This window comes from Aegilops tauschii, chromosome 7 (genome assembly GCF_002575655.3).
Source record: "Aegilops tauschii subsp. strangulata cultivar AL8/78 chromosome 7, Aet v6.0, whole genome shotgun sequence".
In the NCBI taxonomy this organism is placed as follows: Eukaryota; Viridiplantae; Streptophyta; class Magnoliopsida; order Poales; family Poaceae; genus Aegilops; species Aegilops tauschii.
In genome coordinates, this window is record NC_053041.3 from 630,155,368 (window position 1) to 630,280,204 (window position 124,837).

The 124,837-nt window shown below is 45.4% G+C and overlaps 1 protein-coding gene, 1 long non-coding RNA gene and 1 pseudogene across 3 annotated transcripts; 1 reads left to right on the forward strand and 2 right to left on the reverse strand.

Moving 5' to 3' along the window:
* The first annotated feature begins 10,642 nt into the window (after positions 1–10,642).
* Positions 10,643–14,031, forward strand: LOC120969728 (uncharacterized). 2 transcript variants are annotated; one of them, XR_005764076.3, is made up of 3 exons: positions 10,645–11,487; positions 11,654–11,778; positions 11,887–14,031. It is a non-coding gene; the product is annotated as an uncharacterized lncRNA (long non-coding RNA). The 2 variants fall into 2 exon arrangements; XR_012189904.1 differs by having other exon boundaries at positions 10,643–11,487; positions 11,654–14,031.
* An 8,279-nt stretch (positions 14,032–22,310) lies between these two features.
* On the reverse strand, positions 22,311–108,340 carry LOC109786629 (RNA pseudouridine synthase 2, chloroplastic-like; annotated as a pseudogene).
* A 12,256-nt stretch (positions 108,341–120,596) lies between these two features.
* Positions 120,597–124,298, reverse strand: LOC109765837 (RNA pseudouridine synthase 2, chloroplastic). The gene is made up of 7 exons (XM_020324607.3): positions 123,913–124,298; positions 123,432–123,575; positions 122,666–122,929; positions 122,303–122,502; positions 121,577–121,655; positions 121,201–121,376; positions 120,597–121,096 (listed from the first exon to the last, which is right to left on the reverse strand). The coding sequence occupies exons 1-7, from the start codon at positions 124,237–124,239 to the stop codon at positions 120,958–120,960; spliced, it is 1,329 nt and encodes a 442-aa protein (XP_020180196.1). The 5' UTR covers positions 124,240–124,298; the 3' UTR covers positions 120,597–120,957.
* Between the last annotated feature and the right edge of the window lie 539 nt (positions 124,299–124,837).

The window sequence follows — 124,837 nt, forward strand, 5'->3', positions numbered from 1 at the left end:
CTGCATTAGCACACACCCGAGACCTTTTCGGGATGCGTCACAATACACTTCAAAGCTCTTGTGTATGTCTGCACAGTTAAGACCGGTGCGGTTGTCAGCTTCTTCTTAAGTTCTTGGAAGCTTTTCTCGCATGCTTCCGTCCATACAAATTTCTTGTCCTTCTTGAGCAACTGTGTTATTGGTTTTGCCACAGTGGAGAATCCTTCAATAAATCTTCTGTAATATCCGGCCATTCCTAGGAAACTCTGCACGTCAGTAACGTTGGCAGGTGGCTTCCAGTCAAGTATGGCCTTGACTTTTTCGGGGTCTACGGCCACGCCTTCTTGGTTTAATATGTGGCCTAGGAAACCCACTTGCCTTAGCCAAAATTCGCACTTGCTAAATTTGGCGTACAACTGGTGTTTTCTTAATTCTCCCAAAACAATTCTGAGGTGCTCAGCATGCTCTTCTGGTGTCCTTGAGTAAACCATAATATCGTCAATGAATACCACAACAAATTTGTCCATGAATTTCATGAACACTTTGTTCATGAGGTGGACGAAATATGCGGGGCGTTCGTTAGTCCAAAAGGCATCACTGTAAACTCGTATAACCCATATCTGGAAGTGAATGCTGTCTTGGGGATATCTTCTATCCGTACCTTCAATTGGTGATATCCCGATCTCAAATCAATCTTTGAGAATACCTTGGCTTGAGCGAGCTGGTCAAACAAATCATTTATCCGTGGCATCGGATATTTGTTTTTGATGGTGACCATATTGAGGGCTCGATAGTCTATACACAGTCTCAGTGTCCCATCCTTTTTCTTTGCGAACAACACAGGCGAACCCCATGGTGAGGAGCTGGCTCGAATAAATCCTTTGTCCAATAATTCCTTTATCTGCTTCTTCAACTCCACCAATTCTGAGGGTGCCATTCTATAAGGCTTCTTATAGATGGGAGCGGTGCCAGGTGCTAGTTCAATGCTGAATTCTATCTCTCGGTCTGGTGGCATGCCTGGTAGTTCTTCAGGGAACACATCAGGAAACTCGCATACCACTGGAACTTTTCTCAGTTCTGCAATGTCCATTTTGTTCAGTTTTGGTTGCTGTGATCGTGGCCTTTCTTGAGCGGAAACCCTTATAGTCTTGCCGTGATGGTGAGTGAGAATCACGGTCCGATTGAAACAGTCAATGAATCCTTTGTTGGTGGTCAACCAGTCCATCCCTAAAATGACATCCAGTCCTTTACTCTCCAACACGATGAGATTTGCTTGGAATTGTAGTCCTTCGAACTCAATGACCACTCCTTGGCAGTAACCCTGAGCGACTTGCTTATTTCCGGGGGACTTGATGATCATAGATTTTTCCAAGGGAAGTATCGGGAAACCATGTTGTAAAACAAAACTCTTCGAAACGAACGAATGGGAAGCTCCAGAATCAAACAAAACCATGGCAGGTACTGTGTTGACAGGGAACGTACCGAGCACGATGTCTGGGGCATTCTGCGCTTCTTCCCTGGTCACATGGTTCAGGTGACCCTTCCTGTGGTTGTTGTTGGGGTTGAAATTGTTGCGCTTGGGGGCTGGATTGTTTCCACCATTGTTTGGCTTGGGTGCCGGGTTCCTTGGCTTTGGGCACTGTTGAGCATAGTGCCCTTCTTGACCACAAGCATAGCAGGTGACCCCTGGACGATATGTGTACTCCTTGTCCCTGGCATGAAACTGTCCGACGGGCCTTGGATCAGTAGTCGTGGATCTCCTTGCATCTGTCCGTGGAACCTCAGTCTTGCTTCGGTTGTTGCGAGCAAGAGTCGTCTTGTCCCTCTTTCGCTTACGGATATCTTCCAAATTGTGGCGCTCATTTTCCAAGGTAATGGCCTTGTCCACCAGAGTCTTAAAATCCGGAAAGGTGTCTACAATCAGTTGGCATCTTAGTGCTGGTGCCAGGACGTCCAGGAATTTTTCCATCTTCTTATTTTCTGTCATGTGCTCGTCGTAGGCATAACGAGACAGCTGGGTAAACTGACCATTGTATTCTGTCACTGACATGCCTCTCTGCTTCAGGTCATCAAATTCTCTCTTCTTGATCTTTATGATGCTCCTAGGGATGTGTGCCCCACGGAAGCCTTCCTTGAACTCTTCCCAGGTGATGTTGTGTTCACTGGGATGCATGTGTAGGAAGTTTTCCCACCATGCTGCAGCTGCTCCAGTAAGGTAGTGTGGTGCATAAAGCACCTTCTCATGATCTGAACACTGAGCAATAATCAGCTTCCTTTCAATGTCACGAAGCCAATCATCGGCTTCCAGCGGCCTATCGGTGTGAGCAAAAGTTGAGGGGCGAGTCTTCTGTAACTCAGATAACTTGGAATGTGGCTGATAGGGCTCACGGTGGTTTCCCATATTGATGACATGATTCATCATTTCTTGGTGCTGTTGCTGGCTTTGCTCGAAGAGACGGCATACTTGAGACAGGGCTGCTTCGCTGTCTTGTTGACTGGACTGTCCCTGAGTGAAGTTGTTGCTAGTCTGTGTCCCATAAACCTCTTCTGGCTGATTGGGCATGGAGCGAGTCCACGGGCGAGACATTTTCCAGTCTGGGGTATTATTTTTCAAAACCCATGAGAAAAACTGTGTAGCACAAGGAAAATCTTGCAAAGGCAACAATTTAAAAGACCTCAAGGTTTTTCAAGAAAACATAAACGATCTTGCACGGAGAAGAACTGCTTAGCATATATCTTACACGCGAAAAGCAAACACACGATACAGGACTCAGGATGCGCGTACACATTCCTGACATGTTATTTAGGCTAGCGTACTCTCCGGAAAGCACCAAACACACCAATACAAACTAGCGTACAAAAAAAACAACACATCATACAAGCAGACATAACGCGCGGCTACTCGGCGCTCTCAGTCGGAGATGGTGAAGATTTCCTTTCCCTTGCCGATGGCAAGGCTCAGCGGTCCAGGAGAATCAACCTCCACCTCCTCTCTAGCTGGCTCTTGGCGCGTGACGCTGCGCTGCGGTGACGGTGCGGGAGCGACGGGTGGTAGAGCGGGTGCGGCAGGCGGTGCGGCTCTGACTGGAGTAGGAGCGATGACTCGGTTGAACTCCTCGGTGGTAGGCAGCCGGCGAGCAGTGGCCAAAACGGCCGGTGCAAACGAGGCTGAAGACGAGACGAATGTCAGAGGCGGTGCCGTGTTGAGAAGCTCCTTCCTGATGGCAGGACCGCCCCGGACTAAGTCCATGCGGGCAGCCACAAGATCGTCCACGAGGTTGTCGAAAGACTCCTCCAGAGCCTTGAGATACTCCACAACCATCTCGATGGCTTCATCTCGCTCTCCCCGATGGCAGGCGAATGCATAGTGACTGGTGTATGGCACATGGCATGGGAGGTAGCGGTAGCGACGAGTCTTCATCGTAGGAAGGATGTCCCGAAGACGAGCTATCGCCTCACGGGCAGCCATCTGCATGGCATGCCTCTCCGTAGGCATGGCCCTTCCCACAAAACGAAAGTGGCGAGCAGAAGAACGTCCTCCCTTGAATTGCACCACAGCTTGGTGCATAGACACGTCGTCGCTGAGCTTGTGCTGATAGAGTGTGAACTCCGGGCGAGCTGCTGGCCCGATCGCGAGCTTGGTGATGGAGACGAGGAGCTTGACAAACCCCTCGGGCACGTTCGTGAACACTCGATTCTCACAGCTGCTGCCAGCCATCTACAAAAGTAGGCAAAAATTCTGAGTAGTCATGTCATAAATTTATGATGACCAACAGAAAATAGCTACAATTGCAAAATGCTGAAAAAGCACAAAAGACGCTAATAACCGATTAGCGATCGCACCTAGTGGCTTCCTGCAGTCAGCCTGGCTCTGATACCAAGCTTGTCACGACCGGTTTTTCAATAAAATAATTATTGAGAGACCAATCCCTTTTACGGACCAGTAAGGAAGAATTCCTTCTCACTGGTAGACAATATCTTGGTCACAGAAAAAAATACCAGGAGTACTGAAAATAATACAAGGTTGAGCGGAGACTGCCCAACAATTTATTACATGCACGCCGCTAAAACAAGACGGCGGAAAAGGGTGGCATAACTACTAACTCACGATAATAACGGTGGTGGAAATATCACCGTGAAGCGAGTGATATGACTCCTGAAGACTACAGCTCATCGAGCGTCGGAGTGAGGCTCGAGGAGACTTATTGCAGGTGGCGGAAGCGTATATAATACAAGTGACCAATATCCGGGATCACGCAGGACTAACTGGGACTCCTCTAGGCGTCGGACGCGCTATCAAACTCTTCATCCAAGAGATCGCCTTCGTCAACATCTGGCCAAATCAACAAGCCAGGTGAGTACTATGAAAGTACTCGCAAGACAGTTCGGACATAAGATATAACGAATGCAAACATGAAGCGTATGAACAAATTAACCAGTGCGTTCAGACATAGAGATAATAAATACTGGGTGCCAAGCGAGGGTCTGAATGACTCCTCGAGCGGAAACTGCAAGAATAGTAGTACTGGTGCCAAACGAGGGTCTAAATGACTCATCGAGCGGAAACTGCAAGAATAATAACGCCACAGTCGGGCGTCGGGGCGACACCACATAAAGGGCTTATAATAGAAATAAAGGCAGTGCGTGCCACAGTCGGACGTCTGAGCGACATCACATAAAGGGCTTATATTTAAAGTAAGAAACAAAAACATGCCACAGTCGGACGTCGGCGCGACGTCACATAAAGGGCTTATATTGTAGCTCAATAATTCAATAGTTCGGGAACATAAATTATCACAAGTACGAGACAAATATAAGGTTAGTCCATCCACAGGAATAATAATTAAACCGGATTTACCACTTGAGCTTGTTCACCGGGGACAAGTTTTACACGCGGATAGATATGGATATACTGATTACACTACTTGATCATGGATACGATGACTTGGAAGAATTTGACTCTGCAGAGTTTGTACTTAACCACAGCCAACGGATTTCCGTAGTCACAGGGACTAGTTCCGTTTACGGTGTTTTAGAAGAAACACGTCTAACCAGTACACACCCAATTCAACATTCCGAAGCCAGGGATCACCCTCAGCAACGTTCAAGATAAACCTTGAGACGGGGAGGCTACAACCTCGCGTAGCATGGGATCAAATTTCTATACGCACGCTCTAAGGGGGTGCCCCCCCTCTCGGTCCCAACCGGAAACACCCATGCCCCCTGACCGGATGACTGGCTTTAATCCTGGGCCAAGGTACCATCATCCCGGCCTCTCTGTTTGGTGTGTACACGGAAAGAGGTTACCAACTTACTAAACCGCATCCTGGCAAATGAAACATGTGGCAGCACGGAGGGGAAAAGAACGATAACGTGACTCCGTCCACGTCGACGTCGGGAATAGTCGGATGACGCAAGGCTGGTATGCTACAACAGTACCACCTTGCTGCCCTTCATGTCACCACATGATTAGGCCATCTCTCATCAGAGATCATCGCAACTTTGGAACATGCGGGTAGTTGCCTTACAAGCAACGAGGTATCCACCGATACTCATATGCCACGCACAATATTTCACGCAAACATGCAAAACACCTGTCATATCAAATGTTCAAACATGCTTGCCTGGTTCGGAGAAGTCGGAGTCTAGCTCGGCGAAGTTCGCGGCTCCGTCACCTCTTCCGGAACCTACGGCAATAATGAAAACGGGCACTAACGTGAAAACCAACGCGTGGACAGAAACTTCTCCAAAAAATTTCCAAATAAATCCCATAAAAAACTAGACAAAATTTTAAGACCGTCAGAAAAAGAATTACTCAAAAATCCCTTTTTATTAAAAAGTTATAAAGGTTTCTGTCCAGGGACTTATTTGTAATGAAACAGAAAAGTTCCAGGGTTTAAACTGAGAAACCAGAAAACGCTTCGGTAAGAAATGCGCTAGCTAAAGAGGGAAGGCGTATTTTGCCCGAAGGCGCCAATAGAAAACGGTTCGCGAGAGAATATAACAGAGGCTGACATGGGGGGTCCACATGTCAGGTTTAAAAAGCTCGCCGGCGCCCGAAGACTGCGGTGGACGCCGGCGTCGAACCACGGCGAGTCAGGAGGATCGGAGGGTACCAAGAGCTTCAGCGTGTTCTTCCGCATCGGTGGGTGGTGGACTCGACCAACGGGGAGCACCACGTCGACGGCGACACTTTCTCCGGCGAACGGCGGCTCGGGTGAGGGTGGAGAACTCTGGTGGAGGGCTGCAAACTTCGAATTGAAGCGCGGGTCAGAAGGAGAGATGTATAGTGAAGCTACTGGCAAGAGGTGGGAGGCGGAGGTGCACGCACGGGGGCGAATCGAGCTGGATCCCGTGGCGGGTCGCGGCGGCCGGAGTCGAGGAAGGAGACCTCCTCGGGGCCCTTCCAGTGGCTAGGCGTGCTCTAGGTGGAGTGCAGGGATGGTGTGTGCTCGAGTTGAAGCTCGGGGCCTCTATTTATAGGCGGATCGACGGGGTGGCCGTGAACGGAGAATCTCCGGCGAGCGATTATGGCGATGCAGTGGATTGGCAGGAGGTTTGAGTGGCCAGGCAGCATCAGTGGATGTTACTGGTGTCATTCCCCCGCTAATCTCGGCTGGTCTTGGCGTAACGGCGTCGGTCCACGGTGGGGTGGCCGCACGGGCACGTCGGCGGCAGAGAGCGCGCTCCGCGCCCTGCGGTTCACGACGAGGGTGGCAGCGCATTCTGGGGAGTGGAAGGCCACGCGGCGAGCTCCGGTGGCTTGGGCGGCGCTGGGTGGCGCCGTCAGCGCCGTGCCTCTCGCTGGCGGCTGCAAAGCCGCCGCTGGCGTCGGTCACGGGGCGGCGCACCTTCTGCTGCTCGTCGCCGACGTCCGCAAGGTGCCAGGCGCTCGTGCGGTGCAGGAACAAGGGGGAGGGGACGGGGAGCAAGGCGACATCGGGGCACTGTCGAGATCGACAACAAGTTCTGAAGAAAACGACAGTGCACTGAAATGTTCTCTGAACTTTACTGAACCTGAGTTTGACAATGCACTGCAGGTGTTCGACAGAATGATTTGGCAATGAGAAAAAATTTCCTGGGGCTGGGACTTGGTGAGGTGACCACTCAATGCACCTAGAGGTTGTCTGATTTTAGTTGGAATTTTTGGAGAAAGATTTGAATGAATTTCACCAAATTTGACAAATCTGGTCCAAACTTGCAGCAAGTGTAGTTTGAAAATTTTGAACTGAAGACCAGTGGATCTTCATGGATCTTGATTGAGGGTTCAAAGGACTAGGGAGGGGAGTTGGCTTGGGGGCAAAGATCAAAACAGAAAGTGGAGTTCCTTTGTAAATCACCAATGGCTAGAATAGAAGACAGAAATTTGTTTGAATAAGATTTAAATGGAAAATGATCATATGGGGAGGTTCAACTTGCTGGATTTGATGCAACTCATGATCCAAAGGTGAGGGAAGGTTTAGGAGAGAGTATTTGCACTAAGGCCATGGCAAAAGGGAATTGTTGAAAGTGGCAAAGGATTATTCCAAAAGCCATAGTGCAAATTTCAAAGAGACTTTCAAAAGGCATTTTCCCAAGTGAAAAGTATTTTGTCTTGAGTCCAAATGAAAAGCAAGAACCTCCAAGACCAAAAACAGATCTTGGGTGAATCCAAATAAAACTCTTGCCATAAAAAAATTATTTGAAAAGGGAGAGTTCTTTTGAAGAAAAATTTAAATCACCTCCCTTAAGTCAAATATTTTTTTTTTGAAAAATCCAAATAAAAATTTGGGTCTCACAGAAACCACCAAAGTCTCTGCCAAAAACCAACTATGAGCGCGTTACTGAAAAGGTATATCTCGAAGCGGAGCGGTCGGAAAGTACTGTCAGTGATCAAAGGTTAAAAGAACGACGAGCAGCTGGGAAAAATTGCCCATCTCGGCGAACAAGCGAACCAATCGTGCCCCCCGCTCAATGTGTCTAGCGACATCGTCGCTAATGCTCCGGGGATGGTGCCCGGTTATAACAATCTTGGAGATTACCTGCCCGACGATGTACATTATGATTTCTTGGAGGTGGACGAACACAGATACGAGTACGGGAAGCCTCTCGTCAAAGATGAAAAATCTCTAACAACGATGATGCGAAGATTCCATGATTGGTACATGAAGACCTGCAGAGAGTCTGGGGGGACGAATACTTTGTATCTGAGAGTTAAAGAGGAGCACGACCTCGTTGGAATTGATCTGTTGTGTGTTCCATTTGAGGAGTTCTTCCAGTTCTTCAATCAAAAGGCCCTCGATAAATTAACGGTCACGTGCTACTGTCTGTAAGTACTACTTCTGTCATTAAGTCTCTATATATAGCTCAGCTCTTTCATTGCATGTATTTATAATTATCCTCACTATATTATGCAGATTGAAGATCGTCGAGTGCAGAAAAGCAGAAATATATGATATTGGGTTCATTAACACAAATCTCATAGATGAATTTCAGGTTAAAAAGAGCGCCAAAGATGCCAAGGCCAACTTGCTCAAATCATTGATAATAAATCAAAACAAAGATTTAATACGCTTTCCTTACAACTTCGAGTGAGTGTTACTGTCATGTGCATATTCGGTTTCCCTTATTACTCGAGCGAGGTTATATTAATGTAATTGATGAGTTATGCATACGTGCGCAGCTTCCACTATATTCTCCTGGAGATTAAGCTTGAGCGGGGACTAGTAACCGTCTTAGACTCGAGACGAAAAGATCCCGGGACCTATGCGGACATGACTAAAATTCTCAACAAGTAAGTTCAATCGATCATTATCGCACCATATCGGCAACTTTTTCTTCATTTCCTGATATCTCAAGTAATAATTATTTTCTTTATCTTGAAGGGTTTGGAAACAGTTCACCGCAGAAGCTCCGGGACTGCCGAAGGAGCTGCGATATACATACCCGAAAGTAAGTACTACTAGCTAGCTAGTTGCGCGCATCTCCCGTTGATTCTAGCTACTTTCATCAATGCCATTTATAATGCTTCATTATCAGTTTGATTGACCTCTACTTCTCGTAAAGTGCTTGTGGCAGGAACAAGGGAATGATTACTGTGGATACTACGTGTGCGAGTTCATCTACAACGCGACTTGCAAAGATAAGCGGGGCTACTCTAAAAGACAATATGAAGTGCGTAAGCAATAATATTCACAATTTCATTTTATTACACCGTCATTTATGTCGAGTTTCATTCATATATATGTATTAACCCCCTTCTTCAAATTAGACGTGGCAGATGCGGAATGAACTCCTACGACAAGATCGCATGAAAGCAATTCAAGAGGAATTGGCGGGATTCTTTCTTGACCACGTCATCAATAAAGCCGGAGAATGTAACAGCCTGATTTTTGGCCCTTTCTTTTTCTTTTGTTTTCTGAGGTTTTTGCCTGAGATTTCCTTTTTCCGTGGCTATGTGGTCTGGAAACTGAAGAAGATGCCCTCTTCTTTGTTTCCAGAGTGGTTTGTCATTCCCAAACCCTTCCCTAGACCCTGTCATTTTCATCCTAGCCCAAATCCCAATATTCTTTTCATTGGGAATATTCCTTTTCTATTAAAGGAATAACTCAAATTGCCCTAGGTTGTGAAGCAACCTTTATTTCCATCACTCCTAAAATTCCCAAATAATTCTCATAAATTGTTTGGGTCATATCTTTCTCAAATATGACAAAATATTTCATTTGTCATGTTTATCATCATGCTCAAATAATTCATTTCCTATTCTGCCCTAAATGGCACATTGTGAAGCAAGTGCTATTTTCCTTTTCCCAATTGACCTCAAACTCCTTGGACACCTTTTCCTGTCCATATCATTGCCACATGCCAAAATGCAACCTCATTTGCCTAGTAATTATTTAATTATGATTTTCCAAAGTTTCTATCCAGAAAGAAGCTTTGTGAAGGAGGTGAAAGATAGGCAGTCTTCAATTCTTTGATTCTGTCCAAATTTCAGTTTGTGAAGCAAGTATATTTTATCTTGCTCCAATATGCCTGCCAATTTTTATTGGCCTTATATTATCCATATAACTTACCTCCACCCATTTGGGCATGGTTCATCAAGCCATTATTCCTCTAGAATTTTTGCAAGTTTCTGTCCAGAATGAAGCTTTGTGAAGCAAGTGCCACTTTGGTATTTCCAAATGGCATGAAATATTTACAGCAGCTTCATATCATCATATAACCCCTCTCTGCCAAACTTCAGCTCACAGAGATCAAGTATGTGAGTGCATCATCCAAATCCCCAATTCTGGCCAGTATTGCACTTTCTACTAGAACCACCATCTAAACTCCTCCTCCTAGTCTTATTTTTGGTGATCAAAATCACCTTAGTGTGTGATCATCGCCAGACAAACTAGTTACCACGTTACCTATCTGGTTTAACCACAACAAGTTACAAACACCTTCTTACTCATTTACTTTGGGAGCTAAGTGCAAATCTCTTCTTTGCCCCTGGACCGATTTATTTCTTCAGTTGGACTAAGGACACCAAGGTCCATCTACTGGACATGGTCGGCCACGCCAAAGAGCGCCGCTTGCGCCAATGCGCGTAGTGATGATGCTTGCGTCATGGCTGAACGCGTGCTCTGGCTTGTTCCGGCCACTGTTCTCGTCTCCTCCCTCCTCGTCTCGACCTCCATTCGTGTCCTGGAGCTCGCCCGTGCTCGACTGCATCGCCCTGCGTTGCTGCTTCGTCGTGGTTCGCCATCAATGCGCCGCTAAGAGCAGTGCCCGTGCCATGCCCAGCCTCTGACCTCCATTAGAGCACTGCTCGAGCTCGCTAGCGATGCTCCAGAGCCTCCCCCGGGCCTATATATAGGACCCTCGACCCCTCCCGCAGCTCTTTCACTCCTCCCTCGCCTTTCTAATCCACCGGAGCCCTCGGCCCCCTCTTCTTTTCGCCGGAGATCGCCATGGCCGCCTCGGTTCCTCCTCGGTTCCGGCGAACCTAGCCCCTCTCCTCTCCTCCAGAGCTGTCCACTAGTTTCCCCTCATCCCCGCGGCCCGCACTAACCCTTTTCCACTCGCCGGAAAGCCCTCTGGCCGCGCCTCCCGGCGCTTGGCCGTCGCCGTTGCTCTCGGCCACCACCCCGACCGAGTCCATCCGGAGCTCCTCCCCCTCTCCCGTCTCCACCACGGCACTCCCCAGACCTCCGCCAGCCTCCCCATCTCCTCCGTTCGTCGCCAGAGTGCCCGCACCACCGGAGAACCCCGTCTCCCGAAGCTCCTGGCGCCTCCCGTCGCCGCGACCTCCCCTCCTCTCCAGTCCTCCCCGGCGCCGCCTTACCCTCTGAACGGGTGCGCCATTGCCTCCCTCACCCGATGGTGGCATCGGCTCGGCCGGAGATGGCCGGAGCCGGCCGGCCCCCTCGCCTGAGCTCCCCTGCCTGGCCTCGTTCCTCATCTGTTCCTCGCGTGAGCGAACAGAGGGAGGAAGACGACGCCTTGCCAGCTGGCCAGGCGGGCCCCCCTCTCCATCAGACCCCACCCGTAAGTGAGCCAGCACCTTATCCACTCGGATAAGTGGAAACGTTTTCCTGGAATACGTTTTCGCTATGTGAAAGTGTGTTTACTTCCTCTTTTATCCAAAACGCCTTTACCCTTCAGGAAAGCGTATTCTTTTCTTCTGCGGCTAAAAATTCGTTTCCCTTCTCAGAAAACGTATTCGGTCCGAAGGCACGTTCAGTTTTTCCACCCAGGGGACTGTTTGCTGAAAAAGTTTCACCAATAGGTCCCTGATCTTCAACTCCTCACAACTTTTCAACCGTAACTCCAAATGAGGTGATTCCAAAGCCCACTTCTTCGTCTCGTCGAGCCCATTCTGTTGGTTTCATTTTCACTATGGTTTGAAACTGGGAAAATGACCTTTTTGCCCTTGCACGTAAACAGCCCCTCCGAGAGAGAACTGTTTCCGGCAAATCTTTTCGCGGCTTCACCGCATTTCTTCCCGGTGCCTTCTTCACCCCCAGGCAAGCCACAATACCCACTTGCATGATAGTCATGCAGTAGCCATGGTTTTCAACTTGAATATTTATTAAATGTTTGCTTGTTTAAAATATGGTTATCGTTGTTTCGGTAATGCTTCTGGGTTAGTGCTTACCTTCTTGCTATGTTGTTATGCACCTGGTTAGCATGCCCTGCTAGTTGCTAGTATTCCTTTCATATGCTTATGCTTGCTAGTAGTACCTGTTGATGTTGGTGATGGTCCTCGGTGCATAACTGCCGTCTGTCCTGAGTACCGTTGTTATACATATTTCATTGCATCTCGTTGGTTAAATGCTTGCATTGTTGTTATGTTCTTGCATGATATTTATGGTTGATGCTAGTGGTCATGTTATGCTATGAGTAGTGTTGCACTTGTAATATTTATGCTCGTCATTATGCCATGTTCAGTTGGAGATTATTCATAGTTGACATGGTGGATAGTTATGTTGCATCCCGTGCTTATGTTGATATCATTCTCATGCTTTGTATATGCATCATGTTATTTTATCATGGCTCAGCATATTGCATTCAAGTTTAACCGGATTAAATTGAACTTGAACAACTGTTGGCTGAGTCATGGTGCCACCATATCGAAACTGACCAGTGCAACCACGCTTACCTTATGGGAGGTCCTAACTGGGTCTATTGTCGTGCCTCTCACCGGTGCCTCCAACTAGGGAAGGTTATGGGCGTGCTTACCCTGATCAGGTAGGCGCACATAACCTTGTGTGCCCGTAGGTTGGATGATAAGCGCTTTTGTCCCTGTTTGGGACGGACCACGACGGTGGTTGTTGTGTCTTTGGTAGACACAGGGCCACCCAGGACTAGCCTAATGGGGAGTGCGTCGGAGTGGCCGGGAGAGTGTCATGGCAGTAGATCGGTTTTGTCGGAACGCCGTTGGTCCACCCGAATGGGAGTGCGAGGCCATGGGTTCTGTAGTGTGGGTACAGTGTACTAACCTCTGCAGAGTATATATTAAATCTATCGATAGCCGCGCCCGCGGATAAGGGCCCAGTTTGTGTCGGTCCCACCGTGAGTCAACATTATTAATAATAACTTGATTAATGACAACCCAGGTTCGACGATGAGATAAGTTGGTTGTGATTGCCGTAAAGATCACCGTTTGAGACCAAGTGTTGGTCATGGTTGTAATCGCCGGAATGATCACCGTGGTATCGAGGATACCGAGTTGTTGGATATTCGTGATATTGTGCGAGAATCATGGGTAAAGATCAAGCTCCTTGTGGTCATTTAATGATTACTACGGTATTGTTTATACCAAGCTTGATTTGATCCTGAGATGATCGTATGATGTCCGAGGATGGTAAGTGATGCATGTGATGGTTACGAAGTAACCCGAGCAGAATAAATAGTGCATAAAGTGTCATCATGTTGCATGCTAGTGTCGTCAGATTTATATGCTCATGCCATGCTCATATTGTTCCAGTTGTATCATGTTCATATCGTTGATGCCCTGTTATTTCTGATGAGCTCGTGATAATTCCTGCTTAACCTGTAATTGACATGCTGTTGTTTGTCTTGAATGCTTCTGGTTAATTGTGAGCTTGCAAGTACATTCAATGTACTGACCTGGCGTGTCATGCCAGTTTGCAGGTTGTGCCTGGATTGCTTGCTTGTTTGGTGTTGTTCCTATGTTCGCAAGCTAGGATAAGCGTTCCAGCCAGAGTCCCTGCGGAGTGGAGTTCACCACCGTTGTCGTTGTTCCGCTGCTAGAAGTTTTTTCGCTGCTTCGAGTTGTTCTACTGCTTGCATAGAGCAACTGAGGATGGCGTAGTGTCGCCGTGCCGATGTTATTCATTGTAATATCGGAGACCTTGTAATCATATTGGTGTAATTATAGAAAGCTGGTTTGTTCTATGCTAAGCAGTGCCGTATTCCAGAAGACTTCTCCTCGATCTCTGGGCTGGAATGCGGGGCGTTCCGGTTTTCTCTGAGCCGGGGTGCCACAGAGAATACCATGTGGAACTTGAGTTCAAATGCTAGGGGATTGTAAGACATCTTACATATTGTATATGTATGTAGCCAGTAGCGTCGGAGAGATAATACGAAAACTTGTTGTTCGACCAATCTCTCGGAGAAGGAGAGGTTGATCACTTCTCTTGGTATGCATGACGAACTTCTGTACTTAATGGTTTCCTTCATTTTCTTACTAGCTAGCGTGTCGAGGGCCTCTCTATACGTATAGTACGTAGCGTCGACCAAGCACGGAGATAAGAGAGGACACTTCTCTCTATTAATTAATTAGCTACCTAACATAATATATGAAACACCTTAATTAACCATACAAAACCCCCAAATCCACCCCCCTTTCGGAAAAAAAACAAAAACCCTAGCCCCTGAACAGCTGACGCGTGGATGCCTATTGGTCCCGGTTGGTGCCATCAACCTGGACCAAAGGTCCTCCTGCCTGGGCTCGCAGCACCGGCCACGTGGAGGCCCATCTGTCCCGGTTTGTATAAGAACCGGGACTAAAGGCCCAGGGCATTAGTAACGACCCTTTAGTCCCGGTTCCCCAATCGGGACAGATGGGCCTTATGAACCGGGACAAATGGCCCTTTTTCTACCAGTGGCACATTGATAATTAGAACAGATTTTGTTGATGACAACACGGTTGAAAGCAAAGGCAGTGCACAACCAATACATATATAGGTCTTTCCACCAGTAATAGGAACGCCTGATCCAGTTCCATCCAACATCCTAATCCAGCACCAAGTTAATTCGTGACTAAGGGCCCGTTCGGTGTCCCTCCGCTCCATGCCTCCACTCCTGGAGCAGACGGAGCTGCAGTTAGAAATCTCAAAGCGGGCAAAAGGGTGCTCCCCAGGTCCGCTGATTTTAAGGAGCCAGTTGATTGCCGAACGGGCCTTAAGTCAAAAACAGCAAACAAAGCGATACTGCACTTCCGCTTCTGTAATTATTATTATCTTGCTAGCAGCAAAGAAATGTAGCTTCGCTCAATTTTCTTTGATCCAAGACCCTTCACATGCCATCACTGCTCCAAGCAAAACACAACATAAATTAGGACGGAGATAATTACGCATCAAAAGATCTAGACAACCAAAAAGGAAAGTAGCTGTACAACAAAAAATCAAATGTTACATGGCACTGAAATGCCAAAATGATGCAACTGTTCCAGCAAAAAAAATGTATGAATGTCCCAAACAAACAGTTAGCCCACTAAACATACAAGCTGGTCCCACAAGATTGGATTATACACTTCTCGTGTATAAGAGGAGCATATTCAATTTGATATATCTAAACCAGAAAACAAGCATAAACATAAGCTTGCCACTGTAGGATGTAGGATCTATTATTGAAATATGTGTGAGCAACAACTCACTCAAGCAAGTATCCTCTAACAAAAATACCAAGTATTAAAGATAAGAGACACAATAGTCACATTTCACATGCCTACCGATATCCCTCTAATTTCTCTCCACTATCCCCAATCCCCATTGTCCTTCTCACATGTCTACCCATATCCCTCTAATTTCTCTCCACTATCCCCAATCCCCATTGTCCTTCTCACCTCGCCAATCATGCACCTATGCATAGAGGACACCTGATCCTCCCGTGCAACACCCATATTATTCCCAATGCTTCTCCTCTACGGTAAAATGAACAAACAACTTCTTTTACGACTAGGCAAAAGCAATTTTAGTAGCATCACCCAAGAGTCAACAGGCAAACCTTGCGGAACCATCCTCAATCGCAGGGAATGTGGGAGCCATATCATCATAAAAGGATGGATAGAATGCAGTATATCATATCTTCCAAGCTCATACACTTTACGCAACTTCCCGCACTTAATATCCAAGTAGAGTATAGATTGACCCGCCTGCAAAAGCACAAACTCGGCATTGTTCCCCACTTGGTTTAGATGGACATTCTCATTATGAGATATCCTCAAATTATCAAGCATCTTACGCAAACAAATGGTATCCACTGGCAACCATTTGTCCTTCTTGTGGAACCATATGCCGAGTTGAAGCTCCTTAGCATGGATAAGATATACACCGGAATCATCATTACCCCGTGACATCACAGCGTTTCTCATGCCATACTTCACCACCATGTGTGCAAGCTAACTATGGAGAAACTTGAGGCTGACAAATCCAAGACATGGATGTTGTTCATGGAGGCCATATATATTTTATTGTCGACGACCACAGGTCTTGGTACCCATAGCAAAAAAGGGTGGTGTGTACTTGTGATCGAGGTATGCATGCACCAGACATCGTCTTGTAACACAGATACGTGCATTGTAGATTTTGTGGAATCCCTGGTAGACTCAATCCACACATACAAGTAGGACAAGTTGTTACCTTCTCCTTTGGAAATGAGGTCACTCCAAGTGCAGGTATTGCCATCCTGCAGTTGGTGAGGTGGGAATCGTGGGAAGCTAGGTATTTCTCTATTAGAGCAGAGTGGTTTTTTTTTTTTGCGGGGTATTAGAGCAGAGTGGTTTATGCACTACTTTTGTGTATGTGGATGTCCTGCCGTCATACAAGTGGATGAAAACGTTTCCGTGCCGGCAGTCTGTGATGTAGATATTCTTGCCCTTGTAGGCTTCCAAGCTGATGTTTACTCGGTGAATGACAGTGCTTAGTTTGTGGGACTGTGGCAGCATTGTGATGAAGAGTGGGGGAGTTGGGTCCGACTGATTCAACATGGCGTGGACGTAGAAGCCGAGGAGGCGGGGCACCTGGAGATTGCGGAACCTGCGGAGGAAGGCGAGGTCCGAGGCGTGGCGGAGCCAGCGCCTGCAGACTAGGGCGGCGCGGACGAGGGTGGTGGGGAAACCGACACGGACTATGATCTCCATGAGGTGATTGTCGGCGTCGAGCACCTCGGAAACAGGGTCGGTCTGCAGCCTCTTGCCATTGGCCCTGAAACAGCAGCAAACACCCAAAGAAAATGCAATCAATTCAATGATTTCTTCAATCAGTGCAGTCATTAGCAAGCATGAACACACAGATACACTAACGCACATCCATCAAGCTTAACATGCACACGCTATTGTACTGTGGCAAACACACACAAAAAATGGAGAGAGAGATTGGATGGTCTCACCAATGGCAATGGGGAATCTCAGCAGGATCCATCATCTACCGCAGCAAAGGGAATGTTAGGGTTCGATTAGGAGGGGGGAATTGGCTTGGGCTTTCCGCGGGAGGAGAAAAATAGAAAAGAAAAGAAGTTACTCGGAGAGGAAGGAGAAGGGGGTACTCCGACCTCGTCGGTGATCGCCGCGCGGGGGGGGGGGGGGGGGGGGGGGGGGATCCGGGTCGATTGAGGTCGCCGGCGGTGCCGCTCCACCTTTCTCTCGCGAGCCTTCTTTTGTATATATAGAAAAATGGCTCGTTCGGGAGAAAAAAATTCATAAGGGCCATGACCACATTTTGCTAGATCACTCTACTTTTCGTGAAATCGTGATTTTTTTGAAACTAATGGACATTTTTCAAAACTCTTGAACATACCGGAAATCATGAACATTTTTCAAATTCTTGGACATTTTTACAGATTTCGAACATTTTCTAAAATCATCAACATTTTTCGAATTGATGAATATTTTATACTCTTTGCAATAAAAATAAAAATTATGAACATTTTTTAAACATTTTTCTTGAATAGGCGAACATTTCTAGAATCGACGCACATTTTTTTGGAAACTGGTGGAACAATCTTGAAATTCATGAACATTTTTTTGATTTAACGATTTTTTTTAAAATGCATGATCATTAACGTTTTATGAATCAATAAACTATTTTGTAAGTCACGAACAATTTTTGAATTTTCAGGATAGTTTTCAATTCATGAACTTTTTTGATTGGCAAAATTTTGTTCAATTTCCTTAACATTTTTTAATACATGAACTTTTGTAAAAAGATCATAAACATTTTTGATTTCCCAAACATTTGTTTTCAAAATTGTGAACATTTTTTGAATATGCAAACATTTTTTAAACATGACGGACATTTTCTGAATCCACAAACATTTATGAATTATTAAACATTTTATTTCAAAATTCCCTTTTTTATTTTTTGAGACTTTTTTAAGTACCAAACTATTTAGAAGGAAAACAAAAAAATGAAAAATGAAATTTTAAAAACAGGGCGCCCGGTCATGGGCCGGCCCAAACAGGCGCGCTGTGTCTTCTCCCAGCGCGCAGAGTGCAGTATAGAAGGTTCATACTACATGGGCCGGCCACGGTGATGCTCCTGTGTGAAATATTTTTTATCATTTATAGTGGCATTGGTGGGTAATTTTTGCATCTTAGGGGGCAATTTCGATGACGTACCGCCAGAAGCAAGAGCCCCTTTATTATTATTAGATATAGATTCTTTTTAGAAAATAGATTTCTTATACTCTATAAACTTCTCCCCGGATCCCGTCCGGCCGCCACTCTGAATTGTAACGTTGGCCCATCCAAGTCCAGCCCAATCTTGCCACTAAAGGCCGTGCTTGAAAGTATCCTTCTAATCTTGAGCTCAAATGCTCCTCATGTAAACAGTAAAATCGAAAAAAAAGGAAAACAATCCAAAAAAACTCTGATTTTTTTGTGGCAAACTTTAAGAAATGCTTGAGGTGCATGCAAAATTTCATCACGAAATCACATTGGAGGAAGTTGTGGCAAAAAATATCAAAATCAGAGATACAAAATGCATTTGAAAGTAACATTTTCAGAGCATCGATTTTGTGTTTTTACCACGCCTTACACTGATGCGATTTCATGATGAATTTTTGCGTGCCCTCCAAACATTTCTTACAGTTTGCCACAAAAAATTCAGAATGAAAAAAAAACAAATTTACTGTTCATCCAGGAGCATTTGAGCTCGAGATTAGAAACTCCACGTCCGTGTCTGCTCTGCTATTTTTTGCTTTTGCTCAAACAAAAAAGGGTATTTGTTGCTAAGGCCACGTATCCCTGGCAATCACCTCTCAAAAAAACGTATCCCTAGCAATCTAGACTGAAAAAAAGTATCCCCGGCAATCCGTAAGAAAATGTCCAATTGTTCCAGAAAAAAGTGTATGCTACATGGCAAAGTGAGGGACCTTTCTCACGTTTGCCCATGACTGTTTTTTCAACAATTCGTATTTTGTTTTATAAGTTCAGCTAAAAATGATCACAGTTTATTTTCGCAATTTAACCCTTTTACGTAGCGCCGTATAATATATCTTGCACAAAAAATCCTAGGTGGCAGTACCTCCATACTGTCGACGATGATGCTTTGAGCAAGGTTCACTATGATTACGAGGACTTGACCCTTTTTAAAGTTGTGCAAGTCAGCACCAAATTCCAGCATAATGATCTCTTGTTCCTAATGGATTGGATTACTAGATCCAATTTACAGGGTTCTCTCATAGTATATCTATAACTCTAGTAGACATCCACTACTAACTAGTTTCAACTGCGTTTTCCCCCACTTACTTATAAACACCAAGCGGCGCTTTGGATGTGCCTTTGATATCAGGGAAAGCGTGCACCTAAAAAGATATGTATGCTTCTTTGCACCATGATCTAGAGTACAACTCCCGCCATATCACAGTAACATGACGTGTTGGACATATTTTTAATCAAACTTTGACTATGAATTTAATTTTAATTATTTGGATTGAAAAATTGAATATCACATGTAGACTTAGGCATGGGCATCCTGGCCCGGAAAAACTGGTTCGAGCTAGGTTGGGCTTGGGCTTTATTTTGTAGGCTACAAGATGATTCGAGCCGGGCTCATGCCTCTATTTTTTTGGCCAAGTTTTTCAGGTTTAAGTACTTAAAATCAGCATTCAGGTGAAGTTTTCGGGCCGGCCTTTCAGGTTTTTAGTACTAAAAATTAGAGTTCGGGCTTGTTTTTGGGCCAGGCTTGGGCTTGAGAAAAGTGTAATTTTTGAGCTTTAGGCCAGGCTCAGGCTTGTATTTTGAAGACCACGATTTTCTAAGTTTGGCCCGAAAGATGCTTAGTTTTAATCACATGTATAGATTGTCTTAAAAAGTATTCCTAGAATCTTATAATTTTATAGGTTTTATACATATATTAAAATAGGTGTTGGTGGTCAACGATACATTTTGAAGATCATGTCAATATTCAAGCATCATGTTTTCGTCATAGGGGTGGGGTACTTTTTGAGGAAAAAATATGGCACTGCTACTAGTTTTGATGAAAAACTCTAGAAACTATGCAAATGTCCTCCCTTCTTCTAAAATTTGGTAACAACCATACGTTCTAGAAACATATTCGTTAGACAATGTGCACTCAGAGCACTCGGGCTAGATATTTAACCATATAATAAAATGGATCCCCAAACATTCAAATACACTAACACATCGAGTGACACATAATAATCCATACAAATGTGTTTTTATCTTTATTTTTACATTAAAATGCAACAAATTCTTTTCTTATCAAAAGTTAACAACAACTTACATATTTTTCTCCGCAAAATTTTTATAGTTTTAGTTTTGGGAAAATGTAGTAGCAATGATAAATTTCAAAATTATTACATGGAATATGCACACCTCCCTTTGACTAATTATGCTAAATATAACCGAAAATATACCCGTCAAGATTTCCTGCTGAAAAAGTTATAAATAAGTAAAAATTTAAGAATATCAAATTATAGAAAAATGTATTCTATTGTCATGGACTTGTATAAAATATGCATACATATTGATGTCGATAATCGATCAGGTCACATTAAAAAGTTAATTGTATAACAGTTTTGGGGGTTTGATTTTACATTTATATATTACTCTGATTTCAGTTACAACAAAAAAGTTTTGCACTGATTCCTCTCAAAATAAAATATTTACTACTATTTTCACGGGAACACGCATATCCGCTCGAATCTCATGTTTTCGCGTAAAGATTGGGTAGCAAGCGAGGCTAACTGCAAATGGAATATATGTTTTTATAAAATTAGCTTAGTCGGAGAAGTAGAAAAAAAAGATGTGTATGGTTTGTGTCTATTACAATGATCTATAAAAAAATGCAGGTCTAATTGGACTCATAATATTTTATTTATTTGAATATCTCTGCTCATTTCCTGTATTCTGAACACTATCGACTGAAGTTTCTCCTCTGATTTATAGTCCTACATTTTACATATACTCATTACCATATTTTATCTAATTCGTTGCTCAAAAAATTTATCCCATTCCAGTGTTTTTCTCTCATTCATTTGAAATGGGGCCTAGGAAAATCTCGTTAGATGCAGCTGTGATTTTGGTCTGGTTGTACTCACAAAACATAAACTTGTTTCCTAACCCTGGTATAGGGGCTACATTATATCACTACAAGACACATGTAGTCTTTTAAGGATGTTGTTTGTTTTAATCAATATCAAAGTTAATTTTCTGATTATTGGTTATCAACTAACACACACGGGCATCACACTTTTTTTACGTCCTCACTTTGGAAACGAAATACATGATGCATGCCACAAAAGTATATTGTTGAATTCATATTTGAAAGAAGTTAGTAATGGTATAATTTTTATAGCATATAGATCATATTTCACTTGTCAAATTGTAGACTGAAGATATTTACAGGACTTATAAACCCAAACAGTGGAAGTTTGTTGCATTTAGGGAATAAACATCAAAATATAGAAACAATAATTGTAATGCACGTTTAACAAAATGTTTTTCCTATCTCTATTTCTCAACTACCGATAGGTGCATAATGCACTTTTTTAGTGTAATGTACATGTGTTTGTTTCATGGGCAATTCATAATTGTTGAGGCTTCTCTTTTGCTTGAGATTTGGAAACACCTTTCTTCTATTTTCTATGTTCTTAAAAAATTATATACAAGTTGCGCCTTCCAAATATTATAGTTGCACTAATAATATACGTGCAGTTCTAATGTTAGGATAAGATTAAGATTGCACAAATTCAAGTTCAGGATCAGCATATATCTTTCACTTGAAATTCAACAAGCAGAAGATCTAAGTCATTTCCATTTCACACACAACATTGTGTTTCAGCATATTTTACATCTTTGTACATCACACAAGAATTGTGCCAAATGCTTTCAAAACATTTCATTAACCATGAGTTTTTCTTAGGTTCCTTAAACATAGAAAATAGTGCTAAAACTATGTTTCCTTGTCTTGTCGAAATTCCTGAAGCTTCTCCTTTGTGGCTTGTTCATCTTCCTTGGTGCAGTCATGTTGTCTCCTTGAACATGTTGAAAAGCTTGACGAACTTTCCATCAGTTTGGCACTCAGAGATGGCACAAGTCCAAAGACCTTCAGGTCAAACATACCAAATCCTAAGCAACACTTTATCTATTCTCCATTTGATTAATCAAACACTCGAGCAACATTGTCACCATCTTGGCCATCACTTGTCGGTGTAACACGGCGCAGTTCATAAGTACCACAGTAAAATCATCTAGAGGGGGACACGAGAATTCAAGTATCTTTCCTGAATGAGGATGCTTGAATTTGAAAATGAAACAATCACCAAAGTCAAATGCAAGAAATTTTATTAAACGAAAAGAGATGCCAGCAAGATGCATCTTGGACAATACCTACCCAAGCAATGCAGCATGGAGACATGGCCTGTCTATCTTTGATATCAGATTTGAAAGATCCCCATGATATTTTGAAGGAGTTCTGGGTCTCAAAAGTGACAATGCCATGCTTTTGGTACCTTCATATGTTTCATCACCAAGTAGGGGGTTTCCTAGATATTTCGCATGTGCTCGGATCTGAAAACCGATAGGTGCAGGATCATTAACAAGATAAAAGAAGCGTTTTTATTTGAGTATCATTTCCCAACATTGAGATGTACATTGTCTACACTTCAAAATTTCAACTATAGCCTAGAATGCTTTTTTAAGCCATAACAAATTCGAAAAAATATTGCAATTGTGATGCCCCCTTCTTCAAATATGAGACAATCGTGTAACGTAATCACCTGGTGAGTGTGCCCGGTCTCCAATCTCCACTCTACCAGTGCAGATCCACCACCACAAAAGACCTTTCTTACTTTATACCTGTGAAATTTCTTGAAATAGCAGAGAAATAAATTTCTTGTCTGGAAAAAATACCTAAGCAACAAAGCCAGACAACATTTGAAAGTTGCATAAACAATACAATATTACAAAATAAAAAGATTAGGACAGTATTTATGAAGAGAAGTTCTACTCTTGTGCGCACGATATGTATAATTATAGGAAACAGCAAGGTCCAACTTCATGACTCTTTGCCAGCACAGTAATGCTAGGAGCAAGGAGTGGTATCTTGAAATGTCCAGGTCAAAACAGTCAAACGCATTATTATCTAAACCGTTTGAACTAGTTGATCATCGTACCAGTATGACAATGACATCAGGCTGGTTCATCCAGAAGAACTTAGCTTTAGTGACAACAGATAATTTTGACTAGAAAAACTTGGCATTTAAATAGAAAATTGTGAAATATTTAGTTAGAAATGTGACTTTAGTATGTATGCTTGGCTGTCCTAGTAATTAAGTATTTATGTTTAAGCTAAACAACTTTGGAGAAGCAACATCATATATGGAACCACAAAAGAGAAGGCACAAGTCACAAACATGAATCACCTACTAGCAGCATGCTTTGCATATCTATGGTCTGATCCAGGAGCGGCGAGCATACGTATCCGGTTGTTAGGATCACGGGATATAGGCACTTAAATTCTCGCAGAATATGGACTAGGTACACCACAAGTAAGACTGATGTATACCCTGCTTATTGTATGCAGCTTGAATTGTTCTGCTAATTGAGCATGAGAATGCTCATCCTGTCAACAAGGTGATTCCGAGATAAGTCAGTAAACTAACTTACTAAATAAGAGATATCAAAGTTAATATGGTGAACACTAGCAATTTCATTTAAATGCAAGTGCTACAAGAAGCTCTCAATGTTTTGTTTTGGGATAGGACAAACTGGTCAATACCTTAGCTATAACAAGAAGTCCGCTTGTCCCCTTATCAAGCCTATGCACAATACCAGGGCGTACAATACCTTCACGAACATCTGAACTTACTTCACCAATTGCAAATTGGTCAACATCAAATACATCAACGTCATCATCTGAAGATTCAGGGCACTCATCATCAATCGAGTTACGTGCTAAGCAGGTAAAAGTTGAAATCTTGCAGTGGTGAAATATAGCATTGACTAAGGTGCCATTTGCATTCCTTGGTGCTGGGTGAACAACCTATAAGTCAAAATACATACACTGCAAGAATAATTATTCTCCCTATTAGTATAAGGGTTTATAATAAACTAAAAAGAATTGTTGTTAACAGGGCAGTACAACCAACATTAACTCAAATTTCGATGTAATACCAACAAGGAAAACACGTCAATGAACAAGCCTCAAATTTGAAGTAGAGTGATACCTTTCACTATACACTGATTTTACAGATAGCCAGAGACTTCTAATCAACTGTATGTGTGGTTATCTACTTGATATTTTTTTAATCATTATATTTCTCGGTTAACTAGACAACCTCATTAGGCTCAGAGGTCACATGTTGAAGGTCCAACTATGTTGAAAATAGGATGGACAAAAAACCTCATGTGATAAGTTCCTAGGAACAAGGTAACTAGGCAAGTAAATCTTACTCTCCCATATATCACTACAAAAGATAGTGCGTACCATATGAGCCGGTTTATTCACAACGAGAAGATGCTCATCCTCGTAAACAATGTCCAGTGGAATGTCCTCCGGCTCTGCCTTTGCGCTCAACGGCTGCAGCTCCAACATGGTGCAGCTCACCTTGTCCCATCCCTTCACCGTCTGCGAAACCTACTATGTGCAGAAGCGCAAAACAAGCCAGCTTTAGAGAACCATCAAATGCTACCAACACATATCTACAAGGAAACTTGCACTATTTTTTGTATCAGGCAATGCATTGTCTCCTCAGCTATTTAGCATGAAAAATTCTAGTTTCTGATATTAGTTGTGCTTTTATTTATTTTTTAGAGGAAAAGAGCTCACAACCCCGGTTCCATTGCATTACAATGAAACCAAGTTTTTACATATCACCCATTACAGGTCCGTGGAGAAGAGTAGAAAGAACTGCCTCGGCAACACGAGAATGGGAAATGAAGTCTAGCAACCAAAAACACCAACATAAAGAGAAGCATAATAAAAGCCTAAACTAGACAGATAGGAACAATTGACAGCGAAGAGAAGCACACAGTCCAGCAGTCCAGTGCAGTGCAGGCATTAGGTCTTCAGGGACGCGCAACCGCTGCAGGTCCAGAGGCAAATCCGGAGCATCTAAACATTTTCCATCCCGGGTGTGGACAAAGCAGCAACGGGGGATCTCAAGCAAGTTGTTCTAGCTTTTTCGTCAGTTATATCTTTTATGTACAGGAGCACTTATTTTAAGCTTGCAACTTAGCAGATGTGAAATGATGACGAAGCTTTCTAATTGAATTCGGTAGTGATAAAATCTAAACTTCCTAGTTGGGAAGCAGATTAGGTTTAGGCAGTGAATCATCTCTTCATGTCATGTCTAATAATTAATGTTTACATGTTCAAACTATGGGAGATTGAAACTAAAACTTATGTAACTATGAGATGAGATTTTTGTATAATGGAGTGAATTATCTTATCTTCCTTACTAAGAGAACATCTCTTAGCTAAGAGAAGAATTTTTTTTGCTTCTTTCTCTTATAATTCAGAAACTATCCTTCTTCTTTTTTGAAAATTCAGCAACCATCTCATATGTGGTTCATTGCTAAGATATGACCATTATAAGTGCTCTTAGATTTCTTGAAACTACTGAATTGTTCTTCTTTCCAATACATATTTGTGACAATCATACATTCTAGAAACCTTTGTCAACATATTTGTTAGACAATGCACTTAGAGCTCGATCTAGATATTTAAAGTTGGATCTGAACGCATGCAAGTACACTAATACATTGAGTGACACATATTAATCCATAGAAGAATGTGATTTTTGTTTGTTGTTTATTTTTGTATAAAAGAGATTCCATGGGATGAATGCCTTTATTATAAAAAATATATTAAGAGAAAATAACATAACTTTTGACGCACAATATGGTTTTAATTTGAAACAAATGTACTAGTAATGTTAAATATACGAACTGTATATTACTCCCTTCGATCCAAAAATCGTGTTGTGGCTTTAGTTCAGCTTTAGTTTAAATTTGAACTAAAGCCACGACACTTTTTTTGGATCGGAGGGAGTAATATTGAGATATATGAATTATGCTAAATACAATAGAAAACATACTTATTGAAAAATCATTTTAACAAAAATAAATCATAAAAGGTAAAAAGGTACTAAGTAGATCTAGCCACCGGATATACATGTTTCTCCAATGGGGAGAAAAAGAATATTTTTTTTATCCAAACGGTAGCCGCAGCCACAAGACGAGGTACCGTACTAAGTAAATCTAGTATTTGATAGTTTCTTCTTGGGAATCAAAATTAATCTTCAAAATATTTATTATGAATTAAAATCGGCCGATAAAATGGAAGATGTTATTTCTAACATGTTGCTTTCTTAATTGTATAATACATAATCAAAATATTTAAACATAATCGTATACACGCCTTTTTTACTATAAACAGTAGGGTAAAACCCCACTCCAATTTTTATAAATTAAAAGTACTAACAGAGGTTCTTACATGGGTTGAGCTAAGCCAAAATAAAACAAAAGAAAGGAAGGAAAGAAAGAAAACAGAAGAAAAAAAACTAATCTACAAACTACAAAGGAAAAGATTACAACAGATTATCCAACAAAGATTATATATGACAACATATATGTTTTTTATCATGTATCTCAACATATTCAGCTCCAAAAGATAAGTGTCCTTACATTTCTGAAATGATGGTTGTATTTGCTGGAAAATGAGATTATTTCTGGTTATCCAAATAGCCCAGGAAGCAAGAATGATAATTTCCATGAAAAAGGTACTCCCATCTTGTCCTTGATGTCTTCAAAACCCTCCAAAACAGATACGTTTCTGCTCTAGAGGGACAAAAAGAGCCCAATACCTACCAGCAAAAGGGCATCCCAAAAACAAATGACGCAGACTATCTTCCCGTTGCCAGTTTAAAATAGCACAATTGTAGGAGTCCAAGTGAAATTTCTTCTGAGAAGGTTTCTTGTGTTAAGTCATCATGCAGAAACATCCGGAGGAGGACCTTGTGTTTAGGCTGACAGGAGTTGTTCCAAATCCATTGGAAATGAAGAGGTGCTATTTTCACATGAATCATGATCATATCTGCTTTGGCAGAGGAGAATTGATCAGTGCCCCAAATATAGCTCCAAGTATCAGTGCAATCCTTGAATCCAGAGTTCTTTAGAACATCACAAAGAGCATCCACTTGTTTGAATTCCTCGTAAGCTTGGACATATAGTGGCAGGCAAAAAAGATCCTCAGGGGATTCACTTTGTAAGACTCCCTCCAAAGTGATTTGAGTATTTCTGGCAAATGAAAACATATGTGGGAAAATGCTATGAAGACTGCTTGAATTCCAAAGATCAGTCCAAAAAAACAGATTTACCATCGTCTCCCACATGACATCTAGCCAATGATTTATAGAACTCCACCGGTTCCAAATTAACCTTCCACCAAAAGGACCCTTGAGTATGATTCACTACAAAAAAAGACACTTCCGTGATGATACGTGTTTGTCACAGTAGGTCGCGTTTTTTGTCATGCATGTACATCCATGACAAATTTATGACAGAATCAAGATAGTCATACCTGTGCTGTCGTAGAAGTGTTCCATGACATTACCAAAATTATCATCACGGAAGTGTCCACTTCCATGACGATAAATCGCGCGTCACAGAAGTGCTTTCGTCAAGGATGACCGACACGTGGCATGCACCGTAACGGAACGCCGTTAAGCTATCGGGTCGGGTTTTGGATCCGATAACCCATTAACAGCCCCGACCAATGGGGATTTTCCACGTGTAAAATCATCATTGGCTGGAGGAGACACGTGTCAGGTCCGCGTTGGCACAGGTGTCACTCATCCAATGGGCGAGACGCGCCTATGATATGTTGACACGTGGACCAGCCCATCAAGTTTAAATGGGCCGGCCCAACTGAAGGCCCACAAGATTTTGCGAACCATAATGGGCCGGCCCAGCTAAAGGCCCACGAGATTTTGCGGACCATAATGGGCTGGCCCAGCTAAAGGCCCACAAGATTTTGCAGACCATAATGGGCCGGCCCAGGTAAAGGCCCACAAGATTTTTGTGTGCCATAATGGGCCGGCCCAGGTAAAGGCCCACAAGATTCTTGCGGATCATAATGGGCCAGCCCAGCTAAAGGCCCACGAGATTTCGCCGACATTAATGGGCCGGCCCAGCTGTAGGCCCACAAGATTTTGAGGACCCTAGTAGGCCGGCCCATTAACTGGCTGCCATGTTTTGGGCCAAATGCCGGCCCATATTTGATCCGGTCCATTAATGGTCTGCCACGCTCCGGGCCTAATAGTGGTCCATATGAGATCCGGCCCGTTAAAAGCCTACCACGTTCTGGGCTAAATTACGGCCCAGATCAGGTCCGGCCCTTTAAGAGGCTTTGGGCTCAATTATGGCCCATATCAGATTCGGCCCGTCAACTAGACACTATGCTTTTGGGCCCACTTGCTAAAGGCCCACTTAGTAATTCGGCCTGATATTAGTTTTGGCCTGTTAAGGGCCCGTTTAACATTTCGGCCCTATATTAATTTCGGCCTGTTAAAAGCCCGTCATATAGTTGGGCCTAACTACGGCCCGGTTTGCATCCGGCCTGCTCGCAGCCGATATCTGATTGGGCCAAACAAGGACCGAGACAATTTTGGCCTGTTAAAAGCCCGTGATTTGATTCGCACAATCATGGGCCGGGGTTCATTTCGGGCTGCTGCCGGCCCCTGAGCTATTCGGCACATTTCAGGCCCAACCTACATCGTGATTGCATGACGGCCCGATTATGTACCGTAATTTAACAGTTTGGCCGGTTTACTGCGAAGACAGGATATATACAGTAAAATAACTGCAGCATCGTGAATAAGAAAAAACCTAGACTATACAATAAAGAAATTACGGCATATTACATCCACTGGGCATCAAAGTTCGCCACTATGATAATAAAGCACAAGCAGACAGCAGATTACATACACTGGGCATCAAAGATCGCCACCAATGCAAATAAACACGCCGACAAAATAATATACAAAACCGACAGCACTTCAATAGAGTTCAAGAAAGGTTAGCCCTGCTGGGGAGCTGCAGCGCAAGCAGCTGAGCAAGATGATGAGACTGCGCTTGTTCAACACTTATATCTTCCTCACTCTGAAAGATAAACAAGCAGACAGATGACAGGTTTTGCACATAAAAGTATCAGTGCTGACAATTCATCACATTTCTTACTGACGAATAAAGTGACACAGTTTAAAATTGCATTAACACAATATGGTATTGTTCAGGTCAAGACATGGCAGGAAATGACATTGTGAAGGAGTTGGCAGCTTCACGACACCACTGGATTACAGACCAAGAACTCATAAGTATCAATGGTTAGTGTGATGTCAATTTATACCATTTCAGATTGGCAAATAAAGAGACGGTTTAAATAATAGTAGAATGATATGACATTGTTCATAGTTAAGACATTGCAGAATATGACCTTGTGCTATAGTGGGTAGGTTCACCACACCACTGGATTACAGATGAAGAACAGAAGCTTACATGCAGTGCAAAAGAAGATCACTTGCTCTGTATAGTTTAATTTACATGGTATGAAGAAGGAACTTGGTTGTACAACTGAAAACTTAAATTGATAAAGGACAAACTTTTGTTTATGAACTACATAATAAACTTTAAACAACCAATTTGATGCAAACACCAAAAATAAACAGCTATTGCAGTCATGCCTAACCAAATATATACAAGAAAGTTTGAAGGCTTGAGATGGACAAACTTACATTATTGGTGAAGACAGGCTCTATAAAGCCCTTGTCCATGCTGATGGGGGGGCAATTCAAGAAGTTTACCACAGAATCTTCTTCAAAAGCATTGCCTTTATTCTACATTTTGTTAAGAGTAAATATAGATGTGATAATATACAAAAAATGGAGAATATTTAAGATAAGATGAAGAGTGATGCTACATAACCAAGTAGCTATAAATGTAAGTGCAGTGATACAGGAAAAAGGTACAGCCAAGAGCAATGCACAGCTAAACTTCTTCAGTGCCAACCTTATGGTAAGAGTAAATATAGATCTGATGTGTAGAAAATGGAGGGCAAAGGAAAATAAGCTGCAGAGTGATGGTACATGAACAACTACCTATCATTATAAGTACACTGATAAAGGACAACATGTACTTACAAGAATAATGCAGAGCTAAAAAAACATTGGCATTGGATATATTCTACACTAATGTAACCATTCATACAGATCAAATAATTTGGAGCGGACAATTGATAAGCAAGCTATCATGCATACTGATGTCACATAGTGAACCAGGTATGTATGAAAGTACAGTGATACAGGACAACAGGTACTAACAAGAGCAAAGCAGCGGGCAGCATATTTGCGATATCCTGTTGTTCTTGTCAAACCGGAATTCTTCTTCGAGCAGATTTCCTGCAAAAAAGATCCGTAAGGCACATGCGGAAAAGTAGAAGTTCAAATTGTCATGTGATTTCATAGACAGTACCTCATCCTGGGAACGAGACCAGTGCATAACAAGGTTTTTCCATTCAATGTCTTCTAAATTTAGCACAGGAGACTTCACCGAAAATTCGTTTATAGACTTGCCATCAAAGTGTGATTTCCTCAGGTAACACCGATACTGCTGCAATGCTTCCTTGAAAAGCACAAGCAAGCTTTGCTCATCATGACTATCCAGATTGACGCTCGCCTAGTTACAACAATGTAATGTAAATCATTGATGTGTTCAATCAGCAGAAAACAGGAAAATAATAACCATGAATAATAGCACTTACACGTAAGTTGGACAGGAAGATGTGAAAATGGTGTTTGTCTTCACAATAATCTTCCCATGATGGGAATATATGCACGTAGTCCCTAACAACATTGAAAGCATTGTCTTTTAAACTGGGAATAAATGGAATGGGGTTCCAATCTGTAGGAATTGGCCGTCTCTGCAGTTGGGATAGGTCTTCGGCCGGTGGACTTGCTGTACTTTTTGCTGGAGTGGGATTTTTCTGTGGTACAGCTGGTGCTATGGCAAATGAAATCAGTATACCTTTTGCGGGAGTGCAGGTCCTGTGTGGTGGGGCTAGTGGTGTGGCCAGTGAAGTATGGGTACAGTCTGCTGGAGTCGGTCCTACGTTTTGTGTCACTGGTTGTACAGCCAATATAAGTGGGGTGCTGTCTGATTTCTCCGGCACCACCACGTTTTTCAAGGACTTTGCTGGTGCTCCTTCAGGTTCGGCAACCACCCTCTTCCTCTTTGATGTCTGATGCACAAGAACAGCATTTGAGTGGAAAGACATGGTATGATGACAGATGGAATATGTATTGATAATGGATGGGCATGGCATCTCGACATATATGATGAGTAAACTAAGCAGATGGCAGTGCAACAAAGTAGAAGAAATGCAAGACAACATATGCAAGATACCTGCAATCAATAAGACATTGCTAAATTAGAACAGGCACCTTGATGGGGGAACAGGACAGGCCATCTGCCTTTGACTCCTCGAGGTTAGAATAGTCATTAGGATCATATTCTGAACAAGAATCAACAGGTGGGGAGCGTATGAGTTTCATTGCATCTAGAATGGCACTCAATGCCTTGGTGCCAATTTTGTAAGTCATTGCAGTGTTTAGCTTCAAGAGTGGACTGCTGTTAGTGCGACACAAAGCAGCTACACAGATCATAGTGTAGATATAACGGGAAAACCTTAAGCATCAGAGTAAAATCAGCAAAGTGGAACTTGCTGGAATATATGTGCTAGTATTGCCGGTACGGCTAGAAAGGCTTCGGATACCAGCTCTCTTCAAGTGAAGGTGCGGTACTGTTAATATCAGCGTAACTCTCAAAGGCGACACAGCTCCCCGCATTTCCTTGCTATTCTTATAGGATTCAAGTGGGCAGGCCACTACAAATCCTATTCCTATGTTTACAAGATCCTACAAATCAAAGAGGCTCAAAGTGTCCATCACAACCGACCGTATAGACCTCTACACTGCAAATGTCCCTGCTCATCTTCAGTACAAGGAACATACTGTACTACTATCATACTCCCTCCGTTCCAAAATATAAGTCTTGGTAGAGATTTCCACTATGGATCACATACAGATGTATCCAGATACATTTTAGAGTGTAGATTCACTCATTTTGCTCCATATGTAGTCCATGGTGGAATCTATACAAAGACTTGTATTTAGGAACGGAGAGAGTACATATTAAAGAAGAACAGAAGAGGAACATGGTAAAGAAGAGCAAGCAGATTTTGGATAATAAAATGTTGGTTGCACAGTGCCCACACATGATGAACCAGAGCGCATTAAGAATGCAACTCCCAGCTGGATGAAGATCATATGTCTCCTAACCCTTCTTCTTCCTCGTCTCTGATTCTTCCCATACAGAACACCGCACGGGCCGCCGGCCGGACCACCGGCCCCCACCGCCTGTATTCCTCCGCCACCCCCACCCCCACCCCCGCCGAACCCCCACCCGCGTCAAGTTTTCTTCGTTCGGCGAGGCCCCACAACCACCCGAGCCCCTTCGATCTTACCGGCGAACTCCGGCGAGCTCTGAAAAATCGACTGACCCAATTTTGAAATTTAGTCTACTGTGATTTAACTAGTGTGGAATATAAAAGGGGAGAACCATAAGCATTGGGAGTATAGTGTTGAGCGTGCCATGGCGGATCTGAAGGTGCAAACCGGACAAAGGCAACTTCGGAACCAAGACAAGAAATTAGAGTAAAGCAGTGGCGATCTATTTTCTTGCTGCGATAAATAAGTTGAGCAGATACGAAAGAGTACCGCCTCTGGTGCGGCGCCGTGTACGCATCTGCTGAGAATTTGACGATGCTGCGGTAGCGATGGCTGTCGGCGGCGTGGAAGCAGATCTAGGAGGGTAGACGGTGGCGGCGGGGCGCGGTGGACGAGACGGTCGTAGGAGCGGCGCCGGCAAGGTGGACGACGACGGGGATGAAGCGAGAGGACGGGATGCAAGGATCCCGGTCCGAAGCCGTGGATGAGAGAGGTCGATCTCTTGTAATGGACTGCGGCGTCGGGGTATCAGCTCCGGCATGGTGGAGGAGGATGGCGGTGGATGGGGTGGCGGACGGCGGCGCGGACGGAGGAGGGTGGGGTGGAGAGGGTGTTTTGGCGCCCACGGAGTACGAATGGGGAAAAGGGAGGTAGAGAGGAAGGGGGGAACCATGTATTCAGGGCGCGCTTGTCTCAAAAGCGAGGAAATTTACAAACTTAGCCCCCGTTTCAAATTTCTACTACATCACAGCAACATTAGTCGGTTGGGGATAGGACGGTAATCTCGCATACACCGAATATTTGCCGACGAGAGTTTGTTTTTTGCGCCCACCGTGTATGAATATGAATCGGCGAGGGAGTCGATTTCGGCCGAGGACACACTGTGTTTTGGCGCCCACCGTGTATGAATCCGGGTGAGAGGCGGTTACGTCACGTTTGGGTGAAATTACAAACCTACCCCTATCGAAACCTATAGAAATCCAGCAGATAGGCTTTGCGTGGCAGGGATAGGCAGTAGTGATTTCCATCTCGCAGATTTTGGTTTCGGGCGGTTACTGCGACTTTCCCCGCTTCGTTCAAATTTTGCAGAGTGCACGTTTACCGTGCCAACTCAATTCAAATCCCGTTTGTATTCTATTTTTTGGGCGGGATCCATTTTCAATTGGAATTACATTCTATATACATCATTTATATATATATATATATATACTTTCAAAAGCACAACACCATTTATACATAGATATGGTTTACAAATCGCATGATCTCAGATTCATAAGGTTGTATCCATCAATTTGGATTTTCAAATATTTGAAACCACTTTATGTTGAAATCCAATGTATGCATTCCTCGCTAACTGTCTCCAATTAATGTGTGTTTCATGCGGGTTTATTTTACTTCTCAAACATGTATAATGTGTTTCACACACGCAACATATAGTGTAACCCCGTTTAGACATTAATTGCATATAAACCATGCATTGTTTGTAATTGAAGAATCTATGGATCACCAATATTGATAAACTATATAACATTACACGTGTGCCCAAATTCAAATGAATATGCATGTTTGATACACCAATTTGCGTTATGATATTATCGATATCGTGATCTCCAGTTTAAATATTTGAATCCCCTTTAATCCAGATATTCGTCTCATATAGCTATCACTCATGCTTATATAGGACTATCTCTCTGGACCTATACGCGTTCATTGTCTCTCAGGTATCTCTCGTGCTACCTGTATGTCGACAATGATCTTTTATCTTCGTAACACACTGACGGTACTCTCTCCCTCGACCTTCATCACTCTATCTCTCTCTAAGTATATCTCGCTCCCTGCTATGTGTCTCTAACTATGATTCTCCATGTGGAATCTCTTTCTCTCACACAAACACAAAACTTTGTCTCCCGGGGTCTCATTTCTCTCTACTATTCCCATGTGTGCCACTCGCACACCCCTCATACAGAGATGTCTTTTGCTCCTTAGATATGAGAACCTACGACTCTTCCTCTTCAATATCTCTTTCTCACACACAAACACAAACTCTGTCTCCCAGGGTCTCATATTTCTCCATTGTTCTCTTGTATGTCGCTCACACACACCCTTTCTCCCTAGAGATATCTTGTGTTCCCTCGTATGTCTCTCTAGCTATCACTCTCATTGTGAAATATCTTTCTCTCTCGCAGACACAAAACTCCGTCTCTCTGGATCTCATTTCTCTCTGATATCTGTTTGTATGTGACTCACATGCACCCTCTCTCTATCTCTCTCACACCCACACACATAACCCAGCCTTCTGATCCACTCGACTCCTATCTCTAATGCACACTAGCTAGCATCTTTATCTTTCTATTTATCTGTTTCTCCATCAACCTTCTTTCTCGCCCTCACTCTTGATTCCTATCACGCACACTACATATGTTTCTCTCTACATGCAGTCAAGTGCCCTCTCACACACATATATAACTTCACCCTTTGAACCACCCGACGGTCATCTCCAACACCCAAACTAGCGGATGTCCCTCTAGCTAGCATCTCCATCTCTGTATCTATCTGTAGTTTCTCCGTCAACATTTCTTTCTCGCACGGAGTCTTGCTTCCTATCACCCACACTATATATGTCTCTCCATACATATGCATTTATAGGTTGGTCTCTTTTGCACAATCGTTGCGCCTCACTCCCTCCGCTCGCCATAGATGCATGCTCCAGCCCACGCCACTATCTCTTAAAGACAAAAACACATGCTCAATTGTCGGGTCTTCTTCCCTGCATTCTCACATGCATGCATATTGTCATATCGATCCGTCTCCCCCATGTCGTTGATCTTATGACTTATGTCTTCTTTCTTTTATCTCGATCATGCGCGCGCGCACACACACATCCCACGTATACATGTATACCTCTCACACATGCATGTTCAAGGTCTCTATGTCTCCATACATAGTTAATTACCCTCAATCCTAACGCCACATCGTATCGTTCTCCTCTTTTGTGCACATAACTTCTGCCTGGATGGGTAAAACACACACTCACACTTAACAATCTCCTTCTAGCTACCCCCCCGCCTCTCACTCTTCCCCTATATCCCCGAAACCAATAAGACCATCCCTTTGTTTAATTCCCGCCTACATGCACCATCGATATATAGTAGTCTTCCTCGGTGTCTCTCGAACAAACACGTTCTCTCGATGTCGACTCCTCTCACACGCACACACCTTCTCTTCCCTCTCTACAGGCATTTTCTCTCTCGCACCCCATCGTTGGTGGCCTCTGCCATACACATCACCTCTCTATGATGAAGCCATGCACACTAAAATTACATCCGCCACAGAGGACCCCGCGACACACACACACACACACACGCACGCACGCACCCCCCCACACACACACTAAGACTCCATCTCTCTCTCTCACACACACACACAAACACACACACACACACACGCACGCACGCACACCCCCCACACACACTAAGACTCCATCTCTCTCTCTCTTTCTCTCTCTCTCACACACACACACAAACTAAGACTCCATCTCTCTCTCTCTCACACACACACACACACCCCACACACACACTAAGACTCCATCTCACACACACATGCTCTAGGCGGAGCATTTGTTCCTACCACCCTTCATCCAACCTTACCCGTATGATAAACAATCACCTTTATTTACTTGCATAACATGGACAAATTCCACTTTACTTTAGTAGTCAGCAAACTTATCATCTGTACCATTATAAAAAAACGAGTTGGCGGTGATGGTGTGCCTGCCATCTTGTAATACAGACCGTATGATCTATATCTGAGGATAGAAAGCAAACTATGATAATTTTACAAAAGATACCCGCACCTCTCTCCACATCATTATCTCCCGCAACCTCATTGCTTAGCAATTAAAAAAGGAATAAGTCTCTGGAACAATCTTGCATGCATGGTGGCCGCTGCCGCCTGCCGGCGCCGTCCATCCCCATGCCTCCGCCCATTCCGACCACCAGTCACCACCACGCTCCACTCCTCCTCGCCTTATCTCTCATCTTTCATTTTTTTCGATGACATTCTCGAGATACCAGTCTTTTGATAAAATTCTCGAGATATCATTAGTTTTTACACATGGGATTACTCCTGCATGGGTCAATCACAACAGGTGTTCTGTAAAAAATGCGTATTGATGTTCCGTGCAATGCACGAGAATCTTGCTTGTAATTATATAACGCAAATCACGAGCAGGAAGTGACATTTTTTTGACACAACCACGTTAACATGGCCACGTAAATCACTAGCTAAAGTAAATACCATTATACTTATATCCCGATGCAAAAGGTTGAGTACATGTCCGAAGAGTAGAGTCGCACACACGCACTCTGTCTCTCAGAATCTCTCTCACACACACACCAGTTACGTGACGCCCACTTAAGCAGACACGTATGTTACAATTTGTGCACCCGCGGGTACACATGATGCTGCGCATTTATTTAAGCCGGAAGGCGAACCCAAACAGTAGCTGCATTATTCCCCTCCCGCCGCCTCTTCTCTGGTCGCCGTCGCCCGGTAGCCATGGGCCGGCCGAAGGTAACAACATACGCCATACTCCCGCCGGAGTGGCGCTTTAATATGGAAATTTTAGTGGTCAAGCATGCATCTTTTTGTGCTAGCACTCCTATATAAGGGTTGACCGGTCGCTTCCCGCGGACGTGCGCGGGCGGTGGAAGAGGAAGGAGAAGGGAAGCGGGCTGTGGAGTAACTTTTTTACCACAATTTCTTAGGAAACTAAGTGCAATAATTGAGTAGTTTTGCAAACTACCAGTACTACACCTAAAACGGTTCAAAACCTATACTCCCTTGCCAGCGCGCGCTTCCCGCGTGAAATGGTCAGTGTCACCCTGGAGCGTCAGTGCCGCATTAATGCCCAGCCAGAGCGGAGGCGACCTCTCACTGGCGCCGGCTTTGAAGTGGCGCGACGGCCGAGAGAGCGCCGCTTCCCGGTGCACGCGACTGCTCCGCGTCGAGACTGGCCATAGGCCCTGTTTGGATCCATGGGTTAGAGTTAGTTTGAGCTAGTTGGGGCTCAAATAGCCCTAAAGTATCCAAGCATGAGGGTTTAAATTGGAGCAAGTTGCACCGAACCCACAAAAAAAAACTATCCCACCCAAGAGGTGCTAACTGGAGATAGTTCTCATTGGGGCCACTGAAAAATCACTTTTCTCTCTCCATGAAGTGCATTTATTGTCAATCTAACCTTGTCACCCAAACACCTCTTTGGCTACAGTTAGTTCAGGGTTAGTCATGAGTTAGTCTAACCTCTAGCTAAGTTAGAGTATCAAACAGGAGCAGTATAGGACATGCAAGTTGCTCAAAGCATACAGGCAAATTCGTACGTGAAAGGATTTTTTTCTTTTTGAAAACGGAATTTGAAAGGAATTTTTTTAGAATGCTCCTGGCATGTCGCTAACATGTGATAGTTAACCGACCTCAATAGACGGCAGAAACGCCAGCCCGCTGCACTTTGATAGAGACGAGGAGGGAGAAGCGATACAGGCTGCTGGATTACTAGAGATAGGTGTCACACGGAAGCCAAGAAATATGGTGATAGCGTGGGTTAGCCATGTACTAGTATGATGTAACTACACTGGGCTGCCGTGTTTCTTACTCTTCCAGTCCACTGTGGAGATGATTGGTTAATTTTATATCGCTGAATAATATTAAATATTATGAGTGCAGACGCTCCACCACGAGGTTCCTTGCTCCTTCTCGGTCGTCCGGAATCTATGTTCTTCCACTAATTTTTTTAGTGAGCTTTGTTCATACTTTTGCCAACACGCGAGACATCTAGCATCAAGGTGCACGTGTTATGCAAGGATCGTTCCATCTATATGAAGAACACGGGGGACTGGAACTACGAGACGGACATGTACCCAGGAGTGGACGTACGAACCTGAGTAATGTAGCGCAGTAAGTGAAGTAGAAAGGCACAAATGGTATGAACATGTGTGGCATATAGGGTGTGTTTGGTTGCGTTCTCGTCTCAGCATAGTTGTTCCCTCTTCATGCATGCTCAACTCAACACCCCTCTTCATGCATGCTTCTAGTGTATTTGTGCTAAACTAGTGTGGACTCATGCACCCTCCATACACTTTACCAAACACCCAAAAGTAGGTCGAGAAGGGAACTCTTGGGCGGCATTTGTCTCTTACTACGTACTACCACTAAATATTGTACGTGCAATGCATGGTGATGTTATGGAGTACGTGCCTAAGTACTCTACTACTACTATATTAGTTGGAGGCACATATTAACTTTTATATTTGTTTACGTGTATGCCCCGAGACCTTCCAACTAGACGTGTCTTTCTCTCCAGGTCGCACTTTGTATCGTTCATACCACTAAGTACTACTACATGTGGTCTCCGACCCAGAAGCGGAAGAAGTGGAGACGCTCTACCACGCTGTTTTTTTACGCTGGGCTCTACCACGCTGTTCATGTCCCACTCCTTTCGCTGACGTGTGGGACGTCCAGCACGTGCCGTGTTTGGCACCCTTCGTCGTAAGAGTTGAAACGCTAGCATTCATCAGAAATAAAAAATAATTATAAATCGGCAGTGATACTATTTTTTTGCGAACCAATCAGCAGTGATACTATACCACGCGGTTTCCTTGCTCCTCGATGTCGGAAAGAATACTTCCGTTCGCCAACATGTGGGACGTCGACCATCCTGGTCCACTTGCCATGCACACAGAACTCCAAGGGAGAGTCACCCAGGTCGTCGCGCCGCAGTAACAATGACTAATGAGCCGTCAAATCACATGCCCACTTCCCACTTTGAAGTTGCTCGGACGAAGGAACCATCATGACTTCGTTGAATTCCGCTTCTTGAAGAAAACTACTGTACCAGCAGTACTGCTAGCTACAGTAATTACTCCAACAGAGGCCTCCTTTCGTTCATAGGATAAGAATATGAAAATCATAGGAAGTGAGATGACATGCATCTCAATTCCTATAGAGAAAGAGATGCCATTTGATGCTTAGGATAGGAATTTTTCCATTTAGTCTAGGCTAATGTACTGGTAATTTGCTCTAAAAACTACAGTAGTAACTAGTAGTATTGGTACATGCTCGTACTCAGACACAGACACACACACTAACTACTAGTACTACTACTTCTCACATGCTGGCCAGACGCCGTCGTTCTCCTTCCCGGCTTTGTCAGCGACACCCCACCGTGCTTGGATCTCCGCCGACCTCTCCGCAACAGCGCGTGCGTCCTTTTCTTTCTTGCGGCGGCGGGCCTCTCTTTTCTTGAGTGCTTTCTGACTTTTCTGCTCCCTCTGTGCGGCTTTGGCCGCCTCTTGCTCTACCGCCCATTCGGCCTTGGCATCTTCAAATTCCTCCCACATAGTTGTGAGGTCGCGAGCGGCGATGAACTCGGCACGGCGGGATGCCATCGCTTCCCTACCATTTTGTGTGCGGTCGTGGGCGGCGAGGAACTCGGCGCGGCGGGATGCCATCGCTGCCTTACCGGTTAGTGTGCGGCGCGGTGGCATGAACGACGCTTGGTGAGAGCTCTGGGGTGGAGTGGCCGGACAACCGTATAGTGCATTGGTTTGTCAAGAGCTCAAGGACAGAAGATGAAGCAAATTTGGATTCCCCTTCAATCCTGGTCATTTATTACCGAGTAAAATGCATTGACGGTCATCGAACTTGTCTTGATACTCACTTTGATCATTGTATACGAGATATGATGATTATACGGTCACTGGCTCAGCGTATAGCTCCGTATTTGTCTGGTTGACCAGTCAAACAGTCCGCATGTGCCTCATCAGCTCGTGTTCTTTATCTATCTACGCGGGCCTACCTGTCAATGGAGAAAGAAATACTGTAAAAACCAAAATTATGCGTATGTGGGGAATCAAACCACGGACTTGTCGCTGCAACGCACCCTCGTCAGCCAAATGAAAATGAAATACTTCGCGTCAGACACTCATGCTCACGCTGTCAAAGGATGCTAATGCATGCACGTCGCCCTCTAAATCAAAGTCCTGCTCATGGCGCAACGCAAACGGCGAGCCCATCACCTGCGCGCCCCGGCGGTGCCTGACATTACTGTTTAGACGTTTGATGGAGGCCTACGCGAACGCCGAGCATGTATTCACCTGGCTCAACACCAACGGTCATACTCGGACCGCCTTGCTCATGTATATCGTCCATCACAATGACAATCTATAAAACAGCCTAAGCTAGAGAGGGTACGATGGTAGTATGGTACGGAGTATGTACTATCGTGAGCGACCGATCTTAGTGCCACTACACACCGAAAGCCCTTCCATCGCTAGCGCGCGCTTCCCGCCTGAAATGGTCACCGTCTCTCCAGAATGGCAATGCCGCATTCACCGGACTTAACTGCAGGTGCAATTGGTGTGTCACTGACATGCGGGCCAGATGCCCGTTGGGCCCACATGTCAGTAACCCAAACACATCTGCAGTTAAGTCACTGAAGCAGCGTCCGCATTCACGCCCGACGAACCTACTCCGGCGCCAGTTGTCCATCCGTCTGCCGCGGCTCATTGCCATTCGCCCGCTATATTAACTTGAGCCCCAGCTCCCAGCCATAGGCCAAGACCCACACTTATTCTCCTCCGGTCCCTTCCTTCTGTCGGCACCACTTCAACCATGGCCTCCTGGCGCTCCGAAGCTCTCTTGGACGTACTATCGCAGGAGCAGACGAGGGACATCGGCGGCTCTGCTCCGGGCGTGCTCCAAAGCTCTCTTCGACGTACTGTCGCAGGAGCAAACGAAGGAGATCGCCGGCACCCCCCCCCCCCCGGCCGCCCTCCGCCGCCACGACCACGAAGCCGGCGCCCGTGCGCGGGCGCAGCCGACAGCGAGGAAGAGTAGTACACGGTAGGTCGCCGCCGCTCTGGAGGAGGAGGTTATCGAGGTGGATGAGGAGGAGGCAAAGGCAATGGCCGGCTTTCTCGGGTTCATGGCTGGACATGGTGGTCGGGCGCCGGCGATCGTTTAGATTAGGTTTACAGTAGGTTTTACTATGGTTTGTGCGAAATATGTAATGAATTTCGTCCAGTTTGTAGGAAAAGTTTCCGAAATGTAATGAATTTCATCCGGTTAATTTGAAATTTGCTTTGTTTGCACGAATTTCGTCCGGTTAGTTCATATAGTTGTCAAAAGGTATGCGGGCAGCATCGGATGGCATCCATCAGTGTCCTCGGATAGATGCCGGTGTAAATTTGTGGGCCAGCGCTGGAGATGCCCTAACTATCATGCTATAATCGCTAACAATCCTCCATTATTTGGCAGGGAACAGTTATCCCTCGATCAAAATCAGATCCGCGGTGTTTCGCACTCCTCCCGCGTAAGAGTGTAAACTCTTGCTTACATAAAAATGGAGCAAGTGGACGGCACTGTAGCACGTCATATCACTCGAACTAGCCCGCCTAACGAGCGGGAAAGCACCGCCCTCGTCATTTTGTTCTGGATTTCTATCGATCGATCGCGCGAAAATGTTATGCTTCGCAAGTTCTAAAGGAAAAGGCGGCACGCTTACGACTCGTACGCGTCGCAACCCCGACAGTCCGGCTCGCACGCCGCTCACCAGAGGGGACACGCATTGTCTTGCAATTTCACTGACATGTGGGACCGTAATTGAATAAACCGTCGATAGCCGAAATCTAATCGCTCGGCGGGCGTCGGCTGAGAAGAGAGAAACGGGGGAGGGAGAAGAGATCACCCGCCCGCCGCGCACGGACTCCAAGAAATATATGGTGATAATGTGAGGTGGGCCATGCTGGAGTCCGGACCGCTTCCGGAGCTCGCTCTCACCGCCCTGGCCCCTCAAGACGCCAGCTGCCCGTCGCATGCATGCATAGCAAGTAGTACTCCTTATGTGGAGGAGAGAGAGGCATTGACAAAGTCAAGGAGTGGGCTCTGCAAGAGCCCGTCTCTACAGGTGCTCCTAGGTATAAAAAAATAATTCTAAAAAAAGGCATAAAAAACAATTGTGTCTTAAAAAAGAAAGGTAAAAAACATTTGAGAGGAAATAGATAGAGAGAAAGTGAGAAAAAGCTGTAACCTGGGCATTACATGAGGAAGGAGGGAGTGGTGCACATGCCAAGTTCACTAGGCTGCCGTGTTTCACACTCCTCCGTCGTAACAGTGGAGACAATAGCTTTCATCAAAAATAAACAATGAATACTCGTTGCTCGTCCTCTATATCGGAAAGAATACTTTCATTCGCCGACATGTGGGACGTCGACCATCCTGGTCCACCTGCCATGCACAAAATTATCCTGGTCTACCCCGGTCGTATCGCAGGCCCAACCTTTCCCACTGTAAGTTGTTCGGACGAAGGAACCATCATGACTTCATTGAATTCCGCTTCTTCAAGAAAACTTACTGTACCCGCAATACTGCTACCACACGCGAAGACTGGACGGCACTGTACCACGTCCGCCCGCCTAGGTCATCTACTATTTTGGAACGGAGGGAGTACGTCTCTGCACTGCTATGATTTTGTGTTGCACGTTCTCTGTACTTTTGCTACGATTTTCCTACCCTATGAACCAAATGAGGCCTGAATGTATGTCGACTATTGTCTGATCGATCGCTAAGCCTACAATTTTAGGAGCTAGGGCTATTGGTCGATCGACGAGGGATAAGTATAAGCGTACCACGAGCTCATCAGCCCCAACGTTTCTCTTCGGTGAGTGTTTTGCAAGTACTATAGCTCGCACAGTAGCTAGCCTACTAACACCAAGAATCATCAAACAAGCCCTGCTGATATGATAAACAGTTCAAACTTACATCTAAGCATGCCATATATTACATCAAAAGCTGGTGAGGATACATCTCTTTCCATAACTCGGAGAGGGTTTGCATGATTCATCGCATGATTCACTATCAAACAAAAGTAGCAAGATCCGCCCACATAAGACAGTGCACTAGCCCTAAGATGGTTTGATAACACGCATCGTTCTAGTAATTAAACACAGGGCAATGCAAACTACCCTGAAGGATTAGCGCGACCAACTATTTCTTGTCATCGATCTCTCGGGCAATGACCACAACACGGACAGCGGCATGGGAATCGATTTCTGGGGCGATGTCCACAGGACTGACCGCGACATCGGAATCGATCTCTGGGGCGATGTCCACAGGATGGACAGCGGCATCGGAATCGATCTTCGGGGCGATGCCAACAGGACGGGCCACGACATCGGAATCATCAAGGACGTCCACCGGCACCTGCACAACCCTAACATATTAGCAAGCACATTGCAAATAATCAAAAACCACAACTATGGTAATAAGCCATTATTTTTTACCTTGTGCAGCTCACCGGGGGATCTCATCCCTCCGGGGGCCATCTCCTCGTCCTCGATGGGGGCCATCACCTTGCCAGGGGAATACTGCTTCTCAACGGCGACTATCTCCTCAAACTTGGTCTTGAGCCTCACATAGGTGGCAATCAGAGTTCCTGGGGTAGGCACGATGGGGCCCTTGCTGTTCTTCCAACTTTCTTTGAGGAGTTCGTCCGCCAACGTCCTCAACTCTTTGGCCAGTGCTTGTTTCTTGGAGTTCTTCGTCTCCATGGGTTGGCCTGCCAACATGGTCAACTCGTTGGTCGGTGCTCGCTTCCTGGAGATCGCTGTCTCCAGTGGGTTGTCCGCCGGCAACTCTTTGCCTAGTGCTCCAGGATCCATCAATGAACTGAAAAACAAAAAGCAATCGAAAGGAAACCACAATCGCAATGAAAATGGGAAAAGAATAGGATGTGAGAATCGGTCGGTGCTTCGCAAAAAGAAGATTCTTGGAATGAAAATATAGCAGCATAACTGATTCGCCCACCTTTCCTTCGTCGGTACAGAAGAAAAATGGCAGAAGTGAGTAGCCTGGAGTGAGGTTTTCTTCAAGAAAGGGAAGAAAGGGCTTGAACGAGCGTTCCAGTGAAATGATGGTTGCTTCGTCCAGTCCAACTTGGAGGCCACCTTACCACTGCTGGTAAAGGTGTGGGTTTTGTGATATGATGGGTCATGGCGGCCACACCGGGGTGACAGGTGAGTCTCGACTGTAGCACCTCGCTGTGATTTGGTGGATGGCACGCGGGCCCGGATGCTTTGAAATGTCCCGCATGAAGATAGAGCGGGTAGTCATATAGGAGTGCTCAATATTGTGCACCGCGACCAAGGCGGAGAGGAAAATGAGAGAACTACGTAATTAATGCATGAGTTTAATTAGGGTAGTTTTGTAAAGTACGAGATACATTCCTCCAATCGCAAAATGCCTTGGTTCATGAGATTTGAGATTTGAGCCCTATAAACCGGAAGGGAGGGAGTACTGCACACGGTGTAGTCTAGCACTTGTTGAAATCTCTAGAAAGGAAAATACTCCTTTCCGGTTTACAGGGTTGTACTACTCCCTCCGTCTAGGTGTGTAAGTCATCTTATGAAAACCAAATAGTCCCAAAACACTTAGGCGCGGTGCATTAACTTCTACCTTGTTTCTTGTTTCTTGACATATCAACCAATAAGAGATGAGAGGTGTGCATGCTTTTAATGACTTGCAATGGCTAGTTCATTGCATGCAATGCTATTAATTAGCAAATAAACATTGGTGAACCCAGGAGGAAACGGTGCTAAGCGCGTGGACCTATGCAGAATGAGTATCAACCAATGGATAATGGAGTTTAATTGTTAAACAATAGCAATTTTGTCTCATGCAAGAGCCTGGCTAGTACTCCAAGGAACCGCACCACGCGAGCATTCGCAACTGCCACGTTCGGGTTGCGCTTGGCTCTTCGCCTCTTCGAGAAGACGAACAATGATGTTACTCCTACTTCTACAGTATCGAATCCACTGCTGCATGTCCGTCCACCTCGTGCGGGAGGGATAGCGTGTAGCGAAAGCTTCTACTTACTGCTCCTGCCTTTGCGTCTATGACAGGTGGGCCCAACAGGTGGTTGGCCCTCCTGTCATGCAGCCAAAGGCAGGTGCAGTTAAGGCACCGGAGCTCAGTCCGCGAGGGAGAGGGCGTTGTAGGGGCTGTTTGGATTATGACTATCTTTTCCATATGTTGCCACATGATTTTAGCCACACTTTCCACACTTGCCTTAGTTGAGTTGCTCAAATTGTTAGCCACACTTTGGCTTGCCTAAGGGAATCTTGCCACACTTTTTGTGTCTATGACATGTGGGGTTCATTGCCCATAAAAAAATTCTTGCCTTAGGTGTGGCTAGAACCAAACACCTATCTAACTTGGTCAAAGTTGCCTAAGGTTAGGTGTGGCAAAGTGTGGCAAGGTGTGGCTAGAAACCAAACAGCACCGTAGTAATCAAATTTCTCGGTCTTGTACGAGTTGACGCGACACATCAAAGCACTACACTCGATATAAGTCTTTTTACACATTTCAAATGGGCTACTTCGTATGTAGGAGTAGACATATTCTGCTTTGTATGTAGTCACTTGTTGCAATCTCTAGAAAGACTTATATTTGGAAACGGAGGGATTACAACTCATGCATGCATGCCGTGACTTTCCTTTTGATACTTGCATGTGTTGATTTGATGCACCTTGCCAAATTTTGACTATAAATTTAACTAACCAAATTTTCATGCATGTCACAAAAAATTACGGGGCTGTTTGGAATGTGACTATGTTTGTCTTATGTTGCCACATTATTTTCCCACACTTGCCTAACCTGAGTTGCTCAAATTGTTAGACACACTTTGGCTTGCCTAAGGGAATCTTGCCACAATTTTTGTGTCTATGACATGTGGGGTTCACTGCTAATAAAAAAATTCTTGTCGTCTTAGGTGTGGCTAATAAAAAAGACTTATATTTAGGAACGGAGGGAGTAGAAAATATAAATAATAATGCATGTTGGGGCAACCCACGTTCCGCCCATGATCGATTGGATTCGGCAAATAAAGTAGAGGGCACGCCCGTGTCACCACCAGTCCACCGAACCAGCTGTAGATCGCTTTTCCGCTAATTTTAGCCGTGGGCTTGTTCACAATTTTTACGAGGGGGTGGTTGTTCATTTAATGGAGGGACTTGTAGTACCAGACTTGAACGATACAAAGTGCGACCTGGCACACCGTAACACCACTTGGAACAAGCGGGTAGCTATCTCAAAAAACAATCAACAACTAAAAAAAACCGCGACCTGGCATGTAGTAGTACACAATTTTAAACTATTGTTTTGATGGAGTGAAAAAGGAAAACTACCCCACTACGTATATATAGGCCGGAGCCTCCGTGCTTGCTTGCTAGGGTTGCTCTATTCACACACTCTCATCCTCTCCAGATCTAAACAAGATAGGGGTAGTAACACTGTCTTTCTCCCTTCAAAAAACACTGGCTTTCTATCCTCACCGCTGGTTACAGATCCGGACGTATCCCCCTCCGCCGGTGAAGGGGAGGAGGGGCAGCGTTTAGGCCGTCGTCGACAGCGAGGGAGGAGACCCACTGCCGGCCGCACCGTTATCTCTGGCCGAGCGCCGACGCGGGAGGTCCTCCGATCCCTTCGTCGTTGCCTGTGGGCGGATCCGGCCTCCCGCCGCCCACCTATCCACATCCCAACGACCTTCAGGTATATCTTCGTTTGAAACCGCCTTAGCTCTACTTCCCCAGCTCGCTACGTTGCTGCATGTGCATCATTTTCTACCTCTCAGCCCCTCTCGATCGGATGGTCCAACGTCACATATTTTTTTCTTCTATTGTTAGAGGTAAAGCTACTTCATGGAGTCGAATCTTGTACTCCCTCCGTCTGAAAATACTTGTCATTGAAATGGATGTATCTAGATGTATTTTAGTTCTAGACACATCCATTTTGATGACAAGTAATTCCAGACGGAGGGAGTACTTGGTTCAAACAAGAAATAAAGTGGGGTGGGGGAATTTAGTATGTACATCGGACTTGGTACAAACAGGAAGGAAAGGGGGTGAAAGTAGTACAGACTGGTCATCCAACCGGTCTCTTGGTCGAAAAGGGAAATATAGGGGTAACGCTGTACACAGTGGTATGACCAGGACTAGATTTGCTATCCACACATAGGAGTAGGTGGCTAGAGTGAACAAAAATGGGACCAACCCAGATATGTTTCTTGGATGTTTGTTTCTCGGGGCAACAAACTATGAATCACCACTTTATGCCCCTATTTACGTACATGGTGCTGGACTGCTGGCGCACTCACTGTCCCATGCCCTTATACCAAATATTTAGGCTCCGTTCGGAATAAAGGGGCAGAAAACATAGGTCTTGATGAAAATAGAGGAATAGGAAAGGAATGTAGGTATAAAACTATGGAACAGCAAACCGGAGGAAACTCTCAAGAGAATGTGTTCGGATGGACTACGAAATGTACAAATTTTTCTTTTTAGAGTAGCACGCTTGGCAGTATGAGATGCTATTTGTTTATTCAGCTGCACAGTGACTACTCTTTTCCTCACCTCACGTACCACACATAGGTTGATTTTTTTATTCCGGCAACACAGCACAGCAACCTGTCTAACGCATGGCAGCGAGCGCCTGCCTCGGGCTTCCGCCCAAAAAATGAGCAGCGCGTGGATGTTTCTAATCCTATGGAATCAGTACTACCAGACCAGCTTTCCTATGAAACACTATTCACCTTTCCCGTGTTCCGAACGGTTGGAAGGGAAAGAATACCATAGGAATTGTGGTCCTACGAAAATCCTGCACCAAACCTGTGAACCGAACGCAGCCTTAGCTGTTCTTAATCTAATGTCCCTGGTAAAAATGAAGCCATGCCACTGTTATAAGCCATGACAAGTTTAGCCAAATGTTTTTGCATGTAATTGTTTGAGACTCTGACTGTTTCCTCTATGCCTTTTTGTGCAAACAGGGATATCCAATTCACCTGGTTGCTGTTGTGACCTTTTGGTGCACTGCACAAAACTCTTCTTAAAAGAAGTGACTTTTGTGTTGTTTAACTGGAATGTCAGAATGGAACAGTTGGTTCATTTTGGTGGAACTGCACAAAGGGAGATATGTGTTCCAATCCTCATCATCCATATTGGCGCCATAACCTTCTTTTAGGTAAGAATGATATTTAATGCATGTGTTCATCTCTATTTTCCGACTGCCATGAGAAAATAATGCTATTTTTTACTAGTACACTTGTACTCCCTCACTGACAAAACCAATTCTGAATTAGAAGGCCAATCATGTACTTGGTTTCACCAACTGGTGAGGAGAAAGAGAAACAGAGATGAAGAGGAAGAAGAAGAAGAATAAACAGTGCCAAGGCGATCTTGCTGAAGCCAGAGGCCTCAGTCAAGGCCATTCAAGGGCTCCGGCAACGACTACCTTACATGTGAGATGATCCTCCAGGGAGCCCTTCCACTTCTGCTGTCTCACTTAATTAATTAGGAGTACTTAAGTACCACTAATTTATTACTGCCTAATTTTCCTGTTGGAGTTAAACAAATCTTTAGTAGGACCCTATGCTGAATCATGTACGTGTGTATGTTTGTCTATGGAGGTGAATCATGTGGTGGAGCAGGGAGGGAATATTATTAGTATCATGACATAATAGTGCTATTGTTTTGCATGTCAATTTATTGCCATTGGTTCAATGAGGCAATGTTTTGCGTATTGTCCATCATGAATTTGATGCTACTGTTTGAGTAATATGCTAATGTCTTCCTATCCTTTCTCACTAAGCTAATGAAGGTTTCACCTTGTTCCTACTTGTGCAAACATGGATCATGTTGTGCCAATCATACATTTTAGTGGAACTACACAAGACAATACAATGAACTGTATCCCAGCCAGTGCTTTAACTCTGCTAGAAGTTCTTGATAATCTTTCGATATAATCTCAGCACTGGTAAACAAGAGTGATTTCAACCATACATTTGAAGTGCACAAAAATATATACTATTGTGTGATTCTAGTGAGTGCTTTATCATCTCTTATGGGACTACATGAATAAGCTTTTTTTCTCAGGTTGGTACGGGCCTAAGGCCTTCATCCATATTAGTTTGCTGTCATCTCTATTTGTATCGTGCTACTGTCATGAGAAACTCTTTTATCTTTGCATGTTAAAGTTTTGCAACCTATGATAAATGGCAATGCTTTGAGTGTTGAGTTGAGCTAATTGGCACTGATTAAATAAACTAATACCTCTCTTTAAGCAAGACTACTATGTTGCTAACTTTACCCATTAAGATAATGAGGGTGCTTCTATTTGTTAGTGTATGTTTCATCAACTAGTCCCACTATTACAGTAATCTCACTCTCTCAATATATGTGCCAACAGGGATGCTCGATTTTGGTGGAACTACACAAAAACTTTGGGTGCTTCATTGCCTCGACAGCTTCCGTCCTTTCCTGTCAGTCGCTAATCTCCGCTTGCTTTCTTCCTTTGCTATCAGTCGCTTCGCTTATCTCGGCTTCCAGTCAAAGGAAATAGTAATTGATATGCTACCTCACACAGATTGGTACTGGTCTTTATCCTGATTATTGTGCCTGTCATATGTATTGGTAATTTGGTATTGTGCTACTGTTTGCCGATTTCATAAAGGAGTAATTTGGAGCCTGAACTCGCAGGCAAATCATTACATCGGGTGATTTCAGTAGACACAAAATGATCAGATGGACAGGTACTTATGCTGCTGCTATGTACTCCAAAGTTCACTCAGACAAGCATCGATGTTGACAAGAAGTGCCTATATTCATTCGAGTATCAACCGGCGTCAACCAATTGTCAAACTCCAAGTATTAGGAGAGTGAACGCCAAAAATATTGCTTGGTGCATAGCCCAGAAAAACGCAGTCCAGTCTTTGGTCCCAACTTGTGCCTTTTGGTTATCGGCACATATGGTAGCGAACTATATGGCATGGAGTCTAAAGATTCCAGACAAGTTGGTTGACGCATATATTCATCTGGCACTTAATCAGTCTGCACGCCAAGGATGCTCCATTTCAGTTGAAGTGCACAAAAAAATTGGGTGGTTCATTTTCTCAACCGCCTCCTTTCTCGTCTGCAATGTAGAATTTTGGCGAGATACAGGACCAAGATGAGCCAGTAAACTAGTTGGATGAAAGTAGTGGCCAAGTTGCTCAAACCTCCCTCGGCACGAGGCCACTATTTGAGGATAAACCTACAAGCAAAGTTCAGATTGTCTGTGCTGCCTCTTATGTACTCGAAAGTTTACTCGTACAAGAACTAATTTTAGCAAGAAGTACCTCAGATTGAACACCATTTACCAGTCTGTACCCTAGGTAATTAAAGTTCGTCCATGGATCATATTGGATGTGATCTCAATCAGTTGGATGCATAAACATACTGAACATGTGTATATCTGAATCTTTTTGTGAATTATGTATGAATATTGTTGTGTGATCTATCAATCATTTGGATGCATAGATATGCTGAGCTTGTGTATATATGAATCTTTTGAGTTGTTGATAGTGAATGTTGGCTATGAATATGAACGTGTCCTGTGAACCTGAGTTTGATATGAATGTTTACCTTTTCTGTTGTATTTGTGTGTGAACTTGTTAGTATGCCTACTGTGGGGTATAAACCGCAGGTCTCTTATAAAAGTAATGTTGTGTCCAATTTATATTTCCCTTCTAACCACATTATATATATTTATATTATTACTATTATCGTATATTTTATAGAGACTTATATATACATTATAAAAACATCCCACGTGTTATTAACTTATAAAAGTAAAAGTTTAACGGAAGTTGGCAAGGAAAATCCTGGTTGTTTTTGACTCACAGGCAACGAAAATCCTGGTGATTGCGTACAAAAGCTGCGAAGATTTGAAGGACCAATTTAATAATAACGCGCTCATTTTTATTTTGAGCAATAACTCGCTAATTTCTTAATTATATATGTATATAATGTGTCTCTCCAGTTTATTCTTTGAAATTAATTGCTCCTTCTAACATAACATTATATATATAACGAGCCCACCTAATACGTGTATTTCAAGGAAGTGCAAATGGGCTGGGATTTCTTAGAAAATATAAATGGGCCTGATTGACGCGAAATTATTTGTTCACCCAGCCCAGCAAATGGACTGTACATTGTAGAAAACATGGGTTAAATATATGCCACATTTTTGCAGGCTGACATGTGGGCCAATAGGTCGAAGCCTACGCAGGGCGTTGTCAACTTGGTCAACAAATGATTGTGTCATCCACAGCCATTGGATTTATATCCAACGGTCGGCATGCACCTTCAATCTCTCGTCTTCTTCCTCCAGCCTCGCCGGGGCCGCCTGGTCCGGCCTCCGGCGGCTAGCGGCTCTGCTTAGCACGCATCACTGCGAAGCGCTACCCCACCGCCGGCCAGGCTATCCCTCCACCCCTCGACACCTCCTGTTATTCTCCACAGACTACAGCCCCACGCTGCAACAGAACCAGTTATAACCCTTCTCCTCCTCTCAATCTGCGACTCCACTGCCGCGTTTTCCCATCTCCGAGTCGTTCCCGTCCGGGGCCTCGCCGTCGTCCACCACCTCACTGCGTTTGGTGCGGCGTGGTCAACAAACGAGAGTCATCGGAAGAGGACTGTACGTGAAGAGCCTGACGGCTGGGACCCATGAGGTCCATGGTCGCACGCAAGGAAAGTTCCTCCTTATTAAGCTGAAAAAAATGTTTCCTCCACCTGACAGCTGGGACCCACCGGCTGTATCTTCGCACGGAAGGAAGTGCCTCCTTGTTTTGTGAAAAAATTATTCATCCCGTTGACAGCTGGGACCCGTCAGATTTGGTGACTGACTTGTGGGCCTACTAAGCGGATGTGTATGCACGGCTTTGTCAACTTAATCAACAAATGATTCTAGCAGCTGGACCGTTGGATGTTAATCCAACAGCCGTGCTCCTTCTTCAACCTCTGTTCTTGCTCCTGTCTCCCGTGGGCGGCACCGCGGCTGTGCTGCCGTGCACCCGAACCAATGAAGTTTCCCACTCCTCTCCATCTGTGACTCCACTGCCCCGTCTTCCCCATCTCCAGGTCGTTCCAGTCTGGGTGCGCTCGGCACGGTGTGGTCAACGTGGTCAACAACCGAGAGTCATCGGAAGATGACTGTATGTGAGAGGCTGACAGTGGGGACGCACCACGCCCATGGACGCATGCATGCAACGGAACGCGGCGAGGTCAACGTGGTCAAGGAACGACTTCCATCGGAAGTATACTGTACGTGGAGAGTCTCAGCTGGGTCCACGGCCGCAGCAAGTAAGTGCCTCCTTATTACGCGGAAAATAATGATTCCTCCAACTGACAGTAGGGACCCACTGGACGGGCCACCGTATTTTGCGAAAAAACGTTTGCCCCCTGACTGCTGGGACCCACCTGACAAGTCCGAGGCGAGGCGGAGGACGCCGGTGCCGGCGTTTAGCGTGTACCGCAGATGGCGGCCGACATCGTCTAGTTAGCTAAGAGTAAGTTAGTACTTGTACGCTACTAGAGTATTAGTGGAAGTAGATAGTTAACTTGGCTATGATGGTTGTCAACGTGGAAGTTCAGTACTCTATATGTGGATCAGACATGTTACTTTGCTCTGAATGTTGAACTTTCCGTTTGAACATATGGAATGGGCTGTTATTTTTTTAAATGGGTTGTATTTGTCCTCCACGGGTTTAGAGGCTGACTTGTGGGCCTACCAAGTTGACGCGTACACAACCAGGAGATGATTGTACGTGGAGAGGATGACAGCAGGGACCCGCCAAGGTCATGGCAGTACGCAAGCAAAGTGCCTCCTTATTTCAATCCAAAAAAAAAATGGCTCCTCATAATGGATTTCTGACATCTGGGTCCCATGCCATTGTCAACGTAGTCAATAAACGAGAGAGTTGCACAACGAGCGGGTGACATCAGGGACCCAGCAGCTCGCCCAGTTATTTTTGTTTTGGGTTAATTTGATAAATGCCACTCCAAATCTGGTGTTTCTAAGAAATGCCATTGCAATTTCCAAACTTTGAAAAATGCCATTTCATGCCATCCCTACTGGCATTTTTCGAAGTCTGGAGTGGCATTTTTCAAAGTTTGCAAATTGCAGTGGCGTTTTCCAAAGTTTGCAAAAATTACAGTGGCATTTTTCAAAGTTTGGAAATTGCAGTGGCATTTTTATGAATCGCCATATTTGTTGTGGCATTTATCTAATTTGTTTTTGAGTCGGAAGGAGGGTGTCAACTAGGCTGTGCGGGGCACTCTGGCATGTCTAGACAGCCTTCTCTTTTATGTTTACCACAGACCAGCCCAGTAGTTTTTTTCTTTCTGAAAATGGCTAGCCTGGTTTTTTTATGATTTGCCAAGTAAGTCGCTTTGTCAGGCCTATTGGGCTGCAAATCTTTCAAGACGAGGAGAGCTTCATTCGGCTGGACGAGAAAATGGCCTATCACTAATGAGAAATGGGCTGTACATTTTTAAAACACATCAAACCGGCAATTACTTTCAAATTTCTTTTTTTCATTTCAAGATTTTAAATCGCATTAATTTTAATGCGTGGACAATTTGTTGGATTTTATATTGATATACATTTATTTTTAAAATCAGTTTGAATGTGACTCGAAATTTCGGGATTAAAAACAGTTCGGACCGCACCGAAATATGCAACATTTCGTATAATTTTTTAACCGTGGCCACAACATGGGCAGTAATGCTAACAAAAAGAATATGGGCTCCAAAAAAACCTTCAGAATTAGCAAATGGGCTGTAAATTATTAGAAATAATGGCAGATGGGTTGTATGCTGTTTTCTACAGATTTGAGGCTTTCCTAAAAAAAAGGTTGACGCACAAGCAGTGACTGTTGGATGTCCATCCAACGGCCGTTGTGCTTCTTCAATCTCTGCTCTTCCTGCTCCAGCCGCTCAAACAAGCGCCGGCAGGACTGCCTGCTCCCTCCTCCCCGCGGCCAGCTGTGCTGCCTCGCAGGCTTCACCGCCCCACCGTACTCCCATTGCTTGCCTAGCCATCCCTCTACTCACCCACACCTGTTGTTATTCTCCGGCGACGGCAGACGAACCAGTAAACCCTCGTATAGTCGTACTCCCCTCCGCGTGGGAAACAACTGTCGAGTCTTCCCTGCCTCCGTGTCGTTCCCTTCCTAGGCCTCGCCGTCGTCCACCGCCCTGGTGCTCCCGGCGCGGCCTGGTCAACGTGGTCAACGACCGACATGCATCTGAAGTGGACTGTACGTGGAGAGGCTGACAGCTGGGTCCACGGCCGCACGCAAGGAAATGCCTCCTTATTACGCGCAAATTAATGATTCCTCCACCTGACATCTGGGACCCACCGAAAGGGCCTCTGTATTTCGTGAAAAAAAAGTTACTGCCGCTGACAGCTCGGACCCACCAGCTATATCTTCGCACGCAAGGAAGTGCGTCCTTATTACGCACAAAAAATGAATACTACCCCTGCTAGGTGGGACCCAGTATAGTGACAGGCTGACTTGTGGGCCTACTAAGTTGACGGGGACGGAGGGCTTTGTCAACTTAGTCAATATGCACGATTCTAGCTCTAGTGACCGTATGATGTCCATCCAACGGCCGTAGTGCTTCTTCAACCTCTGGTCTTGTTGCTCCAGCCGCCCAAAGCAGCGCCGGTCGTGCTGCATGCTCCTGCCTCCCGTGGCCGGCTGTGCTGCCGCGGAAACTCACCGCCCCCTACTATTCCCACCGCTGGCCAGGCCCTGCGGCGACGGCAGCCTCACATCGCAGCCGAACCAGTGAACCCTCGTACTCCTCTCCGCGTGGGCTTCCACTGCTGCGTCTTCCCCGGCTCCGCGTCATCCCCTTCCTAGGCCTCGCCGTCGTCCACCGCCCTGGTGCTCTCGGCGCGGCATGGTCAACGTGGTCAAGGAACGGCTTCCATCGGACGTGGACTGTACATGGAGAGGCTGACAGCTGGGTCCACAGCCGCAGCAAGGAAGTGCCTCCTTATTATGCGCGAAATAATTATTCCTCCAGCTGACAGCGGGGACCCACCGGACGGGCCACCGTATTTCACGAAAAAAACGTTTCCCCCTGACTGCGGGGACCCACCAGCTACATCTTCGCACGCAAGGAAGTGCGTCCGGGCAAAAAAAACGATTCGCCCCCCTGACTGCTGGGACCCACCAGCTACATCTTCGCAGGCAAGGAAGTGCCTGACAGTCGGGACCCACCTGGTCGAAGCGTACATAGCATTGTCATTCTGGTCATGAACATGTACGTACATACTGGTCGATGTAGAGGCGCGCACGTGTCGTAGTAGAGGCGCGCACATAGCATGTACACATACGTACAGCGGCCAGTGTGCAAGAAAGAAAATACGGCCACGTACGTACATACGGGCAGGGTCTCGAACGCCTACTCGCGCATACGTACGGCCAGGGCTCGTGTACATGGCTGGGTCGGAACAGAGAAACAGCGTCGTCGTCGTGTTCATGGGGAGCCAACCGGCTGGTCGGAACGGAATGCGTCGTCGTGTCATCGGGAGGGCTTGGACGGAACAGCCGATGGAAACGAGGCCTGGCGTACCGCAGAACGGAGGAAACGGCCTTGTGTTCGACCGGCCACGTTTGAAGCGGGATCCTGTTCATCGGGAGGGGTCTGGCGTATCGCAAAACGGAGGAAACGGACCTCCTACGGTCGAAACGGGGGTCCTGTTGATCGGGAGGGGTGTGGCGTACCGCAAAACGAAGGAAACGAACTTGTGTTGGAGCGCTACGGTCGAAACGGGGGTCCTGTTCATCGGGAGGGGTGTGGCGTACCGCAAAACGGGACTCCACGGGATACTGTTCATCTCCACCGTCGACCCCCTCCAGCCTCCACGGGCTACTGTTCATCCACCGTCGACCTCCTCCAGCCTCCACCTGCGACTATTCATCCACGGGCTCCTGTTCATCCAGCCTCCACCACACGCTACTCCACCGGCTACTGTTCAACCAGCCCTCTCCACGGGCTCCTGTTCAACCACCCCTCCACGGGCTACTGTTCATCCAGCCCTCCACCGTCTACTGTTCATTCTGCCCTCCACGGGTGGTCCTGTTCATCCTGCCCTCCACGGGGTCCTGTTCATCCAGCCCCAACCGGCTCGATCGATCGGGGTCCTGTTCATCCAGAGGCAACACCACGGGGTCTTGTTCATCCACCCCACCAGGAACTGTTCATCCAAACCCCCCCAGCAACGCTCACTGTTCATCCAGAGGCAGCATCGATCGGCTTCATTTAGCAGCAGTAGCGAAGGAATCGCTCGATTGGGTTCAGTTAACAGCCATCGATCGATCGCTCGGGTTCAGTAACGCGTAGCCTGCAGTGCAATCACTCGGATTCAGTTAGAGCCCAACGCCTCGCTCGGGTTCAGTTAGAGCCCAACGCCTCGCACCCACGCGCGTGCGTGTACGAGAGAAACGTGCATCGCTCGGCCCCGACCACCCACCATAACCGGGAACACCCCAATATTTTCCTCGCCCTCGCTTCTACCACGGTTTTTTCCGTCATGGACGGCCGAAAGAATGTCATGCAGCTGCGTCTCCGGCCCGCCCAGGACGAAAAGCCCATTTTCTGTCATGATTTTTTGTCATAGAAGTAGGACCCCACCACATCTATGATGATACCGGGTTTTGTCACAATTATCGTCATAGAAGTGTCATAAGTATGACAGAAAAAAATTCATTCGGCCCAAAATGTCACGGATGTGTCTTTTTTTTAGTGATTGTCACGTAGCTGTCCATTGTCATAGTAGGGGCCAGTTCTTTTGGGCGGCTTAAAAAATAAGGTGCCTCTCCCCAGCTTAAAAAATAAGCCGGTCCCCAAAAAAATTGAGACTTCTAAATTAGTTATCCCATAACTAGTTCAAAAGCCCCAATGAATGACGAAGACGGCTTATGGGAAATGCTGGGGAGAAGGCGGCTTATTTTTTATGCCGCCAAAAGAACTGGCCCTAGGTCTCCCAGATCAGATTAACCCAAGGGATGTTGTGACTGTTATAAAATTTATGTAAATTTTTCATGAGAAGGGACTTGTTTTGCACATTCAAATTCAGAACTCATAGTCCCCCTTGATTTTTTGGTCTACACTATATTCCACGCCACCATAGCCGTTTGTGGTCTTCCAAGTAAGGACCCCTCGAAAGGCAGTGTCTCAAAATCACTCGACAATACTTGCTTCTTTGCCAATTTTCTTCATGTGATATGTTGATCTCCCTGAAACCATCAAATGGCGAATAAAGTACTTCCTCCGATCCAAATTAATTGACACGGCCTCTATATAATGTAATTCTAATTGGAGGGAGTAGCTCGTAATTTAGTTAGGGAGGTTTGCGTAAGTAAAACCTGGTTGGGCCAACCGCCGGAGTGTATTTTTGGCCCTCTCACCTACAAAGGATACCTAATATTTGAGTAATACAGGCAATCTTTCCATTAAAACAAAGAGGGGGCGTACCTTTTTTGTGTGTTCGGGCATGCATTTGTTTTATGGGCAATTTATAGTTGATTGTTTTTATTGCCGAGAACAAACCAGCGATTGGCTAGTTAGAAGGGTGGTAGTAACTACAGCCCATCTGGGATTAAACCGCAAGTTTGACGTTTTGATGTATCATTAGTGCCGATTATTCTTTCAGCGGGAGGCGACCAGAATCTTTGAAGCTCCGCAACTTCGACCCGGTCTTGAGTAGTGGCTTGAGTCCATACATCTATGTTGTACTTTTCTTTTCTTTCGGTTGAGCTTGGGAAAAACTAAATATAAATATATTTTGGTTTTCTGGTTTCCAATTTTTTTTATATACTAGTTATACACTCCATTGGTAAAGTTTAAATATAAATATATTTTGGTTTTCTGGTTTCCAATTTTTTTAATACTACTCCCTCTGTCCCATGATATCAAAAACGCTCTTATATTATAGGACGGAGGGAGTAGTTACATACTCCATAGTTCCACAAATTATATACATACAATTCTAATGTCCTGAATGTGCATCCGGCACTATTTGCACATTCATAAGATGAAGAATGCAGAAATTCAAATTTAGGATTAGCACAATTCTTGCTCCAAGATTCATGCATGGAAGGGTCTTTTTTGTGTATGTATAAAATGATTTGTTCTTCGTTTTTGGAGTGTGGTACCAACCATTTGAACTCCAACAAGCAGCAGGTCTTGATGTAAGCCAAAATTTCCATTTCACCAGAGCCTTGTGTTTCAGTGACCCGCAAAATGGAAAAAGGATTGTGTTTCAGTGTATTTTACATCTCTGTACAGTGCACACATGATCGAATTGTGCTAAAATGCTCTCAACACACTTCATTAACCATGCATTTTTCCTTGGTTCCTTAAACATACAAAAAGAGCACTAAAAATATGTCTCCAAGTCTTTGCCAAATTCCTAAAGCTTCTTTCTAGGTGTAGTGCTGATTTCTCGTTGAACAAGACAAAGAGCTTGACTTCCTCTCCATCAGTTTGGTCACTCACTGAGAGATGGCACAAGTCCAAACACCTTCAGGTCAAACATACCATATCCGAAGCAGCATTTTATCTATTCTCCGTTTGCATCAATCACACTTGAGCAACACTGTCATCTTGTCCATCACTCGTCGGTGTAACACGTCGTAGTTCATCAAGTACCTCAATAAAATCATCTGGCGGGGGACATGAGAATTCAAGTACCTTTCGAGAGTGAGGATGCTTGAATCTGAAAAGGAAACAAGAACCAAAAGTCAAATGCAAGAAAAATATCCTAAAAGAAAATTGAGACCCGAAAAAAATGTTAGTAAGATGCATCTTGGATACTACCTACCCAAGCAATGCAGCGTGGAGACATGGCCTGTCTATCTTCGATACCAGATTTGAAAGATCGCCATGATATTTTGAAGGAGTTCTGGGTCTCAAAAACAGAATTTTTGATGTGGAATGCTACCTAGCATATTTATCAATGTAATCTTCTTTATTGTGGCATGAATGTTCAGATCCGAAAGATTCAAAACAAAAGTTTAATATTGACATAAAAATAACAATACTTCAAGCATACTAACAAAGTAATCATGTCTTCTCAAAACAACATGGCCAAAGAAAGCTATCCCTACAAAATCATATAGTCTGGCTACTCTATCTTCATCACACAAAATATTTAAATCATGCACAACCCCGATGACAAGCCAAGCAATTGTTTCATACTTTTGATGTTCTCAAACTTTTTCAATCTTCACGCAATACATGAGCGTGAGCCATGGACATAGCACTATAGGTGGAATAGAATGGTGGTTGTGAAGAAGACAAAAAAGGAGAATATAGTCTCGCATCAACTAGGCGTATCAACGGGCTATGGAGATGCCCATCAATAGATATCAATGTGAGTGAGTAGGGATTGCCATGCAACGGATGCACTAGAGCTATAAGTGTATGAAAGCTCAACAAAAGAAACTAAGTGGGTGTGCATCCAACTCGCTTTCTCACGAAGACCTAGGGCATTTTGAGGAAGCCCATCATTGGAATATGCAAGCCAAGTTCTATAATGAAAGATTCCCACTAGTATATGAAAGTGACAACATAGGAGACTCTCTATCATGAAGATCATGGTGCTACTTTGAAGCATAAGTGTGGTAAAAGGATAGTAGCATTGTCCCTTCTCTCTTTTTCTCTCATTATATATATATATATATATATATATATATATAGGGATGCTATTCATCACCCAGGGTGCAGAATAAGTTATTCTTCACCCGAGGTAATCTTACAATCACTTCATAATTAAATTACATTTGGAATTCAAATAGTTACATTCCTATTGATTCAGTACGTAAATTTTGGTATAAAACAATAATAATATAGGTCATAAGACAAGAAAATTTGGAGTTTATGTATATTTTACACTATGTTTTTACGTTTGTAATTTTACATAACATAAAATATTTTTTACGGCGATTATATATTTTCTTACGGTCTCTTTTTATGTAAGAAATAAGACAAAACTTACGAAATGTAAAATTACAGTGCATTGGTGATAAAATAGAGGGGGTGAAGAATAACTATTCCTCACCCCGGGTGACGAATAGTCTTTGGGCCTTTTCTCTCTCTTTGTTTTAGTCCGAAGTCTCATCCCGACTTGTGGGGGAATCATAGTCTCCATCATCCTTTCCTCACTGGGACAATGCTCTAATAATGATGATCATCACACTTTTATTTACTCACAACTCATGAATTACAACTCGATACTTAGAACAAAATATGACTCTATATGAATGCCTCCGGTGGTGTACCGGGATGTGCAATGACTCATGAGTGACATGTATGAAAGAATTATGAACGGTGGCTTTGCCACAAATACGATGTCAACTACATGATCATGCAAAGCAATATGACAATGATGGAGCGTGTCATAATAAACGGAACAGTGGAAAGTTGCATGGAAATATATCTCGGAATGGCTATGGAAATGCATAATAGGTAGGTATGGTGGTTGTTTTGAGGAAGGTATATGGTGGGTGTATGGTACCGGCAAAAGTTGCGCGGCACAAGAGAGGCTAGCAATGGTGGAAGGGTGAAAGTGCGTATAATCCATGGACTCAACATTAGTCATAAAGAACTCATATACTTATTGCAAAAATCTATTAGTTATCGAAACAAAGTACTACGCGCATGCTCCTAGGGGGATAGATTGGTAGGAAAAGACCATCGCTCGTCCCCGACCGCCACTCATAAGGAAGACAATCAATAAATAAATCATGCTCCGACTTCATCACATAACGGTTCACCATACGTGCATGCTACGGGAATCACAAACTTTAACACAAGTATCTATCAAATTCACAACTACTCCACTAGCATGACTCTAATATCACCATCTTCATATCTCAAAACAATTATCAAGTATCAAACTTCTCTTAGTATTCAATGCACTTTATATGAAAGTTTTTATTATACCTATCTTGGATGCTCATCACATTAGGACCAATTTCATAACCAAAGCAATTACCATGTTGTTTAGGACTCTCAAAATAATATAAGTGAAGCATGAGAGTTCATCTATTTGTACAAAATAAAACCACCGTCGTGCTCTGAAAGGATATAAGTGAAGCACTAGAGCAAATGACAAACTACTCCGAAAGATATAAGTGAAGATCAATGAGTAGTCGAATAATTATGCAACTATGTGAAGACTCTCTAACATTTAATAATTTCAGATCTTGGTATTTTATTCAAACAGCAAGCAAAACAAAAGAAAATAAAATGACGCTCCAAGCAAAACACATATCATGTGGTGAATAAAAATATAGCTCCAAGTAAAGTTACCGATGAACAAAGACGAAAGAGGGGATGCCTTACGGGGCATCCCCAAGCTTAGGCTCTTGGTTGTCCTTGAATATTACCTTGGGGTTCCTTGGGAATCCCCAAGCTTAGGCTCTTGCCACTCCTTATTCCATAGTCCATCAAATCTTTACCCAAAACTTGAAAACTTCACAACACAAAACTTAACAGAAAATCTCGTGAGCTCCGTTAGCGAAAGAAAACAAAACACCACTTCAAGGTACTGTAATGAACTCATTGTTTATTTGTATTGGTGTTAAATCTACTGTATTCCAACTTCTCTATGGCTTATAAACTATTTTACTAACCATAGATTCATCAAAATAAGCAAACAACACACGAAAAACAGAATCTGTCAAAAACAGAACAGTCTGTAGTAATCTGCATCAAACGCAAACTTCTGGAACTCAAAAAATTCTACCAAAATAGCAAGACCTATATAATTTGATTATTGATCTGCTGCAATTGGAATAAGTATTTTATCACGTTCTGGTGATTTTAAACAATTGTTTTCGTGAACAGAAAGTTTCTGGAATTTTCAGCAAGATCAAATAACTATCATCCAAGAAGATCCTATAGGTCTTACTTGGCACAAACACTAATTAAAACATAAAATCACATCTAACCAGAGGCTAGATAGAATATTTATTACTAAACAGGAGCAAAAAGCAAGAAACTAAAAATAAAATTGGGTTGCCTCCCAACAAGCGCTATCGTTTAATGCCCCTAGCTAGGCATGATGATTTCAATGATGCTCGCATAAAAGATAAGAATTGAAACATAAAGAGAGCATCATGAAGAATATGACTAGCATATTTAAGTCTAACCCACTTCCTATGCATAGGGATTTTGTGAGCAAACAACTTATGGGAACAATAATCAACTAGCATAGGAAGGCAAAACAAGCATAACTTTAAAACTTTAAGCACATAGAGAGGAAACTTGGTATTATTGCAATTCCTACAAGCATAAATTCCTCCCTCATAATAATTTTTAGTAGCATCATGAATAAATTCAACCATATAAACAGCACATAAAGCAGTATTTTCATGATGCACAAGCATAGAAATTTTATTACTCTCCACATAAGCAAATTTCTTCTCATGAATAGTAGTGGGAGCAAACTCAACAAAATAATTATCATGTGAAGCATAATCCAATTGAAAATTAAAATCATGATGACAAGATTCATGGTTATCTTTATTCTTTATAGCATACGTTTCATCACAATAATCATCATAAATAGTAGGAATGCTTTCATCATAATAAATTTGCTTATCAAAACTTGGGGGACTAAACATATCATCTTCATCAAACATAGCATCCCCAAGCTTGTGGCTTTGCATATCATTAGCATCATGGGTATTCAAAGAATTCATACTAAAAACACTGCAATCATGCTCATCATTCACATATTTTATGCCAAGCATTCTATGTAATTCTTCTTCTAGTACTTGAGCACAATTTTCCTTCCCATCATTTTCACGAAAGATATTAAAAAGATGAAGCATATGAGGCACCCTTAATTCCAAAAAAAATTAGTTTTATTTTATAGACTAAACTAGTGATAAAACAAGAAACAAAAAGATTCGATTGCAAGATCTAAAGATATACCTTCAAGCACTCACCTCCCCGGCAACGTCGCCAGAAAAGAGCTTAGTTGACGGGGTGTGAGTGTCGCTTACCTAGCATCCCCGGCAACGGCGCCAGAAAAGAGCTTGATGTCTACTACGCAACCTTCTCCTTGTAGACGTTGTTGGGCCTCCAAGTGCAGAGGTTTGTCTGACAGTAGAAAATTTCCCTCAAGTGGATGACCTAAGGTTTATCAATCCGTGGGAGGCATAGGATGAAGATGGTCTCTCTCAAGCAACCCTGCAACCAAATAACAAAGAGTCTCTTGTGTCCCCAACACACCCAATACAATGGTAAGTTGTATAGGTGCACTAGTTCGGCGAAGAGATGGTGATACAAGTCCAAAATGGATGGTAGATATAGGTTTTTATAATCTGAAAATATAAAAACAGCAAGGTAACTAATAATAAAAGTGAGCACAAACGGTATTGCAATGCGTTGAAACAAGGCCTAGGGTTCATACTTTCACTAGTGCAAGTTCTCTCAACAATAATAACATAATTGGATCATATAACTATCCCTCAACATGCAAAAAAGAGTCACTCCAAAGTCACTAATAGCGGAGAACAAACGAAGAGATTATGGTAGGGTACGAAACCACCTCAAAGTTATTCTTTCTGATCGATCTATTCAAGAGTCCATAGTAAAATAACACGAAGCTATTCTTTCCATTCGATCTATCATAGAGTTCGTACTAGAATAACACCTTAAGACACAAATCAACCAAAACCCTAATGTCACCTAGATACTCCAATGTCACCTCAAGTATCCGTGGGTATGATTATACGATATGCATCACACAATCTCAGATTCATCTATTCAACCAACACAAAGAACTTCAAAGAGTGCCCCAAAGTTTCTACCGGAGAATCAAGACGAAAACGTATGCCAACCCCTATGCATAGGTTCATGGGCGGAACCCGCGAGCTGATCACCAAAACATACATCAAGTGAATCAATAGAATAACCCATTGTCACCACGGTTATCCCACGCAAGACATACATCAAGTGTTCTCAAATCATTAAAGACTCAATCCGATAAGATAACTTCAAAGGGAAAACTCAATCCATTACAAGAGAATAGAGGGGGAGAAACATCATAAGATCCAACTATAATAGCAAAGCTCGCGATACATCAAGATCGGATCAGCTCAAGAACACGAGAGAGAGATCAAACACATAGCTACTGGTACATACCCTCAGCCCCGAGGGTGAACAACTCCCTCCTCGTCATGGAGAGTGCCGGGATGATGAAGATGGCCACCAGTGAGGGATCCCGCCTCCGGCAGGGTGCCGGAACAGGGTCCCGATTGGTTTTTGGTGGCTACAGAGGCTTGCAGCGGCGGAACTCCCGATCTCTTCTGTTCCCTGATGGTTTTAGGGTATATTGATATATATAGGAGGAAGAAATACGTCAGGGGAGCCACGAGGTGCCCACGAGGGTGGAGGGCGCGCCCAGGGGGCGGGCGCGCCCCCCTGCCTCGTGCCTTCCTCGTTGATTCCCTGACGTGTACCCCAAGTCCCCTGGATTGCTTCCGTTCCAAAAATAACTCTCCCGAAGGTTTCATTCCGTTTGGACTCCGTTTGATATTCCTTTTCTGCGAAACACTGAAACAAGGGAAAACATAAACTGGCACTGGGCTCTGGGCTCTGGGTTAATAGGTTAGTCCCAAAAATAATATAAAAGTGTTTAATAAAGCCCATAAACATCCAAAACAGATAATATAATAGCATGGAACAATCAAAAATTATAGATACGTTGGAGACGTATCAGGGGACAGAAGCAATTTACCCCCAAAGTAAAAACAGTAAACATGATACGGGCGATGCATATCCCTAAAAGGGAGTGCAAACGCACACTACGAGATGACTACGCCATAAAACTGGTCGCCCCAAAATGTACCCCATGGGCGGCCTGCTCAATCACTTTTGATCGCAAGGACCACCCAACCAGTATCCGTCACGGAGGTTTGGCAGCTCTGGTCCTCGATCCAATTGTCGGCGGATTCCATCTCACGCGTGTCCTTATGGACGGCGGCAGTAATATCAATCTACTCTATCAAGACACTGCCCGCAAGATGGGCATTGACCCTTCAAGGATCAAGCCCACCACAACTACCTTCAAGGGAGTAATACCAGCGTCAAAGCTCACTGCACAGGCTCAATCGCATTAGAGGTTGTCTTCGGTTCATCGGAAAACTTCCGAAGCGAAAACTTGATCTTCTATATTGTCCCGTTCCGCAGTGGCTACCATGCACTGCTCGCGCGGACCGCTTTTGCTCATTTCAATGCGGTCCCACGGTACACCTATATAAAGCTTAAGATGCCCGGTTCACGCGGTGTCATAATGATCAACGGAAACACGGAACGTTCTCTCCATACTGAGGAGCATGCCGCAGCAATCGCAGCTGAAGCACAAACCGGCCCCGTCAAGCCGCATATCTCATCGGTCATTAAGCCGCTGGCATCTACTACACAGGACCGGTCAATTTCGGAGCTGGATTAGCAGTTCCGCCTCCGTCATTCGCCTCTCATACCCATGAAATTCGTACCGCGCATGCATAATTATGCACTTAATACCTTGGTCATCGGCAGAGGCACAATATGGACAGGACTACAGTGCGGTTCGCCCGGACTACAACCCTTTTCTCTTTTCTAACTATTTTCTTATCTTTTGCCACAGGTAAATCAAAGCCTGTTCGTCCTATGGAACTACAAGGACTCTTTCTGAGTCCGGTTTCGTACAAATAACCGAAGATTACTCCTTTTTAAGGAATCCTTTTCTCTGAGGCAAAGGCAGCGCAGATGTGCGACAGGAGGTCCAAAAGATTTTTTGTAGACCAAACACTCTATTTGACACCTGTATAAAGCCTTTTTCCCTCAACCTTCGACCCCTGGCATGTAAAATGTCCTGGGTGGTGGTGTCATAATCTGTAAAGATTGCGTTCGATGTATCAATCAGATTCTAGTGAACACAATCCGTCCTCAGTATTTGCTTTTTCGCATAAAACTGTTTTCTGCTTGTTCGGTTGTTTCACGCACATACCTCGGCACAAATTGCTAGGGGCTCGATGCGGCAACATATGGGTTTCCGAAAAAAGTCCGAACAGCTCTATAGCATACTTCGGCGTCACGAGTTTGGCATTATATGCATCAGCTCCGAATCATGTCTTTGGTCAATAGTTGGGTTGCCCGGCTCCTATGCTTACTACCTTACGTTCCGTCTTACTAGCTAGGGTAGTAAAGGGAGAACTACTGCGATTGTGTTTCCGGTTCACCTGGTTAAGCACCACAGTAGAGAAAGCCGAAAACTGGCTGTCATGATGCGGCGAGAGCTGGTCAACCACTCGGCGACTAATTAGAATCTTTTGCGATTCCTTCTGTATTACACGAAGGACTGTTTTTCTGGTCAACTATGTAACGCAACCGTATTCGGATAACCGCGTACATACCAGGGGCTACATCGTAGACCCACCGTAAAACTCCTATGGCTAAGTGAAGGTGTTAAAGCCCTATAGTCCGATTGCCTAGTTCGCCGCACCGAAACCTCCATTCCGGACCAAGACATTGGGTCAAGAGTGATCAGGTGCTATTCCTAACACCCCCGTATTATATGCGAGGGGGCTGAAGCCGACGACTGGCAAACTTTCAGATTATAAGAAAACGGCCACACAGGAGGAAATAAATTTCAGTCAAAAGGTATAAATCTAACACAGCCTTAATGTATCATAATATTATTCTCACAATTTCGGTACATTTATTCAAACATAATATCCTTCGAGCATTGACCCTCTATCAAGCAGGCGCCCTCTAGGACGTCCTCCAAATAATGCTCCGGCGTGCGATGGTCCTTGCCTCCGGGCGGACCCTGGGTTGCAACATCGGTGGCCTTCATCTTTGCCCAGTACATCTTGACGCGGGCGAAGGCCATCCGGGCACCTTCTATGCACACTGACCGCTTGACGGAGTCAATACGCGACACTGCATCGACAAGCCGCTGCACCAAACTAAAATAACTACTCGGAACTGTTAGAATAAATCCGAGGCCACCGTCGATCTACCGAGGACCAAGCAATCACACGAGCACGACACCGAGATTTGTTAACGAGGTTCACCTATATGACTACATCCCCGGGGCCTGACTATGGGCGCTCCTTCCCATGACACCGCTACAATACCGCACCCGGTCGCCCTGGACGCCGGCACATGCCGCCGGCTTCCCCTGCGTTCCGGTGCTATTATGTTGGCTTAGGTGAAGGAAATATGCCCTAGAGGCAATAATAAAGTATTATTTATTTCCTTATATCATGATAAATGTTTATTATTCATGCTAGAATTGTATTAACCGGAAACATAATACATGTGTGAATACATAGACAAACAGAGTGTCACTAGTATGCCTCTACTTGACTAGCTCGTTAATCAAAGATGGTTATGTTTCCTAGCCATAGACATGAGTTGTCATTTGATTAACGGGATCACCTCATTAGGAGAATGACGTGATTGACTTGACCCATTCCGTTAGCTTAGCACTCGATCGTTTAGTATCTTGCTATTGCTTTCTTCATGACTTATACATGTTCCTATGACTATGAGATTATGCAACTCCCGTTTACTGGAGGAACACTTTGTGTGCTACCAAACGTCACAACGTAACTGGGTGATTATAAAGGTGCTCTACAGGTGTCTCCAAAGGTACTTGTTGGGTTGGCGTATTTTGAGATTAGGATTTGTCACTCCGATTGTCGGAGAGGTATCTCTGGGCCCACTCGGTAATGCACATCACTATAAGCCTTGCAAGCATTGTGACTAATGAGTTAGTTGCGGGATGATGTATTACGGAACGAGTAAAGAGACTTGCCGGTAACGAGATTGAACTAGGTATCGAGATACCGACGATCGAATCTCGGGCAAGTAACATACCGATGACAAAGGGAACAACGTATGTTGTTATGCGGTCTGACCGATAAAGATCTTTGTAGAATATGTAGGAACCAATATGAGCATCCAGGTTCCACTATTGGTTATTGACCGGAGAGGTGTCTCGGTCATGTCTACATAGTTCTCGAACCCGTAGGGTCCGCACGCTTAACGTTACGATGACAGTTATATTATGAGTTTATATGTTTTGATGTATCGAAGGTTTTTCGGAGTCCCGGATGTGATCACGGACATGACAAGGAGTCTCGAAATGGTCGAGACATAAATATTGATATATTGGAAGCCTATGTTTGGACATCGGAAGTGTTCCGGGTGAAATCGGGATTTTTCCGGAGTACCGAGAGGTTACCGGAACCCCCCGGTAACTTAATGGGCCTTAGTGGGCCTAGGTGGAAGAGAGGAGAGGAGGCCAGGGCAGGGCCGCGCCCCCCTACCCCCCAGTCCGAATAGGACAAGGAGAGGGGGGCGGCGCCCCCCTTCCTTCCTCCCCTCCACCTCTTCCCTTCTTCCACTCCTAGTCCAACATGGAAAGGGGGGAGTCCTACTCCCGGTAGGAGTAGGACTCCTCCTAGGCGCGCCTCTCCTCCTAGGCCGGCGGCCTCCCCCTTGCTCCTTTATATACGGGGGCAGGGGGGCACCTCTAGACACACAATTGATTGATGATCTTTTAGCCGTGTGCGGTGCCCCTCCACCATATTACACCTCGATAATATCGTTGCGGAGCTTAGGCGAAGCCCTGCATCGGTAGAACATCATCATCGTCACCACGCCGTCGTGCTGACAAAACTCTCCCTCAACACTCGGCTGGATCGGAGTTCGAGGGACGTCATCGAGCTGAACGTGTGCTGAACTCGGAGGTGCCATGCGTTCGGTACTTGATCGGTCGGATCATGAAGACGTACGACTACATCAACCGCGTTGTGTTAACGCTTCCGCTTTCGGTCTACGAGGGTACGTGGACAACACTCTCCCCTCTCGTTGCTATGCATCACCATGATCTTGCGTGTGCGTAGGAAATTTTTTGAAATTACTACGTTCCCCAACAGTGGTATCAGAGCCTGGTTTTATGCGTTGATGCTATGCACGATTAGAACACAAGTGAGTTGTGGGCAATATAAGTCATACTGCTTACCAACATGTCATACTTTGGTTCGGCTGTATTGTGAGATGAAGCGGCCCGGACCGACATTACGCGTATGCTTACGCGAGACTGGTTTCACCGTTGCGAGCACTCGTTGCTTAAAGGTGACTGGCGGGTGTCTGTCTCTCTCACTTTAGTTGAACCGAGTGTGGCTACGCCCGGTCCTTGCGAAGGTTAAAACAGCACCAACTTGACAAACTATCGTTGTGGTTTTGATGCGTAGGTAAGAACGGTTCTTGCTAAGCCCGTAGCAGCCACGTAAAACTTGCAACAACAAAGTAGAGGACGTCTAACTTGTTTTTGCAGGGCATGTTGTGATGTGATATGGTCAAGACATGATGCTATATTTTATTGTATGAGATGATCATGTTTTGTAACCGAGTTATCGGCAACTGGCAGGAGCCATATGGTTGTCGCTTTATTGTATGCAATGCAATCGCCATGTAATTGTTTTACTTTATCACTAAGCGGTAGCGATAGTCGTAAAAGCAATAAGTTGGCGAGACGACAACGATACTACGATGGAGATCAAGGTGTCGCGCCAGTGACGATGGTGATCATGATGGTGCTTCGGAGATGGAGATCACAAGCACAAGATGATGATGGCCATATCATATCACTTATATTGATTGCATGTGATGTTAATATTTTATGCATCTTATCTTGCTTTGATTGACGGTAGCACTATAAGATGATCTCTCACTAAAATTTCAAGATAAAAGTGTTCTCCCTGAGTATGCACCGTTGCGAAAGTTCTTCGTGCTGAGACACCACGTGATGATCGGGTGTGATAGGCTCTACGTATAAATACAACGGGTGCAAAACTGTTGCACACGCGGAATACTCAGGTTAAACTTGACGAGCCTAGCATATGCAGATATGGCCTCGGAACACGGAGACCAAAAGGTCGAGCGTGAATCATATAGTAGATATGATCAACATAGTGATGTTCACCATTGAAACTACTCCATCTCACGTGATGATCGGACATGGTTTACTTGATTTGGATCACGTAATCACTTAGAGGATTAGAGGGATGTCTATCTAAGTGGGAGTTCTGAAGTAATATGATTAATTGAACTTAAATTTATCATGAACTTAGTACCTGATAGTATCTTGCTTGTCTATGTTAATTGTAGATAAATGGCCCGTGTTGTTGTTCCGTTGAATTTTAATGCGTTCCCTGAAAGCACAGTTGAAAGATGATGGTAGCAATTACACGGACTGGGTCCGTAACTTGAGGATTATCCTCATTGCTGCACAGAAGAATTACGTCCTGGAAGCACCGCTAGGTGCCAGGCCTCCTGCAAGAGCAACACCAGAAGTTATGAATGTCTAGCAGAGCAAAGCTGATGACTACTCGATAGTTCAGTGTGCCATGCTTTACGGCTTAGAACCGGGTCTTCAACGACGTTTTGAACGTCATGGAGCATATGAGATGTTCCAGGAGTTGAAGTTAATATTTCAAGCAAATGCCCGGATTGAGAGATATGAAGTCTCCAATAAGTTCTACAGCTGCAAGATGGAAGAGAATAGTTCTGTCAGTGAGCATATACTCAAAATGTCTGGGTATAATAATCACTTGATTCAACTGGGAGTTAATCTTCCGGATGATAGCATCATTGACAGAATTCTTCAATCACTGCCACCAAGCTACAAGAGCTTCGTGATGAACTATAACATGCAAGGGATGAATAAGACAATTCCTGAGCTCTTCGCAATGCTAAAGGCAGCGGAGGTAGAAATCAAAAAGGAGCATAAAGTGTTGATGGTCAGTAAGACCACTAGTTTCAAGAAAAAGGGCAAAGGGAAGAAGAAGGGGAACTTCAAGAAGAACAGCAAGCAAGTTGCTGTTCAGGAGAAGAAACCCAAATCTGGACCTAAGCCTGAAACTGAGTGCTTCTACTGCAAGCAGACTGGTCACTGGAAGTGGAACTACCCCAAGTATTTGGCGGATAAGAAGGATGGCAAGGTTAACAAAGGTATATGTGATATACATGTTATTGATGTGTACCTTACTAATGCTCGCAGTAGCACCTGGGTATTTGATACTGGTTCTGTTGCTAATATTTGCAACTTGAAACAGGGGCTACGGATTAAGCGAAGATTGGCTAAGGACGAGGTGACGATGCGCGTGGGAAATGGTTCCAAAGTCGATGTGATCGCGGTCGGCACGCTACCTCTACATCTACCTTCGGGATTAGTATTAGACCTAAATAATTGTTATTTGGTGCCAGCGTTAAGCATGAACATTATATCTGGATCTTGTTTGATGCGAGACGGTTATTCATTTAAATCAGAGAATAATGGTTGTTCTATTTATATGAATAATATCTTTTATGGGCATGCACCCTTGAAGAGTGGTCTATTTTTAATGAATCTCGATAGTAGTGACACACATATTCATAATGTCGAAGCCAAAAGATGCAGAGTTGATAATGACAGTGCAACTTATTTGTGGCACTGTCGTTTAGGTCATATCGGTGTAAAGCGCATGAAGAAACTCCATACTGATGGACTTTTGGAATCACTTGATTATGAATCACTTGGTACTCGCGAACCGTGCCTCATGGGCAAGATGACTAAAACACCGTTCTCTGGAACTATGGAGAGAGCAACAGATTTATTGGAAATCATACATACAGCTGTATGTGGTCCGATGAATATTGAGGCTCGTGGCAGATATCGTTATTTTCTCACCTTCACAGATGATTTGAGCAGATATGGGTATATCTACTTAATGAAACATAAGTCTGAAACATTTGAAAAGTTCAAAGAATTTCAGAATGAAGTTGAAAATCATCGTAACAAGAAAATAAAATTTCTACGATCTGATCGTGGAGGAGAATATTTGAGTTACGAGTTTGGCATACATTTGAAACAATGCGGAATAGTTTCGCAACTCACACCACCCGGAACACCACAGCGTAATGGTGTGTCCGAACGTCGTAATCGTACTTTACTAGATATGGTGCGATCTATGATGTCTCTTACTGATTTACCGCTATCGTTTTGGGGTTATGCTTTAGAGACGGCTGCATTCACTCTAAATAGGGCACCATCAAAATCCGTTGAAACGGCACCTTATGAACTATGGTTTGGCAAGAAACCAAAGTTGTCGTATCTTAAAGTTTGGGGTTGCGATGCTTATGTGAAGAAACTTCAACCTGATAAGCTCGAACCTAAATCGTAGAAATGTGTCTTCATAGGATACCCAAAGGAGACTGTTGGGTACACCTTCTATCACAGATCCGAAGGCAAGATATTCGTTGCTAAGAATGGATCCTTTCTAGAGAAGGAGTTTCTCTCGAAAGAAGTGAGTGGGAGGAAAGTAGAACTTGATGAGGTAACTGTACCTGCTCCCTTATTGGAAAGTAGATCATCACAGAAACCAGTTTCTGCGACACCTACACCAATTAGTGGGGAAGTTAATGATAATGATCATGAAACTTCAGATCAAGTTATTACTGAACCTCGTAGGTCAACCAGATTAAAATCCGCACCAGAGTGGTACGGTAATCCTGTTCTGGAGGTTATGTTACTAGATCATGACGAACCTACGAACTATGAAGAAGCGATGGTGAGCCCAGATTCCGCAAAATGGCTTGAGGCCATGAAATCCGAGATGGGATCCATGTATGAGAACAAAGTATGGACTTTGGTTGACTTGCCCGATGATCGGCAAGCCATTGAAAATAAATGGATCTTTAAGAAGAAGACTGACGCTGACGGTAATGTTACTGTCTATAAAGCTCGACTTGTTGCGAAAGGTTTTCGACAAGTTCAAGGGATTGACTACGATGAGACCTTCTCACCCGTAGCGATGCTTAAGTCTGTCCAAATCATGTTAGCAATTGCCGCATTTTATGATTATGAAATTTGGCAAATGGATGTAAAAACTGCATTCCTGAATGGATTTCTGGAAGAAGAGTTGTATATGATGCAACCGGAAGGTTTTGTCGATCCAAAGGGAGCTAACAAAGTGTGCAAGCTCCAGCGATCCATTTATGGACTGGTGCAAGCCTCTCGGAGTTGGAATAAACGCTTTGATAGTGTGATCAAAGCATTTGGTTTTATACAGACTTTTGGAGAAGCCTGTATTTACAAGAAAGTGAGTGGGAGCTCAGTAGCATTTCTGATATTATATGTGGATGACATATTGCTGATTGGAAATGATATAGAATTTCTGGATAGCATAAAGGGATACTTGAATAAGAGTTTTTCAATGAAAGACCTCGGTGAAGCTGCATATATATTAGGCATTAAGATCTATAGAGATAGATCAAGACGCTTAATTGGACTTTCACAAAGCACATACCTTGACAAAGTTTTGAAGAAGTTCAAAATGGATCAAGCAAAGAAAGGGTTCTTGCCTGTACTACAAGGTGTGAGATTGAGTAAGACTCAATGCCCGACCACTGCAGAAGATAGAGAGAAGATGAAAGATGTTCCCTATGCTTCAGCCATAGGCTCTATCATGTATGCAATGCTGTGTACCAGACCTGATGTGTGCCTTGCTATAAGTTTAGCAGGGAGGTACCAAAGTAATCCAGGAGTGGATCACTGGACAGCGGTCAAGAACATCCTGAAATACCTGAAAAGGACTAAGGATATGTTTCTCGTTTATGGAGGTGACAAAGAGCTCATCGTAAGTGGTTACGTTGATGCAAGCTTTGACACTGATCCGGACGATTCTAAATCGCAAACCGGATACGTATTTACATTGAACAGTGGAGCTGTCAGTTGGTGCAGTTCTAAGCAAAGTGTCGTGGCGGGATCTACGTGTGAAGCGGAGTACATAGCTGCTTCGGAAGCAGCAAATGAAGGAGTCTGGATGAAGGAGTTCATATCCGATCTAGGTGTCATACCTAGTGCATCGGGACCAATGAAAATCTTTTGTGACAATACTGGAGCAATTGCCTTAGCAAAGGAATCCAGATTTCACAAGAGAACCAAGCACATCAAACGACGCTTCAATTCCATCCGGGATTTAGTCCAGGTGGGAGACATACAAATTTGCAAGATACATACGGATCTGAATGTTGCAGACCCGTTGACTAAGCCTCTTCCACGAGCAAAACATGATCAGCACCAAGACTCCATGGGTGTAAGAATCATTACTGTGTAATCTAGATTATTGACTCTAGTGCAAGTGGGAGACTGAAGGAAATATGCCCTAGAGGCAATAATAAAGTATTATTTATTTCCTTATATCATGATAAATGTTTATTATTCATGCTAGAATTGTATTAACCGGAAACATAATACATGTGTGAATACATAGACAAACAGAGTGTCACTAGTATGCCTCTACTTGACTAGCTCGTTAATCAAAGATGGTTATGTTTCCTAGCCATAGACATGAGTTGTCATTTGATTAACGGGATCACCTCATTAGGAGAATGACGTGATTGACTTGACCCATTCCGTTAGCTTAGCACTCGATCGTTTAGTATCTTGCTATTGCTTTCTTCATGACTTATACATGTTCCTATGACTATGAGATTATGCAACTCCCGTTTACCGGAGGAACACTTTGTGTGCTACCAAACGTCACAACGTAACTGGGTGATTATAAAGGTGCTCTACAGGTGTCTCCAAAGGTACTTGTTGGGTTGGCGTATTTCGAGATTAGGATTTGTCACTCCGATTGTCGGAGAGGTATCTCTGGGCCCACTCGGTAATGCACATCACTATAAGCCTTGCAAGCATTGTGACTAATGAGTTAGTTGCGGGATGATGTATTACGGAACGAGTAAAGAGACTTGCCGGTAACGAGATTGAACTAGGTATCGAGATACCGACGATCGAATCTCGGGCAAGTAACATACCGATGACAAAGGGAACAACGTATGTTGTTATGCGGTCTGACCGATAAAGATCTTCGTAGAATATGTAGGAACCAATATGAGCATCCAGGTTCCGCTATTGGTTATTGACCTGAGAGGTGTCTCGGTCATGTCTACATAGTTCTCGAACCCGTAGGGTCCGCACGCTTAACGTTACGATGACAGTTATATTATGAGTTTATATGTTTTGATGTACCGAAGGTTGTTCGGAGTCCCGGATGTGATCACGGACATAACGAGGAGTCTCGAAATGGTCGAGACATAAAGATTGATATATTGGAAGCCTATGTTTGGACATCGGAAGTGTTCCGGGTGAAATCGGGATTTTTCCGGAGTACCGGGAGGTTACTGGAACCCCCGGTAACTTAATGGGCCTTAGTGGGCCTAGGTGGAAGAGAGGAGAGGAGGCCAGGGCAGGGCCGCGCCCCCCTACCCTCCCAGTCCGAATAGGACAAGGAGAGGGGGGCGGCGCCCCCCTTCCTTCCTCCCCTCCACCTCTTCCCTTCTTCCACTCCTAGTCCAACATGGAAAGGGGGGAGTCCTACTCCCGATAGGAGTAGGACTCCTCCTAGGCGCACCTCTCCTCCTAGGCCGGCGGCCTCCCCCTTGCTCCTTTATATACGGGGGCAGGGGGGCACCTCTAGACACACAATTGATTGATGATCTTTTAGCCGTGTGCGGTGCCCCCTCCACCATATTACACCTCGATAATATCGTTGCGGAGCTTAGGAGAAGCCCTGCATCGGTAGAACATCATCATCGTCACCACGCCGTCGTGCTGACAAAACTCTCCCTCAACACTCGGCTGGATCGGAGTTCGAGGGACGTCATCGAGCTGAACGTGTGCTGAACTCGGAGGTGCCGTCGTTCGGTACTTGATCGGTCGGATCGTGAAGACGTACGACTACATCAACCGCGTTGTGTTAACGCTTCCGCTTTCGGTCTACGAGGGTACGTGGACAACACTCTCCCCTCTCGTTGCTATGCATCACCATGATCTTGCGTGTACGTAGGAAATTTTTTGAAATTACTACGTTCCCCAACATTAGGTTACATCATGTGTCTACCCCCGCTATATATGAGAGGCCTAGGATACAAGTGTCCTACCAGGACACGACTCCCTACCCTGTAAACACAATACAACTCATAGTCCAACTGTAACCTACCTTGCACACTATATTCGACACAACTCTAACAAACTCCACCTTGGCGAATATTCTCCACCACCTTGAATTCGTCAATGCGTCAAACTTCCATGTACATTGGACTTGAGTTTATCCCATGAGTACCGCTGCTACTCCAAAGACTCCATGTGACTCCACCTGCAACTTGTAGTCCCTCCTTTTCTTGACCACAGTCAACACTCGAGCAAAATTAAATTCTCCTTACTCTAGTTTGTGCTCCCAACTTCCAGAGTATCTGTTCAAAGCCATCACACACCGATCACTGACCTGCGTGAAAGTGGACAACTCACATATTGGGTGTCACACATAAGAGTTACCTGAACTCAACATCACCGCTCCTTTCTTGACCGCCTGTCTAAAACTTGAAAGAATTTCACCATTGCTTGTAGTCATCCCGAGTCAAATTCACAGTTGTCTCACCACATGTATGACAACCAGAGCACTGGCCCGTCTTCATGTCCCGTGCATACCGCACGCCTCGCCGCTATTAGCGCGTCGAGCCTCTGCAGTCCCGGTCGAGTCTCAAGGGTCGCGAACCCACACCACTCAACCCCCACTGCAGAGTACCATCAGTCATCACCGACCGATGACGAGTTTCATGCTTCCATCAGACCACTGGGCTCCAGTCCAAACTACGTGTCACTCGCTTTTCCCCCGCTGAAATAGGCTTCGACTCTCTGAGCTCTTACGCCGTAGCCCCTCAGTCAGCACCAAGTGAAGTCCTCTACACTCCAGCTCCACCTTCAACATGACTCCATGGTAGATGATCAATCCACCCTTGCGCCCCGTCGACTTCAAGTTCCGTGTGTACACCACCTTGAATCAACTCCGCGCCATAGTCTTGTCGAAGCCACACAAGCCTCGGGCATGTGTCACGTGTTTCCACGCCCAGAAGTCAGTCACCATCAGCATCACGCTCCTATGTCGTCGTTGCTGATCCCACCATCATCTTCTGTACCAACCGACTTGCGTCGATCCGTCAGACTGACAAGTCCGACCCAGCCGATCTCGTTCGACTGTAACCATGCTCCACCCTGCACCATGACTACTCGCACATCCGCGCATGTCTTGGACGCCATGTGTATGCATGATCGCGTACGGCACAATATCCTCCACTTCACATAATCTCCGAGCCATCGAAGCAATCTTGACAGAAAAACTTCCATGCAAACCTGACCCAAAGAATTCTTTGCACAATTATTTTTCCTTGTCGCTATTTGCTAGTGCATGTTCGTGTACCCTTAGCAGCAAAGATCACCTATCTGCCCATGACACACAAGCACACTCGTATCACGTGAAACCTGGACACCGTGCCTCTTCTTTTCGTCCAAACAAATCTCACGCAGTGCTCCTAGATTCAGCCCCCAATTGTGTCAACCCTGCTCGTGTAGCACAGCAGCCCAACGTGTGCCTTGAAGGCACTGCTGTATGGGCCACCTCCTGCCTAAGGGTCCCCTGGGCCGCTGCCTGTAACCTGCTGGCTGCTGCTGCACCGGCCACACCTGGCTGCACACGCGCCCACGCTCGGGACTCCTATTGCCGCACGCTACATCTGGACATGATCCAATCTCGCCGAGTCCTCCGGAACACACGCCGCCGCCAGCTTCGATAGCTTTTTTTCGATCCGATACGCTTTCTGAGTTCCCGTAGATTTACATGCCTCCCGTCGACTTTAACCTCTTCGAGCTTCGTTGCTCGCGATCCTTCGACTGTAGCTTAAATCCAACTGATCTCTTTTACGTCTCCGGCCTTTTCTGATTTCGCTAAGAACCACGCCGTATCGGCTGCATCTCAACTCAATCCTTCCTCTAAATCAACGAATTTGCTGCCTCTTCAAAACCTTGCTCATGATACCACTTGTTAGAATAAATCCGAGGTATATTGTTGATCATCTGATGACCAAGCAATCACACGAGCACGACACCGAGATTTGTTAACGAGGTTCACCAATATGGCTACATCCCGGGGCCTGACTATGGGCGTTCCTCCCCATGACACCGCTACAATACCGCACCCGGTCTGATGAGTAAATAAGCAATTTCTCGATTAAATTAATCCACGAGTAAATCACTAGCATGGCATTGACACAAATAAACGCATACTGATATTCAGTCAAACTAGCACATACTACGCTAATTGCAAAAAGATCTACGTATAACGCTAGCATGGCTAAAACAGAAAACAGTAGGAGCGGGATAAACGAGTTATACCCTCCAGTAGGCCATGCAGAGGCCGCGGCTTTGGTGGCAGCAGCGGCGCCCTCGGCGGCCTTCTTGTCAGCTTCAACATTCTCGGCGGCGGCACGTTCGGCGTCGGTGGACATGGTGATGATGAAGGCGACGCGGACGTAGAGGAAGTAGACGATCGGAAGTGAGCAGTCGCGTAATCGTCGCCCAAAAACCTATTCGCCCCTCACCTCGTACAGGAACCAGAAGGGCGTGGTTTCGGAGACCTGCTCTCCCGTCGACCATGTACACGGCGGACGGGACAAATGTGACCTGTTCGTGGCGGCTAGGTTAGGAGACACCGCACACTTATATAGGCGCAGCCGCGTGGAGAGACGTGGGCTCGACCCTGACTAGCAAAAATAAGCGCGCAGGTGTGAGCTTGGCTCGGCTCAATCCCGCAACCCGCGGCGCGGCGCGGCGCGTCGTGACGAGGCGAGGCGTGGCGTGGCGTGGCGGGCAGCGGAGGAGGAGTGCGCGAGGGCCTCTTCTCTTCTCAAGCTCCAATAGTATGTAGAAGAGAAACCCTTATAAGGAGGTCCAACTCCTCTTCCACTTCCGGGATGGGACTAAACTTCCAACTACACCTAGTGCCATATAACCCACATGGGCCCTTAGAGATTTTTCAGAAATTGCTATATGGGCCTAGAGCCCATCTCAAATTTCAGCAATCCCCCACCAGATCTCGAGGGCCCATTGTGTCCTCTGTTCCAGTTACTGTTTCGATATACCAGTGTTTCAGTGAAGACCTGTTAAGGTTGAGCTTCACCTAGAGCAAGTAGCTACACTCCTTCACAACTGAACAATGGACTATGCTTTGAATTGTTAGTTTGGCGTAAAGAAGTTTCACCACATGTCTCACTAGTACTGGGCTGCCGAAGGGTGACCCCTCGGCTGGAGCATATAAGTCACATGTTGGGAATCATAGCATAATTTTAAAATTTTCCTACGCTCACCAAGATGCATCTATGGAGTCTACTAGCAACGAGGGGAAGGGAGTGCATCTACATACCGTTGTAGATCGCGAGCGGAAGCGTTCCAATGAACGTGGATGACGGAGTCGTACTCGCCGTGATCCAAATCACCGATGACCGAGTGCCGAACGTACGGCACCTCCGCGTTCAACACACGTACGGTGCAGCGACGTCTCCTCCTTTCTTGATCCAGCAAGGGGGAAGGAGAGGTTGATGGAGATCCAACAGCACGACGGCGTGGTGGTGGATGTAGCGGCTCTTCGGCAGGGCTTCGCCGAGCTTCTGCGCGAGAGAGAGAGGTGTTGCAGGGGAGGAGGGAGGCGCCAAAGGCTGTGTGTTTGCTGCCCTCCCTCCCCCCCCCCCCACTATTTATAGGACCCCTTGGGAGGGGGGAGCCGGCCAAAACCCATCTAGGGTTGGGGGGGCGGCGGCCAAAGGGGGGAAGGGGTTGCCTTGCCCCCCAAGGCAAGGGGGAACTCCCCCCCCCCCCAGGGTTCCCAACCCTAGGCGCATGGGGGGGAGGCCCAAGGAGGCGCCCCAGCCCACTAGGGGCTGGTTCCCTTCCACTTTCAGCCCACGGGGCCCTCCGGGACAGGTGGCCCCACCCGGTGGACCCCCGGGACCCTTCCGGTGGTCCTGGTACAATACCGATAACCCCCGAAACTTTCCCGGTGGCCAAAACTGGACTTCCTATATATAATTCTTCACCTCCGGACCATTCCGGAACCTCTCGTGACGTCCGGGATCTCATCCGGGACTCCGAACAACTTTCGGGTTTCCGCATACATATATCTCTACAACCCTAGCGTCACCGGACCTTAAGTGTGTAGACCCTACGGGTTCGGGAGACATGCAGACATGACCGAGACGCCTCTCCGGTCAATAACCAACAGCGGGATCTGGATACCCATGTTGGCTCCCACATGTTCCACGATGATATCATCGGGTGAACCACGGTGTCGAGGATTCAATCAATCCGTATGCAATTCCCTTTGTCAATCGGTATGTTACTTGCCCGAGATTCGATCGTCGGTATCCCAATACCTAGTTTAATCTCGTTACCGGCAAGTCTCTTTACTCGTACCGCAATGCATGATCCCGTGACTAACGCCTTAGTCACATTGAGCTCATTATGATGATGCATTACCGAGTGGGCCCAGAGATACCTCTCCGTTTACACGGAGTGACAAATCCCAGTCTCGATCCGTGCCAACCCAACAGACACTTTCGGAGATACCCGTAATGCACCTTTATAGTCACCCAGTTACGTTGTGACGTTTGGCACACCCAAAGCACTCCTACGGTATCCGGGAGTTGCACGATCTCATGGTCTAAGGAAAAGATACTTGACATTGGAAAAGCTCTAGCAAACGAAACTACACGATCTTTTATGCTATGCTTAAGTTGGGTCTTGTCCATCACATCATTCTCCTAATGATGTGATCCCGTTATCAATGACATCCTATGTCCATAGTCAGGAAACCATGACTATCTGTTGATCAACGAGCTAGTCAACTAGAGGCTTACTAGGGACAGGTTGTGGTCTATGTATTCACACATGTATTACGATTTCCGGACAATACAATTATAGCATGAATAAAAGACTATTATCATGAACACAGAAATATAATAATAACCATTTATTATTGCCTCTAGGGCATATTTCCAACAGTCTCCCACTTGCACTAGAGTCAATAATCTAGTTACATTGTGATGAATCGAACACCTATTGCGTCCTGGTGTTGATCATGTTTTGCCCTAGGGAGAGGTTTAGTCAACGGATCTGCTACATTCAGGTCCGTGTGTACTTTACAAATATCTATGTCTCCATTTTGAACACTTTCACGAATGGAGTTGAAGCGATGCTTGATATGCCTGGTCTTCCTGTGAAACCTGGGCTCCTTCGCAAGGGCAATAGCTCCAGTGTTGTCACAGAAGAGAGTCATTGGGCCCGACGCATTGGGAATCACCCCTAGGTCGGTAATGAACTCCTTCATCCAGACTGCTTCCTGTGCTGCCTCCGAGGCTGCCATGTATTCCGCTTCACATGTAGATCCCGCCACGACGCTTTGCTTGCAACTGCACCAGCTTACTGCTCCTCTATTCAAAATATACACGTATCCGGTCTGTGACTTCGAGTCATCCGGATCTGTGTCGAAGCTAGCGTCGACGTAACCCTTTACGACGAGCTCTTCGTCACCTCCATAAACGAGAAACATATCCTTAGTCCTCTTCAGGTACTTCAGGATATTCTTGACCGCTGTCCAGTGTTCCTTGCCGGGATTACTTTGGTACCTTCCTACCAAACTTACGGCAAGGTTTACATCAGGTCTGGTACACAGCATGGCATACATAATAGACCCTATGGCCGAGGCATAGGGGATGACACTCATCTCTTCTATATCTTCTGCCGTGGTCGGGCATTGAGCCGTGCTCAATTGCACACCTTGCAATACAGGCAAGAACCCCTTCTTGGACTGATCCATACTGAACTTCTTCAATATCTTGTCAAGGTATGTACTCTGTGAAAGACCAATGAGGCGTCTTGATCTATCTCTATAGATCTTGATGCCTAATATGTAAGCAGCTTCTCCAAGGTCCTTCATTGAAAAACACTTATTCAAATAGGCCTTTATACTTTCCAAGAATTCTATATCATTTCCCATCAATAATATGTCATCCACATATAATATGAGAAATGCTACAGAGCTCCCACTCACTTTCTTGTAAACACAGGCTTCTCCATAAGTCTGTGTAAACCCAAACGCTTTGATCATCTCATCAAAGCGAATGTTCCAACTCCGAGATGCTTGCACCAGCCCATAGATTGAGCGCTGGAGCTTGCATACTTTGTTAGCATTCTTAGGATCGACAAAACCTTCCGTCTGCATCATATACAACTCTTCCTTAAGGAAGCCGTTAAGGAATGCCGTTTTGACGTCCATCTGCCATATCTCATAATCATAGTATGCGGCAATTGCTAACATTATTCGGACGGACTTCAGCTTCGCTACGGGTGAGAAAGTCTCATCGTAGTCAACCCCTTGAACTTGTCGATAACCCTTAGCGAAAAGTCGAGCTTTGTAGATGGTCACATTACCATCCGCGTCCGTCTTCTTCTTAAAGATCCATTTGTTTTCTATGGCTCGCCGCTCATCGGGCAAGTCAGTCAAAGTCCATACTTTGTTTTCATACATGGATTCTATCTCGGATTTCATGGCTTCTAGCCATTTGTCGGAATCCGGGCCCGCCATCGCTTCTTCATAGTTCGAAGGTTCACCGTTGTCTAACAACATGATTTCCAGGACAGGGTTGCCGTACCACTCTGGTGCGGAACGTGTCCTTGTGGACCTACGAAGTTCAGTGGCAACTTGATCCGAAGCTTCATGATCATCATCATTAACTTCCTCTCCAGTCGGTGTAGGCACCACAGGAACATTTTCCCGTGCTGCGCTACTTTCCGGTTCGGAAGGGGTGACTATCACCTCATCAAGTTCCACTTTCCTCCCACTCAATTCTTTCGAGAAAAACTCCTTCTCCAGAAAGGACCCGTTCTTAGCAACGAAGATCTTGCCTTTGGATCTGAGGTAGAAGGTATACCCAATAGTTTCCTTAGGGTATCCTATGAAGACGCATTTTTCCGATTTGGGTTCGAGCTTTTCAGGTTGAAGTTTCTTGACATAAGCATCGCATCCCCAAACTTTTAGAAACGACAGCTTAGGTTTCTTCCCAAACCATAATTCATACGGTGTCGTCTCAACGGATTTAGACGGTGCCCTATTTAAAGTGAATGCGGCAGTCTCTAAAGCATAACCCCAAAATGAGAGCGGTAAATCGGTAAGAGACATCATAGATCGCACCATATCCAATAGAGTGCGATTACGACGTTCGGACACACCATTTCTCTGAGGTGTTCCAGGCGGCGTGAGTTGTGAAACTATTCCACATTTCCTTAAGTGTGTACCAAATTCGTGACTTAAATATTCTCCACCACGATCTGATCGTAAGAATTTTATTTTCCTGTCACGTTGATTCTCGACTTCACTCTGAAATTCCTTGAACTTTTCAAAGGTTTCAGACTTGTGTTTCATTAGGTAGACATACCCATATCTACTTAAATCATCAGTGAGAGTGAGAACATAACGATATCCTCCGCGAGCCTCAACACTCATTGGACCGCACACATCGGTATGTATGATTTCCAATAAGTTGGTTGCTCGCTCCATTGTTCCGGAGAACGGAGTCTTGGTCATCTTACCCATGAGGCATGGTTCGCACGTGTCAAATGATTCGTAATCAAGAGACTCCAAAAGTCCATCTGCATGGAGCTTCTTCATGCGCTTGACACCAATGTGACCAAGGCGGCAGTGCCACAAGTATGTGGGACTATCGTTATCAACTTTACATCTTTTGGTATTCACACTATGAACATGTGTAGCATCACGTTCGAGATTCATCAAAAATAAACCATTGACCAGCGGGGCATGACCATAAAACATATCTCTCAAATAAATAGAACAACCATTATTCTCAGATTTAAATGAGTAGCCATCTCAAATTAAACGAGATCCAGATACAATGTTCATGCTCAAAGCTGGCACTAAATAACAATTATTGAGGTTTATAACTAATCCCGTGGGTAGATGCAGAGGTAGCGTGCCGACGGCGATCACATCGACCTTGGAACCATTCCCGACGCGCATCGTCACCTCGTCTTTTGCCAGTCTCCGTTTATTCCGTAGTTCCTGATTTGAGTTACAAATATGAGCAACCGCACCGGTATCAAATACCCAGGAGCTACTACGAGTACTGGTAAGGTACACATCAATTACTTGTATATCACATATACCTTGGGTGTTGCCGGCCTTCTTCTTGTCCGCTAAATATTTGGGGCAGTTCCGCTTCCAGTGACCACTTCCCTTGCAATAAAAGCACTCAGTCTCGGGCTTGGGTCCAATCTTTGACTTCTTCTCGGTAACTGGCTTACCGGGCGCGGCAACTCCCTTGCCGTCCTTCTTGAAGTTCTTCTTACCCTTGCCCTTCTTGAACTTAGTGGTTTTATTCACCATCAACACTTGATGTTCTTTTCTGATCTCTACCTCAGCTGATTTCAGCATTGAATACACCTCGGGAATGGGCTTTTCCATCCCCTGCATATTGTAGTTCATCACAAAGCTCTTGTAGCTTGGTGGAAGCGACTGGAGGATTCTGTCAATGACCGCGTCATCCGGGAGATTAACTCCCAGCTGAGACAAGCGGTTGTGCAACCCAGACATTCTGAGTATGTGCTCACTAACAGAACTGTTCTCCTCCATTTTACAGCTTAAGAACTTGTCGGAGACATCATATCTCTCGACCCGGGCATGAGCTTGAAAAACCAGTTTCAGCTCCTCGAACATCTCATATGCTCCATGTTTCTCAAAACGCTTTTGGAGACCCGGTTCTAAGCTGTAAAGCATGCCGCACTGAACGAGGGAGTAATCATCAGCACGCTGCTGCCAAGCGTTCATAACGTCTTGGTTCTCAGGGATTGGTGCTTCACCTAGCGGTGCTTCCAGGACATAATCTTTCTTGGCTGCTATGAGGATGATCCTCAGGTTCCGGACCCAGTCCGTATAGTTGCTGCCATCATCTTTCAGCTTGGTTTTCTCTAGGAATGCGTTGAAATTGAGGACAACGTGGGCCATTTGATCTACAGTACATAGTGTAAAGATTTAGACTAAGTTCATGATAATTAAGTTCATATAATCAAATTATTTAATGAACTCCCACTCAGATAGACATCCCTCTAGTCATCTAAGTGAAACATGATCCGAGTTCAACTAGGCCGTGTCCGATCATCACGTGAGACGGACTAGTCAAGCTCGGTGAACATCTCCATGTTGATCGTATCTTCTATACGACTCATGCTCGACCTTTCGGTCCTCCGTGTTCCGAGGCCATGTCTGTACATGCTAGGCTCGTCAAGTCAACCTAAGTGTATTGCGTGTGTTCCGAGGCCATGTCTGTACATGCTAGGCTCGTCAACACCCGTTGTATTCGAACGTAAGAATCTATCACACCCGATCATCACGTGGTGCTTCGAAACGACGAACCTTCGCAACGGTGCACAGTTAGGGTGAACACTTTCTTGAAATTATTATAAGGGATCATCCTACTTGCTACCGTCGTTCTAAGCAAATAAGATGCAAAAACATGATAAACATCACATGCAATGAAACAGTGACATGATATGGCCAATATCATCATGCTCCTTTGATCTCCATCTTCGGGGCACCATGATCATCTTCGTCACCGGCATGACACCATGATCTCCATCATTGTGTCTTCATGAAGTCGTCACGCCAACGATTACTTCTACTTGTATGGCTAACGCGTTTAGCAACAAAGTAAAGTAAATTACATGGCGTTATTCAATGACACGCAGGTCATGCAAAATAATAAAGACAACTCCTATGGCTCCTGCCGGTTGTCATACTCATCGACATGCAAGTCGTGATTCCTATTACAAGAATATGATCAATCTCATACATCACATATATCATTCATCACATCTTCTGTCCATATCACATCACATAGCACTTGCTGCAAAAACAAGTTAGACGTCCTCTAATTGTTGTTGCAAGTTTTTACGTGGTTTGTAGGTTTCTAGCAAGAACGTTTTCTTACCTACGTATGACCACAACGCGATTTGCCAATTTCTATTTACCCTTCATAAGGACCCTTTTCATCGAATCCGTTCCGACTAAAGTAGGAGAGACAGACACCCGCTAGCCACCTTATGCAACTAGTGCATGTCAGTCGGTGGAACCTGTCTCACGTAAGCGTACGTGTAAGGTCGGTCCGGGCCGCTTCATCCTACAATGCCGCCGAAACAAGAAACGACTAGTAGCGGCAAGAAGAATTGGCAAACTCAACGCCCACAACTGCTTTGTGTTTTACTCGTGCATAGTAACTACGCATAGACCTGGCTCATGATGCCACTGTTGGGAATCGTAGCATAATTTTAAAATTTTCCTACGCTCACCAAGATGCATCTATGGAGTCTACTAGCAACGAGGGGAAGGGAGTGCATCTACATACCGTTGTAGATCGCGAGCGGAAGCGTTCCAATGAACGTGGATGACGGAGTCGTACTCGCCGTGATCCAAATCACCGATGACCGAGTGCCGAACGTACGGCACCTCCGCGTTCAACACACGTACGGTGCAGCGACGTCTCCTCCTTTCTTGATCCAGCAAGGGGGAAGGAGAGGTTGATGGAGATCCAACAGCACGACGGCGTGGTGGTGGATGTAGCGGCTCTTCGGCAGGGCTTCGCCGAGCTTCTGCGCGAGAGAGAGAGGTGTTGCAGGGGAGGAGGGAGGCGCCAAAGGCTGTGTGTTTGCTGCCCTCCCTCCCCCCCCCCACTATTTATAGGACCCCTTGGGAGGGGGGAGCCGGCCAAAACCCATCTAGGGTTGGGGGGGGGCGGCGGCCAAAGGGGGGAAGGGGTTGCCTTGCCCCCCAAGGCAAGGGGGAACTCCCCCCCCCCCCCCAGGGTTCCCAACCCTAGGCGCATGGGGGGGAGGCCCAAGGAGGCGCCCCAGCCCACTAGGGGCTGGTTCCCTTCCACTTTCAGCCCACGGGGCCCTCCGGGACAGGTGGCCCCACCCGGTGGACCCCCGGGACCCTTCCGGTGGTCCTGGTACAATACCGATAACCCCCGAAACTTTCCCGGTGGCCAAAACTGGACTTCCTATATATAATTCTTCACCTCCGGACCATTCCGGAACCTCTCGTGACGTCCGGGATCTCATCCGGGACTCCGAACAACTTTCGGGTTTCCGCATACATATATCTCTACAACCCTAGCGTCACCGGACCTTAAGTGTGTAGACCCTACGGGTTCGGGAGACATGCAGACATGACCGAGACGCCTCTCCGGTCAATAACCAACAGCGGGATCTGGATACCCATGTTGGCTCCCACATGTTCCACGATGATATCATCGGGTGAACCACGGTGTCGAGGATTCAATCAATCCGTATGCAATTCCCTTTGTCAATCGGTATGTTACTTGCCCGAGATTCGATCGTCGGTATCCCAATACCTAGTTTAATCTCGTTACCGGCAAGTCTCTTTACTCGTACCGCAATGCATGATCCCGTGACTAACGCCTTAGTCACATTGAGCTCATTATGATGATGCATTACCGAGTGGGCCCAGAGATACCTCTCCGTTTACACGGAGTGACAAATCCCAGTCTCGATCCGTGCCAACCCAACAGACACTTTCGGAGATACCCGTAATGCACCTTTATAGTCACCCAGTTACGTTGTGACGTTTGGCACACCCAAAGCACTCCTACGGTATCCGGGAGTTGCACGATCTCATGGTCTAAGGAAAAGATACTTGACATTGGAAAAGCTCTAGCAAACGAAACTACACGATCTTTTATGCTATGCTTAAGTTGGGTCTTGTCCATCACATCATTCTCCTAATGATGTGATCCCGTTATCAATGACATCCTATGTCCATAGTCAGGAAACCATGACTATCTGTTGATCAACGAGCTAGTCAACTAGAGGCTTACTAGGGACAGGTTGTGGTCTATGTATTCACACATGTATTACGATTTCCGGACAATACAATTATAGCATGAATAAAAGACTATTATCATGAACACAGAAATATAATAATAACCATTTATTATTGCCTCTAGGGCATATTTCCAACAGTCTCCCACTTGCACTAGAGTCAATAATCTAGTTACATTGTGATGAATCGAACACCTATTGCGTCCTGGTGTTGATCATGTTTTGCCCTAGGGAGAGGTTTAGTCAACGGATCTGCTACATTCAGGTCCGTGTGTACTTTACAAATATCTATGTCTCCATTTTGAACACTTTCACGAATGGAGTTGAAGCGATGCTTGATATGCCTGGTCTTCCTGTGAAACCTGGGCTCCTTCGCAAGGGCAATAGCTCCAGTGTTGTCACAGAAGAGAGTCATTGGGCCCGACGCATTGGGAATCACCCCTAGGTCGGTAATGAACTCCTTCATCCAGACTGCTTCCTGTGCTGCCTCCGAGGCTGCCATGTATTCCGCTTCACATGTAGATCCCGCCACGACGCTTTGCTTGCAACTGCACCAGCTTACTGCTCCTCTATTCAAAATATACACGTATCCGGTCTGTGACTTCGAGTCATCCGGATCTGTGTCGAAGCTAGCGTCGACGTAACCCTTTACGACGAGCTCTTCGTCACCTCCATAAACGAGAAACATATCCTTAGTCCTCTTCAGGTACTTCAGGATATTCTTGACCGCTGTCCAGTGTTCCTTGCCGGGATTACTTTGGTACCTTCCTACCAAACTTACGGCAAGGTTTACATCAGGTCTGGTACACAGCATGGCATACATAATAGACCCTATGGCCGAGGCATAGGGGATGACACTCATCTCTTCTATATCTTCTGCCGTGGTCGGGCATTGAGCCGTGCTCAATTGCACACCTTGCAATACAGGCAAGAACCCCTTCTTGGACTGATCCATACTGAACTTCTTCAATATCTTGTCAAGGTATGTACTCTGTGAAAGACCAATGAGGCGTCTTGATCTATCTCTATAGATCTTGATGCCTAATATGTAAGCAGCTTCTCCAAGGTCCTTCATTGAAAAACACTTATTCAAATAGGCCTTTATACTTTCCAAGAATTCTATATCATTTCCCATCAATAATATGTCATCCACATATAATATGAGAAATGCTACAGAGCTCCCACTCACTTTCTTGTAAACACAGGCTTCTCCATAAGTCTGTGTAAACCCAAACGCTTTGATCATCTCATCAAAGCGAATGTTCCAACTCCGAGATGCTTGCACCAGCCCATAGATTGAGCGCTGGAGCTTGCATACTTTGTTAGCATTCTTAGGATCGACAAAACCTTCCGTCTGCATCATATACAACTCTTCCTTAAGGAAGCCGTTAAGGAATGCCGTTTTGACGTCCATCTGCCATATCTCATAATCATAGTATGCGGCAATTGCTAACATTATTCGGACGGACTTCAGCTTCGCTACGGGTGAGAAAGTCTCATCGTAGTCAACCCCTTGAACTTGTCGATAACCCTTAGCGAAAAGTCGAGCTTTGTAGATGGTCACATTACCATCCGCGTCCGTCTTCTTCTTAAAGATCCATTTGTTTTCTATGGCTCGCCGCTCATCGGGCAAGTCAGTCAAAGTCCATACTTTGTTTTCATACATGGATTCTATCTCGGATTTCATGGCTTCTAGCCATTTGTCGGAATCCGGGCCCGCCATCGCTTCTTCATAGTTCGAAGGTTCACCGTTGTCTAACAACATGATTTCCAGGACAGGGTTGCCGTACCACTCTGGTGCGGAACGTGTCCTTGTGGACCTACGAAGTTCAGTGGCAACTTGATCCGAAGCTTCATGATCATCATCATTAACTTCCTCTCCAGTCGGTGTAGGCACCACAGGAACATTTTCCCGTGCTGCGCTACTTTCCGGTTCGGAAGGGGTGACTATCACCTCATCAAGTTCCACTTTCCTCCCACTCAATTCTTTCGAGAAAAACTCCTTCTCCAGAAAGGACCCGTTCTTAGCAACGAAGATCTTGCCTTTGGATCTGAGGTAGAAGGTATACCCAATAGTTTCCTTAGGGTATCCTATGAAGACGCATTTTTCCGATTTGGGTTCGAGCTTTTCAGGTTGAAGTTTCTTGACATAAGCATCGCATCCCCAAACTTTTAGAAACGACAGCTTAGGTTTCTTCCCAAACCATAATTCATACGGTGTCGTCTCAACGGATTTAGACGGTGCCCTATTTAAAGTGAATGCGGCAGTCTCTAAAGCATAACCCCAAAATGAGAGCGGTAAATCGGTAAGAGACATCATAGATCGCACCATATCCAATAGAGTGCGATTACGACGTTCGGACACACCATTTCTCTGAGGTGTTCCAGGCGGCGTGAGTTGTGAAACTATTCCACATTTCCTTAAGTGTGTACCAAATTCGTGACTTAAATATTCTCCACCACGATCTGATCGTAAGAATTTTATTTTCCTGTCACGTTGATTCTCGACTTCACTCTGAAATTCCTTGAACTTTTCAAAGGTTTCAGACTTGTGTTTCATTAGGTAGACATACCCATATCTACTTAAATCATCAGTGAGAGTGAGAACATAACGATATCCTCCGCGAGCCTCAACACTCATTGGACCGCACACATCGGTATGTATGATTTCCAATAAGTTGGTTGCTCGCTCCATTGTTCCGGAGAACGGAGTCTTGGTCATCTTACCCATGAGGCATGGTTCGCACGTGTCAAATGATTCGTAATCAAGAGACTCCAAAAGTCCATCTGCATGGAGCTTCTTCATGCGCTTGACACCAATGTGACCAAGGCGGCAGTGCCACAAGTATGTGGGACTATCGTTATCAACTTTACATCTTTTGGTATTCACACTATGAACATGTGTAGCATCACGTTCGAGATTCATCAAAAATAAACCATTGACCAGCGGGGCATGACCATAAAACATATCTCTCAAATAAATAGAACAACCATTATTCTCAGATTTAAATGAGTAGCCATCTCAAATTAAACGAGATCCAGATACAATGTTCATGCTCAAAGCTGGCACTAAATAACAATTATTGAGGTTTATAACTAATCCCGTGGGTAGATGCAGAGGTAGCGTGCCGACGGCGATCACATCGACCTTGGAACCATTCCCGACGCGCATCGTCACCTCGTCTTTTGCCAGTCTCCGTTTATTCCGTAGTTCCTGATTTGAGTTACAAATATGAGCAACCGCACCGGTATCAAATACCCAGGAGCTACTACGAGTACTGGTAAGGTACACATCAATTACTTGTATATCACATATACCTTGGGTGTTGCCGGCCTTCTTCTTGTCCGCTAAATATTTGGGGCAGTTCCGCTTCCAGTGACCACTTCCCTTGCAATAAAAGCACTCAGTCTCGGGCTTGGGTCCAATCTTTGACTTCTTCTCGGTAACTGGCTTACCGGGCGCGGCAACTCCCTTGCCGTCCTTCTTGAAGTTCTTCTTACCCTTGCCCTTCTTGAACTTAGTGGTTTTATTCACCATCAACACTTGATGTTCTTTTCTGATCTCTACCTCAGCTGATTTCAGCATTGAATACACCTCGGGAATGGGCTTTTCCATCCCCTGCATATTGTAGTTCATCACAAAGCTCTTGTAGCTTGGTGGAAGCGACTGGAGGATTCTGTCAATGACCGCGTCATCCGGGAGATTAACTCCCAGCTGAGACAAGCGGTTGTGCAACCCAGACATTCTGAGTATGTGCTCACTAACAGAACTGTTCTCCTCCATTTTACAGCTTAAGAACTTGTCGGAGACATCATATCTCTCGACCCGGGCATGAGCTTGAAAAACCAGTTTCAGCTCCTCGAACATCTCATATGCTCCATGTTTCTCAAAACGCTTTTGGAGACCCGGTTCTAAGCTGTAAAGCATGCCGCACTGAACGAGGGAGTAATCATCAGCACGCTGCTGCCAAGCGTTCATAACGTCTTGGTTCTCAGGGATTGGTGCTTCACCTAGCGGTGCTTCCAGGACATAATCTTTCTTGGCTGCTATGAGGATGATCCTCAGGTTCCGGACCCAGTCCGTATAGTTGCTGCCATCATCTTTCAGCTTGGTTTTCTCTAGGAATGTGTTGAAATTGAGGACAACGTGGGCCATTTGATCTACAGTACATAGTGTAAAGATTTAGACTAAGTTCATGATAATTAAGTTCATATAATCAAATTATTTAATGAACTCCCACTCAGATAGACATCCCTCTAGTCATCTAAGTGAAACATGATCCGAGTTCAACTAGGCCGTGTCCGATCATCACGTGAGACGGACTAGTCAAGCTCGGTGAACATCTCCATGTTGATCGTATCTTCTATACGACTCATGCTCGACCTTTCGGTCCTCCGTGTTCCGAGGCCATGTCTGTACATGCTAGGCTCGTCAAGTCAACCTAAGTGTATTGCGTGTGTTCCGAGGCCATGTCTGTACATGCTAGGCTCGTCAACACCCGTTGTATTCGAACGTAAGAATCTATCACACCCGATCATCACGTGGTGCTTCGAAACGACGAACCTTCGCAACGGTGCACAGTTAGGGTGAACACTTTCTTGAAATTATTATAAGGGATCATCCTACTTGCTACCGTCGTTCTAAGCAAATAAGATGCAAAAACATGATAAACATCACATGCAATGAAACAGTGACATGATATGGCCAATATCATCATGCTCCTTTGATCTCCATCTTCGGGGCACCATGATCATCTTCGTCACCGGCATGACACCATGATCTCCATCATTGTGTCTTCATGAAGTCGTCACGCCAACGATTACTTCTACTTGTATGGCTAACGCGTTTAGCAACAAAGTAAAGTAAATTACATGGCGTTATTCAATGACACGCAGGTCATGCAAAATAATAAAGACAACTCCTATGGCTCCTGCCGGTTGTCATACTCATCGACATGCAAGTCGTGATTCCTATTACAAGAATATGATCAATCTCATACATCACATATATCATTCATCACATCTTCTGTCCATATCACATCACATAGCACTTGCTGCAAAAACAAGTTAGACGTCCTCTAATTGTTGTTGCAAGTTTTTACGTGGTTTGTAGGTTTCTAGCAAGAACGTTTTCTTACCTACGTATGACCACAACGCGATTTGCCAATTTCTATTTACCCTTCATAAGGACCCTTTTCATCGAATCCGTTCCGACTAAAGTAGGAGAGACAGACACCCGCTAGCCACCTTATGCAACTAGTGCATGTCAGTCGGTGGAACCTGTCTCACGTAAGCGTACGTGTAAGGTCGGTCCGGGCCGCTTCATCCTACAATGCCGCCGAAACAAGAAACGACTAGTAGCGGCAAGAAGAATTGGCAAACTCAACGCCCACAACTGCTTTGTGTTTTACTCGTGCATAGTAACTACGCATAGACCTGGCTCATGATGCCACTGTTGGGAATCGTAGCATAATTTTAAAATTTTCCTACGCTCACCAAGATGCATCTATGGAGTCTACTAGCAACGAGGGGAAGGGAGTGCATCTACATACCGTTGTAGATCGCGAGCGGAAGCGTTCCAATGAACGTGGATGACGGAGTCGTACTCGCCGTGATCCAAATCACCGATGACCGAGTGCCGAACGTACGGCACCTCCGCGTTCAACACACGTACGGTGCAGCGACGTCTCCTCCTTTCTTGATCCAGCAAGGGGGAAGGAGAGGTTGATGGAGATCCAACAGCACGACGGTGTGGTGGTGGATGTAGCGGCTCTTCGGCAGGGCTTCACCGAGCTTCTGCGCGAGAGAGAGAGGTGTTGCAGGGGAGGAGGGAGGCGCCAAAGGCTGTGTGTTTGCTGCCCTCCCTCCCCCCCCCACTATTTATAGGACCCCTTGGGAGGGGGGAGCCGGCCAAAACCCATCTAGGGTTGGGGGGGCGGCGGCCAAAGGGGGGAAGGGGTTGCCTTGCCCCCCAAGGCAAGGGGGAACTCCCCCCCCCCCTAGGGTTCCCAACCCTAGGCGCATGGGGGGAGGCCCAAGGAGGCGCCCCAGCCCACTAGGGGCTGGTTCCCTTCCACTTTCAGCCCACGGGGCCCTCCGGGACAGGTGGCCCCACCCGGTGGACCCCCGGGACCCTTCCGGTGGTCCTGGTACAATACCGATAACCCCCGAAACTTTCCCGGTGGCCAAAACTGGACTTCCTATATATAATTCTTCACCTCCGGACCATTCCGGAACCTCTCGTGACGTCCGGGATCTCATCCGGGACTCCGAACAACTTTCGGGTTTCCGCATACATATATCTCTACAACCCTAGCGTCACCGGACCTTAAGTGTGTAGACCCTACGGGTTCGGGAGACATGCAGACATGACCGAGACGCCTCTCCGGTCAATAACCAACAGCGGGATCTGGATACCCATGTTGGCTCCCACATGTTCCACGATGATATCATCGGGTGAACCACGGTGTCGAGGATTCAATCAATCCGTATGCAATTCCCTTTGTCAATCGGTATGTTACTTGCCCGAGATTCGATCGTCGGTATCCCAATACCTAGTTTAATCTCGTTACCGGCAAGTCTCTTTACTCGTACCGCAATGCATGATCCCGTGACTAACGCCTTAGTCACATTGAGCTCATTATGATGATGCATTACCGAGTGGGCCCAGAGATACCTCTCCGTTTACACGGAGTGACAAATCCCAGTCTCGATCCGTGCCAACCCAACAGACACTTTCGGAGATACCCGTAATGCACCTTTATAGTCACCCAGTTACGTTGTGACGTTTGGCACACCCAAAGCACTCCTACGGTATCCGGGAGTTGCACGATCTCATGGTCTAAGGAAAAGATACTTGACATTGGAAAAGCTCTAGCAAACGAAACTACACGATCTTTTATGCTATGCTTAAGTTGGGTCTTGTCCATCACATCATTCTCCTAATGATGTGATCCCGTTATCAATGACATCCTATGTCCATAGTCAGGAAACCATGACTATCTGTTGATCAACGAGCTAGTCAACTAGAGGCTTACTAGGGACAGGTTGTGGTCTATGTATTCACACATGTATTACGATTTCCGGACAATACAATTATAGCATGAATAAAAGACTATTATCATGAACACAGAAATATAATAATAACCATTTATTATTGCCTCTAGGGCATATTTCCAACATCACACTCCTGGCCTATTCATGAGCTTACTAGAGATCACCCCAATCTCATAGAATGTGACCAGCAGTCGGGCTCATATAGGTGTGTTCCTCCAAAGATCACTCTGTAGGATAGCATCTTGCTTATATAAACTTCGGAACACATTAAGACAGTAGTCATCCTACCATACAGTATCGAGAGTATTGCATCTCCAACGGAGTGGGTTAGTATAGTTACTCTCCTCAGTTCACCACTGGCTTGTTTTCCCAGGTCCTAATTCACGGGATCTCCGATCACATAGGTTGGGTTACTACCATGGCAACTCATGTGGGTCTCATACCCATCTCCCTCGATGCATTATCTATCACAACACGTGATAGCCCTTTCGTAAAGGGATCTACCAGATTCTTAGCCGTATGGACATAGTCCAACGCTATCACTCCGGAGTTTCTTAATTTTCTGACAGCTTTTAATCTCATTCTTATGTGTTTGGTGGACTTCATGTTGTCCTTTGAACTCTTCACCTTGGTGATGACAGTCTGATTGTCACAGTTCATAAGGATAGCCGGAACCGGTTTATCAACCAATGGCAAGTCCATCAAAAGATCTCGAAGCCATCTCGCTTCAACACCAAATGTGTCTAATGCCGTTAATTCTGCTTCCATTGTCGATCTCGTTAAGATCGTTTGCTTGCAAGACTTCCAGGAAACAGCGCCACCTCCAAGAGTAAACATATACCCAGTTGTGGCCTTCATCTCATCAGCATCAGAGATCCAATTTGCATCACTATACCATTCAAGTACCGACGGGTCTCCGGTATAGTGAAGTCCATAGTTCATAGTACCTTTCAGATAGCGCATAACTCGTTCAACAGCATGCCAATGTACATCACCCAGTTTGGAAACAAACCGGCTCAGTTTGCTCACAGCAAACGCGATGTCGGGCCTCGTTGCGCTCGCTAGGTACATCAGTGAACCAATGATTTGAGAGTATCTTAACTGATCTATAGCCGTGCCTTTGGACTTTCGAATCAACACGCTAGGATCATATGGTGTTTGAGATGGTTGCAATCCGAATATCCAAAACAACTCAACACCTTCTCAACATAGTGGGATTGCAGAAGTGTAATCCCACCCTCATTATCTCTCAGTAGCTTGATGTTCAAGATAACATCAGCCACACCAAGGTCTTTCATCTCAAAGTTCTGAGACAGAAACGACGTGACCTCCTCAATGACTTTGAGGTTGGTTCCAAATATCAGTATGTCATCAACATACAAGCATAGTATAACTCCTTCGCCCCCACCATGGCGATAGTATACACATTTGTCAGCCTCATTAACAACGAAACCAACAGACGTCAGAGTTGTATTAAACTTATCATGCCATTGCTTAGGTGCTTGCTTCAGGCCATATAAAGATTTCAGCAACCTACACACCTTTCTTTCCTGACCATCTATCACAAAGCCATCTGGCTGTTGCATGTAGATTTCCTCGTTTAGCTCTCCATTCAAAAAAGCCATCTTAACATCCATCTGGTGGACGAGAAGACCATGCGAGGCTGCCAACGAGAGTAATACTCGAATGGTGGTCAGTCTAGCCACAGGTGAATAAGTGTCGAAGAAATCTTCCTCTTCTTTCTGGTCATAGCCCTTGGCCACAAGCCTAGCCTTGTACTTTTCAATCGTACCATCGGGCCTAAGCTTCTTCTTGAACACCCACTTACATCCTAATGCTTTGCAACCATAGGGACGCTCAGTGATCTCCCATGTCCCGTTAGCCATGATGGAATCCATCTCGCTACGGACCGCATCCTTCCAGTAGTCAGCTTCTGGAGAGGCATACGCTTCTGAAATAGAAGTGGGAGTATCATCCACGAGGTACACGAAGAAATCATCACCAAAGGTCTTTGTAGTCCTTTGTCTCTTGCCCCTACCAAGGGTTTCCTCGTCATCCTCCTCAGGATTTTCATCATGTGTTTGTTCAAAATATTCCATAGGGATGGCAAGTTCAGGAGTCTCCTCAGATTCCTGTCTAGAAGTGCTTTGCATATCTCTCATAGGAAAAATATCCTCGAAGAATGTAGCATCCTTAGACTCCATAATTGTACCGACCTTCTGGTCAGGTACCTCAGATTTCACTACTAGAAATCTATAGCCAACGCTGTTCTTAGCGTAGCCCAAATTAACGCAGTCCACAGTCTTGGGTCCAAGCTTACGCTTTTTGGGGATCGGCACATTGACTTTCGCCAGACAGCCCCAAGTGCGCAAGTACAAGAGTGTTGTCCTTCTCTTTGCCAATTTCTCATAGGGAGTGATCTCATTATCCTTTGTCGGAACTTTATTCAGGACATGACATGCCGTCAATATAGCCTCCCCCCACCATGCCTTGGATAAACCCGATGTATCTAACATGGCGTTAACCAAATCAGTTAGAGTACGGTTTTTCCGCTCGGCAACCCCGTTTGACTGGGGTGAATAGGGAGGCGTCCTCTCATGAATAATGCCGTGTTCCGCACAGAAGGAATCAAACTCACTCGAGAAGTACTCCCACCACGATCTGACCGGACTCGTTTAATTTTCTTTTCAAGTTGATTCTCAACTTCTGCCTTATAGATTTTAAAGTAGTGTAGAGCCTCATCTTTAGTATTTAACAGATACACATAGCAATATCTAGTGGAATCATCTATCAATGTCATGAAGTATTTCTTTCCACCTTTAGTCAACACACCATTCATCTCACAAAGATCAGAATGTATGAGTTCTAATGGTGCCAAGTGTCTCTCCTCCACGGCCTTGTGAGGCTTGCGAGGTTGCTTAGCTTGCACACATGTAAGGCACTTAGAACCTTTGGCTAAAGTAAAACTCGGGATTAAATCCAACTTGGCTAGCCACGTCATAACACCGAAACTAATGTGACAAAGACGTGAATGCCAAACTTCAGATTCATTAACATTCGAATGAACATGGTGTTGGGGATCGTTGCAGAAATTTAAAATTTTCTACGCATCACCAAGATCCATCTATGGAGTTTACTAGCAACGAGAGGGAAGGAGTGCATCTACATACCCTTGTAGATCGCGAGCGCAAGCGTTCAAGAGAACGAGGTTGATGGAGTCGTACTCGTCGTGATCCAAATCACCGATGACCGAGCGCCGAACGGACGGCACCTCCGCGTTCAACACACGTACGGAGCAGCGACGTCTCCTCCTTCTTGATCCAGCAAGGGGGAAGGAGAGGTTGATGGAGATCCAGCAGCACGACGGCGTGGTGGTGGAAGTAGCGGGGATCCCGGCAGGGCTTCGTCAAGCGCAAACGGGAGGGAGAGGTGTCACGGGAGGGAGAGGGAGGCGCCAGGGGCTAGGGTACTGCTGCCCTCCCTCCCCCCTCCTATATATAGGCCTCCTGGGGGGCGCCGGCCCTGGGAGATCTGATCTCCAGGGGGCGGCGGCCAAGGGGTGGCTTCCCCCCCCCCCCCAAGCCAAGTGGGGGGCGCCCCCACCCCTAGGGTTTCCAACCCTAGGCGCAGGGGCAGGCCCAAGGGGGGCGCACCAGCCCACCAGGGGCTCGTTCCCCTCCCACTTCAGCCCATGGGGCCCTCCGGGATAGGTGGCCCCACCCAGTGGACCCTCGGGACCCTTCCGGTGGTCCCGGTACAATACCGGTAACCCCCGAAACTTTCCCGGTGGCCGAAACTGGACTTCCTATATATAATTCTTCACCTCCGGACCATACCGGAACTCCTCGTGACGTCCGGGATCTCATCCGGGACTCCGAACAACTTTCGGGTTACCGCATACTAATATCTCTACAACCCTAGCGTCACCGAACCTTAAGTGTGTAGACCCTACGGGTTCGGGAGACACGCAGACATGACCGAGGCGACTCTCCGGTCAATAACCAACAGCGGGATCTGGATACCCATGTTGGCTCCCACATGTTCCACGATGATCTCATCGGATGAACCACGATGTCGAGGATTCAATCAATCCCGTATACAATTCCCTTTGTCAATCGGTACGTTACTTGCCCGAGATTCGATCGTCGGTATCCCAATACCTCGTTCAATCTCGTTACCGGCAAGTCACTTTACTCGTACCGTAATGCATGATCCCGTGACCAACCACTTGGTCACTTTGAGCTCATTATGATGATGCATTACCGAGTGGGCCCAGAGATACCTCTCCGTCAAACGGAGTGACAAATCCCAGTCTCGATTCGTGCCAACCCAACAGACACTTTCGGAGATACCCGTAATGCACCTTTATAGCCACCCAGTTACGTTGTGACGTTTGGCACACCCAAAGCACTCCTACGGTATCCAGGAGTTGCACAATCTCATGGTCTAAGGAAATGACACTTGACAATTGGAAAAGCTCTAGCAAACGAACTACATGATCTTTGCGCTATGCTTAGGATTGGGTCTTGTCCATCACATCATTCTCCTAATGATGTGATCCCGTTATCAATGACATCCAATGTCCATAGTCAGGAAACCATGACTATCTGTTGATCAACGAGCTAGTCAACTAGAGGCTTACTAGGGACACGTTGTGGTCTATGTATTCACACATGTACTACGATTTCCGGATAATACAATTAGAGCATGAACAATAGACAATTACCATGAACAAAGAAATATAATAATAACCATTTTATTATTGCCTCTAGGGCATATTTTCAACAGTCTCCCACTTGCACTAGAGTCAATAATCTAGTTACATTGTGATGAATCGAACACCCATTGCGTCCTGGTGTTGATCATGTTTTGCTCTAGGGAGAGGTTTAGTCAACAGATCTGCTACATTCAGGTCCGTATGTACTTTACAAATATCTATGTCTCCATTTTGAACACTTTCCCGAATGGAGTTGAAGCGACGCTTGATATGCCTGGTCTTCCTGTGAAACCTGGGCTCCTTGGCAAGGGCAATAGCTCCAGTGTTGTCACAGAAGAGAGTCATCGGGCCCGACGCATTGGGAATCACCCCTAGGTCGGTAATGAACTCCTTTATCCAGATTGCTTCTTGTGCTGCCTCTGAGGCCGCCATGTATTCCGCTTCACATGTAGATCCCGCCACGACGCTTTGCTTGCAACTGCACCAGCTTACTGCCCCTCCATTCAAAATATACACGTATCCGGTTTGTGACTTAGAGTCATCCAGATCTGTGTCGAAGCTAGCGTCGACGTAACCCTTTACGACGAGCTCTTCGTCACCTCCATAAACGAGAAACATATCCTTAGTCCTCTTCAGGTACTTCAGGATATTCTTGACCGCTGTCCAGTGTTCCATGCCGGGATTACTTTGGTACCTTCCTACCAAACTTACGGCAAGGTTTACATCAGGTCTGGTACACAGCATGGCATACATAATAGACCCTATGGCCGAGGCAAAGGGGATGACACTCATCTTTTCTCTATCTTCTGCCGTGGTCGGGCATTGAGCCGTGCTCAATTGCACACCTTGGAATACAGGCAAGAACCCCTTCTTGGACTGATCCATATTGAACTTCTTCAATATCTTGTCAAGGTACGTACTCTGTGAAAGACCAATGAGGCGTCTTGATCTATCTCTATAGATCTTGATTCCTAATATATAAGCAGCTTCTCCAAGGTCCTTCATTGAAAAACACTTATTCAAGTAGGCCTTTATACTTTCCAAGAATTCTATATCATTTCCCATCAATAGTATGTCATCCACTATAATATGAGAAATGCTACAAAGCTCCCACTCACTTTCTTGTAAACACAGGCTTCTCCATAAGTCTGTGTAAACCCAAACGCTTTGATCATCTCATCAAATCGAATGTTCCAACTCCGAGATGCTTGCACCAGCCCATAGATGGAGCGCTGGAGCTTGCATACCTTGTTAGCATTCTTAGGATCGACAAAACCTTCCGGCTGCATCATATACAATTCTTCCTTAAGAAAGCCATTAAGGAATGTCGTTTTGACGTCCATTTGCCATATATCATAATCATAGAATGCGGCAATTGCTAACATGATTCGGACGGACTTCAGCTTCGCTACGGGGGAGAAAGTCTCATCGTAGTCAACCCCTTGAACTTGTCGATAACCCTTAGCGACAAGTCGAGCCTTATAGATGGTCACATTACCATCCGCGTCTGTCTTCTTCTTAAAGATCCATTTATTTTCTATGGCTCGCCGATCATCGGGCAAGTCAGTCAAAGTCCATACTTCATTTTCATACATGGATCCTATCTCGGATTGCATGGCTTCAAGCCATTTGTTGGAATCTGGGCCCGCCATTGCTTCTTCATAGTTCGAAGGTTCACCGTTGTCTAACAACATGATTTCCAGGACAGGGTTGCTGTACCACTCTGGTGCGGAACGTGTCCTTGTGGACCTACGAAGTTCAGTAGTAACTTGATCCGAAGCTTCATGATCATCATCATTAACTTCCTCCCCAGTTGGTGTAGGCACCACAGGAACATCTTCCCGCGCTGTGCTACTTTCCGGTTCGGAAGGGGTGACTATCACCTCATCAAGTTCCACTTTCCGCCCACTTACTTCCTTCGAGAGAAACTCTTTCTCCATAAAGGACCCGTTCTTGGCAACAAAGATCTTGCCTTCGGATCTGAGGTAGAAGGTATACCCAATGGTTTCCTTAGGGTGTCCTATGAAGACGCATTTCTCCGACTTGGGTTCGAGCTTTTCAGGTTGAAGTTTCTTGACATAAGCATCGCATCCCCAAACTTTTAGAAACGACAGCTTAGGTTTCTTCCCAAACCATAATTCATACGGTGTCGTCTCAACGGATTTCGACGGAGCCCTATTTAAAGTGAATGCGGCAGTCTCTAAAGCATAGCCCCAAAATGAGAGCGGTAGATCGGTAAGAGACATCATAGATCGCACCTTATCCAATAGAGTGCGATTACGACGTTCAGACACACCATTTCGCTGAGGTGTTCCAGGCGGCGTGAGTTGTGAAACTATTCCACATTTCCTTAAGTGTGTGCCAAATTCGTGACTCAAATATTCCCCTCCACGATCTGATCGTAAGAACTTTATTTTCCTGTCACGTTGATTCTCAACCTCACTCTAAAATTCCTTGAACTTTTCAAAGGTCTCAGACTTGTGTTTCATTAGGTAGACATACCCATATCTACTTAAGTCATCAGTGAGAGTGAGAACATAACGATAGCCACCGCGAGCCTCAACACTCATTGGACCGCACACATCGGTATGTATGATTTCCAATAAGTTGGTTGCTCGCTCCATTGTTCCGGAGAACGGAGTCTTGGTCATCTTACCCATGAGGCATGGTTCGCACGTGTCAAATGATTCGTAATCAAGAGACTCCAAAAGTCCATCTGCATGGAGCTTCTTCATGCGCTTGACACCAATGTGACCAAGGCGGCAGTGCCACAAGTATGTGGGACTATCGTTATCAACTTTACATCTTTTGGTATTCACACTATGAATATGTGTAACATCACGTTCGAGATTCATTAAGAATAAACCATTGACCAGCGGGGCATGACCATAAAACATATCTCTCATATAAATAGAACAACCATTATTCTCGGATTTAAATGAGTAGCGATCTCGCATTAAACGAGACCCTGATACAATGTTCATGCTCAAAGCTGGCACTAAATAACAATTATTGAGGTTTAAAACTAATCCCGTAGGTAAATGCAGAGGTAGCGTGCCGACGGCGATCACATCGACCTTGGAACCATTCCTGACGCACATCGTCACCTCGTCCTTCGCCAGTCTCCGTTTATTCCGCAGCTCCTGTTTTGAGTTACAAATATGAGCAACCGCACCGGTATCAAATACCCAGGAGCTACTACGAGTACTGGTAAGGTACACATCAATTACATGTATATCACATATACCTTTGGTGTTGCCGGCCTTCTTGTCCGCTAAGTATTTGGGGCAGTTCCGCTTCCAGTGACCACTTCCCTTGCAATAAAAGCACTCAGTCTCAGGCTTGGGTCCATTCCTTAGCTTCTTCCCGGTAACTGGCTTACCGGGCGCGGCAACTCCCTTGTCGTCCTTCTTGAAGTTCTTCTTACCCTTGCCTTTCTTGAACTTAGTGGTTTTATTCACCATCAACACTTGATGTTCCTTTTTGATCTCTACCTCCGCTGATTTCAGCATTGAATATACCTCAGGAATGGTCTTTTCCATCCCCTGCATATTGAAGTTCATCACAAAGCTCTTGTAGCTTGGTGGAAGCGACTGAAGGATTCTGCCAATGACCGCGTCATCCGGGAGATTAACTCCCAGCTGAGTCAAGCGATTGTGTAACCCAGACATCTGAGTATGTGCTCACTGACAGAACTGTTTTCCTCCATCTTACAACTGAAGAACTTGTCGGAGACTTCATATCTCTCGACCGGGCATGAGCTTGTAAAACCATTTTTAGCTCTTCGAACATCTCATATGCTCCGTGTTGCTCAAAACGCTTTTGGAGCCCCGGTTCTAAGCTGTAAAGCATGCCGCACTGAACGAGGGAGTAATCATCAGCACGTGATTGCCAAGCGTTCATAACGTCTTGGTTCTCTGGGATGGGTGCATCACCTAGCGGTGCTTCTAGGACATAATCTTTCTTGGCAGCTATGAGGATGATCCTCAGGTTCCGGACCCAGTCCGTATAGTTGCTGCCATCATCTTTCAGCTTGGTTTTCTCTAGGAACACGTTGAAGTTGAGGGCAATGTGGGCCATTTGATCTACAAGACATATTGTAAAGATTTTAGACTAAGTTCATGATAATTAAGTTCATCTAATCAAATTATTCAATGAACTCCCACTCAGATAGACATCCCTCTAGTCATCTAAGTGAAACATGATCCGAGTTAACTAGGCCGTGTCCGATCATCACGTGAGACGGACTAGTCAACATCGGTGAACATCTTCATGTTGATTGTATCTTCTATACGACTCATGCTCGGCCTTTCGGTCTTCCGTGTTCCGAGGCCATGTCTGTACATGCTAGGCTCGTCAAGTCAACCTAAGTGTATTGCGTGTGTTCCGAGGCCATGTCTGTACATGCTAGGCTCGTCAACACCCGTTGTATGCGAACGTTAGAATCTATCACACCCGATCATCACGTGGTGCTTCGAAACAACGAACCTTCGCAACGGTGCACAGTTAGGGGGGAACACTTTCTTGAAATTATTGCGAGGGATCATCTTATTTAAGCTACCGTCGTTCTAAGCAAATAAGATGTAAAACATGATAAACATCACATGCAATCAAATAGTGACATGATATGGCCAATATCATTTTGCTCCTTTGATCTCCATCTTCAGGGCGCCATGATCATCTTCGTCACCGGCATGACACCATGATCTCCATCATCGTGTCTTCATGAAGTTATCACGCCAACGATTACTTCTACTTCTATGGCTAACGTGTTTAGCAATAAAGTAAAGTAATTTACATGGTGTTATTCAATGACACGCAGGTCATACAAAATTAAAGACAACTCCTATGGCTCCTGCCGGTTGTCATACTCATCGACATGCAAGTCGTGATTCCTATTACAAGAACATGATCAATCTCATACATCACATATATTTCATTCATCACATCCTTTTGGCCATATCACATCACAAGGCATATGCTGCAAAAACAAGTTAGACGTCCTCTAATTGTTGTTGCATGTTTTTACGTGGCTTCTATAGGTTTCTAGCAAGAACGTTTCTTACCTACGTAAAACCACAACGTGATATGCCAATTTCTATTTACCCTTCATAAGGACCCTTTTCATCGAATCCGTTCCGACTAAAGTGGGAGAGACAGACACCCGCTAGCCACCTTATGCAACTAGTGCATGTCAGTCGGTGGAACCTGTCTCACGTAAGCGTACGTGTAAGGTCGGTCCGGGCCGCTTCATCCCACAATGCCATCGAAACAAGATAAGACTAGTAGTGGCAAGAAAATTGACAACATCTACGCCCACAACAAGTTTGTGTTCTACTCGTGCATAGAAACTACGCATAGGCCTGGCTCATGATGCCACTGTTGGGGATCGTTGCAGAAATTTAAAATTTTCTATGCATCACCAAGATCCATCTATGGAGTTTACTAGCAACGAGAGGGAAGGAGTGCATCAACATACCCTTGTAGATCGCGAGCGGAAGCGTTCAAGAGAACGAGGTTGCTGGAGTCGTACTCGTCGTGATCCAAACCACCGATGACCGAGCGCCGAACGGACGGCACCTCCGCGTTCAACACACGTACGGAGCAGCGACATCTCCTCCTTCTTGATCCAGCAAGGGGGAAGGAGAGGTTGATGGAGATCCAGCAGCACGACGGCGTGGTGGTGGAAGTAGCGGGGATCCCGGCAGGGCTTCGCCAAGCGCAAGCGGGAGGGAGAGGTGTCACGGGAGGGAGAGGGAGGCGCCAGGGGCTAGGGTACTGCTGCCCTCCCTCCCCCCTCCTATATATAGGCCTCCTGGGGGGGACGCCGGCCCTGGGAGATCTGATCTCCAGGGGGCGGCGGCCAAGGGGTGGCTTCCCCCCCCCCCCCCCCAAGCCAAGTGGGGGGCGCCCCCACCCCTAGGGTTTCCAACCCTAGGCGCAGGGGCAGGCCCAAGGGGGGCGCACCAGCCCACCAGGGGCTGGTTCCCCTCCCACTTCAGCCCATGGGGCCCTCCGGGATAGGTGGCCCCACCCGGTGGACCCACGGGACCCTTCCGGTGGTCCCGGTACAATACCGGTAACCCCCAAAACTTTCCCGGTGGCCGAAACTGGACTTCCTATATATAATTCTTCACCTCTGGACCATTCCGAAACTCCTCGTGACGTCCGGGATCTCATCCGAGACTCCGAACAACTTTCGGGTTACCGCATACTAATATCTCTACAACCCTAGCGTCACCGAACCTTAAGTGTGTAGACCCTACGGGTTCGGGAGACACGCAGACATGACCGAGACGACTCTCCGGTCAATAACCAACAGCGGGATCTGGATACCCATGTTGGCTTTTCCACAATGATCTCATCGGATGAACCACGATGTCGAGGATTCAATCAATCCCGTATACAATTCCCTTTGTCAATCGGTGCGTTACTTGCCCGAGATTCGATCGTCGGTATCCCAATACCTCGTTCAATCTCGTTACCGGCAAGTCACTTTACTCGTACCGTAATGCATGATCCCGTGACCAACCACTTGGTCACTTTGAGCTCATTATGATGATGCATTACCGAGTGGGCCCAAAGATACCTCTCCGTCAAACGGAGTGACAAATCCCAGTCTCGATTCGTGCCAACCCAACAGACACTTTCGGAGATACCCGTAATGCACCTTTATAGCCACCCAGTTACGTTGTGACGTTTGGCACACCCAAAGCACTCCTACGGTATCCGGGAGTTGCACAATCTCATGGTCTAAGGAAATGGCACTTGACAATTGGAAAGCTCTAGCAAACGAACTACACGATCTTTGCGCTATGCTTAGGATTGGGTCTTGTCCATCACATCATTCTCCTAATGATGTGATCCCGTTATCAATGACATCCAATGTCCATAGTCAGGAAACCATGACTATCTGTTGATCAACGAGCTAGTCAACTAGAGGCTTACTAGGGACATGTTGTGGTCTATGTATTCACACATGTATTACGATTTCCGGATAACACAATTATAGCATGAACAATAGACAATTATCATGAACAAAGAAATATAATAATAACCATTTTGTTATTGCCTCTAGGGCATATTTCCAACACATGGTTCACGACTTTATTACAAAAATCTGCGAGGAAAGGCGGAACATCCCTCCGCTCTCATAACCTTTTCCAACAAAGAGTCCATATTTCGTAACAACTAATTTATTAGACTCGAAAACCAACTTAAACCCTTCTCTACATAGAAGGGAGCCACTAACGAGGTTCTTCTTGATGGAGGGGACATGCTGCACGTTCTTCAGCTGCACGATCCTTCCCGAAGTAAACTTCAGATCGACCGTGCCAACACCATGAACAGAAGCACTCGCGCCATTCCCCATCAATGCGGACACGTGGCCTGTGACCTGGTAAGAAGTGAACAATGACATGTCAGCACACACATGTACACCTGCACCTGTGTCCACCCACCAATTGGTGGGCTGAAACACTGAAAAAAAGTAAATAAATTACCATACCCAGGTGCACCATTCTCATTGTTGTCCACAATCATGTTGACGGACTTGGAGCCATGTCCTGACTTCTTGTATTTGTTTGGGCACTTGTTGGCCCAATGTTCAACCGAACCACAAGTAAAGCAGCCCTCGTCCTTCTTGTTCTTCTTGAAGGTCTTCTTACCCTTCTTCTTAAAGTCGGTATTGTGTTGGACACCGTTCTTTCCCTTGGGCTTGTGGGAGTTGAAGTTCTTCTGGTTCACCATGTTGGCGACAGAAGTCCCTTCGGCCCCTTTTCCGTGCGAGTCCTTTGCCCTTGAATTCTGCTCAACATTCAGATGGCCAATGACATCCTCCATAGAGAATTCACGCCTCTGATGTTTTAGAGTGGTGGCAAAGTTCCTCCAGGAATTAGGGAGCTTAGCGATTATGCAGCCCGCGACAAACTTGCCCGGTAACTCGCACTTATGAATTTCAAGCTCCTTAACAATGCATATTATCTCATGAGCCTGCTCCAATACAGGACGGTTTTCAACCATCTTGTAATCGTGGAACTGCTCTATAATATACATCTCGCTCCCGGCATCGGCTGCCCCGAACTTAGATTCGAGCGCCTCCCACAAGTCCTTGGCGACATGCACATGTAAATATGCGTCGACCAGTTTATCTCCGATCACACTAAGAACTGCTCCGAGAAACACAACGGTAGCCTCCTTGAACGCCTTCTCCTGTTCAGGACCAATCGTTCCCGTGGAGACACCGGTGACCCAGAACACGTTCATAGCCGTGAGCCATAACGTGGTCTTAGTCTGCCAACGCTTAAAGTATGTACTGGTAAACTTATCCGGTTTCAGTGCAGCGGCAAAGCCACTTGCCAAAAAATTCCTACACATAATAGGTTTTTGGATTGATGAGTAAATAGGCAATTTCTCGATTAAATTAATCCACGAGTAAATCACTAGCATGGCATTGACACAAATAAACGCATACTGATATTCAGTCAAACTAGCACATACTACGCTAATTGCAGAAAGATCTACGTATAACGCTAGCATGGCTAAAACAGAAAACAGTAGGAGCAGGATAAACGAGTTATACCCTCCAGTAGGCCATGCAGAGGCCGCGGCTTTGGTGGCAGCAGCGGCGTCCTCGGCGGCCTTCTTGTCAGCTTCAGCTTTCTCGGCGGCGGCACGTTCGGCGTCGGTGGACATGGTGATGATGAAGGCGATGCGGACGTAGAGGAAGTAGACGATGGGAAGTGAGCAGTCGCGTAATCGCTGCCCAAAACCTATTCGCCGCTCACCCCGTACAGGAACCAGAAGGGCGTGGTTTCAGAGACCTGCTCTCCCGTCGACCGTGTACGCGGCGGATGGGATGGAGTCACCGGCAGCAGCAGCAGCAAGGGAACGACGGTGGGCGTGCGCGTGGAGCAGATGTGATCTGTTCGTGGCGGCTAGGGTTAGGAGACACCGCACACTTATATAGGCGCAGCCGCGTGGAGAGATGTGGGCTCGACCCACATCAATAAGCGCGTAGGTGTGAGCTCGGCTCGGCTCAATCCCGCAACCCGCGGCGCGTCATGACAAGGCGTGGCGTGGCGTGGCGAGGTGGGCGTCGGAGGAGGAGTGCGCGAGGGCCTCTTCTCTTCTCAAGCTCCAATAGCATGTAGAAGAGAAACCCTTATAAGGAGGTCCAACTCCTCTTCCACTTCCAGGGTGGGACTAAACTTCCCACTACACCTAGTGCCATATAACCCACATGGGCCCTTAGAGATTTTTCAGAAATTGCTATATGGGCCTAGAGCGCTCTGGACGCCGGCACATGCTGCCGGCTTCCCCTGCATTCCGGTGCTATTATGTTGGCATAGGTTACATCATGTGTCTACCCCCGCTATATATGAGAGGCCTAGGATACAAGTGTCCTACTAGGACACGACTCTCTACCCTGTAAACACAATACAACTCATAGTCCAACTGTAACCTACCTTGCACACTATATTCGACACAACTCTAACAGGAACGGGTTCGGCTGGCCATAGCCGGACCACGACGTCCTCCATGGCAGCTCCGGACATCTTGTGGAGCTTGGCCCACTGGGCCATCTGTTCGTTCAGCAATGCCGGACGCCGTGACACGTTGAATTGCGACCAGAAAAGCCTCTCCGTAGCACGTTCTTCCTGCGCTTGGAAGAATTGTGCCGCGTTGTAAACACTCTTCGGCATATCCAAGAACGCGTCTGGAGAACTCCACATTTGATTAAGCAGAGCATACTTCGGGTCGCCGAACTTAGTCTGTAAAAGAAATGGCTTACCAGCCGCTATCTCTCCAGCTTGACGGATCTCCTCCCAAGCCGCTCTAGACTCGGATCGTGCTTCTCTCGCCTCTTGTAAGGCTTTGACGAGTTCGGCTGCCTTGATTTTGTTGTCCTCCTCGAGTGATTTACATTTGGCAGTAACATCCTTTAGCTCTCGCTCTATGGTCGATGTTTTCTCCTCGCACTGGCGCCAAGTGGCCAGTTCGGCCTTTAATTCAGCTACCGCCTTCTTGGTAGCGGCACTGCTCACTCTGGCCTGCTCCTTGGCCTAGGCCAGCACTGCCCGTAGGGTCTCCACCGCGGCAGCACCATCTACAGTTATGCATGGTACAGTATATAGTTTTCAGCCTTGTGCTCATACTATTATACATGCGTAAGCGGACTGTCCCAACACATACCTTGCATATCGTCAAGCCGCCCATTAATAAGAGTAATATCCTCATCAGCTAACTCAAGTTTATGCTTCAGATTTGCAACTTCCGCAGCTTGGGCGGTCGCCATTGACATAACAGCCTGTTTTCAAGATAGCTATGTTACTTCCTGAGCATATCTTTTGATCCTCTGATCGCCTCCCTGTGGAAGCCGACCAGAGTCTTAGGGGCTACTATCTATACATAGGTGCATTTTGCATGCAAAGAATGGTTTAGGTATTACATACCTCGAAGCCTCTCAGCAGACCTGTGAAGGCTTCATTTAATCCGCTTCTCGCGGACAGAATCATCTCAACCACCGTACCCATTAAGGTACGATGTTCCTCTGAGATGGACCCACTTTGTAATGTGTCCATCAGAGTGTCCAGCACCTCCGGATTCCTAGAGGCTGCTACGGGAGTACGGACTCCCCTCAAAGGGATACACCTACTCGACCCTAGAGTCGTCTTTGGCTGTACGCCGGATTGTTCAGGGCCCTTATTCTTGGTCCCCGCGGGGGCTGTGCCCCCGGACCCTTGGCGATTGAAGTATCATCCTCGGATACTGTCTTCATTATCCCCCTCACCGCTTGATGGTCAGGAGAGATTCTCCGGGACGACACCTCGAAGTCGTCCACCCTAAGGGGCGAGGAAGCTGGTGGAGGCGTCTCGCTTTCCATCATCCCCGGAGACAAGTCCCCTGATGAGGAGGATTGTTGAGGAAGGCAGTGGGCCGAACTACAAACATATAGTTCACACGTTACCCTTGTAACTCGAAAGAACGGAATATGTCTAGAGCATCCTTGTTCACTTACGGTCCCGCAAGGGGCTTGTGAAGGTGCTTTGCGGCGACATCGGCTTCCGAACCCGAACCATCTGACAGGGATATCTTCCCTCTCTTGGGTGCCTCCACCTCCAAGTCTTCGGAGGCAGTCCTTTTCTTCCCGTGGGGAGAAGGGTTATCGCCTTCTTCTTCCCCTTCGTCTTCATCTTCAGAAAAGGGAGCTTTAGTCTCCCCGGACATAGCGTCCAGTATACCTTTAGGGTGGAGGTCACCTCTGGCCTCTTTACTCTTCTTCTTGTCCTCCTGCGCCGGCACTTGATACGGCGCCGGGGCAAGCATCCTCATCAACATAGGATCAGGTGAGTTTTCGGGAAGTGGAGCCGAACACCTAATTCGTTCCGCCTTCTTTATCCAGCCCTGGTCAAAGATAGAACTCTCCGTACATTGCTATGGGGTAATCAACCGAGTTGCGTTCGAAAATTGGGTGCTTACCGAGGTATTCGGATGGTTGCAGTCGAGACCGACGTCTTCGGATGTGTCCGGCCACTGCTTTCGCGACTTGAAGAATAGTTTCCACATCCCTTCGTGCGTTGTGCCGAAGAATTGCCAAAGAGTCCGCGGTCCTTCCGGATTGAACTCCCACATGCGGAGAGGCCGTCGCTGGCATGGGAGGATCCGGCGGACTAGCATCACCTGAATCACATTGATGAGGCCGGTGTCCTTTTAGAGGATGCTCCGGATACGACTTTGTAGTGTCTGCACTTCGTCCGTTGATCCCAGTCTAGCCCCTTACTGATCCACGATGCGAGCCACAGTGGAGGGCCAGACCGGAACGCTGGCGCGGCTGCCCATTTGGTACCACGGGGTTTGGTGACATAGAACCACTCCTGTTCCATAAGTTGGAGGTTTTCGTGAAGGTGCCTTTTGGCCAGATAGTATTGGCGAGCTTGCTCACCATAGCGCCGCCACACTCCGCCTGCTCCCCGTTGATTACCTTCGGCATCACATTGAAAGTCTTGAGCCATAGGCCGAAGTGTGGGGGTATTCGGAGAAAAGCCTCACACATGATGATGAACACCGAGATGTGAAGAAAGGAGTCCGGAGCTAGATCGTGAAAATCTAGCCCGTAATAGAACATGAGGCCGCGAACGAAGGGGTGGAGAGCGAACCCTAGCCCGCGGAGGAAGTGAGAGATGAACACAACCCTCACGCCGGATTTTGGCGTAGGGATAACCTGCCCCTTAGCAGGGAGCCAGTGGGGGATCTCCGCAGTCAGGTACCTCGCCTCCCGGAGCTTCCCGATATCCTCCTCGGTAACCGAGGAAGCCGCCCACCTGCCTTGGGAGCTGGGTCCGGACATGGCTAGGAGGCCTGGTAGCAATGAAAGAAATCGGGTCCTGGGCGCTGGGGCTTGAGGAAGAGGAAAGTGTGGGGGAGAAAGACGGGTCGATCTGTACCCCTTATAAAGGCGATGAATATCGAACACCTCCTCATGGGCCTTAAAGCTCGCCTATTCCCAAGGGATCGCCAATGACACGATTGGGTTACCCACGCCCATATTAATGAGGATCCCGTGATAAGGGGACACGATCTCTGCTTTGACAAGACGTGCCAAAGGGAACCGCATCTCGAAACATGGAGCGGGAGGCTAAAAAATGGTCCGAAATAATAACCGTGCAGAGACGTGGCGTCTCACTACAAAAGATGTCAGTAGATGGGACTTGTTAATATTATACTCTTTGCGGCTGTATGTGGGGCTTGTTTTGCAGAGCCGGACGCGTTTTCTGTGTTCGAGGACTACTTTGAAGTATTCAGAGGAGGAACCCGCCTTGCAATGCCGAAGACAATCTACATGCCGGACACATCGTCATTGAAGCCTGGTGCAGGGGCTACTGAGGGAGTCCTGGATTAAGGGGTCCTCGGGTGTCCGGCCTGTGTGATATGGGCCGGACTGATGGGCGAGATACAAGACAGAAGACTTCCTCCCGTGTCCGGATGGGACTCTCCTTTGCGTGGAGGGCAAGCTTGGCGTTTGGATATGAAGATTCCTTCCTCTGTAAACCGACTCTGTATAACCCTAGGCCCCTCCGGTGTCTATATAAACCAGAGTGTTTAGTCCATAAGGGCGATCATAATCATACAGGTTAGACACCTAGGGTTTAGCCATTACGATCTCGTGGTAGATCAACTCTTGTAATCCTCATATTCATCAAGATCAATCAAGCAGGAAGTAGGGTATTACCTCCATCGACAGGGCCCGAACCTGTGTAAACATCGTGTCCCCAGTCTCCTGTTACCATCGATCCTCAGACGCATAGTTCGGGACGCCCTACCCGAGATCCGCCGGTTTTGACACCGACAACTACCGCTAGTTTTGATCAAGACTTCAAAATTGACCTTAGAGCATGTATAATACTTAATAAGACGGTCTTTTCCCACGCAATTCAAGTCAACTAGAGAATAAAAAATATTTTAGGCAATGAATCATCTCTTAGTGTCATGTCTAATCATTAATGTTTGCATGTTCAAATTATGGGAGATTAGAACTAAAACTTATGTAAGCATGAGATGAGATCTTGTATAATGGAGGTGAATTATCTTATCTCCCTCCCCCTCTCTCTCTCTCTCTCTCTCTCTCTCTCTCTCTCTCTCTCTCTCTCTCTCTCTCTTCTAATTCAGAACCATCTTTTTCTTTTTTGCAAATTCAGCAACCATCTCGTATGTGTTTCACGGCTAAGATATCACCATTAGAAGTGCTATTAGATTTCTAGAAACTACCAAATTGTTCTTCGTTCCAATACACATTTGTGACAATCATACATTCTAGAAACCTTTTTCAAAATATTTGTTAGATAATACACTTAGAGTTCGTTAGATATTTAAAATTGGATCTAAATGCATGCAAGTACACTACTACATCAAGCGACACATGTTAATGCATAGAAGAATGTGATTTTCTATTTGCTGTTTATTTTTGTATAAAAGAGATTCAATGGAATGAATGTTTTTATTTCAAAAAGTAAGAGAAAATAACATAACTTTTGCGGCACAATACGGTTTTAATTGAAGCAAATATACTAACGAAGTTAAATTTTGAATTGTATGTTAATATTTAGCTATATTAATTATGCTAAGTACAATTGAAAATATACTCATTGAAATTTGTGTTAAAAAATAAATTATAAAAAGGTAAAAAAGGTTATTTTAAATATAAACATTTTGCACATTTAGTCTGTCGGGTATGTACATATAAAATTATGTCAATTCATTATCAGACTATCACAAACGTCGTCGTATGAGTGACTAGTTTATCTCGTTGCGCCAATGTCAACATGGTAGAGGATGACTAATTGTCGGCATCATCCCTTTGATGATTGTCATATTTAATCACAATTTTTTTTGTTGACCTCCTAGCAGGAAGGTATCGATGTATCTTACTAAGTACATTTAGTACTTGAGTATTTTTATTTGTAAATCAAAATTAATTTTCAAATTACTAAGAACAACTAACAATATCGGAGAGTTTATTTCTGACACGCTACATGTTGTTGATATACTATACATAATTAAAAAATATTAAAAAAATAACCGTACAACACGTATTACAAATCAGTTTGATCATTTGTCATCACATCGGGTTTTTCCCCTCATACAACACATGCATGGAGGTGTCTAACGACCCTCGGTGAATGTTCTATCGAGACGCCACCAGTCGGGCCTCGAAGGGTGGTACATTGGTTGAGTAGAATGAATGCACACAACCATGCTCTTGTCTGCATTTTTATTTACCAGTTATGGCAGACTTGAAAAAAAATGTGAGGGGTGAGATGCAAATAGAAGACCTGAAGGGGATCGCTAGATAAACAAATTTATGGTTAAGGAATGATAGATAACTTGGGTGTCCGAAGCTCCTTGCAGGGTTGCGGCTCTGATTGACAGTATCAAGATCAATGTTGATAAAGCATTCCCATAGACCGGAGTAAGAAGTGGCGAAGGTATGGTTATTAATGACCACAACAAAAAATTTGTTGCAAGAGCTTGGCATCTTCTCGAGTGGTCTTGGACTAGAAGGTGCGGATGAACGGTCATTGGAAACTAACTAAAGATATCCATGTGAATGGATTATCTTCAAGATGAATAACGAGGTTGTTGGGGGAAAGTTGAATGAGGGAGCAAAGGACTTCTCAGCCAATAACGAGGTTGTAAAGCACCTGAAGGTTTTGGTGTGCCAATTCCAACATTGTTTTGTGAAGTCGGTTTCACCGAACGGCCAATGAAGTAGCTCATAATTTAGTTACGGAGGTTTGCGTTAGTAAAACCTGGCTGGGCCAACTGTTGGAGTGCGTACTTTCGGCCCTACAAGGGACCTACAAAGATACCTGATATTTGGGTAATACAACCGGTCTTTCCACAAATCAAGAAAAGAGGGAGTACATCCTTTTTGTGTGTTAGGGCATGCATTTATTTTATGGACTATTTGTACAAAAAAATCTGAGAACCAGCCAATGGTTGGATGATTAGGAGGGCGGTGGTACTGCAAGCCCATCTGGGGTTAAACCACAAGTTTGACGTTTTGATGTCTTGTACATGCAGATTATTCTTTCAGCTAGAGGCAACCAGAATCTTGAAGCTGCGCAACTTTGACCCGGTCTATAGTAGGTGGCTTCATTGTGTATGTCTACATTGTAATCGGTTTTCTTTTTCTTTTATTTGAGCTTGGGATAAACTTAATATATATAGGTTTTTGTTTCTTGGTTTCCAATCCTTTCTATATATACTAGTTACATATTCCATAGTTCCACAAAATAAACGTGCAATTCTAATGTCCTGAATTTGCATCCGGCATTATTTGCACATTTATAAGACTTGGAATGCAAAATTCAAATTTATTATTAGCATACTTCTTGCTCCAAGATTTGTGCATGAAAGGCTCTTTTTTGTGTAGGTATAAAGTTATTTGTTCTTCGTTCTCCAACAAGCAGCAGGTCTTGATGTAAGCCAAAATTTCCATTTCACAAGAGCATTGTGTTTCACTGTATTTTACATCTCTGTACAGTGCAAACACATCAAATTGTGCCAAAATGCTTTCAACACGCTTGATTAACCATGGGATTTTCCTAGGTTCCTTGTGCGCTCTAAGGACAGCTGGCCCACGACTGAAGACGGAGCACACACGAGAATCGACAATAGATCATGCAGTCCACAACAGCGAGATGACGAAATCTAGCCGCCAAAAATGCAAAGGGCGTGAGAAGGCTGGAAAATGGCTCAGTTTTACTATTCTAAAGAATTGCGCTTAGCTTTCTCGAAACTACCGAACTGTTCACCTTTCCAATACATATATGTGACAATCATACACTCTAGAGATCTTTCTCAAGATATTTGTTACATAATACACTTAGAGGTATTGATCTAGATATTTAAAGGTTGGATATCAACACATGCAAGTACACTAATACAACGAATGACACATCAATCCATAGAAGAATTCAATTTTTCTCTTTGTTTTTTATTTTGCATAAAAGAGATTCAGTGCAATGAATGTTTTTATTATAAAAATAGTAAGAAAAATAGCATAACTTTTGCCAGATAATATGGTTGGTTTTACTTTCAAACCAATGTACTATTAATGTTAAATAATAGAATTGCATGTTACTATGTAGTTATAAAAATAAGTACAAAAGAAAATATATTCAATGAAATTTATGTTCACAAAATAAGTTATAAATAAGTATAAAAGTTTTTTATAAATATAAACAATTTGCATAATAACTAGATGATGGACGCCCATTTGGTTTGATTGTTGGGCTGAAAAATCATCAGAAAACAATTGTCTTTGGTGTTGCACTTCTCTATGATGAAACAATTATCTCGTGTGTGTTTTCACTTCCAAGTTGCAAAGGACCATTAGAACTTGTACGTACTATTACCTGAATGCTACTCCATCTTCACAATCAAATGTTCTAAAAATATCTCCACAATCAAATATATTAGTTCACATATTTTTCTTTTCTTTTGTGATGGTACTAGTTCATAGAAGTAGGTATGAACAATTTTCCAAGCATTGTGCCCATCCGAGCCTCTCAGCTATCCTTATCTCAATTTAAGTTGTGATGATGGGGATCCTAGTTATCAATTTTAATTTCGCAAAATAAATGTAGACATAACCATCTATCTGGATTTTGTCATGCTTAGAGGCATATAGGGAGCAGACAACAGATGGACAATCGGTCTGAATTTAGTACTTCATATTATGAATACAAGATTGACAATAGCATAAAAAGAATCTTTATTTAACTGAATGAAAGCAGAGTAATGGAATGCCAATCAGCTCTCCTCTCAGTAAACACGCATCAAATGGAAAACAACACGAGAACAAAAAGAATCCACCTGTGTTCTATGGAGGTGATGCTAAGTCTATGAGCTGTAGTCCCCTCTTCTTCTCCAAGCATATCCATCTCCTTCTTCCTCCTCTCTAAGCTCATAGCAAATAGATGGCCCTGAAGTTGCGATCCAGGACATTCTTCTCTCACCACTCAACCCCCTCCTCCATAGGCTCGAGGACACACCGCCCTCTTGCGTGGGCGTCCCATAGGCTCCCGCTAGGATCCGCATCTCACATAAGCAAGGCAGGCGGCACCGGTGCGGATGGAGGATCAGGTTGTGACCGAGCTGCTGCACGGCCAGGTCCAGCAGGCTCACGCCGGCAGCAATGAGCCAAGACGGGATGGAGGTTCGGCAGTGCATGCGGGTGGCGGCGAGCCGAGCCGGGGATGCTACTTCAGCAGGCACACGCTGGCGGCGGCGAGCCGACACGGGGATGCTGCTTCAGTAGGCACACACGGGCGCGGCGGCCAGCCGAGCTGGGGTGGGGTGAGATCCGCGACTGCACTCTCCCGAGATCCAGTCGGCGTCCGCACGAAGTGCTTAGAGGCTGGAGAGCAGGTGCGGCAGAGGACATGGAAAGCTCCAGCTCGAGCTGGAGTTCAGACTGACGAAGGAGAGGAATCTGGATAGGAGTGTATCGATACAGATGGCTATCGGTATTAGGCTCTTTATTCTTTTTTTTGTGAGACAAAATCAGGAGCGGGCGGCGTGGAGGCACAGCCGTTGGATGAGACCGTCGCACGGATGGTCGCAGGGGGAGGCCGCAGGCAAGCCACGTCCTATTAAGAGAGCACTAATTGTCAGCACCTTAACTACGGTTAGACTATACTCTTCAATCAACACATTATTTTTTGAGCTACTGTAAGTAAAATATCAATGTAGGGTACTAAGGTGATGTAGTATTTCATAGATTATGTTTGGAAATGAGAACTAATATTCAAATGATTGGTTATGAACTAAGAATTGTTAGATACAAACTTTAGGGATGAACGTCACAGGATCTTAAGCCTAGTATTAGAACACCTAATATACATATGACAGAATAGGATTTGGGATTTCTTACGTGTTCTGAGAGAAGCTTCTGCCTGCTCGATGCACCCCGGCTACACCTTGTGTTCTCCAACAACATGGAGATGGTCGGGGAAGAAGTGCAGGAATAGGAACTCACAGCAGGAACGCCGCCGGCACTGCCCCAGGGTGGCCGGCGGTGGTAGTCAGCCTTCTAACCCTTCAGTGCCCCTTTTGTGGATCGGTAGTTGGAGGTTTTGGGAGTTTTTCCCATACTATGTGTGTCCCTGAGAGATACACGACCCCCTCTTAATATACGTGAGACGCTGATGGGCCAGGGACCGAAACCAGTGGTTGGGTTTGGGTGCTCCCGATCAAAGCACGATCGTGGGAGTTGTTAGCTCCCCTTTTCTCTCTTAGTTTGTTATAACTGGAGATTAATTCCAACAAAAATGACCAATAACATTGAAGAGTTCACCTCTGGCCCACTATATTCTTTAATCATTCTACACACGCGCGCGCATGCGCGCGCACACACACATAAAGAATAATCATATTACACGTTTTACAAATATGTTCGATCATTCATCGTAGCTTTTGGTTTTGCCCTCCTAGAACACATGCATGGACGTGCCTGAGCCCTTGGTGGATGTTCTATCGATTCGCCGTCGGCCGGATTGGAAGGACACCACCATCTCCAAAGGTGACTACTAGACTAGCTAGGTAGAAAGAATGCACACGGCCAACCCTTGTCTGCACGTCTATTGATCAGTCATGTCAGGCTCGAAACATTGTGAGGGATGCAATGCAAATAGAGACCTTAAGGGGATCGACATATGGATAAATTTTATCGTTGAGGAATGATAGAGAGCTCTGACTTCCAAAGCTCCTCGCGGGATCACGACTCTGGTTGATCACTTGCTCCCCCTGTCGAGTGACAGCGTCAAGATCAACGTTAATGGAGCATTCCCACGAACTAAAGCATGAGGTGGCGGGGGTGTGGTTATTCCTTAGCAAAATGACAATTTTGTATAAGAGCTTGTCATCTTCCTCAGTGGCCCCGAACCTAGAAGGTGCAGAACTCCTAGTGTGGAAACGGACAGTGGAATTTACTAAGGAGATCAGACACGAACAGATTATTTTGGAGACACATGAGTAAAGTTGAATGAGGGGGATGAAAGACTTCTCAGCTCGGGGGCTTCTTCCTTAGCAAGGTTTTGATGCACCAATTCTAACATTTCCTGGTGAAGTCGGTTGGGTCAATCACCAGAATGACTTTTGGCCCTAGCAAGGGACCTAAAAAACATGATATTTGTGCAATACAAGCAGTCTTTCCACTAATAGAGGTTGCACGTGTTTTTGTGTGTCCGGTCATGTGTTTGTTTTATGGGCTATTTATAATTTACTTATTTTTTGGTTTACCAAACATAGGTAGGATGGTTAGGAGGGCGGTGGTACCTTCAACCCATCGGGGATTAAACCATATGTTTGATGCTTTGATGTCTCATTAGTATGGAATATTGTTATAGTGGGAGGCGGCCAGCTTCGCAACTTCGACCTTGGTCTTCGGTAGGTTGCGTGAGTGCGTGTGTTTACGTTGTAACCGATTTCGCGTTCTTAAAAAAGTGTTATTTTCTCCAAAACACTATTGACTTTTGTTTTCTGGTTTTCAATTTTTTTCATATACTAGTTACACATTCCATAGTTCCACAAATTATATACGTGCAATTCTAATGTCTTGAATTTGCATCCGACACTATTTGCACATTCATAATTAAGAATGCAAAATATAAAATTTAGGATTAACATACTTCTTGCTCCAAGATTCATGCATGGAAGGCTCTTTTTTGTGTAGGTATAAAAATTGTGTTCTTCATTTTTGGCCTAGTGTGGTACCAACCACTTGAACCCCAACAAGCAGCAGGTCTTGATGTAAGCCAAAATTTCCATTTCACCAGAGCACCGTGTTTCAGTGTATTTTACATCTCTGTACAGTGCACACACATCGAATTGTGCTAAAATGCTTTCAACACACTTCATTAACCATGCATTTCCCCTAGGTTCCTTAAAACATAGAAAAAGAGAACTAAAATATGTCTCCAAGACTTGTCAAAATTCCTGAAGCTTCTTTCTTGGTGTCGTGCTCATCTCTCGTTGAACATGATGAAAAGCTTGACGGCCTCTCCGTCAGTTTGGCCATTCACTCAGAGATGGCACAAGTCAAAAGACCTTCAGGTCAAACATACCATACCTGAAGCAGCATTTTGTGTATTCGCCATTTGCATTAATCACACTTGAGCAGCACTGTCGCTATCTTGGCCATCACTCGTCGGTGTAACACGTCGTAGTTGATCAAGTACCTCAGTAAAATCATCTGGAGGGGGACATGAGAATTCAAGTGCCTCTCCTGAATGAGGATGCTTGAATCTGAAAAGGGAACAATTACCAAAGTCAAATGCAAGAAAACTATCCTAAAAGGCAAATGAGACCAAAAAAAAAAGCCAGTGAGATGCATCTTGGATAATACCTACCCAAGCAATGCAGCATGGAGACATGGCCTGTCTATCTTCGAGACCAGATTTGAAAGATCGCCATGGTATTTTGAAGGAGTTCTGGGTCTCAAAAGTGACAATGCCATGCTTTTGGTACCTCCATATGTTTCATCACCAAGTAAGGGGTTCCCTAGATATTTTGCATGTGCTCGGATCTGAAAACCGATAGGTGCAGGATCATTAACAAGATAAAATAAGTGGTTGTATTTGAGTATCATTACCCAACATTGAGAAATACATTGTATACAATTCAAAATTCCAACTGCTGACTAGAATGCTTTTGAAGTCACAACAAATTCAAATATTGCAATTGTGATGCCCCCTTCTTAGAATATGAGACTATAGTGCATATCACCTGGTGAGTGCGCCCTGTTTCTAGTCTCCACTCTACCAGTGCAGATCCACCACCACAAAAGACCTCTCTTACTTTATACCTGTAAAAATTCTTGAAATAGCAGAGCAATAAATTTCCGGTCTGGAAAAAAGCAACCAAGCCTGAAAGCATTTGAAAGTTGAATAAACAATACTCCCTTCAATCCAAAATAAGTGTTGTGGTTTTAGTTCAAATTTGAACTAAAAGCACGACACTTATTTTGGATCGGAGGGAGTGCAATATTACAAAATAAAAAGATGGGGGCAGTATTTATGTAGAGAAGTTCTATTCTCGTGCGCATGGTATGTATAATTATAGGAAACAGCAAGGTCCAACTTCATAACTCTTTGCCCTCACAGCTAATGCTAGGAATAAGGAGTAGTATCTAGAAATGTCCAGTTCAAAACAGTCAAAACCATAATTATCTAAACAGTATGAACTATTTGTTCGTCATGCCTATATGACAATGACATCAGGCTGGTTCATCCATTAGAACTTAGCTTTACTGACAACAGATCATTTAGACTAGAAGAACTTGGCTTTTAATAGAAAATCGTGAAGTACTTAGTCAGAAATATGACTTTAGCATGTATGGTTGGCTGTCCTACTAAGTACTTCTATTTAAGCTAAACAGCTTTCAAGAAGCAGCATCATATATGGAACCACAAGTCCACAAAAGAGAAGGCACAAGTCAAAAGCATGAATCACCTACTAGCAGCATGCTTTGCATATCTGTGGCCTGATCCAGGAGCAGCAACCATACGTGTCCGGTTGTTAGGATCACGAGATATAGGAACTTCAATTCTGGCAGAATTTGGGCTAGGTACACCACAAGTAAGACTGATGTATACCCTACTTATTGTATGCAGCTTGAATTGCTCTGCTAATTGAGCATGTGAATGCTCATCCTGTCAACAAGGTGATTCCAAAATTAGTCCATAAACTAACTTGATACAACAAATAAAAGAGACCAATGTTAATAGGTAAACATTAACGATTTCATTTTCATATGCAAGTCCTATGGGAAGCTATTAGTGTTTATATTTTGGGACAGAACCAACTGGGCAATACCTTAGCTACAACAAGAAGTCCGCTTGTGCCCTTATCAAGCCTATGCACAATACCAGGGCGCACAATAGCTTCGCGGACCTCTGAACTTACTTCACCAATAGTAAATTGGTCAACATCAAATACGTCAACATCATCATCTGAAGATTCAGGGCACTCATCATAAATTGGACTGCGTGCTAAACAGGTAAAAGTTGAAATCTTGCAGTGGTGAAGTATAGCATTGACTAAGGTGCCATTTGCATTCCCTGGTGCTGGGTGAACAACCTAAAAGTCAAAACACATAGAATGCAAGAATAATTATTCTCCCTACCAGTAGAAAGAAAACTGCATGTAAGAGTTTAAAAAACTAAATAGAATTAGGATGGGGAAAATGTTTTGTGGAAAAGGTCGGTAACAGGACAGTATAACCAACATTAACTTGAATGTCGATGTAACACGGAAAACACGTGAATGAACAAGCCTCAAAATTTGAAGTAGAACGAGTTACCTTTCAGTATACACCGATTTTACAGGTAGCCAGAGACTTCTCATCAACTGTATGTGTGGCTATCTACTGGGTATTTTTTAAATCATTATGTTTCTTGTTTAACTAGACACCCTCATTAAGCTCACAAATCTCATGCTGAAGGTCCAGCTATGTAGAAAATAAGCTCTCCACAAACTAGTGTACATAAAAGTGATAAAACCTTATTGAGACATTCCTAAGAACAAGGTAACTACAAGTAAAATCTTACTCCTCCGTATCACTGCAAAAGACGGTGCGTACCATATGAGCCGGTTTGTTCACGACGAGAAGATGCTCGTCCTCGTAAACAATGTCCAGCGGAATGTCCTCCGCCTCTGCCCTCAGCGGCTGCAGCTCCGACACGGTGCAGCTGACCTTGTCCCCTCCCTTCACCGTGTGTGAAACCTACAATGTGCAGAAGCGCAAAGCAAGCCAGCTTTAGAATACCAGCAATCTGCAAATGTTAACAACAAACGGCATCTGCACCGAAACTTGCACTACTTTTGTATTATATAATGCATTGTCTCCTCAGCTGTTTAGCATGAAGATTTCTAGTTTGAGCTCATAGTTGTTGTTTTTCAATTAATATACAGTAGCACTCTAGTTTAAGCGAATGATTAACAAACAAGAAATGCTTAAGAAGCTTCCTAGCTGAATTTTGCGACGGCGAGAAGATGTAAACTTCCTAGCACGTGGTAGGAACCAGGTTAGGTGGGGGGGGGGGGGGGGGGGGGGGGTGCACCTTGGAGACGGGGCGGCCGTTGACGGCGACGAGGCCGGCGCGGATGCTGGCCTGCACGCGGGCGCGGCTGACGCCCCCGCCGCCCAGCCGCGCGGAGATCCACGCGTCGACCCGCGACCGCCCCTCCGCGGCCGGCACGGCCTCCTCCAGGCGGGTCCCGGCGTGGCCTCCCCTCCGCGCCAGCGCAGGCTCCGCGACCGCGTCCGAGGAGACGCACCTGGGGCGGGAGGCCCGGAGGAAATGGCTTCGGCTCGCGCCGCGGCGGAGGAGCACGGACAGCGCGGTGGCGACCGCCGGCGGCGGCGCCGCCGTCGCAGCTGCTGCCATGCTTTGACTGTCGGGTGGGTTGGGTCCGTGGCGACGAGTCAAGCGGAGAGCGGAGGAGGAGCAGGAGGATAACGTTTGGGTATTTTTGGGCCTGTAAATGGGACCCGGTATGGATCTCTGTCAAACTATGGGCATGGGTTGGGCTGAATTCCATGTCTGTTTTTTTTCATCTTATGGGACTTGTCATCTTGTACAAGTTTGAAGATTATTACCTAAAAAAATTAGCCCCCCTAAAAAAACCTTAAAAAAAATAAGTTTGAAGAGGAGCTAAAAAAAGAGTTTGAAGAGTCCCTAGAAAAATTATGAGTTTGAAAAGAATGGCAAAGACAACTTGATAGAAACGGTCACCCATGGGGGAGCTCCCGCACGGTCGATTTCAACAGCACCGACGATATAGAACGCCATGCATCTTCTTCGTTTCTGGCTCGGGCTCACCCGCGGGAATTACTATGCAGGGCCAATAAGTGAGTGCGATGTGCCCTTGTGGGCCAACAACTTCAATTAAGTCGGATTTTTTTGCTTCCTTTTTGCTGCTTTAGTCGTTGACATAGGAGGCGACGAATGGTGACATGTCACCACCGAACTCCAAGATGACGAG

Bases quoted from the DNA above. Each gene is read 5' to 3' on its own strand.
- LOC109765837 (XM_020324607.3), bottom strand. From the start codon at position 124,239: ATGGCAGCAGCTGCGACGGCGGCGCCGCCGCCGGCGGTCGCCACCGCG. The intron at 121,377-121,576 runs GTGATATGCACT...ATCGGTTTTCAG, and splicing joins AAACAGGGCGCACTCACCAG to ATCCGAGCACATGCAAAATA. The intron at 121,097-121,200 runs GTAGGTATTATC...TTCCCTTTTCAG, and splicing joins CTCCATGCTGCATTGCTTGG to ATTCAAGCATCCTCATTCAG.